Source organism: Nomascus leucogenys, chromosome 4 (assembly GCF_006542625.1).
Source record: "Nomascus leucogenys isolate Asia chromosome 4, Asia_NLE_v1, whole genome shotgun sequence".
Lineage (NCBI taxonomy): Eukaryota > Metazoa > Chordata > Mammalia > Primates > Hylobatidae > Nomascus > Nomascus leucogenys.
The window spans coordinates 81141451-81279875 of record NC_044384.1 but is presented as its reverse complement, the minus strand read 5'-3'; the positions used below and the strand labels follow the sequence as shown (position 1 = coordinate 81279875).

The 138425-nt window shown below is 56.3% G+C and overlaps 5 protein-coding genes and 1 long non-coding RNA gene across 14 annotated transcripts in view; 3 read left to right on the top strand and 3 right to left on the bottom strand.

The window, feature by feature from the left end:
* Positions 1-4090, top strand: part of FADS1 (fatty acid desaturase 1) — a 14741-nt gene extending 10651 nt beyond the window's left edge. Inside the window, 6 exon segments of the mRNA XM_030810927.1 lie at positions 1610-1686; positions 2598-2695; positions 2906-3002; positions 3253-3332; positions 3438-3563; positions 3901-4090. Coding sequence (XP_030666787.1) covers positions 1610-1686; positions 2598-2695; positions 2906-3002; positions 3253-3332; positions 3438-3563; positions 3901-3952 — 530 coding nt within the window. The 3' untranslated portion in view covers positions 3953-4090.
* A 5112-nt stretch (positions 4091-9202) lies between these two features.
* On the bottom strand, positions 9203-13768 carry FEN1 (flap structure-specific endonuclease 1). Its single transcript, XM_004087815.3, has 2 exons — positions 13422-13768; positions 9203-11101 (listed from the first exon to the last, which is right to left on the bottom strand). The coding sequence occupies exon 2, from the start codon at positions 11078-11080 to the stop codon at positions 9938-9940; it is 1143 nt and encodes a 380-aa protein (XP_004087863.1). The 5' UTR covers positions 11081-11101; positions 13422-13768; the 3' UTR covers positions 9203-9937.
* Positions 13769-13822: 54 nt separating this feature from the next.
* Positions 13823-17307, top strand: TMEM258 (transmembrane protein 258). Its single transcript, XM_003274048.3, has 4 exons — positions 13823-13890; positions 15834-15943; positions 16515-16651; positions 17201-17307. The coding sequence occupies exons 1-3, from the start codon at positions 13888-13890 to the stop codon at positions 16639-16641; spliced, it is 240 nt and encodes a 79-aa protein (XP_003274096.1). The 5' UTR covers positions 13823-13887; the 3' UTR covers positions 16642-16651; positions 17201-17307.
* A 612-nt stretch (positions 17308-17919) lies between these two features.
* On the bottom strand, positions 17920-54018 carry MYRF (myelin regulatory factor). 8 transcript variants are annotated; one of them, XM_030810919.1, is made up of 27 exons: positions 53862-54018; positions 40807-40894; positions 40296-40559; positions 37229-37290; positions 36026-36305; positions 34776-35026; positions 34574-34697; positions 32354-32549; positions 30348-30424; positions 30049-30159; positions 29605-29695; positions 29018-29218; positions 28529-28640; positions 27872-27981; positions 26962-27122; positions 26815-26887; positions 26455-26543; positions 26095-26163; positions 25591-25671; positions 25338-25426; positions 25053-25244; positions 24558-24809; positions 22808-22910; positions 22500-22574; positions 22040-22145; positions 20528-20602; positions 17920-20339 (listed from the first exon to the last, which is right to left on the bottom strand). In XM_030810919.1, the coding sequence occupies exons 1-27, from the start codon at positions 53905-53907 to the stop codon at positions 20259-20261; spliced, it is 3459 nt and encodes a 1152-aa protein (XP_030666779.1). In that variant the 5' UTR covers positions 53908-54018; the 3' UTR covers positions 17920-20258. The 8 variants fall into 8 exon arrangements, with proteins under 8 accessions (XP_030666779.1, XP_030666781.1, XP_030666780.1 ...); XM_030810921.1 differs by having other exon boundaries at positions 22808-22895; XM_030810920.1 differs by having other exon boundaries at positions 25338-25423.
* On the top strand, positions 48867-52621 carry LOC101178523. The gene is made up of 4 exons (XR_178162.2): positions 48867-49041; positions 49167-49447; positions 50951-51012; positions 52204-52621. It is a non-coding gene; the product is annotated as an uncharacterized LOC101178523 (long non-coding RNA).
* Positions 54019-59685: 5667 nt separating the features above from the next.
* Positions 59686-126363, bottom strand: DAGLA (diacylglycerol lipase alpha). Of its 2 annotated transcripts, none has more exons than XM_030810917.1 (20): positions 126250-126363; positions 86451-86589; positions 85811-86022; positions 83737-83838; positions 83125-83263; positions 80596-80683; positions 78388-78522; positions 77667-77744; positions 75267-75391; positions 71696-71849; positions 71054-71137; positions 70881-70958; positions 70347-70427; positions 69373-69515; positions 68942-69010; positions 68505-68577; positions 67045-67241; positions 66111-66240; positions 65356-65543; positions 59686-63158 (listed from the first exon to the last, which is right to left on the bottom strand). In XM_030810917.1, the coding sequence occupies exons 2-20, from the start codon at positions 86543-86545 to the stop codon at positions 62198-62200; spliced, it is 3132 nt and encodes a 1043-aa protein (XP_030666777.1). In that variant the 5' UTR covers positions 86546-86589; positions 126250-126363; the 3' UTR covers positions 59686-62197. The 2 variants fall into 2 exon arrangements, with proteins under 2 accessions (XP_030666777.1, XP_030666778.1); XM_030810918.1 differs by lacking the exon at positions 126250-126363 and adding an exon at positions 87709-87789.
* Positions 126364-138425: the final 12062 nt, after the last annotated feature.

Genomic DNA, 138425 nt, shown 5'->3' with positions numbered 1-138425 from the left:
GGGTGTTTGGGGTATAGAGGGGCCTCTTGCTTCATCCTCAACCTTATCTTAAACTTTGTCAAGATGGGCCAAGGTAACCTGGTAGAGCCCAGTCCAACCCCCAGAGTAACAAAGGTATAGATAGTTCTGGAAGGATGGGTCCTGAGGAGAGAATGGAAGAGCTGTTAGAACTGAGAAGATCTTTCTGATGACTGCCACATATTCCCAGCTTTAAAAGTCTGTCCCAGGCCGGGCACGGTGGCTCACGCTTGTAATCCCAGCACTTTGGGAGGCCGAGGCGGGCGGATCACGAGGTCAGGAGATCGAGACCACGGTGAAACCCCGTCTCTACTAAAAATACAAAAAATTAGCCGGGCATGGTGGCGGGCGCCTGTAGTCCCAGCTACTTGGAGAGGCTGAGGCAGGAGAATGGCGTGAACCCGGGAGGCGGAGCTTGCAGTGAGCTGAGATCGCGCCACTGCACTCCAGCCTGGGTGACAGAGCTAGACTCCGTCTCAAAAAAAAAAAAAAAGTCTGTCCCAGCTACTAGGGAAACAAGTGGGAGCATCCTTTGAGCCCAGGAGTTTGAGGCTGCAGTAAGCTCTGATTGTGCTACTGCACTCCAGCCTGGGCAGGAGTGAGATCTTATTTCTAAAACAACAACAACTCTGCTCCATAATGCCTAAAATGAGCTTTAAATGCCTTTAAATTTTCAAATTTTTTAAAGAAGGAAGGGAAGGAGTCCACTGATCTTATTTTAGTTTGAAGGAATTCACCCTAACTGCCTATCACCAACTATCACTAATAGAGAAAGGTGATGGGGCAGAAGGGTAGAGCAGAGACCTCTGAAAGAAATAGTTTTAGAATCCATGGCACATCAAGATGGAGGAGCCATGGGTGAGCATTGTCATGCTAGGAGTTATGGGTTGCATCAGGTGCCACAGAGAAGGGCTACAGAAAAGGAAATGAGGCAGCATGTAGAATGCAACACTTCTTCAACTCCCAGTTTTCTTTCAAGAGAGGCCCCTCTGTTCCGTCCCACAGCTGACCTCCAGGGCTTCAGATTGGGGTGGCACAAGCCCATCTCCCTAGTTTAAGGAAGTGAGCTTCACAGCCTGTGAAGGATCCACAGGGTCCCTCCCAACACACACACACTTTCCTGCCCCTGCCCCTTCACCTGCATGGTGGAGCTGCCAGGAACAAAGGGCAGATGACTGTAGGGACAGGGCTGTGGCCAAGGTAAGTAAGAGAGTATTAGCACCCTTTTAAAAGTGTGGGATCCATGGAGTGTGTATGTAGAAAAGAGAAGAAAAATGAAAAATAATAAAGGTGTGGGAGCAGAGCAAGTCCCAAGCGTGGGGCCTGAGTTCCCAAGCGCCTGTCACTGAAGAGTGCTCACCTTCCCTGGCATCCTCTTGGGAGTTTTTGCCTTCCCCAGACTTGGATTTATGCCCACCTTCAGTGCCTGCTGATTCCAGTGGATTGCAGAGCACTCAAGCAGCTGGAGGGGAGATAGAAGGGATGGTTGGAAGAGGCAGCCCCCTGCTAGCGGCCATCTCTCCAGCATCAACCAGCCCTTTCATGACCTTCCTGTGCTCATGCCTCCTCTTTGTCTCGGTTTCCTCCCCAGTTGGGCCCCCAGCCTTGCTGCCTCTCTACTTCCAGTGGTATGTTTTCTATTTTGTTATCCAGCGAAAGAAGTGGGTGGTGAGTATCCATGGCCCAAGAAGCCCACATCCTTGTCTCCAGCACCCAGAGTGGGGGATAGGGGTTCCCCAGGGGAAACTGAGACTGACTCCAGGCCTAATTTAGAACAAAATAATAGAACCAGACACAGATCCTCCTTATCTCTAAGTGGGACAGAATGATTTGAGCTTAGCAGGCAGCCTGATTCCCAATGCGTAATTTCATGCGGTCAGTGTCTCAGAGGTTCTTGTACTGGGCATAATGCCAGGGGGCTGAGTTGGGAATGGGGAAGATGAATGAGAGACAATACCTACTTTCAAGGAAACTTCTGATGAAGCAGAATGTGGTTGTTAATCAGAAAAGAGGCAAAGGCAATAGGTTCTGGGGACTCCAAAAGGGGCCTGACTGCACCTGGCTTTGTGAAGTCACTTTTCTAGCTGGCCTTGAGGCTGGGCAGGGTTTCTGACAGGCAGAGGTGGGGCAGGGGGGATGAACTCCGAGCAGAGAAGCTGGAAATGAGGGGTAAGTTTGACCACCAGACATATTGTGGAGGACTAGTGTCAGGAGAAGAGTATGGTGCTTGGTTCAGTGATGAGAGATTTGATCAGGGCACTGGCATGGACTGAGCCATGGTCCTGGCAGATTCATTTGGCAGCATGCTGAAGGATTTAGATTGGCTGGGAAGAGCTAGAGGCAAGGAGACCTTGTAGGCCTTGGTACTTTTGAAGGGGACATGCAAGAAGGGCTGGGGGGTGCCAATGGGAATGGAAGAAAGGAGCAGTGGCACTAGATATTGCAGGATTGGACCCCTGAGAAGCTGAAGATGACTGAGTCTGGATACCCAGGAGAATGGCTGCACCATGCAAAGAGCTGCTGAGAGGAAGAGGAAGAGTTGTTCGTGACTGTTATGCTCGCTGCTTTTCTCACTATAGGACTTGGCCTGGATGATTACCTTCTACCTTCGCTTCTTCCTCACTTATGTGCCACTATTGGGGCTGAAAGCCTTCCTGAGCCTTTTCTTCATAGTCAGGTAGTATTTGGTCGGGGCGGATAGGGACTGGTGAAGGAAATGTTGGGGAGTGACCCTTCTGGTCTAGGGGCTGTGCTGGGGCTTTGGGTAACAGTGGGTGTTTCAGGAGTTGGCTTGGGAAAGTAGACAGGCTGGAGCAGTTATCTGAGGGGGAAATCAGAATTCTGGGCTCTGTGTGTACTGTTTTTGTCTGTGTAACATATCCAACAGGTTCCTGGAAAGCAATTGGTTTGTGTGGGTGACACAGATGAACCATATCCCCATGCACATTGATCATGACCGGAACATGGACTGGGTTTCCACCCAGGTAAGGGACAGTCACTCAGAAGACTGGAGCATAACACAACTATTGAAAAGGGTGGTAGGTGAAAATAGCAAAAACAAAAAGTCCCCCAAACAGCATTTTCTCATTAGCCTGAGGCTCTTGTTCTGCTACCATGTGAAGGGAGTGACCAAGACAGTCTCATGTCCCTTCCTCAGCCAGCTTTACCTAGAGAATGCTGGGCTGGCCTTTCCATCTGATACTCAACATGCTCTCCCCTGACCTTTTCCTCCAGCTCCAGGCCACATGCAATGTCCACAAGTCTGCCTTCAATGACTGGTTCAGTGGACACCTCAACTTCCAGATTGAGCACCAGTGAGTAGGGAGCCTGGGGAAGCAGGGTTCTGGGGAGGGTGTAAGTGTTGGGTACAGGTGGGAGCAGAGAAGCAGGAACTACTGACTCCCCCGTTCTCCCTGAAGTCTTTTTCCCACGATGCCTCGACACAATTATCACAAAGTGGCTCCCCTGGTGCAGTCCTTGTGTGCCAAGCATGGCATAGAGTACCAGTCCAAGCCCCTGCTGTCAGCCTTCGCCGACATCATCCAGTGAGTATCTGAGACCAGGAAGATGGCCGGTAGGGAGGAAAGAGGGCAGGGCAATGGAAATGACGACATGTAGGGTGGGGAGTAACAGAAGGTGTTCCCAGTCGTGTGGGATGGAGTTCACCGTGGCAAAGGCAGGATTCTTTATTGGACCTGTGGCCAGGTCAGGCGTTTGCCCTCATTGGGGTTCCCCTCAGTACCATGGCCCAAGCTAGCTTTCTCTAAACTAGAGGGGAGGAAAGCCTCCAGATGGAAGAAGGCCTTAACCTCACTGCTCCATCTCTGGTGGGTTCAGCTCCGCTTGTCTCCCTCACTGTCTGCCCCCATTTTGTCCCTGCAGCTCACTAAAGGAGTCAGGGCAGCTCTGGCTAGATGCCTATCTTCACCAATAACAACAGCCACCCTGCCCAGTCTGGAAGAGGAGGAGGAAGACTCTGGAGCCAAAGCAGAGGGGAGCTTGAGGGACAATGCCACTATAGTTTAATACTCAGAGGGGGGTGGGTTTGGGGACATAAAGACTCTGACTCAAACTCCTCCCTTTTATCTTCTAGCCACAGTTCTAAGACCCAAAGTGGGGGGGTGGACACAGAAGTCCCTAGAAGGAGGGAAGGAGCTGTTGGGGCAGGGGTGTAAATTATTTCCTTTTTCTAGTTTGGCACATGCACGTAGTTGGTGAACAGAGAGAACCAGAAGGGTAACAGAAGAGGAGGGACCTATTGAACCCAGAGTCAGGAAGAGATTTAACACTAAAATTCCACTCATGCTGGGCGTGGCGGCTCACGCCTGTAATCCCAGCACTTTGGGAGGCCGAGGCAGGCGGATCACGAGGTCAGGAGTTCGAGACCAGCCTGACCAACATAGTGAAACCCCGTCTCTACTAAAAATAGAAAAATGAGCCGGGCCTGGTGGCACGCGCCTGTAATCCCAGCTGCCCAGGGGCTGAGGCAGGAGAATCGCTTGAACTGGGGAGGTGGAGGTTGCAGTGAGCTGAGATCACGCCATTGTACTCCAGCCTGGGCGACAGAGCAAGACTCTATTTCAAAAATAAATAAATAAATAAATCCACTCATAAAGGGTGAGCTCAGCTCACTGGTCCACTTCTCAGTGCCTTCTCCATCCTCATTTGCAAACCTCAGAGGGATAAAGCAGTTGAACCTGATGAGCAAGAATTACAACAGCAAGGAAACATTAATGCTTAGAATTATGAGATCCAGCACAACTCAGTCTGTGGGAGCTCAGCTCACTGCCCAGGGATAGGTGTGACCTATGTCTACCTTAGGCTGCTGGGAGAAGCCATTCTCCAGTTTCAGAAGCAGGCAGGGCAAAGGTCAAGACTGTGGTACTGGGGTCTTTTGGCTTTGAAGGATCCTGGAACCACTGATTTTGGTTTATTCCCTCTAGGGTCTAAAGAGAACAAGAGGTGCTAGCTCTTACCAAAACAGATGGTAGAGAGAGTTGCTGGCTATTTAAAAGCCTTTTCATCTTTTAATTCACCTCTTCTTTTCACCTCTTTAACCACTCCTCAGGAACAGAACACTCCTAGGACTGGGGGTCTACTTTTAGCTCCATAAGCAAGTGAGCAGATGAGACAAGGTAGTCTTTTCTCCCTAGAAACAAAGGGGATGCCTAGTGGTTTCCCTTTGCTTCCCAACCTAAAATTTCAAGTTTAATAAAATAGCAATTAGCATAAGTGACCAAATTGAGAGATAATTATCAGTCATGAGGAAAGACACAGATTTTGGTCATAAAGAATGTAAGGGCTATAAGCAGAAACTTTCTATAACCTAAATGATGTTATAGAATTATTTTTGAGCAGGAGCAGAAAGATTAAATATGATCATACTTCTAAATCAGAAATAGGAAGATTAAAACCACAGAACAGTTTGTGATTGCCATTGCTGTAGCTAGGTATCTTACTCTGTCCACTCTTGTTCAAGTATCTAACTCTTCTGGAAACCAAATAGGCTTTAGAAGAGATTATCCTAAATTCCTATCAGTGTAATACTAAAATGTAACTTTTTAATCAAAAGATAAACAGTTTAGCCCATCTCTCCAGACAGCAAACATAGGAATATGCCTCAGGAGCCTCCTAGGGCTTATGATCAGCCCTCACACCCGCTTTCCCCTCCAACCCACAGCCTTTGCTTCCAGGTGGCGGGATTACTACTTTCCCTCTTCAGCAGCATCTACTCTAGGCATATTGATCATTTTGGACACTGGGAGAAGAGAACCTCAAACTAGGAGGAAAAGACAGAGCCTCCACTTAGTTTTGGGAGGGGATGGCAGACAGTCAAGGAGATGAGCGTCCTAAGGCATGTTGGGATAGGGTCAGATGCACCACCCATGGAGAGGTTTGTCAACACAAAGACATGGAAGGTTAGAGGTTTGTCAACAAAAAGACATGGAAGGTTAGGTTTGTCAACACAAAGACATGGAAGATTAGAAGTTTGCCAACACAAAGACACAGGAAGAATGGGCTGCAGAAGATTTAGATGTTTTCCATTTGGGCACATTTTACTTAGCTGGAGAACTTGGTTTAAAAACAGCCTGGGTAGGAAAATTAGAAGCAAGCTGGGTGCAGTGGCTCATGCCTGTAATCCCAACACTTTTGGGAGGTCCAGGCAGGAGGATCACTTGGGCCCAGGAGGTCAAGCCTGGAGTGAGCTGAGATCACACCACTGCACTCCAGCCTGGGGTGATAGAACAAGACCCTGTCTCAAAAAAAACAACAACAACAAAAAAAAACAACTTAGAATTGAGGAGCTGTACCTCCATTGGCTTCCTCACTCCAAAATAGGTGCTGATCCTTCCTATTCCTATTCTTTGCCACCTAAGTTTTGGGTGTGGTGTCACCAGCCTGTTTAGCCAAGTAGCTTTGGGCCTAGGCTGCCCAATCTGAGCAAACACCAGTGAGGCTCTATTGAGCCAAGACCATTCCTCAAAGCACCTGAACCACTGTGACCTTCTCAGCCTATAGCAGTGTGGTCTCTTACATGGCCACAAAGGGACACACAGTGACAAAAGGCTCAGAATGTTACAATGGTAAAATGAGTGATCTCAAATCCACTGACAGATGTAAAATAGGCTTAGAGAGGAAAAGCTGCCTCTGATCAAATAGATCATGGCAGAATGAATTCCAACTCACTTTTTTACAACTCCAACTTCTATCTGTTACTTTCATTTTTTTACAACCTGGCCAGAGGCATTTTTTTAATCAGGCCCAGTATCAGTATCCTTTTTGTGTGTGCCAATTTCGTTATCACATCCCTATGAAGTTGAAAAATAAAGTTAATTTTGACCAAAAGACTTCATTTGTAACCCATGATGTTCATCTGTGTGTGCACAGGATTCCTGAGTACCTCTGCTACGAGTTACTGTTCACCTCTCTGTGCTCTAACTTCTTAAATCACTAGACTCCCCTTTGTATTGGGCAGAGGAAGAAACATCAGGACCCTCCAGAAAACACCAAGGCAAGGGTGGAGTATGGCAAGGAAGAGCAAGGCAAAGTCCTTCTGATGACTCCCATGCTCAAATGTGAGACTGTCAATAATCTCACCAAGTTTCACATGTATCACTTCCTCCTATTCATGAGGCAATGCCCTTGCCCTTTTGTCCTTCAGCTTTCCATTTTGAATTATTTTCTCTTTATTTTTACTTACTTGTTTTGAGACAAGGTCTGGCTGTATGGCCCAGGCTGGAGTGCAGTGGTGCTGCCATCTTAGTTCACTGCATTCTCTGCCTCCGGGCCGCAAGCCATCTTCCCACCTCGGGCTAATTTTTTTCTTTTTTTTTTTTGAGACCAGAGTTTCACTCTTGTTGCCCAGGCTGGAGTGCAGTGGCATGATCTCAGCTGATTGCAACCTCCACCTCCTGGATCCAAGCAATTCTCCTGCTTCAGCCTCCCGGGTAGCTGGGATTACAAGCTTGCACCACCACGCCCAGCTAATTTATTTTTAGTAGAGACAGGGTTTCACCATGGTGGCCAGGCTGGTCTTGAACTCCTGACCTCAGGTGATCCACCCGCCTCGGCCTCCCAAAGTGCTGGGATTATAGGTGTGAGCCACTGCGCCTGGCCTCTCTTTACTTTTAAACTCATTTCTGGTTTCCAAAGCTTCCCTATCTGCCTAAATCTTTCTCTGCAAGTGTGATCCCTCAGAGCTTGACTGCAGAGCAATGCCTCTTAACCATCCAACTAGAACAGCTCTTCTGAGCAAAAACATTTGTAGGCATCATTAATCTTCCCTGCAGTGTGCACACAGAAAGTTAGGTTAACAAAATTTTATAGGAGACAAACTTACCTTCAAAAGACAAAAGAAAACCACTACATTCTTGACCACCACAGGGTATAAGCCCTTAATTATTAAGAGCTACTGCACTGAGGCAATAACTCCTAAGAAATCTTAACATTTCGCCAGGCAAGGTGGCTCATCCTGTAATCCCAGCACTGGGAGAGAATGGCACACATAATCCTAGCTTTTAGGAGGCCGAGGCAGGAGGATTGCTTGAGCCCAGGAGTTCAAGACCAGCCTGGGCAACAGTGAGATCCCATCTTTACAAAAAATTGAAAAATTATCCAGGCATGGTGGCCTGTGCCTATAATCCCAGCTGCTTGGGAGGCTGAGGTGGGAGAACCACTTGAGCCCAGGAGGCTGAGGCTGCAGTGGGCCAAGATCGCACTACTGAACTCCAGCCTGGGTGACAGAGCAAGAGACTCTGTCTCAAAAAAAAAAAAAACTTACCGCCTTTAGTTCCTATCACCATTACTGCAGATTTAGAAGCAATCTACCTGAATCAGAAAATAGAGCTCAAATAAGTTGTGTGGCTTGGTATAATCTGGGAAAATCAGTTTCAAAAGTTACCTGCCCTTGGGATAGAACTTTTTGTCAACACCAGTTTTCAAAAAGTTATGAGGCCGTTGCTGGGCAAACTTTATCCCATTCCAACTTCAACCAGAGGAACTTGTATATCCTAAAATTTCACATAAGATTACACTTGAAGAATAGGTTTCTCCATTAAAAGACTTGAAAACTACTGGTCTTCAGGCTCCCTACCTGTTTAATCTGTCAAGATATTGCCAGCTTAAATTTCGGACAGTTACATAAGTGTCCCTGTTAACTTCAAATGGCCCTGACAGGAATGCTAAAACATCAGACATTCAAATGGGCCAAGCTTTATCAGGATTATAAAACTTTCAAAGTTCAAAAACATGCCATCTCTATGGGAAACAATATCTTGGATTTGAGGTTACAAAAGGAACAAGAAAATGGTTTCTGAATGGCAGCTTTCAGTTTACAAGTAGTGGCAAAGTAAATGCTTGGATGTTATGAGGTAGTTGATCTAAATTGTGAGGCTTTCTTAAAGGCACTCCTTTGATCTCACATGGAGTGACACCAGAAATCTATTCAACATATTAAAACTCCTCTCCCAGCAAGATAAAATAAACAAAGCATCCTCCTAATGGCTGAAGTTCCATCTAGCTGCCATGGCCATTTTATGGAGCATGGTGCCATCTTGTGGCCACTCTCAAACCACCCATTGTTAATCGAGTGCAATTATAGCATGTTGAAAGTGAAAAGGAAAACTATTTTGAGCCATGGTCACTTGGGATATTTTCAAATGTTCTCAAAGAACATGACATTTTGGTTACTTTTAAAATTTTATTGACTTTTTTCTTCATAACTTTATAACAAAAACAGCGCATGAAAACCAGTGTCTTATTCCAAAGTCTCAACTCAGCTGATTGCCAGATGAACATCACCATCTTACTCCTCTGAATAACTAGACACAAATTACATAGCAAGTTCAAGTTTCTGCCCACCCAAGACACGGCCAGTAATCAGTTACAAACACAGACACAGTCAACTCCAGGGGCTCCAGCTCTCTGCCTATCTTCTCTCAGCAGTTCCTCCCATCTGCTAAGATGCGCCTTCCTGATGGCTCTCTCTCAAGGTGGGTCAAGGCTGAACAAGACAGAAAAGCACAGTCTAGGTCCACCATCACCTCCCACTGGCCACCAGTTGGCCAGCCAGGAAATCATTTCTGTACATCTTTTGTCTCCCCCTTTTATCTCCCTCTCTCTTCTCCAAAACTTGTTGCTATCTATCACTTTCATGTAACAATGGACTTAGTGTCCATTAAACTGCCTGAGAAGTGGTTTGAGCCTGACATATTTTCCTGAGCTAAAAAAGGAAAAGTACCTCTGTGGCCTTCTTGCCATTAAGATCAAGTAAAAAGGGGACTAGCACTACTGAAAAGGGTCACGCTAGAAAAGCCTTAGAATCCTCTCTCCACCCCGTGAAGGTTTCTCTAGCTGTAGCTCTTAAGGGTACAAGAGGGCAAATATTCTGGGGTCAAGGAGGTATAATGGGGAAACACATTTATTTTCCCCTTTTAAACTTCCCTGCTGCCCCAGTCTTTGCCTTCTTCTTAGTGGATCCCTTGGGTTCTGGCTCCTTGCGCTTAGCTGAAGAGAGTGAGCCAGTCACCTTGAAGAAATCATCCAGGCGGCCCTGGGTGCTGCCTTGGCGGCTCTTACTCAGCCTCTTGACCCCACTGCGGATTCGCTCCTCAGAGAACTGCTTTTCACCACACATGAACTTGACCAGCTCTTCTTCATTTGGCTCGCTCCACTTCAGCTCCACAGACTCTGGGTCCAGCACCTCAGGTTCCAAGAAGAGGTGGTGAGCCTCCTTGTGGAGCCAATTTTCTGGCACAGGGTACTTGTTGGGGTCAAGTCGCCGCACAATCTCCTCGATGCTCTTGTGTTTCTGGATGAGGTCCACAGCCCGCTTGGGCCCAATACCCCGGATACTCTCACAGTAGTCACTGCCTAGCAGGATGCACAGATCCACAAACTGTTCCTGGTTCAGGCCCAGCTCCTGCAGAATCCGGCTCAGGTGGAATTCCTGGATTGGCAGCTTTTTGGCTTCACTGGCAGTCAGGTGTCGCATTAGCACAGGGCTGCCGAAGGTGAGGCAGTCCATGTCCTCGGTAGCCGCAGCATAGACTTTGCCAGCCTTCACCAGGGCAGCACAGCTGGCCTCTGCCTCGCTGGGTGCATCAAGATAAGGGATGCCCATGAGGCTCAGCAGATGTTTGCACTCATCGTTGTGCTGCTTAGTGACCTTCACCAGCCGCTTAGTGAATTTTTCCACCTCCTGCTCGGCCCCAGCAGCCTGGGCCTGCTGCAGCTGCTTCTCTGCCTCAGCCCGCCGCTCACTGCGTTTGGCCAGCTCGCCTGACTTGAGCTGTGGCGGCTTGCCATCAAAGACATACACGGGCTTGATGCCGTTCTCCATCATGCGAATGGTGCGGTAGAACATGCCCATCAGGTGGCTGGTGGTCTCACCCTCCTCATTCTGCAGCACATCCCCACCCTGGCGAACAGCAATCAGGAACTGATAAATGCTCATAGAGGCATCAATGGCCACCTTACGGCCAAAGTAGCTCTTGATGTCATTCTCCCGGATGGCACTGGGGGCCACATCAGCAATTAGTTTGGCCAGGCCTTGAATTCCCATGGCAACACAGAGGAGGGATGACTAAAAAAAGAAAGGCAAGTCAGAGACAGAGGAAAGGAGAAAGGTTATAACTGGTGTTATCTCACCAACTTCATGCCTTCAACTAAATTCCACACAACAAAAAGGACACCAAGTCAGCACTGCTAAAGATAAAAAGATGAACAAGTTCCCCATTCTCAAAAAACTCAGTCTAGCAGGAGAATGTACTCAATAGTAAGGCTCAACGAGTACCAGAAATTGAACCAGGTGCTTAGAGAAATAAGATATTGTTGATATTCTACGGTAGCAGCATTATTTATTATACAAAAAACCCTGCAACATAGGTCTCCATCAAGGACCACAGAAGGCCAGGGTGCTTGGCCGGGCTTGAGGAGTCCAGGGACCATAATGGCAGACCTGAAAGACAGGCAAATACACCAGCTAAACAAACAGATCTGATTTGTTTTGAGTCTCTGGAGAACCCTGACTAATAAGGCAGCCTTGAAAAAGGATTGCAAACATATCTGAATAGAGGTGATGTGGCTTTCTCACAAGCTTCTTTAAACTCTCTTCATCATCGCCTCAGCACATAAGAGTTTCTACTTTTATTATAATGTTGCTAGAGTTTCAAGTCTTTCCCTTTGAGTTTTCTCTCCACCACTCAGTCTGAAAATGTTAACTCCAAGGCTCCTCCCCAGGTCCTGATTTAGGGGTCTGGCATGCTGTAGTCACTGGGCTCAAAAGAGTATTGCACTTCAGAGTTCAGTGTTTCCCAGATAGCAGTGTTTCCCAAATCACCCTCACGATATTTGCTACTTCCAACTAAAACCTGTACTTTCATTCACTTAGAATTTTTTTTAAAAAACTAAACTGGAAAACTCATAAGCAATAATATTTGTGTTCTATTAGTTATATTTTAATATGTGTTAAATGTACAACTTAAAAAGGATTTTTAGGGGGTGCAATTTAAAATCATCTTGCCATCCTGGCCAACACAGTGAAACCCTGTCTCTAATAAAAATACAAAAAAAAAAAAAAATTAGCTGGGTGTGGTGGCACGCACCTGTAGTCCCAGCTACTTGGGAGGCTGAGGCAGGAGAATCGCTTGAACCCAGGAGGCAGAGAATGCAGTGAGCCGAGATTGTGCCACTGCACTCCAGCCTAGCAAGAGAGTGAGACTCTGTCTCAAAAAAACAAAAAAATAAAAAACTCATCTTGTACCCACTGTTGGTATGTGTCCAATACTCCAAGAAATATTCTACTGGGGCCAGGCACAGAGGCTCTGGCCAGTAATCCCAGCACTTTGGGAGGCCGTGGTGGGAGGATCACATGAGCCCAGGAGTTCCAGGCTGCAGTGAGCTATGATTGTGCCACCACACTCCAGCCTGGGCAACAAAGCAAGACCCTGTCAAGAAAAGAAAAGAAGACAAAAGAAAAGAAAAGAGAAAGAAGAAACGGAAGACTCCATCAGGCCTTTTCATTGTTCCCACTCTTTCTTCACAGGGTTCTTTCTAGAGCATCAATGACTGTTCAATTCTTCCTTCTAATTCAGTCCAAACACTTCAGCATGGCATCACAATCTTTCATGTTCTGGTTCCCAACCTAACCTTACATTCTGGGATCTCAACAGAAAGCTGGAATAAGGCCCGCCTTTTCCCACTTTTCCTTAGCTGTGCCCTCCTCTCGCCATCCTCTCACGCGTCCTTCCAGGTCAATCCCTGGATTATTAATCAATTAATACTTAATTGACAATGAATTATTCATTTGATTAATATGAATAATTCCCCCGTGAATTGCAGCGGCAAAAGCTCTGGCCTTGAATCTAGGCGCGGCATTTACCATCCGTGTGACATTACCAAGCCACTGAGGTTTATTTTCTCGTCTACAAAAGAACGATTACCATGCCTGTCTCTCAGGGTTGCTGCCAGGGTTAACTGAGACAACAGACGGAAACCTCTAATGTCCCCTCTCCAGGCCTGTGACCCTTCGGCTCTTGCCTCAAGCCGGCCGCGCTGCTGGAGTGTGGACTGAGGACCCGGCCATGTAGCCCTTGATCCCCTCACGGCGTCCCACAGACAGGTAGGCAGGAAAGAGGCCTAAACAACTCAAGTGTCAGAAATGTTTCTCGTCCAAGGTCTTAGGAAAAATACAACACGACCCCATAAGGTGGAACTTATTACCGCTTTTCTACAATGGAGGAAAGAGAGGCTCGCAGCTTACGCGATTGGCCCAAGGCTCACAGGGGGAAAAGTGGCGCTACCGCTTGACTGCGAATCCCGCGCACTCCAGACCCCGGCTCCCCACGGCCCCCAGCGCCAAGCGGACCCCGTCGCTCCTGGAGGTGCTTCCCATGGGGTCTCACCTGGCCTTTGGGACACGAGGCCTCGGCGGCTAACGCTTGCTTCGGGGTTGCCCCGGGCAGGCGGTCCTAAACCCGCGCTCCCTTCTCAGCTTAGCTGCGGGTCGCCTTTCAGCCGCCTTCCAAAGCCCGCGCTCCCGTCACGTGACCTGCTCGCCACGCACAGCCTCTTGGGGAGTGTAGTGCAGGCTGCGTCTCCTCAGACGGCTGCTCTCAGGGCAAGCAGTCCCTCCAGGGAGAACAGAGTCTCTCAGCGACCCTGGCGTACCCTTCTCCACCGCTTGTCCCCACTCCACCCGCACCAGGTCCCCGCAGGCCCCTGCTCCCGCTACACCCGAAATCGCAGGACTACAAGTCCCTCGATGCCACTTGCGCCGGAGGCACTTCCTTTTCCGGTTGTGCTAGGCGCCTGCTTCTGCCGACGTGTTCTTCCGGTGGCGGAGCGGCGGATTAGCCTGCGCGGGGCAAAATGGTGAGAGGGTTGAGGGGAGTTCCAGACGGGGATGCGAGGACCCCTTGGGGTCTGACCCACACCGCGCTTCTCTCCTCAGACGCCGGAGATCCAGACGGCTAGACGCTCCTGGAACCTCCGGCCTGGGCTGAAGGGTGGGGAAGGGGGAAGCCCCTTGCCATGAACTCCTTAGATTTCTGAGCTCGCGATTTCTAAGGGTGAGAGGCGTGGGGCGAATTTTGAATACCTTCCAGTTTGTATATCTCTGTTACCGGTGGTGTGTTATCTTTATCTGGAAAGTTCTGGCGAACCCGTGCCCATCCTACAATGCCCTGGGCAAATGTTTCTTGGTGAAGCACTTCCAACTCTCAGGCACTTGGCCAGACTCCTAGGAGCGCCCACAGCCTCTGTACAGATCTCTGGCCACGTTCCTGGACTTCTTTGTTTTCGGCCACCCCTCCTAGTGACCACCGTCTGACGCGCATCTAGCTCTGGGATGATGTCTATTCATCTTTGTATTCCCAGTGCCAAACAGAGGGCCTGTAATTGGAAGCTCAATAAATGGCAGTGATTGTCTTTATCATTTTGGGGGAAGGGGGCCGTGATTGTTTACTGAATTGAATTCCAGTGTCTCAGAACAATGGGGGCAGTTTACTTCTCTAGAGTTGTTATGTTCTGGATTTTAGAAGCATTGGCTGACGGGTGACAATGAAGTTAACATTTGTACAGATCTTTACGTTTACAGCCCTCTTTCATAAAAGGCATTATCTCATCATTTTCCCTACAACCTTAGGAAGGAAGCAAATACCTATTGAGCGAAATACTCCCTGCCAGGCACTAGATGCTTTGATTCATCATCTTTCTTATTTTTCAGTCCTGTGAAATAGATATTACAATCACTTTACTCAGATTCAGATTACTCAGTAGAACCAGAACTTGAATGTCTTGACCGTAGCTCACAAGATTCCATAATAGCACAGGTAGTGAGAAAATACTGAATTAGAAATTGAGGGCCAGGCGCGGTGGCTCACGCCTGTAATCCCAGCACTTTGGGAGGCCGAGGCGGGCGGATCAGGAGGTCAGAAGTTCAAGACCAGCCTGGCCAGCAAGGTGAAACCCTGTCTCTACTAAAAATACAAAAAATTAGCCGGGCATGGTGGTTCACGCCTGTAATCCCAGCTGCTCGGGAGGCTGAGGCAGGAGAATCACTTGAACCCAGAAGGCGGAGCTTACAGTGAGCCGAGTTCGCACCACTGCACTCCAGGCACTCCAGCCTGGCTGATAGATCGAGACTCTGTCTGAAAAAAAAAAAAAATTGAGGCTGGGCACGGTGACTCACACCTGTAATCTCAGTACTTTGGGAGGCCGAGGCAGGCAGATCACCTGAGGTCAGGAATTCGAGACCATCCTGGCCAACATGGCAAAACCCCATCTCTACTAAAAATACAAAAATTAGATGTGGTGGTGCACACCTGTAATCCTATAGTCCCAGCTACTCGAGAGACTGAGGTATGAGAATCTCTAGAACCCGGGCGGCAGAGGTCGCAGTGAGCCAAGATCGTGCCACTGCCCTCCAGCCTGGGTGACGGAGACGCCATCCAAAAAATGAGACTCCGTCAAAAAAAAAAAGAGATGAGATCTGGGTACCACCAGTCAGTGACTTATAGTAGGGGTTCTCAGCTTGGTGTCTATAGATACTGGTCCACAAAGCTCCGGAAATTGTAGGCAAACTTTTTCTTGTATGTGGTTTTTCTCAGGCAGAGAGTTCGTACCTTTAGTCACATTTTCATAGTGGTCAGATCATTGGCCTCAGAAAATGCTAAGGACCATTGATCTGCAGCTACATTTCTGGGCTAAAATCAGCCTCTGTTTCACAGCAGCACAGGCTCCTTGATAATCCCATGTTTTCTCCAGGCTGAAATCATGGGATTCTTTGATAGCTCTGATTTCTTGCCCTCCTCTAGGAGCTCGAGGCCATGAGCAGATATACCAGCCCAGTGAACCCAGCTGTCTTCCCCCATCTGACCGTGGTGCTTCTGGCCATCGGCATGTTCTTCACCGCCTGGTTCTTCGTGTATCCTTTCACTGAACAGCCAGAGTACCAGCATTAGTGATGTGGGAAGCTCAGGGAGAAACCACACTAGGTACATGGACCCCGCCAGTTTCGTACACTGGATTGGGGCTGAGAGAAGGTAAGGAGGAGAGGAGGGCTGGTGATGCCCAGGGGAAGTTTATGGCCTTATTTCCCAAGTTCAGGTGAGCTCAATTTGTTCTTTGGATTTCCAGGACAGTGAGCAGGGGGCCTGGCTGGAGTGGAGGTGGGGAATAGGGGTGCTACAGTTGGAAAGGTGGTATAAGGAAGGGTGCACTCAGGTGTCGGGAGGTCTGAGGGCTAGTCCCAGCTCTGGCCCTCATGAGCTGTGTGACCTGGGGCAAGTGACCTAACTCCTCTGGGTCTCATTTTCTTCATGGCAGTGGAGCACCAGAGTACAAGGCATCTCTTAGGCCCCTCTGCCTGGCTGCTCTGAGCCAGATAGGCCTCCCAGAAGGCATTGAGCCAATACTTTTCTCCTCAGAGTGCCGTGGGCTGGGCTGTCTGCACTCCACAGTCCACCCCTTCGCTTTGCCTTAACTGCTGTGCCCAGTTACGAGGTCACCTCTACCAAGTACACTCGTGATATCTATAAAGAGCTCCTCATCTCCTTGGTAGCCTCACTCTTCATGGGCTTTGGAGTCCTCTTCCTGCTCCTCTGGGTCGGCATCTACGTGTGAGCACCCAAGGGTAAGAGCTGCAATGGGATGGACGCATGAGCCTCCAAGGCACAGCCCAGGGAAGCCTCCCCAGAGTCAGGTCAGCAGGGTCCTTAAAGCTCTTACCAGCATGACCCCTTGGTTGATGGAGACAGACTCAGTGGAATGGGTAGGGACACTAGACATTTGTGCCTCTTTCTGCCCCTCATATGGATTTGAGCCAAATGTGACTTTGTCAGTTCTGAGCTCACATGGCCCAAGGCCTCGATCTGCCTTTGGGATGTACCACGTAGAAGTGTGGACGCAGGCATCCCATGGTTGTACATGTACATTCTTAGAAGTCAGACCCCAGTGACTTGGAGAGGCTGCTGGGAAGTCAGCTGGCTGAAAGGGGGTCAAGATCCAGGGCTTAAAACCTGCTGCAGACAATCCACCAAACAGGCCACTAGGAATCAGCTCTGGTGGCTCATCCTCAGAGGTATATGCTCGATAGCCCTTGCCCCAGGAGCACAGGGGTGCAGGGAGAGAAGGAGGAAAGAAGGGCCATTGGTCTCATTTTGATACCCCTCTCCTCTTTTAGGTAACAACCAGATGGCTTCACTGAACCTCTGCTTTTGTAAATTACTTTTTTTTACTGTTGCTGGAAGTGTCCCACCTGCTGCCCATAATAAATGCAGATGTATGGCAGTCCTGTCTGGGGCCCATTCTGTGGGGGTGGTGGGGTGCTGGGACCTACATTGCTTCCCCAATCTCTTCCCTTTCCCATTTCTCATCTGCCTTTCACAGTTCCTGCTGCTGATCTACTTAAGGGGGATGAGATTTGTGTGGCATCGGTGTTTTGTCATTGGAATTTAAGGCTTACCTGTGGATAGGGTCTGGGCCTACCCTTTTCTATTGTTTCTAGGACAAACTTCTCTAGGAACCCACATCGGTCCATTCTGCCCTAGACCAGTCCCTGCTGTAAACATAGTCACCCTTCTCTGTGCTGGGGCATCCTCACCAGGCTCAGCTTGTCCCCCTAAGAAGGCTTTTCCCCTCGGCGGCTACTTTTAATGCAGGTGGGCAGCAGCAGGTTCGCGGGAGGGGAAGGTGTGGCCATGGGAGGGGCTGATGAGTCCACCCCTAGCCCCAGTATGAAGCTAAGAGGATAAGGGATATGAAGCATCCATTTGGCCCTCTGGTTCAGGAGCTCAGAGATTCCAGGCTTCTCAGGAAGAACTTTGAATTCCAATTGGCCCTAGCCTTATGGGTGACTCTTCTCCCACCAGACCAATCCCAAGAAGAGACAAGGAGGCAAGCTCAGATACAAAGCAGTATTTATACATTTATTTATATATGTATATTTACTTCAGAAGAAAAGAACATTTCGGGGACAGGAAGCAAGCAGGCCCGGGGCTGCTTCCCTCACTGCCCACCTCAGAGTCAGAGCTGGCACACGATAAATACCAAGCTCCAGGAGAAGAACTGGGAGTTAACTGGGAGGTAGGGGGCGCTCTATGCACACGCAGGCTTCTAAGGGGGCACGGTATGGGCAGGAGGATTTGCACTGGGAGGCCCTATGTACAGCTTGAAGCTAGGGGGAGATTAGCCCAGTGGCTACAGGAACAAACGCCAAAGGAGAGAGAAGAAGGGAGGGATGACCTGCTGGACCCCAGGGCAGGGACGGGGCCAAGACACTCACACCATTGCCAGCCGGGCAGCTGGCAGCTTCCAACAGGTGGCCCACTTACCTTCCCTGAAGCCCTTTTACCACAGGCTTAAGGCAACTTTGGTCCAAGGTTGACCCCCTCAAGCAGCTTGGAGCCCCAGCCTGGCCCCAACTCTTGCACTGAGGAACCCCTCCCCAGGCATGGAAACAGCCAGCTGCTAACGGGTTTGGGGCTCCAGGGGGCAGTGGAAGGTCACTTTCCAGTTAAGGACTGAGGGGCCGCAGTCCAAGAACATGAACCCCCATTGAGGAAGCCCAGGAATCCTATTACATGGAGTGGGGCTCGGCGGTTTTAAGGCATAGGGAGGATTTCCCCAGTGGGAGGGAGAACAAAGTCATCCTAAGGAAGGCTCAGCCCATGCATGGTATGGGAATCGTAAAATTCCTATGTCAGCAGAACCAAATTGGGGAGGGGGCTGGGAGGAAGCTGTCCCTGCTATTCCTGCATCCCCCTGTTGTTCCCCTATCCTGAGGACAAGTGCTTTGAGATCAATGGCAAAAGGGGGCCTGCAGTTCATAGGCTTCAAGGATTCAGCTCCACTATAGAAAGGCCTCCCATTCAAAGCTGAGAATGAGCGGTGGGACGGGCAAGGCCTGCTTCCCAAAGAGGTGGCAGCATACCACAGGGCAAGGACAGCAATTCCCTTTCCCATTTCTGGACCCATGGCAGACATGGCTAAATGAATACCATACTCCTTCCATGAGCCTGGATGTAGCCTCAGAATGCACCAGGCGCCACTAAGAAACTTGAAGGTGGCACTTAAGATACAACTTCCCTAACCCAGGGTCTTGGTGGTCGGGAGTGGGATGGGTGTCTGAGGCTCCGTGGAAGGGATCAGAGTCAGAGCCCTGTCTTTGCAAGTGTCACACCCCTGCTCTGGCCCACTCTGAACTTTCTAGCTCCATCCTTCCACTCCTTCCTGCCCTGGTTTAAGTGCATTTAGTAATTACTTCATTAATAACAGCAAAAGCTATTTGCATCTGCCCACCAGCCAAAACCAAGCTGCTGCTTGAGGGATTCCTGCTCCTCTGCTCAGAGAGAATGATGTGGTCACCGATTACTGTGAGCTCCAGACGCTCCCAGGAATGCAGGCAGTAAAGCTGCAACACCATCTGGGGGCTTTTCTCTTCCTGGATATTCCTGGTTCAAGGCTCTAGGGCTTACCTGGCCCACTGGCCCCTACTGGTTCAGGCCTGTGAAGGGCTGAGAGTGGCTTCACCAGGCACTGAGTAGACTTAAGGCACAAAGTCAGTTTCTCCAACCCATCCAGGGCTGGCCTCGGCTGCCCTGGGACTTCTTGGGAGCCAAGCCCTCCTAGGGAGAAGAAACTTCCTGGGTCACACTTAAAGCTTAGAAGTCCGAGTCTGGTGTAACAGGCAAACCCCAGAAAGTCCACTACCAAGCCGTCCCCCAGGGAACAGCTTTAAGGGGGAGAGCCGTCTGACCTCCATTGACTCATGGGGGTCCACCCAAGTCTCTTAGGGCTGGATCCAAGCCCCCTGCTGATCTCAAAGGTGGGCAGGTCCTCTCTCCAAGAGGGTTGGCTCCAGTCTCAAAGGGGGAGGCAGGGGAGAGTGGGCTCTGAACAAATCAGGGCCACAGGCTTCCCCTTCCCTCCAGGGCACCTGAACCAGCCCTCCAACCACCATATCTGGAAAGAGGTAAACTGGTCCTGTCCTGGCCCCTAGGGGGTGGCAGGCAGGAAGGCCCAGGAAGTCTCTGGCTCTCAGGTTCCCTCTGTGCCGTGAGGGGCGACCAGCTGGAACAGCAACTCCAGTGTGAAGACTTCCAGTTTCACCAGTCTCGGGTAGGGCCAGTGAACAGCAGAGCTGGCCTGCAGCAGGCTCCAGTGTAACACCATTGCATCCAGTGTTGGGGGGTGCCTGGGCACCCCTGGTCCTTGGTGTGGTGCTGCCTCAGGAGGGCAGCTCAGTCACACAGGCGGTAGAAGTGGAAGTAGTAGTCTGTGGCTGGCTGGACGAGAGCCTCCGAACTGCAGTTGGCCTGACCCTGGGTGGAAGGGCAGTGGGAAGGTGAGGCGGCTCTGGGGGTGTGGGGCAGACGGCACTCCCTGCTGACATTGCTTGACACAGTGCCCCCAGCCCTACCACATACTGTGCAAACCCCCCATGCCTCAAGCCCCGCATCGCAGACAGGGGTGCCCAGACCTTCGGGGTAGGTGGGATGCCCCTGCTCACCAGCAGTGCCACCCGGAAGTGGTAGGTGAATTCGCGGAAGGACAGGATGGTTATTGGCCACTGGTGAGAGGTGCCCTGGAGAGAAGGGAGAGAGGGGTCAGGACAGACTGCTGCCCTTATCCCAACCAGCATCTCTCACCACGGCCATCGCAGTCCTGGGGTCTGTGGGGAGTTTTATGAAGGAAAAAAGCAGAGAACTTTGAAGAGATGGGAAGGAGCACGTTCTGCTTTGGCAGAAGGAGCAATGGCAGCTACTCCATGCAGATCGTGCCCGGGACTGGCAGGTCCACAGCCACCTCCACCTGGCCCCTGCCTCCTTCCCAGTCCTGTTGTGCTGGGTTCCCTCACCCACTATGCTCTGGGCACATCAAAGTATTTCATTAGCCCCATCCTCAGTACAATCCAGTGACACAGTGCTGCTACTAGCCCCATCTTCTGGATGAGGAAACTGAGCCACTTTCTAAAAATCACACCTTGTGGCAAAATCACACAGCTGGGATTCAAACCCAAGTCTGTCTGGCTGTCTCCCTCACAGGGTGGCATGCAGCCTGGCCGCAGGCAGCTTGCCCATCTACCTGAGGCTTTGGCTGTGCGTCTGTTATGTGGTTTCAGGCCCGAGCACCATGTCTGCTGCATGTCTAGCTGGGCTCTCCCTCTCTCTCGGACACTGTCTCTTCTGCAGGGCCACAGGGCTCGGGCCTCCCTCAGAAGCACCCCCACCTCTGTTGCAGGTGCTTTCTGCACATCTTTTCTCCCTCACCATAGAGTACGTTCTTGGAAGTCAAAACCTGTGTCTACTCCACCTCTCTCCCCTGCAGCTGTGTCCCGGCACGGCCTGGGACAGATGGGGACCCAATCAATATTTTCTGAGTAAACACATGAATAGGCGAGAAAAAATAATCATTACTTCCCTTCATTTGTCCTGAGAGTCTTCTCCCATGGCCTCTTAGGCTCAAGGAGAAACTGGGGGTCCATAGGCCCCAGGGACAGTCATAACTTCCGGTTACCTGGCCAGGGAGGAGCTCGCCATCCAGTTCTTCCAGAAGAGGTGGTCAAACATGGAACCTGAGGGGCCCTCTAATGCTGCACATCTAGCTGTGCCACTTCCCCAACCTGAGCATGAGGTCGGCTCCTTCCTGCTTCTGCAGACACCTCCAGTGAGCCACAGCCCTCCCCGCCTTGGGCTCCCAGACACCCGCCTGTTTCCATCATTGGAATGTTTCCATCATTGATGCCTGTTTCCATCACTGCACTCATCCACATTAGTGCCTGTGATCTGCTTTCTTCCCCAGGTCTCCAGCACGGCAGGGCCGGGAGATGCTCAGCAGAGTGGAATGAACAAACACGCATGCCCCTCCCTGGGACACAGAGGCCCAGGCCCCAGAGTGTCCCTTGTGGAGATGGCTTCACTCTAACTCCCAGCTTCTGCTCCTTGCCCATTTGGGGGCCCAGTTGTGCCAGGAGAGAAGCAGCTCGGGCCTGGCCAGCCCACAGCTTCCCAGTCCCACCTACCTGTGTGTCCTGGTGGGTGTGGAGACTCTGTGGAAGGCTCCCCTCCTCACATGGCTCCTCCTTTGACCTCAGGCTGCACAGCACCACAGACACGGGGGAGGAGGAGCTGTAGACAGGCCCAGTTAGCAGAGAAATGAGGTTCTGAAGTCCCTCAACCCCAGCCCCCTCCCAGCCAGCCTGCCACACGCCTCTGAATCTCCACCCAGCCTGAAACACCGCACAATAACCAGGGCCCTCGAACAAAACCTTTCCCATCGACCATCCCATGTGGTCCTCAGCCCATGAGGCCAGGTCATTTAGCCAGTTAACCACGAAGTAGGCAATGAAGTCAGCACTCATCCCACCGTGTAGGAAATACCAGAGACTCTCCGGCTGTCCTCAGACTTGGCTGTTCTGAGGCCCTGCGGGAGATTCTCCCTGGCTCCCCTCCTGCCTCCCACTTCCGCACGCCAGCACTCACTTCATCTGCAGAGTCAGGCTGAGGTGCAGTGGGGTGCCACTGCTGACAGGGATGTGGTAGGTGAAGTTCCCAGGCCTGCAGGGGCAAAACTGGCACCTTAGCCTGAGGGCACACTGCCACCACCACCCAACCTCCCCCGTGGACTCCTCAGCCCCCAATCTACTGGAGCCCCACAGAGGCCTGGAAAGGGGCTGCCCTGCCTTATGAGGGAGGCTCCTCCCTGAGAGGGCAAGTTCTGGGCGATCTGTACCACCTGGGCTCATGTCACCTGAGGACCTCCCTGGGTGAGGGGAGGGAGCCCAGCCCACCTGCAGGCATCCCCTGGAGCACAGTACTGGGAGGTGATGGGCATCGAATTCTCCAGCACCTGGATGGAGGTCAGGGAGGGCACTGGCTCTGCAAGGAGAGAGGCTGTTGGGGCAGGAGTAAGATGACAAGGCAGGACACAAATGAGGAGCAGGCAAGTCTTTCCTTGCCAGACTTGGGGCAGTCACTGACACCTTAGTATGAATAAGTTCCAGGTTATTTTTTTCCAGACCTCCACAATGGCCAGAATCACACTACACCCTTTCCTCAGCAGCCCTAGGACTACCCAGTTCCCGTGAGCCTGATGTCTGCCTCCTCAAAAGAACTGGAACACCCAGAAGTAGGGATGGGTCTTCACATCCCTTGCCAGGTGTGCAGGAGCCGGCTCGAAGCCTTTGTTCCTGACTGCGGGCATCTCTCCCAGTTCTGGGTTCAGAAACATCAGTTACACTGGTAGCTTGAAATCAGCAGTGTTGACAGCATCACACAAATCAGGCTCCCCTCTGCCCCAAGGCCGATGATTACACCGCTACCAGCATGCTGCTCCTCGCAGCCTCCCTGAACAAACCGACTGCAGGCTGGCTGGCTGGGTAGGGGTGGGACTGAAGTGTGACAAGCCAGATGGGGGAGACAGGCCTTCTTGCTCATCTAGTTCACATACAGTCTTGCTGCTGCCTGACTATCCACCCAGGAAGGGGGAAGCTGGGGCCACTGAACATTTGCTGGACCTGGTACATTTTCAGCTGAGGCATGACCCAGGGACCCAAGGACCCCAACAGGATCCAGGACACCCTGTGTGGTCAGGACAGGTATCAGATACAGACGAGATGGAAGGTGCCCTTCCCACATCCCTTCTGGGCAAATTCCAAAGGTCAGCTCAAATGTCACCAACTCCAGAGAAGTTTTCCCTGATCCTCCCCACCTTCATCCAGATTAAGTGTCCTCCCCAGTCCCAAAGCTACCTGCATGTCCCCTCAGAGCCTCATCACACTGCTGTGTTTTCATCTCTGTGAGGTCTTTGGGGACAGGGGCATGTCTGTCTTCATCACCCCCAGTCCCCTGTACAGAGCCAGCCACAGAGTGGCAGGCAGCTCAGTAAGCGGGTGCCTGGCAAACATCTCCCCCATGGGGTTCCCCCATCACATTGAATTTCCATCTCTGTAAGCCACATTTTCCAGGCTTTCTTTTTCTTGAAGCCACAAAACCCATTAAATGAAAGTTGGTGAGAGCAGAGCTGCCTGGTTGAAGCCAGGAAGCCTCCCAGCCTCCCCTTCAACCCCCAGGGCAGCCCCCAGGGTACCTCAGAGGAACCCAGTTTGAAAACTGCAATAAAAGATTATGTAGCTTTGTTAAAACCAAAGATCCAAGGTTTGGGAAACAGTAGCGGAGACCCGGTATAACCCCCTCCCGGTGCTGGCATGGTGAAGGAGGAGCCAGGCTCGGGATCAAATACAAGCCCTGCCTCGGAGGGGCTGTATAACCCTGGGCAGGTCACTTCACCTTAGTCTCCATCCCATTTCTTCAGCTGAACAATAGGAACAACAATTCCTTTCTTGCAGGAGTGCTGTGAGGACTAAATGAGACGATCTATGTAAGGCTGCAGGCCTGATTCCTGATCCTTATTCTGTGCTCAGCAAACGTCTATTGACTGACAAGTTTGAACCCAGACAGTCACATGACTGGGCTGAGGTTGGCCCTGGCCAGTGAGCCTTGCCAGGCCGGGCTGGGTAGTGTCAGGGGTGCGGCAAGTACCTGACTGGCCCTGGGCCCAGGTGGGCTGAGCAGGGCCCATGCTGGACTGGGGGGCCCTTCGGCGGGCCCGGCCATGGAAACCAAGGCTGGGACTGTTCTTGGCTTTGCCCTGCCCCCCAGGGAAGGGGACTGCAGGGCTGGCGAGAGGCTCCAGACTCTTGTGATGCTTGGAGTGGCCAATGCCATTGACTGAAAGACCCCAGGACTTGGCTCTGATGTTGGTGACTGGCAGAAGGGCCATCTGGCTGGGGCCTGTGGATAGAACCAGGGACAGGCTGAGAAGTGGGGAGCTGGCTGCTTCCTGTCCAGCTGTCTCTAGGGCCCCACAAGACTGAGTGAACCCCATGTGTCTCTTGGTCCTCTCAGGGGAACTTCCCAGTCATTGTCCAGAGCCTCGTTCTAGGCTCCAGGAGACCCTCCCACCAATGAGTATTTGGGCCTTTCTCTCTACTCAGGTAGCCCCCGCCCCAAGCCCCAGCCCAGAGAAGGCCTTACCTGAGCGGTTGGTGCTGGGGCTGGGACTTGGGCTGAGAACATGGCCAGGGTTAAAGCTGGGGCCAAGACTAGGACCAGTGGTAGGGTTGGTGGTGGGTGAGGAACAGCAGATGACAGGGCAGGGGTGGCTGGAACACAGGTCCAAGGCGCGGACAGCAGAACCTGGGGCCGAGCTGGTAAGGCTGGTGGTCACTGAGGAGGCCAGAGGCTGTATGAGCCGGAGGAGCCCCAAAGACAGAACATAGCAACCTCCCTGTCCCACCTCAGACCTGCCCAGACACGCACCCAGCAGCAAAGAGGGCTGTATGCCTGGTAGCCCAGTGGTTACGGGGGACTGTCGGAGCTGCGTGGTCCCAAAGCTCTGGCTGGACCTGCTGGGGAAGGATGGGCTGAGCTCAGAGGGGCTGGGAGAGCTTGAGGGGAGAGGGCCTGACAGTCCTGGAGAGGAAGGAGGGCAGGAAGAGGCAGAGAGGGAGGGGAGGGAGGCAGGAAGAGGGGCAGCAGGAGCCAGAGGAGAGGGGCGCCGGTCAGCACGTACCATGGGCACAAGGCCTCACTCCCCCCAGGGGGCTGGGGCCGGAGCAGGGCCAGGAGACAGGAAGTGGACACGGCAAAAGAGCTAAGGGGCAGCAAAGAGGCAAAGGGTGAGACAGGCAAAGGGGAAGAGAGAAGAGAAGACACAGTCAGAGGTGGCCCCAGGAGCTGGGGGTGACTGTGGGCTCACAGAGCCCAAGGCCCTGCCCTGGCCCTCCTTCCCCCTACCCCATGTTCCAACCCCAGCCCCTCAGACAGCCCTGACTTGCAGGCCCAGCTACCTGGAGGGGCACTAAACAGGCCAGACAGAAACATCGGCGTCAGCAGGGACTGGGAAAGGCTGCCCGCCCTCCAAGGAGGCCCTCCCTGGACCCCCACAGCACCCCAGCAGGCTGAGAGGCTAAGGATGAACTCCTTTAGAGAAGACGGTCCCATGGCTCTCTGACCTGGGACTGCCCACCAAAGCCCCACCTGGCCTGGCGGCTTGGCTTGGCCTCCAGGAACCTACCCATCAGTGTCTACCAGGTCCTCCTCTGTGCGCAGGCTCAGCACGTACAGTGTGGACATGGACACCACGCTGGAGCCACAGAAAAAGGTGACCGTTAGAGCTGGAGCCACCATCCAGTGCCCTCTCTCTAGGACAAGGCTGTGGTCCTTGCTCCTGAGGCTGGGCTCCCAGGTGATGCCTGCAAAATGGGTCACCCCAGAGGGGAAGAGGCAGAAAGGCCCACCTCACCGAGACCTCAGCTGCCTGATCTCCCAAGCTACATCCTCCTCTTCCCCCAGGCCTGAGCCCATGGGCAGCTGACTCCACTGGGCAGCTCCACTCCCCTAGTCAGCCACCCTGAGAGCCCAGGGGACAAGTCACCTGAAGGCCATGACCACCACCAGGGCAATGATGGTTCCCTGCAGGAAGCGCTGGCTGATGCAGGCCTGGTCCGGAACCACGGACGATGACTGAGGACCAAGAGGAAAAGTGCAAATGCAAAGAGGGCCAGGCTGAGGCTGCCCCCAGTGGGCTCTGCTGGAGGTAGGGGAGGCGGTTAAGGGGGTGCCCCATTTCCCCAGGGGGAAAAGGGAGAAGAAAGAGAAACGGGGCTGGGAGGGCTACAGAGTCACAAGGAGAGGGAAGCACCAGAAGCAGTGAGGCTGGAGAACTGCAAGCTGGAAAGGGAGGCCACAAGGGGGCCCCCTTTCCAACCCACCTGCCATCCCTGCTCACCCTTACCTTGCTGGCCACCTTAGGGGGCCTCTTCTTGTGGGGGACGCTGCCCGCCCGGCTGAACTGGCTCCCTGCATGGCTGCAGCAAGAGGGCCAGGATCAGGGGTGTCCCTGGGAAGAAGGGTCTCACCTTCCCCCACCCCGCACCCCTACCTGAAGGCGCCCGAGCTGCCAGTGGACTTGAGGCTGTCGAGCCGCCGCAGCTTGGCCAGCTTGTGGCTCCAGCGCTCCAGCTCATCAATGCGCGTCTCCAGGTTGTCTGTCAGCTTGCACAGCTCCTTCACGGCCCCCACATTCTCCATGAAGATGCGCTCCTGCCATGGGCCAACACAGAGGGCCCAGTCAGCCCCGGGAGCCCCAGGCTGCCAGACATCAGGGGGCAGGAGGGGCGGCCACTGTCCTTGGCCACTGGGAGGCCCTCAAAGCCTCCCTACCTGGGCGGGCCCCTCCAATCCAGCCTCGGCTCCCACAGCTCCTGTGCCTGTCTCCAAGCACCACCTCTACCTCTGCACCTTCACCTGGGCTGTCCCACCTGCCTGAATGGCCCTCCCCACTCCCTGCCAGAGCTCTCTTCTAAGCCTGAAGGCTGCAGCCCCGGGATCTGCCCCCTCGGATGACTGGTGTCTCAGATGTCAGCACTTTACTATTCAGCTGGGGTGGAGACCTATTACATGCCTCCTTGGCGCCCAGACTCAGGACAGGTAAGTGACAAACGTCGTCCTCACAATAAACCACGTATTTCAGCCTGGAGGTAACCATACGAGGATGTCTTTGCAGTTCTATTACCGCCCTCATTTTACTGGGGGTGGAAGGCCATGGCCCTCCGCAGGGTTTCTCTTGCCCTTGATCACACAGGCTCCAGGGGCCAAATCCCTACCCACTCATCTCCTTGAACACTCACCCCTTCCCTGTGGGGTGCAGAGGGCGCTCTGGAGGCAGCATGAGAGCCGAGGGTGTTCCTGCCTCTGCTGTGCAGTGCCCCCCAGTATCTATGGAGGTGATGAGTGTCCCCCAGCTAGCTCCCCTTGCCTCTGGCCTCCCTCCCATTCCCCCACCCACAGACCTTGTTCACCACCAGGAAGTTCTCTATGGTTTTCCCATTGGCAAAGACCATGTCGCCGGTGTCTTTCACAGCCTCAGGCAAGATCTCCTTCACCTCCTGAGCGATGACACCTGGGGGCAGGGGATAAGCCAAAGATGGGTGGGGGGGTGGTAAAGGGCTGCTCACAGCTCTGTAATGTACGGTGGGAGCAGGATTGGAAAGGGTGAAGTTCTGGAACCCAGAGATTTGGATTCCAAGGAGCCCTGGAGCAGGGGGATCCCACGAACCAGTGTTCACAGGATTGCAATTCCAGGGCTCAGGTGTAAGGTTCCTGGGCTGGGGTGGGGCGGATTCCTGGGGGTAAGGATCCCAGGGGGAGTGGGTAGTATTCTGGCAGGTTAAAGGTAGGATTCATCTAGCGCAAAGGGCGAGGGTCCCTGGGCCGCGATTCTCGGATTTCCACTGACAATGGGGCGAGGTTCCGGGGACCTGGAGAAGTGCGATTTTCCAAGGTGTGAGGGGCAGGACTTCTAGAAGGCATGATTCCCAGGGGCGCAGTTCCGGGAGTCAAGAGGAGGGGTTTCTGGGAGTAGGATTTCCAGGTGACAGGGGGCGAGGTCACTGAGGCCCGAAGTTTCTGGGTTTCCGGACCCCAGTTCGCACCAGCCCGGTCCCTACCCGTCTCTGGCGCGGTGGCCTCGATGCCCGCGCTGGCGGCGAACTCGGGCTTGTATCTGTAGTGCACCAGCCGCATGCGCGAGATCCTCTTCAATTGCTCGGTGGTGTCCACCTGCGGGGAGCCAGGCCCGGGAATGAACCCCTCCCCTCCTGCGGCCGTCCCGGAGCAGGCCCCGGAGCAGGCCCCGGAGCCCAGGAGGGCGGCAACCTGGAGGCTGCAGGGAGCCAGGCCCGGGAATGAACCCCTCCCCTCCTACGGCCGTCCCGGAGCAGGCCCCGGAGCCCAGGAGGGCGGCAACCTGGAGGCTGCAGTGCGGAGAGGAGACCCCACTACTGGAGTCGTTAGATCGGGATTCGAGGCCAGTCTCCCTCCCTTCCTTCCCCGGCAGCCCCGCCTTTCCGCGTGGTCACGCCCCCTCCCCAGGAGCCCCGCCCCCGTGGCCCGCTCCAGCCTCTGGCCCCGCCGGGCCCCCACAGCCCTGTCCCCACCTCCTGCACGTGTTCTTTGGCGCGCAGGTCGGAGGGGTGCATAAGCGAGCCCATGACCTTGACATTCCCGTGCACAACCAGCGCCTCATCCGGCCGGTCTGTGTTGATGCCCACGCGGCCGTGGTGGAAGACGGTGTCGGGCACCTGTGCTCGCTGCCACAACACATCGCTGTCGCTCTCGAACTGGCCTGGGTTGGAGGCCTACCGCGAGTTGGGGCTGGATCAGTCCTGGGGGATAGGGAGGGGACCTGCAGGGCCCTGGGAGCAGGGGAAACTCCACAGCAGCCCCTCCCCTTCCAGCCAGGGTTTCTCACTGCACCAAGCCCAACTTGAACTGTCCCTCCCATTGTGACAACTTTTTGTCACTTGTGGGATCCCAGAAGCTACCAGGTCTTTGTCCACCTCCCTGCTTTACTGTGGAGACTCTGCAGCCCAGAGAGGGCGGGAGCCTTGCCCAAGGCCACACAGCCAGTGCCTAGCAGGATGAGCATGCCCACTCCTGACTCTCAGTACCCGGGTACTTCTGCTTGCTGTTTCTCCCAGTCCTGGGGAGGGCTGTCTATGCCCTGGGAGGAGGTGGCCCTCACCCGCACGATGATGCGCTCTGAGATCTGGGCGGCCAGCGTGTAGTTCTGGTTCTGTGCATGAGCCTGGAGGGCCACCACCAGCATGAAGTACCTGGGACACACAGGGATCTCAGAAGTACCCAGGGCCTGCCCCCTCCCCAGGGCCACCCTTTCCCTGGCCAGATGCATGTTCATCTCACCCCATCCTACAGAGGAGGAACCCGAGCCTCCACCAGGGGGCAGAAATTCCCCAGGGCCCACAGCAAGAAGCCAGGGCTGTTTCTCAACCCAGAAGCCAGGCTTCTGCTCTTCCCATCCTTAAGTCAATGAAGGGCTCTAAATCTCAGGTCTCTCATCTGTGAAATGGCTCAGCCTGTAGGACTCTGTGCCTGGTGTGCCACACAGGGCGGTGCCTTCCTGCCTCAGAAATGGAGGGGTTCCGGGGCAGGGCCCCCACCTGCTCACCTCTGGTCGGGGTTGGGCTTGCCCTTCTTACGCATGTTGTTAGCGGTGGTCTCGCTGAAGTGCAGCCGCCCCACAGTCACCTTTGTGACCTGCTCAGGGGGCAGACTGACCCTGCAGAGGAGAGGCAGAGTGCTCAGGGGGCAGGGAGGGAGGCTGCAAGAGCCACACCGCTGAGGGGCACCCAAGCCAGCGATGTAGGCGAGGTGGACACCCTGGGTACCTCCCTGGCCCCTCCATTCCCAAGCCAGCTTTAGTGTGGACCCTTCTAGGTACCACCCCCAACAGGGTCAGACACTCACGTGACCGGGTTGAAGGGCCGCTTGCTCCGGTCTGACTGGGACTGTTCGATGTTAATGGACTGGTTCAGGGCCTCCAGCTGTGGGGAGTGAAGCCAGTGGCACCTCGGGACGGGGCTACCCAGTGGGTCCTGCCCTCCTGCCCCCTCTCAGCCAGGCCTGGCCCAGCTAGAGCTCACCAGGAAACAGGGCAGCACCCAGTCCTCAGCCGAGATTCCCACAAGCTCAGATGCCTTCTGCATGGTCACACCCCCCCAACACCCTACTTCACACCCACACCCTCCTCACCCCCTCACAGCATACCACTCCCCCAACTTCTGCACAGCTACGCATGCACAGCCACGCATGCACAGCCACTCCCCAAACACCCACACCCCCATTCCACACCCACACGCTCCCCCCACCTCTGCATGTATGCACATACACACACACACACACACACACTCACACACTCACAGCCCCACCCTCCCTCACGTCCATACCCACACACCTCACAGCAGCCTCCAAGCCCATCCACTTGCACCCAGGCCCACTCACTCCCCAGATCCTCTCCATACCCACGTCTCCTCTACTCCTCCACGTGCACTGGCAGAGCCATGCCAAGGTACCATGCCTGGCTCACTCATGACACCGAAGCCGACAGACCCAGCCATGCCCCCAGGGAGCTCATAGACTCAAAATCAGCCACTACTGGGGTTGTGCTGTGGTGCCTCCCAATGGGCCTCAGGGGAGGGGCCCCTGGGGAGGGGACCAGCATGGAGTCTGCCTGGAGAGGAGGGATGGGTGTTGGGAAGGGCATCCAAGGCAAAGGGAGCCGCAGGGTGGAGGGCAGGGGCTGCAATGGGCACAAGAGGTTTGGGGTACCACAAGTGGCAGAGCTGGAGCGGAGGGCAGGGCCCCCAAGGCCCCCGTGGTGCAGTTTGGAAGCCAGGGCTTTGCTGGGAGGACACTGGGGGCCTTGGTAGGATAGGGAGTGCCGTGGCCCCGAGTCTCAAGTGGGGCAGGAGTTGGGGGTCCCAGCTGCCGTGGACATTCCACAAGGAAGGGAGGTAACCCAGACCAGGGGAGGGACAGGAAAGAGTCAAGGACTGGACTAGGTAGAGGGATCTTCCAGGGCAATAGCAAGGCCAGATGCATGATGAGGTTGGGGAAAGAGGGCCCTGACCCAGATTTGTGGCTCAGGTAACCAAGGCCCTGTGCTCCATTCCCTGAGAGGGGAGCCCAGGGTGGGAGGCAAGTGTGCAGGGAGTTTAGTTTGGGACCTGGAGCTGAGGCACCTGGTAGAGGGCTCAGGAGATGGGTCTTGACTGGGGTTGCAGACTTGGGAATCACAGGCTGGAGCAGGAAACGGGGCAAGAGGGAGGCAGGGAGCAAGGAGGCAGGGAGGCAGGGTAAGGTGCCCAACGAGAGGGAGGCAGGCTGAGGAGTCTAACGTTTAAGGGGCAGGCACAGGGCGAAAGGGAGGCAGGGAGGCAGGTTGAGGAGCCCAACAAGAGGGAGGCAGGCGCAGGGCGAGGGGGAGGCAGGCTGAGGGGCAGGCACAGGGAGAAAAGGCGGGAGGGCGGGGTGGCAGTGGCAGGGTGGAATCTAGTTTACACACACATACACACACACACGCACACACATGCTTGCCTTTTTTTTTTTTTTTTGAGATGAAGTCTCGCTCTGTTGCCAGGCTGGAGTGCAGTGGTGTGATCTCAGCCCCCTACAACCTCCGCCTCCCAGGTTCAAAGGATTTTCCTGCCTGCCTCAGCCTCCCAAGTAGCTGAGACTACAGGCCCGTACCACCACGCCTGGCTAATTTTTGTATTTTTAGTAGAGATAGGGTTTCACCATGTTGGCCAGGCTGGTCTTGAACTCCTGACCTCAAGTGATCTGCCCGACTCCCAAAGTGCTGGGATTACAGGCACGAGCCACAGCACCCAGCCAACCCTTGCTTTTTCTGGGATCTTTCAATGCCCCCCAAAGGGCCCTCCTGCCCTCCCTTACTTGCCAAGCCCCAAACTTGCCTTCACTCCGTGCAGCTTCAGATAGAAGCAGTCGAGGGGCTTGAGGCCCTCGGGCGTCTTGACATACTTGGGCTCGCCCAGCATGCCGATGTACACCGTCACCTGGAAGTGGTTCTTCTTCTGGCACACAAAGGCGTCGTCGCCCACAGAAAAGTTGAAGCCCTTGTCCGCGTCCACGCGGTAGGTGAGCATGGGCCTGGGGGACGGGTGAGGGCACTCCCCTGAGGCCCCAGAGCCAGGCCTGGAACATCAGTTCCTCCCACCTGCTGGGTTCCAAAACCATTTCCCACCCCACACCCCTGCATCCTCAAACTACCAATGCGGCTGCCCCCACTCCTGAGAAATGGAAACTGAGTCCCGGAGAGGATTCTAGTACAGGGCTGCAAACTCCTCAGACAACATTCTCTCCTCTACCCCATGCCTTAGGCCACCACCCTGCCCTGGTGATGGGGGAAGCAGGGTCAGACCCTGAGGCCCACCAGGCGGGAGGGAAATCCTGAGCAGGGGAGGGCTTGACTGCCCTCCCCACACTTGGCTCCTTCCCAGAAGGCTGCCTGAAGCCCCCTCACTCACCCGAGAGGGACTGTGTCTGCAGAGCCTCACAGAGCCTGACAGCTAGTTGCCCTGGAAACGGTGGAACCAGGCGCCTGCTCTGCTGCAGACCCAGCCCCTGCCCACCGGCTTGCTCAAGCCCCCAGATGCCCTCATTCCCACTCCCTCCTCATTCCTACTCCCTCTGTCTGCCCGGGGAGGGAAGGGGCACTCCTGGACTCTCCCTCAGACTCAGCCTCAGTTTGCCCATCTGTTGCTGGGTTCAGTGTCCCATGTTCGGCCCCTTTGGGACACCTCTAGTTGACAGTAAAAAGAGCAACTGGGCCAGGTGCAGTGGCTCACGCCTGTAATCCCAGCACTTTGGGAAGCCGAGGCAGGCAGATCACGAGGTCAAGAGTTTAAGACCAGCCTGGCCAACATGGTGAAACCCTGCCTCTACTGAAAATACAAAAATCAGCCACCTGTAGTCCCAGCTACTTAGGAGGCTGAGGCAGGAGAATCGCTTGAACCCAGGAGGCGGAGGTTGCAGTGAGCTGAGATCACGCCATTGCACTCCAGCCTGGGCAACAGGGCAAGACCCTGCCTCAAAAAAAAAAAAAAAAAAAAAAAAGAGCAACTGTTGGCCTGTGCCTTAGCACACCCTCACTCAGGTCCCCAGGTACAAGAGTGGCCACAGGAGTGCCCAGTGCTGGCCTGGAGGAAGCTGGGCAGGAAGAATGCTTCCAAACTTGTGGGAAGAGGCCTCTGGGCCTGGCCAGTGTTGCCAAAGGCCTGGGCTCACCTCCTCTTCCCTCCCGGAGCTCCACCCACCTGCCTGACCTAGCAAAGCACCCAGGAAGTGCCTGGGCCACTTCCGGGGCTGCAGCTGCCAAGCTTCCTGGCCTTGGGGCCTGGGGTGGCAAGGGTGGCCCAAAGAGTATGGGAGTAAGAGTAGGGGGTTTCCTCCCCATGCCAGAGAGGCTGGAGTGCCATACGACTGCACCCCCACCTGGCAGGACTTCATGGGACCCTTCAGCCACCCCAGCAGCCAGATGCCCCCAGCCCTGGGGCTGCTGGCTAAGAATTCCCCCAAAGCCTGGAGCACCCAACTCCATGCAGCTGGTCTAATCCACTGGCCCAGGCCTGGCAATATCCACAGTTACCCTGTCACCCGCCCACTGGCCTTCTCAGGGAGCCAGGGGAGTGGTCCCCACACGGCTCCCGGCCTGGGGCCTGGAAAGATGGAGCCATCTGGGTGTTGAGGGGGCACTAGGAATGCTCAGGCAGCCTCTGATCTGATCCTCCCCAGCCCCTCCTTCCTCCCTCTAGGGAGGGGGCTGTCAGGAGGGCCCAGCTTGGGCTCAGCTTCCGCTACCTTCCTGGAATGCAGGGGGAGGAGGTGGGGAAGGAGGAGCCGGGGGGTGGGGGGGGAAACACCCATCTGCCCACTTCTCCCTGACTTGGTTCCCAGCTGCCCCTCCCTGGCAGTCATCACCTTCTCAGGGAGGCCTGGGGCTGGCCTAGGAGTCAGGAGCCCTGAGTGCCAGTCTTGGCTCTTCCTTGAGCCTGTTTGCTCTTCTGTGAAATGAGTGCTCCCAGGCCCTGCTCTAGGACCTTGATGGGGTCCTGGGCTGGGGCGTCCCAAGATGGGGTGGCCTGGAGGAATGGGGAATGTCGTAGGGCACTCACAGCTCCTTGTAGTTAGCATCGTACAGGGTCGCCCACTTGTTCTGCTGATGGGGCTGCCACTTGATGGACTGGTAGTTGGGGTCCAGGTAGGAGCCACTGAGGCTGTCACTGTCCTGCAGGAGGCCTGGAGGGAGGGAACGCCCATGTGGGCCCTGCACCTTGGGTCCCACACCCCATCTTGAAGAGTTGGCCAGCCATGTACCTGGGGAGGGGGCACCTGGCGGGTGCCAAGGCGGTGTCTGGACACGGGCAATGCTGAGAGGCAAGGAACCAGGGCCCGGGGAGAGCGGACCCTGGGGAGGCCAGGGTGGCGATGGGGCTCGAGTGGGGTGCAGAGGCAGGGCTGTCACGGTCCCGGGCTCCTGTTTGATCATTCCATTCAGCATCTGGGTGTTGAGCGTGCTGGGGGGGGATTCAGAGTGCTTCCTCTTCTTGGAGGGATGTGTGGGGAGCCTGGGGAAACAGCAGTGTGCGCCGTGGGGGCTGGCTCTCCCTGGGCCCCTCCCACTGGATATCCACCTCTCTCCCCTCTCTAGCCTGTTTGGGCCAGGATATGCCCCGCCCAGAGGACACCTCCTGCAGGAAGCCCTCAGGCTTTGCCTCCTCCTAATCCCCATTGCTTCATGCTGTCATTTTCTGCTTCCATCACTCTTCGCTTCCCCCAGACTGTGGACAGGAGCCACACCTGACTTGGTGTCTCCATCATGCCCAGCAACATGGCTGGCTCACAGAATCACAGCAATCGCTTGAGGAATGAATGAGTTTGTCCCTGCCTGCAGTGTCACACTCAAGGTCACCCTTTATAGTGGGGGCTCTATGGAGAGCAGGCCCTGTGATCAGAAACAAGCCACAGATGGCCTTGGCCACAAAAACCAGGGAAGGGGAGCTTCCTGGGGTGGGGAGTTTAAAGGGGACTGCACAGCACTCCTTCCCCTTCTGGTTTACAAAATGTTTTGACAGCAGAACCTTCCTGTGAACTAAACCTTTCATGGAATCTCCACATGTAAAACAGATGAAAAGACAATCCTGCAGGTTGAGTCAGAGTGGGGGGCTTGGGTCTAGGAAGAAGACTCCTCAGAAACCTGAGGGTTCCATGAGACAGCTGCAAAATCACTGGGGTCTGGGTAAGAACACAGCCCCGGGCCCAGTCCTGGCTCTGCCCCTGGCTCATGATCTGGGCAGGACATTTCCCCCACCAGAACCTCAGTTTACTTATACCTGTGCCCACCAGATAAGGTAGTTGTGAGCAATTAGCCATGGCTGTAAACCCCTCAAGGTATTGCTGGGTAAACATGTGTAAATATGTTGACCCCCATCTGCCCTGCAGAGCCTTCTGCCCTCCCTGGGTGCATCCCGGTCCCTACCTCCCTCTCTGGCCTGCCCGCTGCCCTGCCCACCCTGGTCCCTGCACCCCACCTTTCCACCCCAGGGAGCCAGCCACCCACGTCTTACTCAGCTCCGTGCTGCTGCAGGAGCTGGTGCAGCATCTGGGACTGCTGGGTGTGGTGGAGATCAGCGGGCACCAGCCCCTGCCCCATGGCAGCATAGGGGGGGATCGGGGGCTCGGCCTTCATGTACAGATCCCGCTGCAGGACAGGGTAGTGAGGTGGGGGTGGTGGGGGTGGCGGGGGGCCTGGCAAGTGGGCTGGAGGTGGGGGCGGATGCTCCAGGCGGGAGGGCACTCCCACGTGGCACAGCGTCTCAGGGGTTATCGTGCGCAGGAGATGGGGCTCTGCAGGAGAGACGGGGGAGCAGGCATCTGAGACCAACCTCACTCAGGCTCCTGGGCACCGTCCTCCCCAAGACAGAGTCTCCTGCTTCCACCCTGTCCTAAGCCAAGCCCGGGGGCTGCCCCCCACCTACCCTAGGTGGGAGGGCCGTTGGTCAGCCACCTACTAGAGGCCTGGGCAGAGAGGCACAAACCTGCCCAAGGAGGGGCAGCCTTTCACCTCATCCTAGCCACCTCCTGCCCCCAGGCTGGGCCAGGAGAATCCAAGCCAAATCTAAAGGTCCCCCTCCATCCCCATCTCCTCTGAGGCCTGCTCCTCCTCTGGGCCTCAGGAAGGCGTCTCCAGAGACCCCCAGCCCAGGCCTGCCCAGTGCTCCCCCCAGCGGCAGGCAGCCCCTCTTCTGGGCTCTCAGGGGCCAACCCCCCAGCCTGAGTGGGGAGGCCCCAGCTCCCTTTGTTCCCCAGGAGGCATTCCAGGGATGTTTTTGGTAAGATAAACAGAACTCTTGACCCCAATCCGGACTGCGGGGAGCCTGCTCCCGTGGTGGTTCTGCTCTTGGCCACCCGGGGGCCGGGGCACCCCTGAGCACCTCTAAGGTGAGGTGGGCCCGGCCTGGGAAGCCTGCGCCCAGGCTGCACCCACAGCCTTCCCCAGCCACCCACTTACCGCCGAAGGGTGCGTCCATGATGGCGCAGGCGGGCAGGCGGGTGGCATCACCACGGGGATACTTGCTCAGAGGCAGGGCCAGGCTCCCCACCCGCCCGTGGGGAAACAATAGCCAAGCGCCAGGGAGTATTTGACCAGCGATAATCTCAGCCCGTTGGGCAGCCGCTGGCCCCCTCCCTCCTCCCCTACCTCCCTGATAAGGCCGCCCCAACCACTTGCCCAAACCCTGGAGCAGGAGGGCGGTGCCCGCTGGACTCACCATTCACCTGCTGGGGGGAGTAGGCCTCGGAGCCCGAGTCTGGGGGAGAGTCCGGCAGTGTGCTGCGAGAGCCAGGGGAAGGGGCCGGGGGGTGAGCAGCTGAGCCTCTGCCTTCCAGCTGGGCAGCTCCTCTGCATGGTAGGGTCCCACAGCCCCCCAGAAGCTGGGGACACTGAGGTTTCGTCACATCCACCCTTAGGGGCATTTCTCTGTACCACCCACATTGGGGTGCCTGGCAAGGCCTGGGGCCGAATTGTGGGTAGGGGGCCGCCCAGGATCCCCTCAGACCTACAGGGCACTTGGGGGACAGTTACTAGTGTCCTTGATGATGGCACAGGAACTCAAAGACTCCTGCCCCAGACCGAGGGCCAGGCCTTCTTCTCTCTTCCTGCACCCACTGAAGCCCCACAGCTTCCTGGAAATGCAGGGTCCTAGGGGGCTGGGCCTCAGGGCTTTCAGCAGGTCATGGGGGGCTGCCCTACCAGAGGCAGGTGTGGACTGGGAAGGGAGCCAGCATCACCGGGCCTGGGTTTATTTTTTTCTTGCAGGTTTCACTTTTATCAGTGTTCAGGAAAAAGAACAAACTCAACCCAAGAGGTCAACACGTCCTGCGTGAACCCTGTGCTCACCCAGCAAGTGGGAGGCTGTGGCCACATGGGATCCAGCTCTTTGGCCATCCCTGGTCCCCACATCTGGAGCAACTCCCCATTCCCGTGCCCAGGGAACTGCCAGAGAGGCCATGGCCCTGTTGTGGACACAGCCCCGGGGCTGGCTCCAGAGTCCCCCTGCATCCCTGTGCCAGCCGCCCACCCACCTTCGGGGCCTCATGTAGAGACCTACACAACGATTCAAGAACACAGACCCTGCAGGTTTTGTGTGAATGATACAAAAACGTGTATGGGGACTCAAACCCATACTCCTCGCCACAGCCTCAGGCCCCCTGGGCTGCCACTCCATCCTGCACTTCCCTGACAATGGCCCGGCCTTCTGTAATGTGTTAAGGTCTTTCACACCCCGCAGTCCCTGCAGTCCCATGCCCCAAGTCCACAGCACCTTGTGTTCTCTCCTCTCAAGTTCCTCTGGCATCTGATTATTCCTCTACTTGGAGATGTATTGGTGAATACCTCTCCCCAGTCAGGCTTCAGGAGCCACTGCAGAGCCGTGTGTCTGTTTTTGCTTTGTTTTTTTTGTGTGTGTGTGAGACAGAGTCTCGCTCTGTCGCCCAGGCTGGAGTCCAGTGGCACAATCACCGCTCACTGTCACCTCCACCTCCCAGGTTCAAGCAATTCTTGTGCCTCAGCCCCTCAAGTAGCTGGGATTACAGGCATGCGCCACCACACCTGGCTAATTTTTGTATTTTTAGTACAGATGGGGTTTCACCATATTGCCCAGGCTGGTCTCGAACTCCAGGTCTCAAGTGATCTGCTCGCCTCAGCCTGCCAAAGTGCTGGCATTACAGGCGTGAGCCACCACGCCTGGCCTTTTTTTTTTTTTTTTTTTTTCGAGACAGGGTCTTATTCTGTCCCCAGCAGTGGCATAATCACAGCTCACTGTAGCCTCGACCTCCCTGGCTCAAACTATTCTCTCACCTCAGCCTCTTGAGTAGCTGGGACTATAGGCACACGCCACCACACCCAGCTAATTTTTGTATTTTTTGTAGAGACGGGGTTTCATCATGTTGCAAGCTGGTCTTGAACTCCTGGGCTCAAGCAATCTACCTACCTTGGCCTTCCAAAGTGCTGGGATTACAGGTGCGTGCCACCACGCCCAGCCTCATGTCTGTCTTGTTTATCACCTAGACCCAGGCCTGGCCCTGGGTCCCTCCCTGGAGTGGCCCTGGCCACAGAGTCCCTGTGTGGCTCTGGACAAGCGCCTTTCCCTCTCTGAGCCTCAGTGTGCCATTAAAATCCTGACAGGAGCAGCGGCCAGGGCTCCTTGTGGGGTCTCCCAGGAGCTGGATACCTGGGAAAGCTGATGAGCTCACATAATCATAGGCACGTGATACAGCAGCGGGCACCAGCAGGCGCTTACCAAATGTTAGTTCTCCTCCCTCTGCCCCCAGGGGCTTGTAGTTTAGGAACAGCCTCACAGCCTCAAGCAAACAGTTTGCCTTCTGCAGCATAGGTTCACCCATGGCACCCCAAGCCTGGCTTCCACTCCCTTCTCCCCAGAAGCCACGGAGCTCAGGAAGCATGGCTGGCCATGTGTCCGTGGCCACCATGCACCCAGGGCTTCCTCTGTGCCCCTGCTTGCTTCCCACGATAATCTTAAGGGGTAAGCATTTGAGGGCTCACTTCACAGAAGAAACTGAGGCCATGGGTTACGGAGGCAGAGGGCTGATAAATGGGGAAGCTGAAGCTGGAGCCAGGCTGTCTGAACACAGAGTTCATGCACCTAGGGGCCCCTACGTTTGCCCTGAGCTCCCCTGCAGACCCACACTCCTAGCCTCCCTCTGTGAGCATGTGCCCCGGGGGCTGCCCTGCAGTCTGGCTGGCCGGGTGGCTGCCTGGAACCTTTGGTCAAAGCCAGGCCCAAAGTTCAGCCCTGGGTCAGGCCCCTGGTGTGGACTCCTCAGAAAGATGGGGGGAAGGGCCTGGGTTCTGGGCTCCATGAGGCTTGCTTGGGTAGTGGGGAACTGAGGTGCCACATCTGAGCCATGGGCCAACTCCTGTGGCCACAGTACACGTCAGCTGGATGCGTGAGTGGGTGGGCCCGGCGTGCGTGCACGGGTACGCAGGTGTTCCCATGAAGGTAAACAGTCACAGCCTCCAGTCCCGCCGCCTCCTGTCCACTCTCCACACAGCGTCGAGATTTTTCTAGCACTTACGTCAGCCCTCATCACTCCCCTGCTTAGAAGCTTCGTGGCTGCCCACTGCCTCAGAACAAAGCCCAGGAGTCCCCCCTTGGCCTGGACTCATCCTCCCTTCCCTCACCTGCCCACGCACAGCCAGTCACCCAGCCCATCCCATGCCAGGCCAGTGCCTAGCACCTCCCAGGTCACGGCCACAGCCCTGCTCCCTGCCTGCCCCTATGCCGCTGTGTCCCCCTACTCCCTGCCCTCACTCACCCTGGGGCATAGGGAGCCTTGGGCTCGGCCTTGATGGGGGGCCCGGCGCCCACTGGGAAGGGCTTGGGGGCAGCGCCCATGCCGTTGTTGTTGTTGCAGTTCAGCGGGGTACCGTAGCTTGGGGGTGGGAGGGGACCATGGCGCCCCGGGGAGGGTCCACCCCCAGGGGGGCTCAGGTGGTGGACCCCGCTGGAGCCGGGCATCGTGGGCTGCCCATGGGAGTAGGAGGCCGAGCTGGCTGGAGCAGAGATGTCAGGGAAGCAGCTGCAGGGAAGGGGGGGCGGCTCAGCTCCAGCCAGGACCCCAGCCCCAGCAGGGAAGTAGCCGCCCCCTCCCCGCAGGGAACTATGGAGATTTCGGAGGAGTCAGTGGCTGGGAAGGGACGAGGAGCAGCTTTCAGAGGTGGGACCACAGCAGATCCCAGGTCTGGCCCTCAGACCTCCCTGGTGACAGAAGGGAGGCGAAGGGCTACGGGCTGCGCGGGTGCAGTCCGGGCAAGAGGGCCACTCACAGGTCGGAGGCATCCTCCTTGCTGATGTACTCCTCCAGGATGCTGGTGTCTATGTTGGAGGGCTCCAGGGCACCGTTGATGTCGTGGCCTGCAGGGCAGGAGAGGTGGGCTAGGGAAGGGGCCCAGCTCCCTGCAGACCCTGGGCTTCCAGGCCCAGCCCTCCATCCCTGCCCAGGCTGGCCCTCCAAAACAGATGTCCCTGCTCCTTCCCACCCAGGTATCCATGTGGGGGCCGGCTCTCACCCTCCACTGCCTGGCACCCCTCCAGGAAGCACTGATAACGCCCCCGCCCCACCACAAGGCCACCTTGAGTCTCAGAGGAGGAGAGGGGCCCAGGGCATGGATCTGGGTACAGAGACGCTGATCCTGCCATGCCCCTTTCTAGCTATGTGACAGGGAGCAAGTCCTTTCCGCTCATCTGTCAAATGGGGTCACTGTGCCTCTGTCTTATGGGGTGCCGTGAAGCACAAATGAGGTGCTTATTGAGTCGAGATCCCCGTGGGTGCCCACTGCCCTCGATGGGATGGCTTGGACCCAACAGGCACTGTCCTGCCCTGTCCTCCAGCGGTCAGTCCAGATGGCCCAGCTCCAGGCACACAGGGGCATGAGGCCTGGCTGAGTGGGACCATATATCCTGGGGGCCCACAGGGCTGTGGGAGCCTCCTGCACCCAGGCCTTGGCTGCAGGGGGGAGTGGGGATCAGAATCAGGAGAGCTCCCTGCACCCTCATTGGATATGCCCGTCACCCTCTGGGGCACAGGCTGGGGAACTTAGCCCCCTTTTTCCAGAGGAGGCAGAAGCTTAGAGAAGGAAGGTCTTGCCCCGGCCTCCCAGCAGGGAATGATGGCCGCCAGAGCTCCACTCCTCTGCCTGCCGCCCTCTCCTGGGCCCTCTGTGCTGGCCCCGGCCCCACCAAGGGGAGGGGCCCCTAGAGGAAAGGCAGCCAGGGCTCTTGGGCATCATGAGGGAGGACGGGGGAGGTGCCGGCCTTTCCCCTCCCAGGGTCACCTTGCAGGGGGAGCCAGAGGGCGGGGTGATAAGGGGGCTGACGTGGGAGATGCGTCAACCCTGATAATGGAGGACAGCCCCACCCACACGGCTGACCCAGGCTGGCCAGCCCCACTGAGGCAGGAGGGCCCCTCCCACAGGCCTCTGGAGCCTGAGTCTGGGGTCTGCCCTTTCCTGTTGAGCTCAGATAGGTCCAGGAACAAATCCTGGCTCAGCCACTCCCTGCTGAGTGACCCTGGGCAGGTCACATGCACTCTCTGCACCTCAGTCTCCTCATTCATGCAATGGGGACATGTACAGCTGTGGCTTCACGGGGCTGTTTTGAGTATGAAACGAGATGAGGTGTGTGAAGTGCCGGCCACTTAGTGGGTGCTCGGCGGTCGGAATAGCCGTCCTCACTTCCCAGCCCCAGAGCCCTGGGGTCCCCGGGAGCCCCCCGCCCAGGCCCCTCCCTGGCCTCACCCGGCATTTCAAGAATGCTGAGCCCCGCTTAGGTGATTAATGAGCGGCTAAGCCCTCCTAGGAGTCACGCGCTGCCTGCGACAGGCCAGGGCCCTCCTGCTGACCCCCACCCCCAGCTCGCCCAGCTAGGAACAAGGGACACCCACCACGCACCACCAATGGCCATCCAGGGCAGTGCGGCCAGGGCAAGAGCAGCTTCTCGAGCTGGGCGTGGCCAGTCTGCGTGCCTGGGTTCCAGGACCCTGCCTCTGCTCAGGCCCTACCCTGCCGTAACCATGGGTCCCATTTATTGAGTGCCTACTGTGTGCCAGGCACTGTGTGAGTCAAATACATTAATAATCACAGGAGTTTCTTTACTTTTTCTTTTTTTTTTTTTTGAGACGGACTCTTGCTGGGTCTCCCAGGCTGGAGTGCAGTGGTGCAATCTTGGTTCACTGCAACTGCCACCTCCCAGGTTCCAGCGATTCTCCCACCTCAGCCTCCCGAGTAGCTGGGATTACAGGCGCCCGCCACCACACACGGCTAATTTTTTGTATTTTTAGTAGAGACGGGGTTTCACCATGTTGGCCAGGCTGGTCTCGAACTCCTGACCTCAGGTGATCTGCCTGCCTCAGCCTCCTAAAGTGCTGGGATTACAGGCGTGAGCCACCGCACCCGGCCTAATCACAGGAGTTTCTTATGCGCGAGGCATCCTGCAGGCTCTTCACCTGCGGTGTGTTACTCAATCCTCCCAGCCCAGAATGGTGACCATGACAGAGACAGTGACTTGACAGTGGCTCATAGTGAGTATCTCCCAGTGCTTCTCAACTCATCATGGTGATGATGACAAAGACAGTGGCAGTGACAGTGACTGCAGCTCACACTGACTGCCTACCAGGCCCGGCACAATTCTAAGTGCTTTATGCATTTTGCCTCTCTAAAACAGTGGGGATATTCAGATAGGTAACATGATCACCATCCCCACTGTTCAGAGAGGTCAAGTCTCTTACCCAAGGCAACACAGCAAGGAGGATTCCAACCAGGTGCAGGGGCCTGACTCCAAGGGGGAGAGTGTGGCTGGTGGTTGCTGTGCCTTCCCCACCCCACCTGGAGAGTCGCCCCCACCCTGACCGCTAAAGCTGCAAGTTTTTGAGCCTGAACTTGGAATCTACGGTGAATGATGGGCTGATGCAGTCATGGTGTTGCTATTTATAACAGACCCAGCCCCCTCCTCTCCTGGCCAGGAGCACTCCTAATCACCCCTAATCCTCCTGCCCACCTCCCTCGGGATAGGGGGCCTCAGGCAGAGGCATCCTGGGAGACCCTAACGAGAACCAGATGTGCTTTGGGGGAGGAGGGACCCTCCCGTGCCAGGGTCCGGGCGGACGGAGGAAGGAGGTGGGAGGAGGGAGCTGATGGGGCAGCGTTGGGGGGAGGCCAGTGGGTGGGGAAGAAGTTTGAGGGTTGGGGGCTCGGAGGGCCTCCTGAGGAACGCTGACCCCACACCTTCTCCTGGAAGCCCTGGAGGCCGCGTCATCTCTTCCCCACGCCGCTCGGCCCCCAGCCCACCCATGAACCACACTGGAGATTTCTAACAGACATTCCAGGTGGACAAGACGAGGGTGGGGCTTACCAAAGCCCAGGGATTGCTGAGGCTGGGATAGAGCCCCCAAGAACCCAGGACGGTGGCAGGGTCCCATGGGCACACTCTTGGGAGCGCCCCTCCCCACTGTCCCAACAGAGCCTCAGAACATCACTGGAGCCCAACCAGGGGTACCTGCCAGGCAGAAGGCAGAACATGGGCCATATGGCTCATTCTGATCCTCAAGACCTCTCTGAGAGAAGGGAAGTCGGGCCCGCCAGAGGCTGCCCGAGGCTGCCCAGGGCCCAATAACCTGAAAACAGCACCATGAGCTCACAAACTAGCATCTCTGTCCTTCCCTTCTCAAACCCTTCAACAACTTCCCACTGCTGGGGAGAAATCCGGAGCCCTCTGGCAGTCCAAGGCCTGACATGGTCCCCTGCCTGCCCCCGACAGCCTTTTCTCCTTCCCCAGGTCCCCTGCCTCCCCTCCTCTCCGTGGTCAGCCCCTGCCTCCTTTCCATCTTCCATCCCACATCAGGCCTTCACACATGCCGTTCCATGCTGTTCCCTAAGCCTGAGAAAGCCGGGTCCTATTCAGGCTTTAGGTTTTGTCTTAAATGTAAATTCCCCCAAGAGGCCATCTCTGACTCTCCCATTCTCTTTAGCAGGGGATGGGCAGGGGCGTTGTAATTCCTCATCAGCTCTTTACCTTCCCGCCTACACACACCTCGCTGGGCAGGATGAGTGTCTGTCCACCACCCGCCCACCACCCACAGCTCACTCACCCAGTGGCCACTCTGTGCCCAGCCCTGTGCCATGCACTTTACATGGTTCATCTTGAGTTCTCATCCCAACCCTACAAGGTAGATGATTTTCTTTTTCTTCATTTTACAGACGAGGAAACTGAGGCTCAGAAAGGATGGGCATGTGCCCATAGCTTACAGGGGCAGGCGCTGGGCTATGAGCGCTGCCCTGTTCTGTCTCTCTGGGATACAGTATCCCAGCACACAGCAGGCACCCAGGAAATGTTCACGGAGTGGATGAGCCAAGTGGCCAGCGAGGGACCTCGGCCAGGCCATGCTATGGCCAGGGCCGGGGCTACCTGGGGCCCCTCCAGGTCCTGCCCCTGCCCTGCTGAGCTGTGTGCCTCACCTGCTCCTCATTAATTAGGCCCTTTATTACCTGCCTGGAACAGGAACCAGACACTGCCCCTTCCCAGGCAGGCTGCGATCCAGACTATGGGAAGGCAGCCCCCTCCCCTCCCCTCTGCTCTTCTCTCCTCATCTCCTTAAGTCCACCCAGCTGGCCAGGAAAGGAACGGAGGGCACCTAAGCCAGGTGCAGGATGAGAGCAGGCAGGGGCCCAGGTGGTCCCTCCACCCAGGACCCCTCCCTTCCACCCCTCCTTGTGCTCATGTGCCCCCCCCCGCCCCCCACCAGCTGTGGCCGTTGGCTGAGTCTCGGCCATTGTCCCGGGGAACGGGGGAGGGTGGGGACACGGCACAGTGGGAGGCTTGTGCCCTGCCCACCCCCTCCCCTGCCCCGTCAATGGGGCACTTGTCAATTCATGCCCCAAACATGGCGGAAATCCCGTCAGCCACGTGGCTGTGGGTAGGGTGGGCCGGGGCCCGAGGATGCTGGCCAGGCTTGGTGGATCTGAACCTGGGGTGCAGAGGACACCAGGGCCCAGGCCTATTTCCGAGAACCCCAGTTGCTCTGAGTGTCCACTCAGGGCATCTGAACCTGAAGAGTGCCCTAGCTTCAGGCAGCAGCTGAGGGCCAGGGTGGTAGCAGTCAAGGGACTGCCCACCTGGGCATAACCACGATGCCCAGAGAGACCCCCAGAGTCAAAGAGGCCTGGTTTCTAATGTGGACTTCCCACTTCATGGCTGTGACCCTCAGCAAGTGACCTGAGCCCTGGCTTCCTTCTCCATCAGATGGAGCACGAACCCCTGCCATGGAGTGAGCCTTAAACGAGGTGACCCCCAGGAGGCCATTTCGCAGTCAGGGTGAACCGCCCTGTTTCCATCTCTCTTGGGACTCCCATCTCCTTTCCTGCCCTCACGCCCCCGCCCAGGCTGTCCCCTCTCTCCCAGGCCTCTCCGCCTTGCTGCAAACCTGCTCTAGAGACTCTGAGGGACCTCCTCGCCTTCTCCTAAGTCCCTCTGAGGCACGGTCAGCACTCTGCTGCTATTCTTACACATGCACAGCACAGTCCAGCCTCGGGGCCTCGGCCCCAGCCATCCCTTCCAGTGGGTCAGCCTTCTGTGACTGCCTCCCTGCCTGCCCTGGCAGCCCCTCCCCATTGCCCCAGTCACAGAGGGCCCCCAGTGCTGTGGCTCATCTCCCAACCAGTTTACTTGCGGGCAAGGCACAGTGGGCCTCACCTCCTTTGGTTTGGGCTTTCTCTCTTTATTAATATGATCTATAGCCAGGTGAGGTGGCTCACACCTGTAATCCCAGCACTTTGGGAGGCCAAGGTGGGCAGATCACTAGGTCAGGAGTCCGAGACCAGCTTGATCAACATGGTGAAACCCTGCCTCTACTAAAAATACAAAAATTAGCCAGGCGTGGTGGCACGTGCCTGTAATCCCAGCTACTCAGGAGGCTGAGGCAGGAGAATCACTTGAACGCGGGAGGCGGAGGTTGCAGTGAGCCGAGATCGTGCCACTACACTCCAGCCTGGGCGACAGAGCGAGACTCTGTCTCAAAAAAAAGATCTATAACTGCTAGCTGTCCTGCTTCAGGCTTCAACTTGTGACCAGAGTCTTCTTAGTCAAAATGCCATCAGGTCAGATGTTTGCTTGTGCAAGCAACCCTTTGCCTCTCTGCATCAAATCTCAGTTAGCTTGGTCCCAGCAGCCACACCTGACAAAGATGGGGCTCTTGAGCCATTTTTCTGTCAGGTTCTTCAATCTGAGTCACAGTAGTCTTTGTTCTCTCCCAACTTCTTATCCAAAATGCAGAAGAACCCCCACAGGCTGCCTACAGATACCCCTCTCTTTTTTTACCTTTTTTTTTTGAGACAAAGTTTCACTCTGCTGCCCAGGATGGAGTGCAGTGGCACAATCTTGGCTCACTGCAACTTCTGCCTCCTGAGTTCAAGTGATTCTCCCACCTCAGCCTCCCAAGGAGCTGGGATTACAGGTGCCTGCCGCCACACCTGGCTAATTGTTGTATTTTTTGTAGAGACAGGATTTCACTATGTTGGCCAGGCTGGTCTCGAACTCCTGACCTCAGGTGATCCACCTGCCTGGGCCTCCCAAAGTGCTGGGATTACAGGCATGAGCCACTGGCCCAGCCAGAGAACCCTCTCTTCTAGGAGACCCAGAATCTTTAGCCACCCTTGGGCTATGGCTATATCCACTCCAAGTCCCCACGAAGCTGCCATCCTGTCCTCAGGTCAACACAAGGCTAAACTCACAGCCCCAAGATGCTCCAAGGCCAGGTCCAACAGCACCGAGGCCAGCAGCTGCTACCTGTTCCTACTCTCTCCCACAGGGACCAGGGCAGGCAGGCCACCAGGTGCCAGGTAGAGACCCTGCAGCTTGGGGTGGACACAGGTCTCCACCAGCGTCACCTGTACCCATCTGTGCCTACACACCGGTGTGGCCCCACGCAGGCACACTGCCAACACACACACGTATACATAAGGGCACACCCCACAGTCAGGTATCCAACTGACATGCGCATGATCACGTACCACATGCCCCCTACTCACGCATACACAGTACTGACACACACAGTGGCACGCCCCACACACATATCCACACACGTGCACACACCAGCGTTCATCTGTGTGCCTTCATTCATTCAGCAGTTATTTACTGAGCACCTGTTATGTGTCAGGCAAGCATAGTGCCCAGCTTTGGGGCTACAGCAGTGAGCAAAAGGGACAAAAGCCTTGCCCACATGGAGCTGACATTCTAGGGAGCAGAGTCAGATGAGGAGAGCAGCAAAATGCCTAGCATTCTAGAAGGTTCCAGATGGTGGGGACAGCCGGTGCAAAAGCCCTGAGGTACGAGCATGCCTGTGCATGTTCACACCTCAGCACACTTCACAGGTGTATATGCCAGGACACGCATGTACACAAATGCTCACTGACCCGACGGCAGGCCCAGGCCCACAGGCACAGCGTCACATGCGTGGGTTAGGTTAGTGGCCACCCAGGAAGAGCTCCCGCCTCCTCTTCCTCCCTCCAAGCCCCCTCCCCACCTGCTGTCAGACCCTCCCTAAGCAGCCCCACTGACTGAACTCAGTGTCCCAGGTGCAACTTCCCTCCCTAAAGGCAGCCCCCTGCCTCCAAGCTAGCAGGGCAGGGGATGGGGATCCCCTTGCCCCAGCCATGGAGGGAGAAGAGAGGGGAGTGAGGGAGGCCGGAGGGAGACAGGATCCTCAAACTCCACAAAGGAGAGACAGAGGCTGTGGTTGTGCACTCCGGGGACTGCAGGGACCTGGGTCAGCTGGAGGGAGAACTTCCCTCACTGATGTGACCTGGGGCACAGGGAGGACAGAATGTCCGGAGCCCCCTCCATAATCTAGGCCGGCAGGGGGCTCCGGACCCAACTGTACTCCCCACCCAGGGGCTTTGCCCGTCCCCCCTCACTCCAGGCCTTGGCACTCCTGGGGTCTAACTGCTCATGTCATGCAACCTTGACCATGTGAGTGAGGGCTCTGAGGTCTAGAGGTCAAGGAGGCTGCACGGACATCACCTGGCATGGTCACCTGTGCTGGAGCCACCCCTCAGCATGTCAGGAGGAGAGGCCCCTTCCCTGCCCACCCCAGGCTGGCACCCAGCTGAGACCCAGGCTCCAGTCCCAGCTCTGTTGTGGCCACCTTGAGGGAGCCTGACACATCATCGCCTTCCTCTCCTGCCTCACAGTCCCCCTCAGAAATGGGAGGCCATCACCCACGCTTCCACTGCATCCCAGGACTCCAGGAAGACAACGTGCAAAGAGCCTGGGTGCGGCAGATGAAGCCACAATACAGCCAAGCCCCTCCCTCTTGCTGGCAGCAAGAACAGAACCCAAATCTCAGAGGGGGAGGTGGGGCAGGCCCACTGGATGTGCCAGGGACCAAGACCAGGCCACGCTGGGCCAGAGCTGTCGTGGTGCAGGCCCTGTGCACAGAACCACAGAACATGCTCAACAAGCCCCCTAAGCTTAGGGGCACTGACCTACCCTGGGGACCAGTAATCTTCAAGGTAGGGTGCAGAACACCTGCCATGGACCCATGGAGTGTTCACTAGGCCAGGCACTATCTTACCTAATCACCCCAGAAACCCTGGGATGGAGGCCCTGCCATTACAACTGCATTCCCATGTTACAGATGAGAAAGCAGAGGCACAGCTGTGCCCTGATACAGTCAAGAGAAGGACTGTGGGTAAGCAGGAGAGCTAGGAACAGACCCCAGCTGCCCTCGCTGGCGAATGCACAGAACCATTACATCATCCCACCCTGAGACCCAACCAAGAGGTATCCACACCCGGTGGCAGCAGGGGCTGAAGGCCTGGAGATAGGAGAGGAGGCCCCACATACTCCAGCACCCAAGGCAATGAGAGAAACTGAGGCCCAGGAAGGTGCTAGGTCCGTGAGGAGGAAGGTGGGAAGGTAAGGCAGGCTGCCTGGGTAGGGCGGGGCCACCCAGTTAATGATTCAGTTAATAATTTCTGCTCCCAGTTCCTTATCAGGGAGGGCAAAGTCCAAGGGTGGCAGCCAATCAGCAGCTCTGCTGGGCTGTTACCCAGCAGCCTCTGCTGCCAGGGCCCTCCAGTCTGTAACCCCTTGGGAGTTGGTAATTGGGGAGCCAGGCCCCCAGGGAAAAGGCCATTCTGCCCTCAAATGCCCTCCTTGGCTCTACTTAAGACCCCAAGGAGCACTCTGTCCAGCCTTCCAGTCTCAAGAGAGTCCCTGAGGCCAAAGGGTTGGTAACTGCCTGCTTCTCACCCCTGCACTGACCCCAGGCCCTCCAGAGAGGTGCTTTCTGGGGTGCGTCCCCCACCCCCGCTGCCTGTGTTCACATACCCATTGTTGTCTCCATTGACCCTGAGAACACTTCCTGCCCACCCCCACCCCTGCCCTGCACTGGGTGCTGGGGACATGGGGATGAGTCAGACCCCCCACTACCATTTCCTCCCCTGCCTGGGCTCAGGGCCTGGGGTGGGTCTGGCAATCAGCTCCATGCACTGGGGCTAGGACAGGAGTCCTCAGGAGGGCTCTGGATGGACCCAGGAGGCAGGTCCTCTTCCTGGGAGTCAGGGGTCAGGAAACCCTGTGCCTGGCCACCCTTCCCATCTACTTACTCCCTGGGTGCACCAGGGACAGACAGAGACACACAGGCTGACACGGGCCACAGTGCCACCCCCATCACGAAGCCCAGCTCAGCCCCTGGATTCCTGTCCAGGTGGGGGTCCTCTCTTCCAAATCGTCAGGTAGTCTCCACCTGGGACCTCCTCCTGCCCTCTGGAGGCAGAGATGTTGGTCCCTGACAGGTAGCACCCCCACCCCAAGGTACTGGTGGCAGAGTAGGGAGCTAGGGGCTAGGTGTCCACTCTGGCTAACTCTGGCCAACTCCCTTCTCTCTGAGCCTCAGCCAGCGCCATTCCCCTCCCCTCACCCATCCCACAGCCAGGAAGGGTGGCTTTCAAACCAGTATCCTGGTGCTCGGGGGTCTGTGAGGAGCCCAGCCCCCATTATCAACTGTATCTGTCCGATCAGGAGACTATGAGTTTGTTTGATGGTTAAAAAATCACATTGGAAGCCCCTGCTCTGGTCCAACCCACTTACTTACCCTGGGAGGGGAATGAGGCCAGAGAAGGAAGTCACCAGTCCAGGCCACCCATCAGCTCCAGAAGGGGTGAAATCCCAGGCCTCCCTCCTCCAGCCCTGGTGGGGCTCCAGAGGCCAGGCAGAGGCCCACTAAACTCCAAGTGGTCTTTCCAGCACCTGCTGGAAGGCAACTTCCCTCCATCCTCCAAGGCTCCCTGCACACCCACCTGCTTTCTGGGGGGCACTGGCTGCTCACTCGAGCCACATGTGCCCCTAGAATCTGGGGCCAGCAGGCACCCCTTCCAGGCTCAGCCATTCATACTCTAACATGTCTCTCCTCCCCAGGGCTGGGCAGTGAACTTCTTCAGAGCTGAGGTTCTTCTCTGCCACCCCCTCCTGTCTTGCAGGTGAGGAAAAAGGACTTAAAGAGGGCAAGAGCTCTTTGGGGGTTCCCTGCCAGGCACAGACGGTCACCCCACTCTCAGTGGTCCAGCCTGCACCAGAACTCTGAAGTCCTGGCAGGATTCTCAGATGCTGCCCTGTCCTGTGCCTGCCCTGGCTCTGGAGTCCAAAGCCCCCTTACACTGTGGCCCGGTTACCTGCTGGAAGCCAGTGCATCCTGCCCGGTGGGTCCCCTTTCTGCAGGCCCTGTGCCCGCCGATCTGGGCTGCCTTGCCTCTCTCTAGGGGATTAGCCGGGCGGTCACGGGGGCCCGGCTGTACCAGCCTCGAGGGGGCCGCCCTGTCCCGGCCTCCCACCTGAGGTCCAAAGCGCCTTAGCCCCCAGCCCACCACCGGCACAGGGCAGGACCTAGCACCTATGCTTGGTGTGCCCAGGGAGGGGCACCACGTCAGGTGAGTGGGCGTGCTGTGATGCAGCCCCTTCAGTAAAACCCTTTCCCAGCCTCCCAGCCCAGAGCCAAGAGCACAGGGTCTGCTACCCACTGTCCAGAGGGATAACCAAGGCCAAGTGGGGACCAGGATGAGAGCTCAGGTGTCCCCAGCCCCAGCCCCAAGTGTGACAGCACTCAAGAGTGACGCAGCCACGGCTCAAAAGCACAGCTTCCCGCTCCCTCGCACTTCACACTCACACTCACAAGCACACCAGGCCCTGCTGCTCCCAGGCCTTCTCTCACACCTACAGTGGGTCCCCCACATGGGCCTTCCCCTCCCAAGTGGCCTGCAGACCCTAGCCCTCAGGGCCCACCCACACCTTCCCCCATTGCAGGGGCTGGGAGCTGTTTCCAGCCCAGCCCTCCTAGGCGGGCAGCCTCACACCCCTCCCCTGCTCCCCACAGACATTCTTGAGTCTCCTCTTATCTCTCTGGAGGGAGCAGCACAGCCTCCCCCCTCCAGGCTGCTGCATGGCTAAGCCGTGGCGTCAGCCCCCGCCCCCCAACCCATGGTCAGGAGGGAGCCAGGGAGTCCAGGCCAGCCAGGCCCACCCCTCTGCTCTCTGTCCGGGCCCAGCGTCCTGGGGCAGGCAGTGTGGAGGTCCAGGGAGCCTGGCCTACGGGTCCTCTGGGTACCTAGCAGGCTCAAGGCACCCCAGACAGTAACCCAAGCAAGCATGAATGTTTGGTCCCCTCTTCCCCGAAGGTCTCAAACCGCGTCAGGCTCCTCGAGAGCTCCAATGGATCAACAGTGTCTGGGGAGAGCCAGAGCCCCGGGACAGATGCGGGGCTGCCTAAGACCCTCAGATGGCCCAGCTGACGCAGAGTCAACCATTCAATCTAGTCCAAGCCTGAATTCTTGGGGTCCGGGTCTGTGGGGTGTCCAGAATCCTGGACTGGGATGACTGAGGCTTGGGGGTGCCCCTGCCTGGGCTGCTCAGCCAGCAGGTGTGAACAAGGGTTCCTGCCTCCCAAGTCACAGAGGGAGAGAAACTGAGGCACCGGAAGACCTGCTTCTCTCCTCCACAGGACTCCACAGGAATCTGGGGCTTGAAACTTGGGCCTTGGTTCCCTGCCCTGTAGCCCTGATAGGTTCACACATGAAGGGAAGGTTCTCAATGCATGACGGAGCAGGATGTGGCCTTAGGGACTAGAGGGAGCTCGGGGCAGGGGCTGGGCTCGCTACATTGGTAGACAAGGGCACAAAAGGGGGCCAAAGGGTCTGGCTAGATGTTCCAGGGAGGTTCTGAGAAGTGGAGTGGGCTGGGAGGCGTCAGCCTGAACTTCCCCTCCCCCTCCCACTGCCGTCCCACCCCTCCAGAACCCAGCATCAGGAGGAGTGGTGGCCCTGTCGCAGGGGCAGGGGCCGTCCAGGAAAAGACAGGGAGTTGGTTAGATGTAGGAACAGACCTCCAAAACCAATGTACAGGTGGGGGCAGAAGAAGACATTATGGGGTGTATGTCAATTCCACCCCTGAGGGCTCCTTTCAGGGTCAAGGGGGGATGAGGTCACTCTTTCAGGGGGCGAGGTCAGAGAGGCACAGCTCCAGGGTTGGGGGGACATAGTGCTGAGGAGCCTCAGAGGGCTGGTGGGATGCAGTTCACAGCGCTAGAAGGGTCCCAGAGAGCAGAGGTGACCGGTGGCAGGGATGTCAGCTTCAAGAAGGTTCCAGCCCTAGGAGAGCATGCTAGGGAGGGGGGTCCCAGCCCCAAACAGGAGAGGAGTCACTAGGGGCAGCATTGTGGAAAGCAGGTGGCAGTCTCCAAGGGGGTCCGGTCTCAAAAGTGGTCCTACCCTCATGGAAGCACAGTGGGGAGGTCCCAGCTCCTAGAAGTCAGGGGGGATGGCGCCAACCTGAAGGGTACACAGGGGGTCTTGGTCTCTAGGCGGGGGCCACGGATTCTGGGAAGCAGGCTGGGGTCCAGCCTCAAGAGGTATGGAAGGTCCTAGAAGGCACGCTGGGGGTCTGGGCCTTGAAGGGAGTTCTATCCCGCTTGGGGTTCTGGGGAAGCACAGTAGAGGGTCCCCAGACTCGGGAAGTTTGCTGGGGGCGGGAGTGTCACAATTTAGGGAAAGTTCCGGGTCCTGGAAGGCTCAAAGGAGTCCGGACCTGGAAGGGGACACAGTCCCAAGGAAGCTGCGAGTTGAGGAGCGGGGAGGGGGAGCCCAACTTCAGCGGCGGTGGGTGGTAACCGCCAGGGGACTCCCAGCCCTGGGAGCCTGTCTCGGCGGGCTGGTGCCAGCCTGAAGGACGGCCCCAGCCAGAGGAGGCGGAAACACAGCGGGGGTCCCCAGACTCCGGAGAGATCAGCCGGGGGTTCCCAGCGCCAGAGGGTCGCCGCCGCCAGCCCGCGGTCTCTCACCTTCGAAGAAGCGCTGCAGCGCCTCCGTCTCGTCCACCACCTCCATGTCCCGCCTGCCCGGCGCACACTCCGGCCGCGGCCCCGCTACAGCCCGGCCCGGGGGCGCGGCATCGCCGGCGCGGCCCGCGCGACAGTCCCGGCTGGGCTTCGGCTGCGGTCCCGCCCGGTCCGCCGCCGCGCTCGTCCCCCGCGCGGTCCTGGCCCGGCCCCTGCCCGCCCCACGCGCCCCGCCCGCCGCGTCCAGCGCCCCCTGCCGGCCCGCGCCGCGCCCAGCCCGGCCGCGGGCACCACGCCCCCGACTCCTGCAGGCGGCGCTCAGCGCTGGGCCGTCCTAGGCTTGCGGGGCGCCGGGCCGTCCCGGGTCGGGGGGGCGCGTGGCCGTCCCAGGCTTGCGGGGCGCGGGGCCTTTCCGGATCGGGGTGGCGCGGGGTAGTCCCAGGTTTGCGGGGCGCGGGGCCGTCTCGGGCCGGAGGAGCGGGACCATCCCAGGTTTGCGGGGCGTTGGGCCTTCCCGGGTCGGGGTGGGAGCGAAGGGCCGCTTGGCCTCGGTGGGGTCGGGACGGGAATGGTGTGCCCTCGCCGTCCTCGCCTTCGTCTTGCACAGGACAAGATGTCACGATTCCGAATCCAAACCTCAGAGACAGCCCCCATCCCTCTCGTTAGCCACCCACCCAGCTCAGCAACAATAACAACCCGCATTTAGGGAACGTGTGTTATGTGCCAGGCCACACAGGCGTTATCTCATGCCATCCTCACAGGCACCCTATCGAGGAGATGCTGTTACCTGCATTTTACAGATGGAGAAACTGAGGCTCAATACATTAAGGAATGCCAGGAAGCCCTGTCCTGTGGCTGTGATGATGGAAATGCTCCCTGTGTTGTCCCGTATGGTAGTCAAGTGAGCACTGGAAATGTGCCTATTGAGACTGAGGAACTGAGTTTTTCATTTTGTTTCATTGTAATTAAACAGTTACGTGTGGCTGTGATATTAGACAATGCAGGTCTAAAAGCTCCTTTATTTTTGAGACGGAGTTCCACTCTGTTGCCCAGGCTGGAGTACAATGGTGCTATCTCAGCTCACTGCAACCTCCACCTCCTGGGTTCAAGCGATTCTCCTGCCTCAGCCTCCTGAGTAACTGGGATTACAGGCACCCGCCACCACACCGGGCTAACTTTTGTATTTTTAGTAGAGACGGGGTTTCCTCATGTTGGCCAGGCTGGTCTCGAACTCCTGACCTCAGGTGATCCGCCCACGTTGGCCTCCCAAACTGCTGGGATTACAGGCATGAGCCACCGCTCCCGGCCCTGGCTAAGAGTTTCAAGGTCATTAAAGTTCAGAGCCAAATCCTGGCTGCCCTGGGAATCTGAGCTCTCCTTTGCCATGGCCCTGTCTGGTATAATGAAACCTGGAGGTTCTAACTCTAAGCCGTTGTCCTTGTGCCCCTGCCTTCACCCTTATGACTGACTCCCTCCGAATCTCTGTCCTGCCCAACTTGCACAGCCTCTCGTCTCACTGATTTCCCCTTCAGTTCTCCCAAATCACCCTTTCTGAAACATACATCTGATCATGTCATTCCTTTGCAAAACTAAGTTTCCCTTTGCACTCAAAACAACATCTGAATGTCTTGCTCTGGTTTCTCAGGCCCCACCTCTACCACTGACCTCAGCTCTTCCCCTCTCTGCATTGCTCACTGAATAACAGCCACCAAGGCCTCCTTGCCATTGCTCAAACATGCGAGGCCTACACCTGCCACAGGGCCTTGGCACATGCTATTCCATCCGTTTACAATGCTTGTCTCTACATGGCTAGTTCTTTGTAGCAGTTGGTCTCAGCTCAAATGTCATGTCCCCAACCACCCTACCTAAAGCAGTTCTCCCTACCTAGGCCTTTCTTGCTCACCATGTAAAAGATTCCTATTTTGTTTCTGTTATTGTCCTTCTTGCTCTAGAATGGAAGCCCTACAAGGGCAAGATATTTTTCTGTTATCGGTTACTGCTATAGCTTCAACACCAAGAACATGACCTGGCACACAGTAGGTGCTCAATAAATGTGTTGAATGAATGTATGGTGGCATCTTCAAACTACCGAATCCAGTCAGGCTCTAGTGGCTCACACCTGTAATCCCAGCACTTTGGGAGGTTGAGGCAGGAGGATCACTTGAGGCCAGGAGTTCGAGACCAGCCTGGGCAACATGGCAAGACTCTGTCTCTACAAAAAATTAAAAAATTAGCTAGGCACGGTGGCACATGCCTGTGATCCCAGCTACTGGGGAAGCTCAGGAAGGAGGATCGCTTGAGCCCAGGAGGTTGAGGCTGCAGTGAGCCATGTTTGCACCACTGCACTCCAGCCTGGGGGACAGAGCAAAACCCTGTCTCCAAACACAAACAAACAAACAAAAATCTACAGAATCCCGGACCTCTGAAACCTTGGGAGCAGATAATTCTGGAATCCCAGACCTAGAGAATCATCCCGCTTCAGAGTGGCTCAATTTGAAGGCAGCACATAAAAGCTGGAAAAACCTACCCCACCCAACCACTGTTTGACAAGCCAGAGGTGTGGGGGACTGCTGGCAGATCAAGATGCCAACGTAGCCAGCTTCGGACTCTCACCTCTGCCTTGCAGCATCCCCGGGGAGGGCGGGGCACAAGCCAGGCCACCCCGTGGGGATGGGGTGAGAGGCCTGGAAGCCGCTCCCACCCCAGCCTCCCTGTCAGTTCTCAGTAGCCAGCCGTGGGGGAGGGGCAGCCAATGCCTGAGCCCCAGATGTGGCCCAGTCAGCAGGCCCGTGGTGGCCCGCCGAAGAGGGTCAATGCCACGACAGTTCTGGGGTTGGGGGAGGGGGTGCCGAGGCCGGCGGGTGCCTCACAATGAGGTTTTGTCCCTCTGGGGGCCGCTCTCGGAGCTGTTGCTCTTAGATATATAGAATGGGATTTTGCTGGAGGCCCCAGCTGTGTGTGCTGACCACAGCTCCCCCACCGCCCGCAGGGGCTGGGCTGAGAGGGGGGAGAGGGGCCACACTGAGACTCCTATTCTTTTCCAGCTGATACACCCCAGAGGTTTTTCTCCCTCCGCAGACTCCCTTAAGACAATTGTTATTCTCCAACCTGCCCCTCCTCCACCCGGGGTCAGGCCTGCCTGCGGACAAAGTAGACACCCGCCTACACCATGCGATTCTTAAAAATGGATTTACATTATGAGTTGCCTGGGACCAGCCACAGAACCAGCTTCTCTATAAGCCTCCTCGTACCCATGGATCTTTCCTCCGTATCCCGCGTGCTGCATAACTGACCATCATCTAAGGTCTCACCACCATCCGTTGAGCTACACATTGTCCCTGTCCTGGTCAGCAAGGGCTGGAGGTAGAAGGGAAGACTCGTACTTTGTCCCTAATGCCCCAACTCCACTGCATTATAATCAATTGAAAGTATAGATTATTCAGTCTCTGGGGTAGCCTTGAAGTTGGAAGGGGTGGAATGGAGCCCCCTGTTAACCCTGTAGGAGCCGACCTGGCTAAGGGAGCTCAGGCCCTGCCATCTCCCCTGTTACACTAGGTCACTGAGCAAAGGAGCAACTGTCCCCAGGGATGTTCATCTCTGGACTGGAAGCAAGAGGTGGCTGAAATGTCCCAGACTCAAGGTCTCAGCCAAGAGTTGAGGTTCCCATCTGCCAACTCCATAATGAAGTTGGATCCCAAGCAGCGCTGGGGCAGAGGCTGGGGCAGGAAGGTGACTGGGCCGGTGAAAGTAGCCCAGGGGACTTGCATACCAGGACCTAGGGGGGCCCATCAATGGAGATGAGTCCTCATCTGTGCCCCTGGCTTCTCTACCGAGCCACAATGAGTGAGGGGCTGAGATTTCAGCCCTAGCCCGGCAGACATGGCTGTCCCCTGTGGTCAGCTCCACTTGGTCCCCAAGGCCTGCCCTCTGTCCTCAGAGGCCTCATCTATAAAGCACACTCAGTATCCCTGCCTTACAGTGGAGGTAAAGTGCCAGGTCAGTGATCAGTAAATGGTGCCCTCTCCAGTTCCAATCAGCTCCCAGCACCCATCACTGGCCCTTGAGTGGGAGCAGGGCCAGGATGAGGTGGCAGACAGAAGGCAGCACTGGGGAGAGGGATGCTGGCACCTGAGGGTTAATGGGTAATGGGCGTAGAGGCCAGCCCAGGAGAAGGTAGAGGCCTGTCCTCCCCACCCTGGGACTCTCCTGGCCTCCTGTGGACCTACACAGCACTGGCATCAAGCCATTTCGCAGAGGAAGAGGAGGGCTCAAAGTGGGGTGAGTGTCAATCCAGCAAGCCAGTGAGGCTGGTGGTCCAGCTTCCCTGGACTAGGGCCCAAGGGCGCACCTGAGTGTAGTGGCCTGCAGGGTAGACCTCCTTCCTGACTGCAGGGGCACCGGGACAGGAGGAGGCTGCTGCAGGTACTGAGTGGAGCTTGAGGCAGAGTGCCTCTCTAGCCTTTCCCAGCGCTGCCCTCTCAAGACCCTCCCCAATGCCACACCCTGGCTGCAGCCCTGGGCAAGCCACAGAGCCTCTCTGGCCTTCAGTTTCTTCTGCCTGTGCTGTGCTCACTGGACAGGATAATTTGCAGACCAATGAGACCACTGAGGGCAAAGAATCTCTGAAAGCCATCAGGTGTGGTGGAGGCCAGAGTCCTAGGCTGGAAGGCCCTGATTCTGGTCCCCAGTCTGTCCCCACCTCCCATGCGACCTTGGGCAGGTCTTCACCCTTGTTTGGCCCGTTTCTGCTTCCGTTCAGTGGCTGTAGGTGAAGACAGGCTCTAAGGCCGAGGGCATTCTTCTACCACCCTCCTCAGCCCCTCACCAAGTAGGGCCACTGGACACTGGGGGCCGAGATGGGGGCAGGGTCGGGGGAAGGAAAAGGTCCGGTCAGCTTGGCTGGGTCAGTGCCGAGGCCGGACTCTGCAGCCAAGGCGGGACTGGCTGGCTGAACAGCGCCACCTGCTGTGTGGAGGGGGCAGGCCCCACCACCTGGGCCTTCCAGCCACTCCTCAGGCCTCACTGCCCCAAAGCTAGGCTGGCTTGGGGTTCGGGGGCTGCACTGGGCCTGGCCAGGTATTTTGCGCCCTCTTAGGAAAGCCCTCAGCAAAGACTTCTAGTGGCCCCTGCATTTCAATGCTGTCCCACTGAGATCTTCTACCCCTGCCTGCCCTAGCTGTCTGCATTGTTGGGGAGGGAGGTGGGCATGGTCTGACTAGCCTGGTCCCCCAATCGCTGGCTTGGCAGTCTTGGGCAGCTAATCCTCTCTGAGCCTCAGACCCCTCAGGGAGGAAGGGGTGGCCAGCAAGCTGTATCTTTCCAGGCTGTAGTATGAACGTGCACCCGCTGGTACATCTCTCACACAGGCAGGACTCCGCAAGTGGCTGCCCTCATTCACAGGGGGCTTCGAGGGGCTTCTACTCCCTCCCTGCAACTCAAAGTGTGGCCCTGGGCCAGGGCACTAGCCGAGCAGGAGCAGGTAAGAAATCTATACCTGGGCCCCACCCCAGACCACTGAACCCACACCTGCATTTAGCAAGCGCCCCAGTGAGTCATGAGCACCGTGAACTTTGAGAAACAAAGTTCTAACCCAGTACAAAGGGCTGGACCTGAACCACCCAAACACACCTTGCGTCTTGGCGGTGAAACGGGCTCTGGTCCCAAGGAATCTGTTTCCCCCTTAGGCTTTCTGTTCCATTCAGGGAACAGTGGCAGAGGCCCCCCTGGCCCCCTGCCCCATGCCGACCCCCTGCTCTGCTGCAACCTCGACATCAAGTTTCTACTACCCAGTCCCCACCTGATGCAAAGACATTCGAGGCAGCCAGCGTGCTTCTACATCCAGTTTATACACAGCTCTATACAATATACAGAAACCTTTATATACAGATATATTTATAGAATAAGCTATATTAATTTGTCTCTCCTTTTTACAGCAATATTAGTTTGGATCTTTCATACATTAAGTACAAAAAAAGTCTGGGGAGAATGGCACGTAGAGAGTGCGTGAGGGTCTGTGGGGCCCGGCTGCTCGCTACTGATTGCATATGGAGTCGCCCAGGCCCCTGGGAGGACAGGCCCACGCACTTGTGCTGCAGGTCTAGGGATGGAGTGGGGGTCGGTCTGAGCCGAACCGGGCTGAGGGGGGTGGCTCAGACCCCCCAGTGTGGTATGAGGTGGAGGAGGGAGACGTGCAGCAGGCCCATCCTTCAGGGGCGAGGTGGGTAGGAGCCAGGTTAGGGGTGGGCTGCCCCTGGGTGCCCAGGATTGAGCCCAAGCCTGCCCCAGCCCCAAGCCTGAAACATGGTGTGGCTGCAGCCTTGGGGGTGGGGGGTCTGTCCCTGATGGCTCAGTCCCGGGGTGGACGACAAGCCCACATTAGAGGTCCCAGGACCCACCCTGGCAGAGGAGGAATTAAAAGGCCAGACATCAAGTCTCTCCCTGTGACTGGCTGGGGTGCTTGTCAGATCTTTCCTCTGAGAGTCTGTCTTGTTTTCTAAACTCTAAGGGCCACTGATTTTGTCTTGCTTCGGTGCTGGGCTGAAGCTATGTATGCCTCAGCCGGGCCAGGGTGTCCTTGAGTCTGGTGAAGGCGGGAGTTACAAAGGATGAGGGGAGGCCCAGCTCCCTCTGTCAGGGAGGGCAGGGGTTCCCAGGACAGCCATCCAGGCCAGTCCCAGCTGTGTGGGGAGCCGGGGGCCAGAATTCAGGCCCCCAGGTACCAGTGATCATGAGATGGGGGTCTCTTGGTCAGGGGAGCCTAGGCCACCCAAGGAGGCTGCGGGTGGGGCCAGAGTGGGAGGGACCATGCCACCGCAGAATGAAGGCACGAGCAGGCGGTCAGCCGTGCAGTCAGCGCCTCGGTACACACCAGTTTTCCAAAACAGGGGTCACAGCAGCAGGCGTGATGGGAACAGATGGTGTCTAAAGCTGAGCTTGTCCCTGCGACCCTGCCTCAAAGGCCCCATCATGCTCCCCTACCGTTTTCTTGGCAGGCTGGGAGGGGCAGCAGGCAGGCAGGGCAGGTAGGGTGGGCAGCCCCAGGGGCCCCTTCCTCAGGAATGGTGCACACTCATGCACATGCACACGTGCCAACACTAGCATGCACACCCTCCCACCCCGCTTCTGGGGAAACTCCGGGTCGCTATCTCCCTAACTGCTTCCCAAACCCAGCAGGGGAGGAAGCCCTACGGGGACCTCAGGCTAAACCCGGACTGCTCCCAGCCCCAGGCCCCTCCCTGGGCAGTGGACAGAGGTCTCCAGCCAAGGCCCACCATACCCCACTCTTGGCCCCACCTCCTACCAACAGGACATTGGGGGTGGGAGGGAGGAAGGCCTGCTCCCAGGAGGGTGCCCAGGCCAGCGAGGAGGGAAAGCTGAGGGCAACAGGGGTGTGTTGGTTCCAGATCCCAGGGCCCAGAGCTGCCTAGGCGTGGTGGGGGTGACACCAAGGGGTCAGGTGGGGCCCTCAGAGGAAGGGGGCTCTCAGTGCCTTCCTTCCACCCAGGGCACTGACTCTGCAGCTGGGGTGGTCACAGCAGTGCCCACCACCCTTTGGGTGGCGAGGATCCTTGGGGGTAGAAGGTAAGCCAGGAAGTAGCCAGCAGGCAGGGCAGGCCTGGGTGCCCAGGACCCATGGGCAGAGGAGGCAGCATGAGAGGCACAAGGCAAAGAAGGGGCGGCCCTGACCCCACCCTCCTCTGGCCCCTCCAGGCCCCTGGCTGCCTTGGGCCCTGCTTGGTGGACGGCTACTGAACACGATTGGGCGGGGGACTTGCAAGCCCAGAACACATCCTGAGCCAAGCCCAGCAGCTTCTGTAAACATGTACAGCACTGCAGGCCACCTCGGCAGGGGCACCCCAGGGGGCTGGCCAGCAGGCACCAGATCTGGGGGGTGGCCAGGGCAGATGCCGGCCTGGACCACAGATGAGAATACATGTGTTGGGGGGCACTGCTCTCCACCTGGCCCCTGGGAGAGCAGCCAGCAGGCAGTGATGGGAGGCAGCTTGCCCATGGCCTGTCCTGGAGCAGGGGGTGCCAGAATGCCCCATAGAGGGCAGTCAGGCTGAGTGTGGCCCACCCAGCAGGCTGCCCAGGCTCCTCCCCACTCCACACCCTTCCCCATCTTTCCCCATCTGTGGGGCCAGATCCCAGCCACCTTGGCTCTGGGGGTCCTAAGCTGAGGTAGGGATGCAGACCCCCAGCTCAGCAGCGATGCCTGTGCCTGAGGCTAAACTGCCCCTGGGGGTCCGTCCTCAAAGCTGCCCGGCAGGGGGCAGGCACCAGGTGCCCACAGGGCCACCTGCTTCTGCCTGGGCCCAGCTGGCCACGCAACTGGGGTGCTAGCGTGCTGAGATGACCAGCTCATCTTGCTTGGCAGGGCTGGCTCCGCGGCCAGTGGGGGTAGAAGTCCGGATCTTGTCAGCCGCCAGGCATTCCTGGCTACTGAGGCCCGTGGGCGTCAGGTCCATAAGCTCACCCGAGGAGCTGAGAGGGAAGGAGGGTGAGAGTGAGATGCCCGAGGACGGGTCGGCCGAGCCGGCAAAGAGCCGTGGGGGCTTGGGCACCAGGTTGGGCTCGAACTGGGCACGGAGCAGGATCTCTTGCTGGCTGGGGGACTTGGGGCCCTCGGCGTAGTCGCTGGTGGGGCTCTCGGGCACCACCATGCAGTAGAGGTCCTGGAAGGAGCTGCTCTTGCTGTCCAGGTTGAAGAGGCTGTCGATGAACTCGGCGAATTCCAGCACCTGAGGACTGGGTGAGTCCCCCAGGCGCCCATTGTGCAGCGCCAGCTCCCCGCGGGAGGCCGGCCCGCCACCCCCACCGCCAACCTCTTCCTCCTCATCATTGGCCGCGGCACTGGGGGGCCGCTCAGGAGTGACGCCACCGCTGCCCAGGGCCGCCTCCAGGGGCTGCGTGTCCTGTGAGTGCTTGGACAGGCTGTCGGCCGCCAGCAGCTCAGTGCGCGAGCTCAGGGACGGGTTTTCCTCGGGGATGGCAGGGTCAATGTAGAAGAGGTGGCCTTCATCACGCTCCAGCACAGCGTGGAGGCTGGGGGAGCCCCGGATGCTGCGGAAGCCCGAGGAGCGGCGCGAGTCGAAGCTGTACAGGGACTCAGTGTCTGAGAGGCTCTCCATGGTGGCCAGTGGTGCCCGCCGGGCCTGCAGCTCTGCCGCCAGCCGCTCCTGGGTGGACAGCAGCAGCAGCTCCACCGGGTCCTGGCGGGCCGCCGCCGCTGCAACCACTGGCGACAGTAGCCGCCCCTCCGAGAAGCCCTCCAGGCTCATCTCAGACTGGGACTTGCTCCTGCAGAGGGAGGGGAGAGCAGGGGGTATGAGACTCAGAAGGGAGAGGGGACTGAACCCCAGCTCCCTGGCTAAAAGGAACTTGCGGGGAATAAAGGGTACGGTTCATTTAGCAGTTGTTGATGGTTTGCGGCAGGGAATGCTTATTTTATTTATTTATTTTTTTTGAGACGGAGTCTCGCTCTGTTGCCCAGGCTGGAGTGCAGTGGCTCGATCTCGGCTCACTGCAAGCTCCGCCTCCCGGGTTAACACCATTCTCCTGCCTCAGCCTCCCAAGTAGCTGGGACTACAGGCGCCTGCCACCATGCCTGGCTAATTTTTTGTATTTTTAGTAGAGATGGAGTTTCACCATGTTAGCCAGGATGGTCTCGATCTCCTGACCTGGTGATCTGCCTGCCTCAGCCTCCCAAAGTGCTGGGATTACAGGCATGAGCCACTGCGCCCAGCCAGGAATGATTATTTTTTAAAAACAACTCACAAGAACCCAAGATAGAAGACAAAAGAGTTGATGCTGGGTTGAGCCGCGGTGGAGGGGTCCCTGAGGGGCTAAGGCCCTGCTGGCAGCACTAGGACTTCAGGAGTGCTGCTGGGGTTCTCTGCACCAGAACCCCTGTCATTGTACCAATGCGAGAATGAGGCTCCGAGAGACGGGCTGCCCCAGATCACTCATGAGGCTGCCCCAGGTCACTCATGAGGCCACAGTAGAATGAGAGAGACAGAGGGAGGGAAAGAGGGAGGGAGAGAGGGAGGGACAGAGGGCAGCAGGGAGACAGGGAAGGGAGAGAGCCCTGCCCAGAGCTGCCCAACTGGTTCCACCCCAATCTCAGAGCCAGCAACCCTGGGTGCCACTCCCAGGGATCTCATCATTTCCTTCCTCATCCGGGTCTCCTCCTGTCTCTCCCATGGGCCACAGCCCTCTGCTGGGTGGGGAGCCTGGTGCCCCTGGCTCCGCAGACCAGCCTGCAGGGAGTGAGTGATGGGGCAGGGAGTGGGTGGCTTGCAGCAGTCACCGCAGCCGGAAATGGACACTGGCTTCTTCATCTGTTTGTGCAGCTGCCACAGGAAATGCACAAATGGCAGGGAGAGACGTCCAGGTGTCCCTACCAAGGGCCAGGAAGCAGCCTCTTGACCAGATCTGTGACCAAGCACACAGGGCCTGTGTGGGAAGGTCCTAGAATTCTAGGCAGGACAATCCTCCCCTGGAAGGACTACCACTTAAGAGCCTCGCACCCCTCAAAGAGTGTGTGAATAGCAAGGGCGCTGCGGCCCGCATGTGCGTGCCTCTGTGAGCATGTGTGCACGCCCCTGTGAGCATGTGTGCACGCCTCTGTTCATGTGTTTGAGTGTGTAGACCAGATGTCTGTGTATGTCAGCTGGCTTGTGTGTCTGGGTCTGCGCACAGGTGTATTCATGCATTTCCACGAGCGGCTGCCTGTCCACATGTGTCCTTGTATATGTGTCTCCACCTTTGTCTTGGTGTGTGTCTTGTACATGTGCATGTCTGTAGGGGGTGACCTGTGTACTTATAACTGATAATTGTGTGCACATGTATGTGTAAGCTTCAATACAAATATGTAAGTAAATGGGTGTCCATCTGTTTGGGTCTAAGTGTGCAAGAAGTGAATCTGTGCAGGCCGGGCACAGTGGTTCACCCCTATAATCTCAGCACTTTGGGAGGCTAAGGCGGGCAGATCCCCTGAGGTCAGGAGTTCAAGACCAGCCTGGCCAGCATGGTGAAATCCCACCTGTACTAAAAATACAAAAATTAACTGGGCATGGTGGCAGGTGCCTGTAACCCCAGCTACTTGGGAGGCTGAGGCAGGATAATCGCTTGAACCTGGGAGGCAGACGTTGCAGTGAGCCAAGATCACGCCATTGCACTCTGGCCTGGGGGAAAAGAGTGAGACTTTGTCTCAAAAAAAAAAAAAAAAAAAAAAAAAAGAGTGAATCTGTGCTTTCGTGGCCCAGGGTTTGTGGGTCTGTATGCCTCCCCTGGCTCATGTGGGATTCAGGGACAGCAGTCTGGGGAACAGCTGGAGCACAGCAAGAGAGCCCTAGAGCACAGAGGGTGAGTTTGACCCCTCCTGTGCACGTGTGCAGAGCTGAGCCCAGTGCATGCACTAAATGCACATGCACCAAGTTTATGTGCTCTGAACCACACTCACCCTGGGGTGAGGCTGGGAGTGGCCAAGGCTCACCTGACACTGCTGTTGCGGTGGTCTGCAGTCGGCAGCTCCAGGGCAAGGCCAGTCGGCATGGGTGGCCCCGTGGGGAGTGGCTGCTGCTGGAAGATTAGCTCAGGAGTCAGGTCCACCTCAGTAGGGCTCACCATGACCTTGGCAGCAGAGAGCAGAGCGGTCTTCCCCTTGTTGTAGTTCTCCAGCACCTGAGGACAGACAGAGGAGGCTGGGGGTGGTGGAGGGACATCAGGCCCTATCCTGGGGCCGATATGTAGCCAGGGCCCAGGCCTCTCAGGCCAAGCAGAGCCTCATGGAGTCACTTGGGTCCCACTCGCCTCCTCCTGAGGTCACCACTCCCTAAGGCCTGAGACTTGCCCATCTGGTCACGACTTACCCCACAGCCCAGCGAGCGCTCCTGCCCTGCCTGCCTTCAGCCTTTCCGCAGCCAGGGGATGGCTGTGGCTATCGCTGCTTGCCCATGCATCTGTTAAGGGCCAGTGGCCTTCTAGGCCTCTGAGCTGGGCCTGCCTCAGGGACAGGCCCCTGGGAGTCTCCTTATCTCCTCCCCACCATGGGGCAACGTGGTGATGTGGATAGAGCCAGGGGTGTGAGGTTGAAGTATTTGAGTGGGGCTCTCTGGCCCAGCTACCTACGTCTCTGAGCCCCAGCACCCTTGTCTGTAAAATCGGGCAGTGATCTGATGGTGCTTACGGGGTTCTGATGGGGTGACAGTGCCTTGTTCCCTGGTGATACCCTGCTGAGAGCTGCCTCACCTTGTTGAGCCCCTCCATGACCACATAGGGCAGGTGCTCGTGCAGCATGGCTGGGGAGATGATCACCTCATTGAAGGCCTTGTTGTCACCCCAGATGGCAAAGTACGTGGGCTCCTCCTGCTCACAGCAGCTGAGAGGGACATGGACAGAGGGGAGTTAAGGGTGGGGCGATGGCCTGGCCCTCGGTGCCAGGGCCTCTTGGCTCTGTTCTCTGCCCTGCTCAGCACAGCTGGCATGGTTTGGAGGCCCCTGGCCTGCCTGGCAGCAGGGCTCTGTTCCCTGGCCTGGCTCCTGCCCTGCCCTCAGCCTGGGAAAGGCTGATCTTGAGCCTCAGCCATGGTCCCTCCACAGCCTTCAACCTGCTTTTGGCCTGGGCCACACCTGCTCCACCTGCTGCACGGCCCAGCTCACCAGCTTTGTGTCAGGGGAGGAAGCCGACCCTGGAGGGAGGAGCCAGGGCCCAGCCGTCTGAAGGAGCGCAGTGGGAAAGGTCTACCCACTTGCCTGCTCCTGTTCTCTCTCTCTGGTGCAGCCCCCACCTTGCTCACAGCTGTCTTCGAGGAATTCCCTTGGTGAAGCCAAGTGACAACTGAGGTGTGAGCTGGCCAGGGCCTGAGGGGGGAGCCCTCCAGGGCACCTACTTTTAAATGGACCACGAGTCGGGAGAGCTGCCCTGGGGGACACCAGGGAAGGGCTGACACTGGAGGCAAAGCCAAACTTTGGAGAGAGACGCCTGGAGTCCTGCTCAGGGCTGGACTTTTGTTCCATTTCCGGAGCCCGACGCTGGGGAAACCCCTCCATGGAGGCCCTGGGCCATCTTCTCCCAGCCTCCACCCCCAGCCCTGAGGGGTGACTGAGCCAAGGCTGGCCCTGCTCTCCACTGCCCCTGCCCTGGCCACTACCCCCTGCAGCAGCAGACCCTGGCAGAACCTACCAGCACTGCTCTGCAGGGTGGTTGTGGACCACGTGGATGATGCGGCCGGGTGGGTAGAGTGGAGTGCTGGCTGAGAGGGCGATAGTTAGGTCGCTGGGGTGGGTCCAGAGCCGCGTGCTGGCTAGGGTGGTCACCTCTACCTCCTCAGGCAGCTCCGACTTGGGGATGCATTTGGTGGCCCCCACGATGATCCGCCACTGTGTGGAGTGGAGTGGGACAGATGGAGACAGAGCTAAGTGGCACTGGCTGGGGGGCAGGGGCAGGGGGACTGAGAAGGAGGGCTCAGCAGGTGAGAGGTGGGCGGTGAGATGGCAAAGGGGAAAGGGAAGGGCAGTGGCCGGAGTATTAAAGGTCGGTGCCCACCTGAAGAGGCAGTGGCTGAGGTGCATGGTGGCCAGATGGCCAATAAGGTGCCAAGGACAGATGACATGGAATTGTTGAATTTCAGGGCTGGCAAGGGGCGGGAAGCCCAGCCAACCCCTCATCTAGTAGATGGGGAGACAGGCCTAGTGAGGGGAAGGGACTTATTCTGGGTCACTCCACAAGTTCAAGGCCAAACACACCCTGGAGTTGAGTCCAGCTGGACCTGCCAGGCCTGGCCTGACAAAAGCCCAGGACTAATCTGGTGGGAGCAGTTCCACCTCCCCAGAACCAGGCTCCTCCAGGCAGGCACAGTCCCACAAAGCTTTGCTGCCCTGCTCACCGCCTGGCACCTGGTACCTGGCCCAGGGCCCTGCCTGCCACAGGGTCTAGGGCACCAAAGCTGGGAACGGTCCAGACGGGGCTGAGACGGTGAATGGGCTGAGGGCCCACCCAGAGCAGGGGGCGGGGGGCAGGGGGCGAGGAGGGGTGACCACACAGAGGACCCTCTCCTCCTGCGCTGGCCTGCCTCAGTGTGCCTGGCCACCACGTCCCCACCCCCACCCCCACCGGGCCAACCCGCCCGCCAGTGTCCTCCAGAGACCTGATGCGGATTAGGAAGGGCTGACCCTCTCCTCTTGGTCACAGCAGAAAATCAGAACAAACTGTACCCAAATCCTCTCCACAGGTCATTCCCAGCCCTCCCTGAGCCTGGTGAATCTCAGAGGCTTCGACAGAGGCCTTTCCTCACCGCTCAAAGTCTCCGGATCGCTTTCTCCTGACTGTGGGCAGCTCCCAGCTCTGTGTGATGGGAGCCTCTCGGTTCCTGTCCTGATTCTGTTCTAACTTGTTATGTGAGCAAATGCAATTCCCTCCCACTCTGGGTCTCAGTTTCCCCATCTGCACAATGACAGGGGTTAGATGGGTTGAGCTTGGGGATGCTGAGGGTCTGACTTCCTGAAGTTCCCATGACACCAGCCACACCCTGCCCTGGCCTCCCATGGCAGGGCCTCTTGTGCTTTGTCCCAAGAAACCGGTGGGGGTCAAGGGCAGGGACAGATGAGGCTGCACAGAGGCAGGGTGCCCAGGTGGGGGCTCACTTTGGGCTTGGTGCTTCGCTGCAGGACATCCAGGAGCTGTCTGCGGAAGCCTTCCAGCTGGGAGAGGCCGATCCTGGGGAGGGAACAAGACAGGGCCGTCAGCCAGGCCTGGTCAGGGGCTATGAGAGGTATGGGGCCAGGGGTGGAGGGGCAGGCACACGCCTAGCCCCTGGAACAAGAAGACACGTCAGCCAGGGTCATGGGGTGGAGAGGCATCCACAGAGCAGCTCCCCAGAGCAGAGCCGAGGAGTGAGAGGACAGGCAGGGAGGGCGCCAGCACGTGCGTGCGTTCACCTGGGCTTCTCACCACTGGGCAACTAAGGGTGGGGAGGGGCATGGGGTCCCTTGAGAGACAGGAATCAGAGTGAGAGAGACGCGGGGGCTAGGGGGTGGGGAGGGTCCTGGCAAGGGACCATGGAGCAGGGCCAAGGACTCACCTGGGGACGAGGTCTTTGCCCAGAACCACAGCAGTCACAAACTCCTTGGAATACTCCATCGCATCCTCACTGCAAGGGAAGCCAAAGCAGAAGCTAAGACCAAGGGGGAGGGGTGGTGGTGTTCCGGAATCGGGGGGCCCAGCTACAAGCAAGCCCTGCTCCTGCACTCCTGGGATGGCTCCCGGGGAGCTGGCTGGTGGCAGGCTGGGCTGCCAGCTCCCTGCTCTGTCTTTCCCGCTGGTAAGGCTTTGCTGGGTAGATCCTGGGGGGCGCATGGCATTTCAGAGCCCCCACGCTCCACCCTCTAGGCCACTCCCAGACCTCCACGTGACCAGAAGTCAGACTCCCAGTCCAGCCCCTAGCACCAGCCAACCCTCAGCCTCCACGGGTCCCAACTGCCCCAGCCAACTCTGAGGCCCCAGATGGCTTACCTCAGCAGGCCCCCTGGTGGGGAGTAGGCAAAGCACTTGAGGGTTGGATACTGTGGGCGCAGAAGGAAGGAGAGGATGGCAGCGGTGCCCGCGCCCAGGGAGTGGCCCACCACAATCAGGCCATAGTGTTTGGTTCCGCGGCCCTGGAGACCGAGAGAAGCCTGAGAGCCCTGCCCCACTGCCTGCCAAGCGACTGTCTTAGCCAACCCAAGGGAGGCAGAGGGTCTTCCCATCTTCCCAGAGTCCTGGGACCATGTCTGTGCTGTGTGAATGCTGGGGCACAGAGAACCAAGCTAGGTCCCCACAGAGTAACTGCTTAGGCAGACTGTTCTAATAAACTCTTATTTACGCTTCCAAACCTTGCTCAGAGGTTATGTCCTTGGGGAAGCCCTCCTGACTTTCCAGGAGTGGCTCACTCCCTCTAGTCATTGCATCTGTACCTGGGATGGAGCTTTTTATCACTATAAACATGTGGTTACCTGACCCCATCTCTCTACCCTCACCACTAGACTGAAGTCTCCTAAGGCCAGAGCCTGCTTTGCTTTGGAAAGGGCAGCTGGTGGCACCTCAGGAGCTACCTGCACAGACCGTGGCCAGTGGGCAGGACTCAGTTCCCCACTAGGCAGAACAGCACCCCTTCTCTCTGCTCTGTATTTTGAGCCTCTCCATGTTTCCTTCTGACAAACAGTTCTGCAACTATGAGGCTTAAAAGCCGCCTGCCCTGAATCATCTTTGTGCCTCTAGTGTCTGGCATGAATCGGGTGCCCAATGACTGTAGGTAGGGAGGAGCAGGACGCCCACAGGACCTGGCACAAAAGAGGAGGGGTTGGGAGCCAGGCTCGAAGGGGTTGCAGGAGCCTGGCTTGTGTGGGAGGTGCAAGGCTCCATCACCCATCCATCCTCTCCTCTCTCTGCTGCGTTGGAGGAGGGGGACCCAGGTGTGAAAGGGCTTGGTGCCATGGAAAATGCCTCACCAGGTCTCGCCCAAAGGCCTGGGACAGGACCATTTCCTGCTCCAGTTTCTTCTTGATGTACTCAGCCGAGAGGACCATTCCCTGGGTGGGCAGGAACAGAAGCAGGTGTTGGTGGGAGGCCTCCCAGTGACCAGCAAACCCACAGTGACCTGCAGCTCAGGAACCCTGCCCCATCCATTTTTCCCTTTGGGCCTCGTGACAACTCGGCTGCAGGGGCTGGCAGACACACTGATCATGTCACTTCCATTTCACAAGTGGGAACTGAGGCTCAGAGGGGCAGTGTGGCTAATGAAGCTGGTATGATCTCTCCCCAGCTGCCTCTCAGGTTCTTCCATGGTCAGGCTCTGGGCTGCACAGGGCAGTGGGGTCGCAGCAGTGGGCTGCAATGGGCCTTCCAGACTAATCCATGCCTCTCTGACCAATCTCTTCCAGTGAGTCCAGCAAGTGGGGAGGAACCCCCAACCATACACGCCTCTGTACACTGGCAGGGCAGGAAAGAAGCCCAGGGGCCCTGGGGTCCATGACGTGGGTTACCTTGTGGCCCAGCCAGGTGCCGTGGTGCCCCTCCACGGGAAGGCGCTCAGCATCACCCGTCAGGTCAGTCAGGGCATCCTTGGGGAAGAGAGGAGACAGGTGAGGGGTGGGCTAAAGAGGACAGGAAGAGGGAGGCAGGCACCCCCAGGGGCTGGGAGCCATGGGCAGCGTACCTTGGGGGACAGGGTCCCCCGGATACTGATCACCACTTTCTTCTTGTCATGGTCCACCGCCACGTAGAAGGGCGTTTCGTAGACCTAGGAGGCGGGCAGCTCGTGAGCCTGAGCGGCCCTTGTGGGGCCAGACTCAGGGAAAGTGACCTAGGCAGGTCTCCTTCCTGGCCAGGAACTCTGGCTCCACCAGCCACGGGGCCTCTGCCGCCAGAAAGGCTGACGGGCTCCCAGGGTCACTGGGGATCTCCTCCCGACCCCAGCCACAGGCCTGCCCTGCCCTCCCAGCTCCTTGCTGGCTCTGGCAGCCCTGAGTGCCACCACTTGCCCCTGAGTCCAGGTGATGGCTGCCCCTCCTCAATTCTGCCCTCAATTCCTTTCCCCAAAGGGCTAGGGCTCAGCAACCCAAACACTGGGTGTGGGGTTGATGTCTGCTTTCCCAGCCCCAGAGGTGGTATAGGCAGGCCAGGGTCTGGGGAAGAGGAGGGGGCCACCTCTAGTCTGCCCAGCTAGGGATGCCTGGAAGCTGCAACCAGCCAGCGCCAGCCAAGCGAGGGCTCCTGCCAGCCCGGAAGGACAGCCTCGGCACCCTAGGCCCTCAGCTGCCTGCTCCTGACACCAGGCCCGAGCCCTGCCTGGCCTCACCGCATCGTGGCAGGAGGTATAGACGATGTCCACCGCAGTCATGTTCTCGTCCAGGAAGTGGCGCCGGATGGCAATGGCATTACAGCCACAGCAGTTGTCTTCTTCGATGGTGACTCCAGGGGCGAACCGCGGCCTCGCAGGACAGAGGCAACACCTGGGGTGTGGTGACAAGAGAGTTCAGGGCCAGGGAGTCCCCGAGGGAACAATTGTCTCCTGCTGCCGTCCCTGGAACCAGTTTCAGTTGGGCATTCAGCCCCACTGCCTCTACCAAATCGCCCTTGCTAAGTCCTGGTGACCCCCACGTCATCAAATCCACTGGCCATTCTTAGCCTTCCTCTTAACTGAGCTCTTGGCAGCACCTGACCCTGTGGGCCCTTCCCTCTCCCCACCTGGCTGGGGCCCCCTCCTCTCTGGGATCTCCCCTCCGGGCAGGGCCTACTCAGCGATGCACCCAACACTGAGGCCCTGGGGTCCCTCTGGGGGCACTGGCTCCTCCATGCACTCATGTGGTCTTGTGTTTTAGACACCATCTGCACGCTCAGGAATCCACCCCAGGCCTGCCCCAATACCCAGATGCTTCCATCCAATGGCCTAGCCAGCACCACTCTTGGACACCTGACACCCTGCCAGCTCTCAAACCCCTTCCCTGCTTGTGTACCCCAACCCTCCTGAGGTCTTCCCAAGGCCCCTCGGTGGCTTGGCCTCTGGCTTGCAGCTGTCTGTGGCTCCTCGGCCCTCACCCCAACAGCCATGCCACTCAGTCAGTACACGTGCTCAGCTTCCCTTCAGACTCAGAGCTGGACTCCAGGCGCTCCCTCACCTCCCCTACCCCTGCCCTGGCAACTCTGCCTGGGACTGCCATGGTGGCCTTGACTGGCCTCCTTGCACTTGCCCCTACGCTCTCAGCTCAGCAAGAGTGGCCCTTTTAAGATAAGTCAAGCCATATCATTTTCTTTTTAAGACTCTACGGCAACGCCCCGTCTACCCCACCTGGCTCTGGTCTCTCTGACCTGCTGCCGACATGTTCAGCAGCACCTGAGACAGCGTGGCCTGGCCCTTGCTCCTCTGGGCCTCTGTTCAAATGTCCTGTCACAGTGAGGTCTCTCTTGCCACCTCATCTAACAGCCAGGGCTCCCCAGGCCCCCAGCACTCACCATCCCAGGCACCTGGCTTTATGTGGGTCCAAAGTGCCCATCCGCTCCACCATGTGCCCTATTTGCCTTGTCTATGCGCTGTCTGCCTCCTCGCTGGGCAGTGAGCACCGCAGAGAGGTCCACAGCTGTATCCCCAGCACCCAAACAGGGCCAGGCACACAGTAGCCTCCCCACAGAAATGAATGAGGCAGCGTGGGAGCTGGGCACCCAGCTAGGTGCAGCTGCACCTCAGGCCACCAGAGGGAGCCAGCATCCAACTGCTAGGGCACCAGGGGCTGGAGCCCACGTGACTGGGCCTGCCAGGTGTCACGGGATGACAGCTGAGATTTTATTAAGAAGCTTGGGTTCTGGTGATGCTGGGAGGTTTGTCTTCACTCGGAGCATCACCTGAGTGACTATTACACACTTTCCAATGGGGAGAGACTTTGCTGAGAAAGCCACGGTGCTTGCTGGGGGGACAACGCCGATGTACAATGGGAGAGCATGGTCCCCCACACTGCAGGTCAAGTGGTGACAGGCCAGGGTCTAGGGGCTGAGCTCCTGTGCTCGGCAGCTGTTCCCTCTCCAGCCTCAGCTGAGCATGAGGCTGTAACAGTGTGGCCTTTGGAGACTGGAGGCTTGAGTTTGAACCCTTGCTGTGTCACTTCCTGACCGCAAGGGCCTGGAAGTCACTCAGCCATTCTAAGCCTCAGTTTCCTCTTCTGTAAGAGCAGGTGGTGACAGCTACTTCACAAGGCTGGTGTGAGATCAAGGGTCCAAGATGCAGAAGTGGTCTGGCCTATAATAGGTTCTTAATAACGAGTGGCTCCTCGCTTCTCTGGTGACAGGGCTGCCTCTGAGTCAGTGATCTGTGGGCCAGGGGGACCAGTTAGGGGAGCAGGGCCAGCACCCTGGATGGGAGGGCCCTGGGGCTCATCCAGGGCAGGGCTGGGGCCAAGCCAGAAGCAGGCCTGGCTCGCTGTGCTCTGCATGGGCTGAGAACTGCTGCCGGGGGAGAGGCCTGGGCCCGAGGCAGATGGGCAGCCCTTCTCCCTCTGGCCAGGCTGTTATGGACAGGCTGGGGCACTGAGAAGGGCACTGGACTCTGGCCTCCTCCCGACATCCTGGACTGCAGGCCTGCCTCTCTCTGCCCTACAGGCACCTGGTTCTTCCAGGCAGGGGCCTGGCTGGGCCCTCAAGAGGTCTAGGGACTCTGCTCTCTCTGCAGCACTAAGGCACCTAATGCAAATGCCAGCACCCCTCCTGTCTGCAGAGCACCAAAGAGCCCTGCCTGCCAGTGACACCCTGGGTTCTGAAACACCCTATGGGCAGGCAGGACAGATACCGCCTGTTACAATTGAGGAAACTAAGGCTCCAAGAGATGTCCCCACACTGCCAGTGAGTAATGGAGCCTAGTGCTCATTTTGAAAAGTTCTCTGCCATGGCTGGGACTCCCAGGGATGCAGGCAAGAATGCCAGGCACATGCAGCTGACAAAGATGGGAAGGGGGCATGAGGGGCTCTAGTCCTCTCTGATCAGTCGCTGGAGGGATGGTGAGAATAAGGCCCCGAGAGCCACCCAGCTTTCTGAGGACAGGGAGGGCACTGCAGAGTGGGTGTGGCTGCTGTGGGTCCCAAGGGCAGGGGTGTCAAGGAAAGAAGCTGCTGCCCAGCATGCCAGCCTTTCCAGAACGGGAGCCCAGGGAGCTGTCCTCCTTCTGCCTGGCATGAGCTGAGGGCGGAGACACCTAGGACAGGGAGGGGTTCCTCCTGGAGCGGGCACCCTTCTCTGGCCCACTTAGGAGAGCAGAGTCCACCCAGCCCCCAAGCGGTGGGCTGAGCGCAGAGCCAGGCTGCAGGCCAGGTCTGGGGCTAAGGCCTTTCCTAGATCCCTACGAAGAAGGTTGGAGCCTTTAACTAACAGGCCTTCTTGGTGCCTTTTCAGAGACCTCTATGGATTGGGCCTCCCTACTAGGAAAGTCCTTTCTTCTAGAAAGGCAGAGCACATGAGGGGAGCCGAGAGAAGGGAAGATGTGGGCAGAAGGGAATGGCTGAGGGGGCAGAGAGAGAACACCAGAAGGGGAGGGGAGGCAGCAGTGTGGGTGTTATGCAATATCTCATCTAGCCCTCTCCAAAAAATTCCACGAGGTATGTATCAACATCTCCACTTCGCAGATAAAGAAACCGAGGCTCAGAGAGGTGGACCCACTTGCCCCAGGCTGCAAGTGACAACATCTGGATTCGAACCCATAACCGTGTGACTCCGAAGCCTACAACTTCACTGCTCAGGGATGACACAGATCTAGAAAGGTTGAGGCCCAGAGAAGGTGTAGAAAAGAAGCCATTCAGGGCAAAGCAGTGGGCGCAGCCCGGTAGCCCTTCCTCACACACCACCCGGGAGGAGAGGTGCGATCGCTGGGGGATGGGACGGGTACTCACGAGCAAGACCGAGCCAGTTGGCAGAGGCCGCAGGCGGGCTTCCGCATCAGGTACATGGGCCACCCGTAGGCAGCCAGGGCAAAGAGCATGTAGTAGCAGACCTCTTTGTAGCGGAGCATCTCTTGCTAGAAGAGAAGAGGCAGAGGGCGGTCACCTCCTGCCCTTCCTGCCTACAGCCTCAGGGCCTAGCAGTTCCCCAGGGTGGGAGCCTGTGGACCCACCCCCTGGCAGGGATGGGCTGCTGGTCCCCTGTTGAGGTGTGGGGCCCAGGCCTTGGAGGAAGGACACTCCTCCAGGTGATAATTGCATTTCCCTAATTATCTCCATGCAACCAGGACATGAATCCTCAGAGACCTGTCCTGTTGCTCCAGTCTCAGAATTAATGATTTGGGGACAGAAAATCAGTTGGTCCATTTCCTTGCCTGTTTTCCAGAGAAGGGAAGAGTTGAGGGACATGAGTAGTAATCCCCCCACCTCAGCAATCAGCCCTGAGAAGGGCCCTTGATGCTGGGAAAATGTAGCCCTGAGAGGCCCCAGCCCTCCAGCTGGGCGGGGTGTGTGGGTCTTGGGCAACAGGGCAGCCACACTGGGCCAGGAGACCAATCACCAAATCTCTGGCCCTTGGGTTCTTTGACTGCAAATATTGGGAGCCTTCAACTTGACTCAGCCAGCTGCAGGCTCCCAGGGCTCCAGGCAGGGGCTGCATTGGTGGGAGATTGGGATCTCTTGGGAGAAAGGTGCCAGTGTGAAAGCCAGTGTGTCTGAGGCCCAGTGGCCACTGTTGACGCTGAGGAGGTTATTGGCTGCTGGGGTGGAGGGAGGAAGAGGCAGGGGTGTCCCAGCAAAGTGTCTGCCAGCTTCCAGTCTTTCCCAAGTGCCCCAGGCACCGGGAGAGGGAATTAGTCACCTTGTAAAAGTTAAGGAGGGTGATTAGTCACCTTGTGAAGTGAAATAGGTGGCACCTTGATCAGGGCCCGGAGGGGTGGAAACATCCCTGGCCAGCTCGGCTGCTCTTCAGGAACGAGAGTGGAGAGGTAATTATCCTCTCCCTGTCAGGAGCTCCCTGCAGCCCCGGGGGCGGGGTGGGCCCTGGCAGCCCCTGCCAGGTGGCAGGTGTGACCCTGGCACCTTGATGGGAGTCACTTGATGGGAGTCACAGCTGTCTGCCCTCCCTGCTCCCTGTGAGGAGTGGGAGGGAGAGGGTGGTGAGAACAGCCAGGGCAGAGCCTGGCAAGCAGAAATAGGCTGGTTTGGGGCACTTACTATGGATGTGGCTATTTTCAGAGAGGATACAAATGCCTGCTTTAGTGGGGAGTAGGGACAGGCAGCAAGGACTGAGGCTTTTCTAGAGGACTGAGTGTTGGTTTTTTTTTTTCTTCTTTTTAAGGGACAGTGCAGCTGGAGTGCAGTGGCAATCATAGCTCACTGCTGCCCTGATCTCCTGGGCTCAAGAAATCCTACCTCAGCCTCCCAAGTAGCTGGGGTCACAGGCATGTGCCACCATGCTTGGCTTTTTTTTTTTTTTTTTTTTTGTAGAGACAGGGTCTCACTATGTTGCCCAGGCTGGTCTCAAACTCCTGGCCTCAAGCAATCCTCCCACCTCGGCCTCCCAAAGTGCTGGGATTGCAGGTACAAGACAGCACACGTGGCCTAAAGGACTGAGATTTCTAAGAGACGGAATCCTTTCCATCAGCATCCTGGCTGGCACTGAGGCTTCCTGGCACTGTGATGGGAATGGCTCGTGTCCTCTCAGCACAGCTGTGGTAGAAGGTGTGCCCAGTGTCATTTCACAGATTCAGGATCCGGCTCAGAGGGGATGAGGAGCCTGCTGGAGGTCGCAGTGACAGGCATCAGAGCAGATGCACGCTCCAGTCGTTTGCTTCCTGAGGCAGGGCCTGTTTCTCCCGGCTGCCAGCTTGGTTTCAGCCTGGACTATGCTGGGCCCTGGGCTGTGTTGGGCCCTGGGCTGGGGCTCTCCCACCATGGTACTGGCACCACCTTTCCCTATTACACACTGGATTTCTACGAAAGGCGATTGAGAAAAGGTTCCACTACTGAAAAAGCTTGGAAACCAAGTACTATGCCCGTTGCGTTTCATTAACAGCAGCAGCAGCAGCAAAAATGCTAGCAGCTCACCCTGGTGAAGCACTCTGTCATCTCAAGAGGCCAGGACCAGACACTTCTGAACTTGGTAAAGGAATTCAGGGGATTTGTTTGTAGAACCGGTGTGAAGTGGGTGGTTCTTGTGAGGGGCATGATCTGAGCAGAGAGGCTCTCCGGAGAGCGGGGGGAGACTGGGCAGGGGCAATGTGGCTGGCACTGGGAGGAGTTTGCTTAGGTCATTGTGGCAGAGTGGGAGGGATGGGGACGGGGTGGGGTGAGAGTTGATGTCTGACTCACCGAATTCTTGAGGTCGAGGTACTTGGTGTTTCTGGTCACCGGCATCCCAGACAGGAAGGCCAAGATGTCATTGTTTGCCTGTAAGACGGGCAGGTGAAGAGGGACAATCACTGGCCCAGGCCCAGTTGCATGACTGGGAAAGGGGGCCCAGGCCCTGGCGTCCGCCTGCTTCCCAAAGGCCGAGAAGCCCAAACGAGCATGCAGCTTCTAGTTCTTCCAAGATTCAGCCACTTTTCCAAAATCTGAGGTTTCCCCATATTTCCAGATGCTCCCCTTCTACCCAAAACATCAAGCCCCTGAGGACATTCCTGACCCACAGCAGGTGAAAGGTATTTTGTATGAGACACTGAGAAACCCTAACTGGGGTTGGTGTGCTAGTGGGGATGTGGGGTGGGCGGAGGGGCCATGCAGAAGACCGACTCGGGAGCTCGCCACATCCAATAAGCCTGCGGTTAGAAGTCCTTTGAGGGCCAGCCCCAGAGGTAGCCATGCATGGCCCAGAAAGTCCCGCGAGTAGTAGTCACGGAAAGCCTGGCCAAAGGACAAGCTCAGGAAGGCAGGGGGAGCCAGAGGCAAAGGTGACCTCCAGGGTCCAAGAGGGTGCGTGGTCATTGGGGAGCTGCGTGGGAGCCGAGCCCTCTGCTGCAGGGGCCACAGGGAAGGGGCCTGAAAGGAGGGTGGTGTGGAGAGGTGACCTGGAGAAGGGGCTGGCGGTGCTCACCTCGTCTAGCACGGCATTGCGCTTGGCCCGCTGCCGCTGCCGGAGCAGCACCAGGCCAGCAATGATGTCGGACGGCACAATGTCAAGGTCCCGGAAGAACTCCGCGAAGAGGTAGGCGATTTCTGAGTAGGCATCCTACGAGGTCCAGGAAGGCAGGAGGCAGTGGCAGGGGAGCAGGAGAGAGGACAAGAGGCCAGGAGTAAATCCCCCAGGGCTGGGAGGCTGCAGAAGCAGGTGTCTGCTCGGGGTCCCCTGGGCAGGTTCTCCCCGGCATCTCCACGGCACCCGCTGAGCCTGACCCCATGCAGCCCTGTGACCCTGAGGGCCCTGCCCAGGGCTCTGGGCTCCTAGACCTGGCAGTAGCCACCCAGTCCTCTCCTCTCCTTGGAATTCGCACGGTGCCCACTGTCTACCAAGAGCAGGTGCCAACTTGAGCCACTCCTTTCTGCTTTCCCAGACGCTAGGATCAAGGCCGGGTGGCTCTGGCTCATTTCTCCTCTAGCCATTCTCTCCAGCACAGAAACAAACTAAGCTCCTGGCTGCCTCCGCCCCACCAGCTGGGACCTTGGAAGTCCCTCCTAAGGCCTCTGTGGAGCCTGCCAGGTCTCAGGCACCATCACCCAGCTACCCACAGGCTGCTGGCTCAGTGACCCCCACAATGTGCCCTAGAAGGGGGTGTACTCTCTGGCCCAGTGGCCCCCCATGGCTTCTCTCCAGGCCCTTGGCCTGAGGACAGTGCATGTCTGGGCCTCAGGGCAGGAGGCGAGCCCTGCTGCTAGTGCACTCTTAGTCTTCCCTTCCTGGCCCCACGCTGCAGCCCAGAGCCTCTTCCCTAACCTGTCAGGAGACGCTGAGGTGGGAACAACCACATGGCAATGAAGTCTGTCTCACTGGGTCTCGCCCCAGAGTGTTTGGCACTCGTAAGTGAATAAATCAAGGGCTGCAAATTCAAATGCCGAATGGAGCCAAACGGAGCCAGCTACTGCTCGGCTCCAGCTGACCCGAGGCCCTCCAGGGGCCCACTTCACCAGATTCAGAAATACAGAAGTTTATGGAAACACCCCTGATTTTTAAATGCTGGCATCCAATTAAAATGTGTAAGCAACACAACACACACTGATCAAAACGTGCTTGGGACCGGACCTGGCCCCTGAGGCCATCAGTGTCTAACGGGACCTTTGCCCTGGGGCTCCACTGTGATGTGCTATCTTTTCGCCAGACTCTGACAACAGCCCCAGCTCTGCCCGTGCACCTGGAGGGGCGGGTGTGCCCTCCACACAGCAGCCCCAGCCTCCATCCGCCAGGGGCCGGCTCTCAGCCCTCTGCATGGCCTGCCTGCAGCCCAGACCCTCAGACCGCCCCAGAGAGACCCAAGGGGGTGCTCCCCGCCCACCAGGGAACCTTGGGGGCTTTCTTACACTTGATTACTCACTCTACGGCTCACCAGGGGATGCTGGTGGGCAGGAGCCACTCGAGGCTTCCCGGTGGCTTCCGTGGAAGGAACTTTGCTGTCTGCCTCAGGGAGGAGTGGTCTCCTGACCTCACTGGCTCTGCTACTAACTAGCTGTGGGACGCTGAGCAAGTCACTCCACCTCTCTGGGCCTCAGCTGCCTGATCTGTAAAATGAGGGGTGGGACTAGATGATCTCTAAGGTCCCTGCCCGCTGCGTGGCGCCCCTGGGTGATCCCAGGGCCTGCCTCCCTTCCCTCCCCTTGGGGGCCACCCCCAGCTGGCCCTGTCTTCCTTCTGCAGTGCCCTGGCATTAAGTCCGGCCCTCTGGTCACTCCTCTGAGCTCCCAGGTGCTGAAGGCTATGTGTCCCCATCTAGGTCTGTGCTAAATGCCTATTGGCTTTGCCAGGCCTCCTTGATTAATTTGCTGCTGGTGAAACGCTACTTTTCTTTGTCTTCAGGTCACCCTGACTTTGCGTATTTCTTCTCCTAAACTAGAGTGTAAGTTCCAAGGGAGTTGATGCAGTCTTCACAGCTTTCTGTTCCCTTGACAAAGCAAGTGGACGTGGTCTTGCGTGCTGGAGCGAGTGGCTCAGTGAATACCAGGCCCCGTGTGAGCAAGCCGTACTTGCTCACGCTGGAAACCCAGCTCCTTCCCACCAGCCCTGCCCCATCCTGCTTTGCCAAAGGAGCAAACAGCCCCTTAATCACCTGACCACAGGATGTGAGCCAGAGGGGAGCGACCTCCCAGTACTTACTGACTGGGAGTCCTTCGTCCGCGTGCAGCAGAGGAACACTTTGAGCCGGCGCGACCAGCTGGTGGCTTGACCCTCCTCTAAGCGGTGCCTGCAAAGCAGGAGAGGCGGTATGTGTGAGGTCAGAGGGCTGGACCAGAAGAGCTGGGACCCAGACGTTATGGAAACAGGGCAGCCTGTTCCCAGGACCCTACCAAAGGGTTCCCACAGTGGGTTCTGGGGGAGAACGGGGCCCAGGCCCTGCCAGAGCTGGTGGCCAGTGGCCTTGCTGCTGGCCAGCAGGGGCACTCCCTGACAGACTCCTGCTAGCCTAAGATGGTGTGTGCCGTTGGCCAAGGGTGGGTGGGTGGAAGAGGGACGTGGGGAGCGGTGGAGAGGCTCCCTGGCTTTTGGAAGACTGAACACAGGCAGGCTCTGGGGCTTCAGAGCTGGGAGCTCAATGTGGGGGCTACCCTGCAGCTCAGGTGTCCAAAGGCTCAAACCCTGGGAGAGGTCAGCAGGGTGTTGGGCCTCTCTGTCGTCTCGTTCTAAGGCCTGGAACAGACCTTCCAGAAAGACTTGCTTTTCCCCAGAAAGGATTTCAGACACTTACATACTTACATACTCTACTTACAGGAAATTTATGGGGCTGAGTAAGGCTCTGCATTTCCCAATTCCTTGGATCTGATACCTAGGTAGGGAGAGGGCTCTACCCCTCACCCACATGGTTGCCCTTGTCTATTCTCACCCCCTAACCCCACCCCCAGTGGGTCTGGCTGCTCGGATGGAGAATCAGGGTCTCTCCAGGAGTCTGTACCCAAAGGCAGAGCAATGGGCCAGTTATTCATAGAGGTTCCTCCTAGCCTGGATGTCTGCAGTCAGTGTGTTTTGAGCATAAAGATAACAGATCCAACATTAAAAGTGCTGACCTCCAAACCGAGCAAGAAGGGGCTAGCTTGCTTTTGTGCCATGTGCTGGCCCCTTAAAAGCCTGATGCTGGGTGGTCAGGAGAGGAAGGCAAGGGTGGCCCTCAGATGCATTCAAGGCACTTAACATCCATCTGGAGTGACAGGCCAGGCCCTTTTTGAGCCTCTTGGCTCCTCCGTGTGTCTAAGGACCACTTCCCGCTCTCCAACCCTGGCTTCATAAGGCAAATGGCCACGAGGAGAAGGAGGGCAACAGGGTCTTCCAGGGCTACAGGAGGCGGGTAGGGAAGGGTGCAGGGAATTGCTACTCTGGGGACCCGCTGGCTCTTAGGGACTTGGACAGCTGTACATCCTAAACCAATGTCCCACCTTCCAGGGGCATGAAGGGACAGTGTGCTGGCCAAGCAGGGTTCCCAGAGCACTGTGGGATGGGTGGTGGTGGCCAGCTGGGCTGGGAGGGAAAATGGGCTTTGGGGCCTTGGCTCCCAGACCTGACATTTTGGGCTGGGACGTGGCCAGAGCAGGCACGGGTGTGGCTCTGGCTGCAATGCTGAGCTGACGTGGAAGGTCCACGGGGAGCCGAACACAGCAGCGCAGGAGGGTGGGATGGTGAGAATTACTGCTGGGCAGCGGGGGTCCAGACAGCCTGCTCCCCAGGTGAGGGTGCTTGAGCCAGCTGCTCTGGGCTGCAGGTGTAGTGTCAGTTCTGCACCCCAGCAGCACGACCCGGGGCAGGTGACCTGCCCTCTCAGGGACTTGGATTCCTCATCTGTAGAATGGATCTCACAACCATGCCGGGGTTCACAAAGGGATTAAATGGATGAATTGTGTAAAGGGCTCGGCATGAGGAGCTCCTTACATAATGCACTGTAGAAGCCCCATTAACAGGAGGTACTGGGACCCACCCTGGAAACCCCTCTCTTTTTCTTTCAACAAACAGAAATTACTGTGACACTGCCTGGATGCCCTCCCTCATTTTATCTGCCATGGCACACTTTACCCCATCTTTAAAACATCATGCAAAACTTATCCCCTCTAGGAAGCTTTCCTTGACTCGCCTCTCCCAATCTCTGAATCCTAGAGGCAGCCTAGCCTAATTTAATAGCTAGTTAACCAAGGACTCTAAGGCCAGACTGCCTGGGCTAGTTCCCAGCCTTACCATTTTCTAGCTGTGTAACCTCAGGCAAGTCCCATCATCTCTCTGTACCTCAGTTTCTCCACCCATATTACGGGGAAGATGACAGCTGCCTGGTGGACTTGTAACTTACTACACGCAATGCTTGGCTTCACTGTTATTACCATTGTTATTATCAGCAGTGGACAATGATGACAACAGCTACTATTAACCGAGCACTTACCCAGTATGAGCACTGTGTTAGTCACTCTGCAGGTATTATCTCAGTTAAATCTCACAACAACATCATGAGACAAGAATTGTTATTATTCCCACTTTATAGACAAGGAAACTGAGGCAGGGAGCAGTTAAGCCCTTTGACTAATGCCCACGGCTCACACGAGGTTGGCATGCAATCTGGGAGGCCTGGGGTAGCCTCCTGGAGAATGGAGACCTCTGCCCACCAGACAGCAAAGCCCACCCTGGGACTGCCCACCCAGCCCACTGACTGACCGCAGGTTATAGGTCCGCAGATTACGCTGCCTCCTCTTGGTGGCTCTCAGCTTGACAAAGGTGCGGCCCGTGGGGTCGAAGACGCAGAGGACAGTGATGCACACACTGAGGATGACTACCCAGTTGCAGACAACCATTCCTGCGGGCAGCAGTGGGAGGTAATAGGTAGAGACGCTGGGGACACCTCTCTGGCTCATGCGCTCTGAAGAAAGGGACACTGGAGCCTCCCTAACCCCAAATGCTTCTGGGGACAAAAGCCAGGCTCCAAAGCCCCTGGTCCCAGTCTCTGGCCACATACGTGGCCACCCTCTTGCCCACCCACAACCCCAAGGGCCACTCTTGGCTCAGAGCAGGCAGCTCTGTGGGTTTCCAAGGAGGTACTGAGGAGCCTCGGCTTGACGTGAGCAGCTCTGTGCCTGCCGCAGCCCACCCCAGACCAGGTAGCTGGCAGGCCTCAAGGGTGAGGGAAGCAGCCTCGCCCAGCCAACCTGCTGGTGCCCTCACAGAAGGCACTGCCCTCTGGCAATGCCCAAGCTTCTTCCTCTCTAAACTGATCCCGTCCCCTGTGCCCCTGGGGCTGCTGAGGCTCCAGCAGGCCTCACCCAGACGTACCAAGGGTGACATTCTTGGCAGTGAGGTCGTTGCAGGAGGTGTAGTACTGAGTGAGCCAGACGATGCCCACGATGGCGTAGATGAACTCGATCACCAGGATGGCTGCAAGGAGAGCAGGCCTGGCTGAAGGATGGCTGCCACTTGCCCGCCAGGGAAGGGCCTAGAACCCTGGCCTGGCCTTTCCTATCGCTGGGCTTTCAGCCAGCTCAGTAGCAAAGGCAGAGGCAGCGGGCCAGCAGCAGACCCCCCACCCCCCTCGCCTCCCAGGCCTCAAGCCTGTCCTGTCACCATTTGGTCCTGTTGGTCCCTGACTGACCGCTTGGATTGTGCCCACCACCTCTCCTAGCTTCTGTGCTCTCAAGTCCCCAGGGCCTCCCTGATGGAGTTTTGCTCTTGTTGTCCAGGGTGGAGTGCAATGGTGCGATCTTGACTCACTGCAACCTCTGCCTCCTGGGTTCAAGCGATTCTCCTGCTTCAGCCCCTAGGGTAGATGGGATTGCACATACCCACCACCAGGCCCAGCTAATTTTTGTGTTTTCAGTAGAGACGGGGTTTCGCCATGTTGGCCAGGCTGGTCTTGAACTCCTGACCTCAAGTGATCCACCCACCTCAGCCTCCCAAAGTGCTGGGATTACAGGCGTGAGCCACCGCGCCTGGCCCGTTTCCTCATTCTATCAGGATTTCAGAATCATGTCTGAACTGTGGAATCAGACACATCTTAGGCAAGTTACCTAATCTCTCTGAGCCTCCATTTCCTCATCTGTAAAATGGGAGTGACAACATTTATGTCATAGGACTGTGCAAAAATTAGATGAGAGCCATGTTCACTTCATGGAAACTATTTCCCAGCAAGAGGCCTCTGGAACCTGATGGAGGAGAGAGGAAGGGCCCAGCAGCTGGTCTGCATCCAGCTCAGGCCCCTCAGGGGCTGAGACTGGAGGGGAGGGGTATGGAGTGGTAGCTGAGAAGATCTGCTGGCCTCATGGGGGCAGCCTGGAAGGCCCCAGCTCCATGGGCAGTAGTGTGGCAGCTCAGAGACCAGACTTTGGAGCCAGACAGCGTGGGTTCAAATCCCAGCTCCAACATTTACAGGCTTACTAGTTGTGTGAGGGCTAGGCCTGGGCCCTAGTTTCCTCATCTATAAACGGAGACCAATAACACCCACTCCCTGTGAGGTAACACAGGAAAAAGGGCTTAGCCCAGTGCACAGAAGCACAAGAGCAGTGATCATTAGAAATGACCAGAAGAAGGGGCTGCAACCTGAGCCCAAGAAGAGGACACAGGCTGGTCCTCTGGGGAGCTGGCCCAGACTCCTGAGGGGGTTCCCAGGAAGCAGGGGGCCTGTTTTGAGAAGGATCACAAGGAAGATGTGCTTTGAAGAGATGCACATGGTTTAGGATAGGGGTCAGCATCTTTTTCTGTAAAGGGCCAGAGAGCAAATATCTTAGACTCTGGGAGTCCTACAGTCACTGTAGTAACTACTCAACTCGGCTATTGTAAGGGCAAAGCAGCTGGAGACAATACCTAACTGAATGGATATGTTCCAATAAAACCTTATTTTCTTTTTTTTTGAGACGGAGACTTGCCCTGTCACCCAGGCTGGAGTGCAGTGGCACGATCTCGGCTCAATGCAACCTCCGCCTCCTGGGTTCAAGTGATTCTCCTGCATCAGCCTCCCAAGTAGCTGGGATTACAGGCGTGTGCCACCATACCTGGCTAATTTTTGTATTTTTAGTAGAGACAGGGTTTCCCCATGTTCACCAGGCTGGTCTCGAACTCCTGACCTTGTGATCCACCTGCCTCGGCCTCCCAAAGTGCTGGGATTACAGGCATGAGCCACCGCACCTAGCCTAAAACTTTATTTAATAACACATACAGCAGGTTGGATTTGGCCCTCAGGCTGCAGTTTGCTGGTCCCTAGTCTAGAATGTAAGCTATAGAAGGCCTTAGTTCACTGCTGTACCCCAGTGCTAAAACAGGGCCTGGCTCGCAACATGTGCCCAGTAAATAATGGCTGAGTGAATGGAGAGGTGGGAGTCGTCCGGGGCAGCACCCCAGGGTGGGTGGCCCTTACCCAGGCGCACGTAGAGCACGTACTGCATGGAGTCGCGGGGCTCCGTGTAGAGGATGCCCCCGCGCATGCTCAGCCAGATGATGGCCATCTCAGCGATCATGCAGCTCAGCAGGATACCCAGGTAGCCGCGGCCGTGGTCCACCAGGTTCAGGGAGCAGGCCTCGTGCGGGTTATAGACCAGGCCGAAGAGCACCACGGACAGGATCACAAACCTGTCACAGGAATACCCGTGTGAGCAAGGCCAGGCGGCCCCTGCACCTCGAGATGCCACTAGCAGGCAGGCCCTTCCCCAGCCCAATTCAGTGCAAGGAGGGGTGGCAGCAGGCGCCTCCTCCATAAGACCATTGTCCACCTGGCATCAAATGCCTAGAAGGGCACAGGCGGCCAGTAAAAGGGCACAGGGTCAGCCATGGGGAGACAGCGGTAGAAACTCCCCCCAGTGTTGGGGTCAGGTCCAGCAATGGTAGCAGGGGTCTCATTGCCCTAAGGGGCTAGATGTTTCAGGCACCTCCTCCGGGCAGCTGGGGGCATGACAGGGTTGGGACTTGGGCCCAAGCAGGGAGGAACAAATGGCCAAAAAGCTTCCTTCCAGGACTTTCTCTCCAAACCCAGGCCTGTGGCCCCGGGCCTGGGGACTCACCAGGTCGTATGCAGGAGAAAGAGGAAGATGGCCGGTAGGACGAGGTCATCACTGCCCACAGACCAGCGCCGCCGGAACACCACGATCCCGGGCATGGCTGGTGGCTCTGCAGAGGCTCAGCGGGCCTGGTGCTCACCTCCTGAAAGAAAGCAGAGGACCTTGTAGCTGCCTGAGGAGGTGAAGGCACCCAGGGCCACTGCATTCCTTGGGCCACGGGACCAGTCCCTGGTGTGGCCAGAAGCACAGGCATTTTTGGAGCTGGCCACTGGAAGTGCTGACCCATCTCCGGGCAGGGGCCAGCACAAAGGACCTTAGCAGCAGGACACAGACTTCAGCCTTCCCCCTGGGGTCTCTCCTGTCCCCGGAGACTGGCACTGGCCACTAGGGATCGGCTTCTACCTGGGGTTACCCCAGCAGTCACTGTTCAGCTCTATTAAAGACCCCCTGTTTCCTCCTTCATGGGATCAGTGGGACCATCAGCCCAGCCCTCAAACCCTATAATCTTTAGACCTGGCCCAGTGCACACTGTCCTTGGAGTCAAGGGAGGGGCTTCCCAGACCAAGAACAAGCCCACCCAACAGCACAAAGCCCAGCAGGGCAGGAGGAAGGCTGAAGGCCTTGGGAAGGTGGGGGCAAGGGACCCTGTATGGTTGGCAGCTGGGACTGACAAACATGGAAGGTGAGGAGTGCCCGGCTTAGAGCAGGTGCTCAGTAAGTCTTGAATGAGGCCTTCAGTTTCCTGCTTTGCTGGAAGCCAAGAGCATGCTCTGTGACTTGGTTTTGAACCCATCAGACAGAAGTCCCCACCACAGCTATGCCTCCAGGGAGGGAAGGGCACGGTTGAGGTGCAGGGTCAGGAGTAGGACTTGGGACACCTTCCACCCCACACTGCTGGAAGGATGGGGTAAGCCCTGCAGGGTAACGCCCCTCCTGGCAACCATACCTCCCAAGCCTACCCTGAGCCATGCAGCTTTTACAGCTGGATTTTCAACTCTCTGAAGTAGCTGAATTCAAATCAGCCCCGAGCAAGCTCAGGAAAGAGTGCCCAGAAACTCAGGGCCCTCACTCCTCAGCACCCCAAAGAGAAAGGAAGCAGCATGGGTGGGAGGTGACCCCACAGGGAGTTAGGTCCCCAGAGATACCCATAAAGGGCTCCAGGGTAGCCCTGCACTAAACTGTGCAGAGGGAGCCCTGCCGCAGGGGACTGGGGACCAAGTTGGTGGGCAGCTGCCCCCCCCCGAGGCCAGTAGAGGCTTACATGGCACCTGGTCCGGGGCAGGCGGCAGATCCTCCTCTCCCCAGTGGCGGCTCCAGGGAAAATGTGTGTCCGAGGAGCCCGGCATCATTCGGGGAGGAAGCAGCCAAGTCTCCCTTGGCCAGTGGGCATAGCCCTCAGGGTGGGCGAGAGGGCGTGGGGCCAGGTGGCCAGCCCGCATGTCCGCCCGGCCCGCCTCCCTACCCCCGGTGCAGCCACTTGGCGAGCTGTGGCCTGGCGGGCTGGCGGGCTAGCCTGCCGGGGTCGTGCCTACTCCTCCCCCCACCCTCAGGAAGTGACATCATCCCACTCTCTCTCCAAGGAGGAGTCGGAGCTCAGCTTCTGGGAAGCGGGGAGAAGGGTGGAGAGTGAGGGAGCGTGGTGGTGGGGTGGCTGGGCTTTGGGGGTGGGGGGTGGTCTGTGGACTGCAGGGGTCCGGGGCGTTAGCAGTGCCTGTGACATGTGGCTGACAGCACCAGCTTCAGATTAGAGATGGACACGATAGGACAGGAGGGGGGGCTGGGGCACCGCGGGTGGCAGTTGGGCTGGGGCAGAACAGAGCTGCCAACAGCTGGTATTGCCGCCCCCTCCCTTCTCCAGGTGGCTCACAGAGGGTAAGGTGCAGCGCTGGGTCGGGCTCAGGGGCTGTCAGGGCTGCCAGGAGCCCCTCACATGAATGGAACGGAATGAAATGGAATGAATCTAGAGGTTGCGGGGGGGGTGGGCAGCACGCCCCCACAGGTGCTGTAGAGCCGCATCCTGCTTTGATCTGGCCAGACCAGGGGAGGAGGGAGCAGTGCTGTCCCAGAGGGGCTGGCTGGAGGGCTAGGGTCTGGCCCTACCCAGCCTGCCCCCAGGCCTGCCTCTACCAGCAGCCCAGAATATCTCCTTCTCAGGTCCACCCCATGGATGGCCCCTCTCAGTCACCCTGGGAGGTCCCTCCTCTCACTCCCACCCTTGGCCCCATGGAACCCAGGATAGCTAACACTCCTCGAGATCACACACCATCCACCCAACACACACACTCACTCTGCACTCCCCTCCTCTGCCCGAACAATGCCCACTCGCCCCAGCTCTCAGGCTGGAAGGAGTGAGCCAAACCTGGCACTGGGCCCTGCAAAGGTGGCTGCAGGACTGTCAAGACGCTGGAGGGATATGACCAGTGGTAACCACTGCCCCCACCTCAGGGTGACCAGCCTGAGGCCAATTGCCATGGTCAATGCCAGTACCTACCTAGAGCATGGGGTGGTGCTCCTGGGGGCCAACCCTGCTGGGTACCCAGTGACAGGCCTGCACCAGTGGCCGGCCCACCACCATAGAGTCCAAGGCACAGAGGCTGGGACGCAAGTGCCAGGCTGGCTGGTTTTGAACCTGGGCTCTACCACATACCCACTGTGTGACTTATTAGTTGTGCCTCAGTTTCCTCAACTGTAAAATGTCAATTTGTAAAATGTCGATTATCCCTACCTCCTAAAGTCCTGGTGAGAATCACATGAGAGAAGGTCTGCAGAGGCCCTAGCTGTCTTAGCTGGGGCGGGCAAGGCGGAGGGAGTGCAGGGAACCCCTTGCTGGACCAGCCACCCCTCCCGCCTGGGCTGGTGGAATCTCCAGTTGGTCACCAAGTCAAGGTCTGGGGTGGGGGTGGCAGAGCCTGTGCTGCATGAGGGTTGGGGGTGGGCTGCACCACTCTCCAGGCCAATTCATACATCTCTTGGGGCTGCTATTTTTAAGGGCCTGAATGGTGCCCTTTCTCTAGAGACCCCAGCCCATCACAATAAGGGCCTGTTCCCCTGCTGGGGATGTGATTTCATCTGGAGGAAATGTCTCAGGAGCAGGGAGGGCAGAGGCTACTTCCTGGTCTGGGGCTGCCACAAAGCACCTCTTCTGGCTCTCCTCCCCTGGGGCACAGGGTCCTCCCCTCTAACAGCCACAGTGGGGCAGGGGTAGGCGCTGCCTGCCCTTCCTATCCCACACCAGTGGGGCTTCCAGGGCAGGAACGGCATACCTTCCAGCAGGGGCCACAGGGGCATTGCTGGGGGCTCCTCCTGCCTCTGGTTGGACCCCCAGCACAGGCAAGTGTGAATGGGGTGCCAGGACCCCTCTCACATGGATAGAATGACTTAAGCAGCCCAAGGAAGCCTCCTTCTTCCCCCACCCACACAGCCCAATTTTCCTGCTGGTGATTCAGGCCCCTGGACTAAGTACTAACCATTCTGGGAGTTCCTCTTCTAAAAATGCAAACTCTGTTTAAAAATGCACATGCTGCCCCCTACTTTAAAAACCTTCCTGGCTTCCCATGGCCTGCAGGACAAAGTCCAAGCCCCTCAGGCGACAGCTAAAGGCTTCTGTTACCCTTGCACTGACAGGCAGTGCAAGCTCAGGCATATGCCTCGCCCTCTCTGAATCCATGCATTCCCTTATCCCCTGAGCAGAAAGGGATCCCGGTGCAGACAGACTCCAGCACAGAGCCCACCCTCAGCTGACAAATCCTTCTGGCTGGGGAGGCTCTCCAGCACCTTCTTACACTGCCACATCCTTCTTTCTCGACACCCCACAAACGTGCTGCTCCCCAGAAACACATCACTGGAAGGGTCCATGCTTTGCTTACTCCAGTTCTGATGGGTGAAATCCAACTCATCTCTCTAGGTCAGCTAAAAGTCACCTCCTCTTTGAAGCCCTCCCTGACAGCAGCCCTCATGCACCCCACTCTCCTCCTGGGAAACAGGCCGCTCCCTTATGGGAACCCTAGACCCCTTCCCCCAGCGTGGCCCTGGTCACACTGTGTTACAGTTAACCTGCTGACTCCTTGCTGCCCATCCCCACCCCAGCTCAATAGACAGTCCCCGGAGCCAGGGTCTCACAGTACCCATCGCCACACCTCCGGGTGCCAGCTGCAGTGCGTGGCTCCAGCTCCTCAGTCCCACCCCATGGCCTCATCAGCACAGCTCCCCTCCCAGTCACAAAGGCTGAGACAGTGGCTCCTTCCCCCTTGAGCTCACACCCTTCCCTTCTGGGGAAACGTCCCTCCCTTCCTGACTGCCAGGCTGGGCTCCCACCCCAGTGCCTTCCCTGACAGCTCAGGGAGAACCCTCTCCCCCTCCTCTGGCTAGACGAACTGTTCTGGGACCTCAGTTTCTTCTCTTGTAAAATGGGGCTAACAACATCCCTCTCAAGGCCGTGGTCAGAACAGACTGCGGTGACATCACTACGGACACTGCACAGGCCCTGCACACCCCAAGGATCTGCTGATGGCTACTGCTGCATTAGCAGACACCTGAGGGGCTTTGTGGGGACCTCCTGTGATGTGACCTGTGACTGGGTGCTGGGGTCTGGAAGGTGCTGCTGGTGCCCAGCTGGTCGGAAAGGGCTGGAGTGAGCAAACAGAAGCCCTGACCGAGGAGCCTGCCCCCACCGTGAGTGCTCTGGTGCTGCTGGTAAAAGCACCCCAGGCTGGGATTCGCCCCCTCGTCCTAAGGTACCCTGTGGGCTTGGCCCTGGGAGCAGATTTTAGGGAGCAGAGTCCTTGGCAGCAAGACTCCCAGCAGATGGGGCTCCAAGAGCTCCCAGGGGGATGCGGGGGAAGAAGGTACCGGTTTAGCCCCCTGGAGTGTCCACAGGAAACTGGACAATGAGCTTGGGAACCCCCTCGAGTGCCACCTCCAGCCCATGAGATTTCCCATCTGGCCAGAGATGGCTTTGGTCATTGGCCTGGGGATGTGATAGACGTTGTGCCTGAAGGAGGGGATGACAGCCAGGTCCAGCCATAGGGATCCATCTGACATTAGCTGAGCACCTTCTGTGTCCCAAGTCCTAGACTAACCGCCTTCTGTCCTCACAGCAGTAACACAGGGTCGCAGTGTCGCTCTCATTCCACATTGTGTGCAAGGGGTGGTTAAGACCCTGCACTCTAAAACAGGCTGCATCTGAGTCTTGGCTCTGCCACTTACTGGCTGTGTGACCTTGGACAAGGTACTTAAACTCTCTGTGCTTCAGTCTCCTCACTTCTAAACCAGGGATAAGAAGAGTACCTACCTCTGAATTATCAGGAGGGTTAAATCAGTCAACACTTCAAACAGCGCCTGTCATCTGGTAACTGCTCAGCAAATGCTGCCACTGCCATTACTATTACTACTGAAGAATGAGACTGAGATGCAGAGACTGCCTGACACTATCCGAGGATCAAGAGGCCAGGCAGGCAGGAGGTGCAGGTCATTCCTGCTGCCATCCAAAGCCCACACCTAACAAAGGTCAGAGTTAAAAGGAGTCTCAGAACAGTCCCACTGTCCCCTTTTATGGGCGAGGAACCTGAGGTTCAGAAAGAACACAGAGGCCCTAGCTCTTCCCATGATATCCATCCCTGCAGCATCACTGCTGGGTGCTGGACACACAACCCGAGCCCCCAAGCCAGCCTGCTCCCTTCTACCTCACTACATACCCCACTCAAACTCCCCAGTGACAACAACATTAACAGCATGTCACCACAGGGAGCCTGGGCTGAGATCCTCTCTTTCACGCTCTTGGAGATACCTAACCCACCTAGAAGCCAGCAAAATCCGCAGAAGCTCCCTCACAGGAGATAAATCTGCAGGGAGGCATCAACCATGTGCCTACTTCAGTCACCTGCGGCTGGCTCTCCTGCCTCCAGCGGTGGAGTCCCTGTTGCTCTGCAGCAGCTGTGGTGACAGAGAGGAGACTCTCAGACAGATCCAGAGAGCCACCTTCCCTGGCCCCCCATTTTACTCCTGCCTCCTGGGGCTGGTGATGGGGACCAGGTCCAGCCACATCCTAGAGCTGCCCAGTGCTGAACGAAGAGCAGTGTCCCTAGGACAGAAAGTCCCGACCCCTCTAGGCCCCAGTAAATCAAAATAGAGGGCCGGGAGGATGAGTCCATTACAACATGTGAGACACAAGGGCCCCCACGGTTGCTATACGTAAAACTAGCACTGGACACCACACTTCCTGGTGGCCAAAGTAAATGTGGAAACTGTCAAGTTTGTAAGGGCTCTTTTTTGCTCTGTGGGGTTTTTTGACCCTTGGTGTCCTGAAGGGAGAACCCAGGACTCCCATTTCCATGATGAATGGGATTCCTGTGTGAAAGGGCTTTGAAATTGGAAGGTGGTCCAGAATAGTTGAGAGGAACTGATGCCTGCTGCCTGCTATGCTCTCATGGTCCATCCGATTCTGAATGTGCCTTGTTGGGCACTGGAGCTTATCTGGTCTGGGGGTGGGCATCTGATCTGGGGGACTCAGCACAGTGAGGCTGGGACCCCGGTTGCCCCCCGCAGGACACTGGTGGCCCGCCTCCCAGCAGAGGCGTTGTGTTCAGAGGCTCCACCCTAGCTAGGGTGGGCTCACCAGCGGGTCACTGTCTGGCTTCGCTGGGCTGGCAGACAGGTCCTGCTCTCTTTAGCACAGGCTTTGGTCATGGTGAGATTCCAGCTGTTCACTGCAGCTGCAGGACTGTGGTAGTGAGTTAACCTCTCTGCACTGGTGAAACTGCAGGCTCCAGGATCCTGGGTGGTGACAGGGACAGAATGATCTCAGCCACCTATAAGTCGGGGACTGGGCTGCTTCAGTTCTCCTAACATTTATGAATTCCCTACAAGGTCTCGGCGCACATCTATGCCCTTTACAAACATGAACTCACCTAGTCCTCATAACAGCTCTGTGAGGTAGGTACTACTACCCTTCCCCTTATTTGACAGATGAGCTGAAGTGACTTGCCCACAGCCACACAGCCTAGGCCCAGAACCCAGGTCTTTACGTCTGCATGCTGCTTCCGAGAAGCAGGACTCAGCTAAATGCCTGTTTCCGAACTCAAAAGCTGGCTCTAAACCTCTTCTTACAGACTGAGGAGCTCTCTGGGTCTTCATCTAGCTTCAGACTCACAATCATGTGGGATAGCACGGGACCCACTCTGCAGATGAGGAAAACTGAGCCCAGGGGAATTCCACGGAGCAGGCTGTGGAGTCGGGAGAGGGCACGGCACTAGAAACTATGTGTCATCCAACTCCAGCCTCATCAGGCCACAGGGTATTACCCAAGCTTTGCAGATGAGGAAACCAAGGCTCAGAGAAGCAAAATGGTTTGTCCAAAGATCCCTCCACGAGGACGTCACAGAGCTGGGATTTCAAGTAGCCTCCTTGAATTACTTGCAAGAAAAAAATACCCTCTCTGCCTGTCAGTCTGACTCATTTTCACAAACACAGAGACAGTAGGACCCACAGGTCCCACCCCGGGGCTACAGTACCTTCCCCTTCTTCCCAGTGGCCGAGAGGCTGGCCTCTGAAAGCACAGGAGGGGGAAGGTGACAAGGGAGACGATGGAGAGAAAGCACGTGTGGGCTGGGGGCCGCGTGCACCACCAGCCTGTACCCGGGTGTGTGCAACCCAAGTTAGGGGCCTGAAAGCTGTTGCTTTTCACACGTCAGCTGTGCTAGAGCAGAAGGCAGAGTGGAGCCTGCCCAGGGCTGGGGCCAGATTTCAGCATGAGATAGGTCCTCACACGCCCAGGCCTAGGGATGAAAACAGTGTGCCTGGTGCAGCCGGGGGCAGGAGTGGGAGGCCACTGACATTTGTCCCCTCCTACCCGCCGCCCAGGGTCTTAGGCTAACAGACGCCTTTCCCACTCTTCCCCAGGATGGCCTGGAAGGACCAGAAGAGGCACCTCCTCCACCCCTCGCCATGTGCCAGCCACATAACCATCCTCACTACAACCCCAGCGGTGAGTCTAGCTGTTCACATGTCGTGGATCGGGAAACTGAGGCTCCAAGAATTTAAAGAAGCTAGCAAGTGAGTGGCCAAGTCAGGCTCTGAAGCCAGGTCCACCTGCTGTGTTCTCTCTGTGCCCTCCTTGTGCTTCTTGGCCAGAGACCCCTCCCTATAAAACAGCAGTCAGGGAGCTGGGCACAGAGTTCAGGGAGGAGGACGGAAAGAGAAGCTCCAATGACTTGGGGGCAATGCCATCCTGGGCCAGACCCAGAAATAGTTCCAACAGTTATTCGATCGTGTTTATTTAAAAACAAACTCTTATATAGCATTTACTACATGCTGGTTACTTTAACAAGCAGTTCACAAAAACTACCTCCTTTAATGTAATCCTTTTAACAACCTCTTATGCCCTGTATTATGGATGAAGAAATGGAGGCCCAGAGAGGCTAAATAAGTTGCCCAAGGCCACTCAGCTCTTCAGCGGCAGAGCCAGGCCTGAGGTTGCAGAGCCTGTGCTCCAGGCCTCTCCCCAGAAGGCTTCACCAGGGCTCCATTTATTACCAAGGCTCCAGCTACTCGTTCTCACGCTAATTATTTTCTACCCGTCTACAATGAGCAGAATTTGCCATCTGCCACCAGCCCTGCTACTGACACCAGCCAACTCCCTGGGAATCAATTGGGGCCTTTCGTTTCCTGCTGGTTGTTTTGGAAGGATGGCTGGCTGCTGGAGAGCGGGGAGTGAGGGCCAGGAGGGCAGCAGGACCCTTCCCTGGCGGCCAGGCTGGGCCCTCCTCCTGCCCCCAGCCTTCCTCTGACCTCTCTTCCCAGGGGGATTCACACCAGAGCCCACTCAGTCCTGTGCTCCGACGATGTTTTCCAATAGTGGAAGGAGTCCCCCAGGCTCTGGCCAGGCCAGGTCTGACTTCTGGATTCTTCCTTGGAGATTATTCATTTTTCTGAAACTCGGAACAAGCCCACATCCCACACGTCCACATCCCCTCTGGAGAGGCCCAGACAGGCGGGCTCTGCTGGCCTCTGTGATGGGTGCAGCCAGGCAGCCTGGATCTCCAAGCCCTCACGCAAAGGCCGACACCGCCCCACACTGGGTGGCACCAGGCTGTTTTCTCCTGCCTGTCTGTGGGGAAGGGTGTCTGTGGTTTGCATCCTTTCTACCTGCCCCTGTGGTCTTCTCAGTCAGTCCCCTCATGCCCTAACACATCTTCACCCCACTCTCCCGGGAACGCGACTCTCTCAAAGGCATTGACTTGGAAGGGGTGGCCATCCAATGAGCTGACCGAGGCCTGCCTTCTGGCCCCGGAGCGGGGCAGCCCGGAATTTGAATCTTAGTTCCACCACTTCTAGTTGTCTATGACTGTCACTTCTCTGAGCGTCAGTCTCCATGATCATCTGTAAGATGGAATAATGAAGGTACTCACTTCATAGGGAGTGAGTCATGAGGAGTTAACGAAATAACGCACATGAAGTGCTCAGCTCTTAGAAAACAGGAGCTGCCATCATTGTGATTTAGTAACCATCTCTCCCCAGTGTGCGCAGAACCTTTTCCTCACCTTGCATGGTGGGGGCAATAACTCTCTGCGATCTAAGTCAACCCTCCCAGACAGGTGAGCAGGCTGACCTGCACCTGCCCTCACCCTTCCAGCCTGCGTAATCCTCTGACCTGCCTTCTTGGAAAGGGAGGGCTCCAACTCCTAGGAGCCTAGCACGGCCACACTGGCACTGCCTCCTTTAATCCACAACCACCCAGGGAGAGGGGACCCAACACCCCGGGACAGCTTGAACCACAGAGCTCTCGCCGAAGGCCACAAGACTCTAGAACACTCCAAAGCCTGAGATCCTGCCAGGATGCCCCGCATCTATCTGCTTGCATGTCTGAGTTCCAGGGTGTCTCATTGCAGGCCCCTTCCCAGCTCAAACGCAGGGTGCCCTGAGAGGTAGCAGTCCCCCCTCCCTTTAAGCCCATCTGCCCTTCTAGCTTTCCACTGGCCCCACCTTCTGCTCCTTCCCCCAGAGTCACCCCCACTCCTAGGAGCCACTTCCTGGGAGCTCACTCCCCAGATGGACCTCCTGCCAGGCAGTTCATCAGCTCCCAGCACGAATCCCAGTGCTCTGGCTTCTCAGAACTTCCTCGAGAGGAGACTCCGTCTGGGTGCTGGCAACGACTCAGTGAAGAATTAGCACCTTCCACTTCATTAGGGGCCCCCTAATGAAGCTGTTAATGATATGCTAAATGGGCACACCTAGCCTGACACCTCCCCTCTTGGGGCCCCCGCCCCCTTGCCCAGCCTACCCCTAGCCCTGGTCCTGCCGCCTCCTCTCCTCCGGCTGTGGGTTGGCCCTCGGGGTCTGGCTGGCGTGGGTGCATGCTGCTCAAAGGTGGGGAGGCTTCATGGGACCTCCCTAAGCTGCATGGCCATCTAGGGCACAGGCTGGCCGCTTGGGCTATTGGGTTTCCCTTCGACTGTCCCAGGCATCTCGGAAGCAAGCAGGGATCAAGTGACTTTGTAACAGGAGCTCTTTCCCCAGGGGAAGAGGTCTGCAGAGCTCTAGTATGTGACAGGAAGGTCCAACATCCCCTGACCCCATGGAGACTGGAGAGGGAGGTGGCACCTGCCACCACCAATGGCACACAGGCTGCGGCCCTGTCCCCTCCCTCTGTCACCCTCCTCTCCTTCTGTGCTCAATGAGGGGGATCTCAGTGCTCTTCAGTGGGTTTCCGGAAGCCCTTAAGGACCCCAGGTAAGGGGAGGTGGCCATAGTGGGCAGGCTTCAGCGGGCTTGCAGGCAATGTCAACCAGAGCAGCTTTCAGCTGCTCTGGATCACCTGAGGTCAGGAGTTCGAGACCAGCCTAGCCAACAGGGTGAAACCCCGTCTCTACAAAAAATTAGCCAGGCGTGGTGGCGCACGCCTGTAATCCCAGCTGCTTGGGAGGCTGTGGCAGGAGAATTGCTTGAACCCAGGAGGCGGAGGTTGCAGTGAGCGAAGATCGCGCCATTGCACTCCAGCCAGCCTCGGCCTCCCAAAGTAGCTCTGGGCAACAGAACTAGACTCTGTCTCAAAAAACAAACAAATAAAAAAAAAGTTTGAAAGCCACTAAACAGGATGTGCTCTCAGGTCCATTCTAGTCTTGACTTTTAGAGTTTTACTTGCGGAATGGCCAAGGAGAGAGCCTGGGGGCTCCATACAGGTGCCTGAGCTCACACAATGATCACAGCATTTCCTCCCCTCGCCTGAGCCAGGAGGGCAAAAGGGGCCACAGAAAAAAGTCACTGACCCAGCTTAGATACCTGGGCCTATAGCTGACTATTCTGTCCTTCAGACCTCCCTATTCCCTCCTATCACTCTAGGCAGGGCAAAGTCGGACCCAAGCACAAGGCCTCCATGAAGCGGCAGGGGCTCAGAAGGCCCCCTGCTGCTGGGTGGAGGACAGGACTGGACCCGGCTTTGGTCCCAGTGCCTTGATTTACTCAAACAGCCACAGAGTTGTGACCTTCGATATACAATGCAGTCCTCTCCTCGTCTATAAAATAGGATGAGGATGATGACAGTGCCTCCCTCTTGGGGTGGCTGACAGGACAAAGCGAGTTAAAAGTTGTAAAGTGTTAGGCCGGGCGTGGTGGCTCACGCCTGTAATCCCAGCACTTTGGGAGGCCAAGGCAGGTGGATCACGAGGTCAGGAGACGAGACCATCCTGGCTAAATTGGTGAAACCCCGTCTCTACTAAAAAATACAAAAAAAAAATTAGCCGGGCGTGGTGGCGGGCGCTGTAGTCCCAGCTACTCGAGAGGCTGAGGCAGGAGAATGGCGTGAACCCAGCAGGCGGAGCTTGCAGTGAGCCGAGATCACGCCACTGCACTCAAGCCTGGGTGACAGAGTGAGACTCGTCTCAAATAAAAAAAAAAAAGTTGTAAAGTGTTGAAAGCAGGCTATTGCTCAGAGGAGGCAATTGGTGACATAGAGCTTTAATTAAATCAACCCCCAAGCCGGGCACGGTGGCTCACGCCTGTAATCCCAACACTTTGGGAGGCCTAAGCGGGTGGATGACTTGAGGCCAGGAGATCAAGACCAGCCTGGCCAACATGGCGAAACTCCATCTCTACTAAAAATACAAAAATTAGCCAGGCATGGTGGGGGGCACCTGTAGTCCTAGCTACTTGGGAGGCTAAAGCAGGAGAATCGCTTGAACCAGGGAGGCAGAGGTTGCAGTGAGCCGAGACTGCGTGACTGCACTCCAGCCTGGGCAACAGACCAAGACTCAGTCTCAAAATGGTAAAAAAATAAATACATAAATTCCCTTCTCAAGAGCGTATTATGACTCCTAAATGCCCTTTAAATAAAATTAAAACTCCCAACCATTAGCTATAAAGCTCTCCACCAACTGCACCCCTACCCCGCCCTGCCCAGCCCTGCCACAAGCACCCATACCCTCCACCTTGTCTGACTCTGTCCCTGCCAGCCGGGCACACCCACTCCCAGCTCCTGTCTTTCCACCTGCTCAGCCACTGAGTGCGCCCCATGCCCGGGCATTTCCTCCTCTCCAGATGGCCCCGCTTGCTTTGGGCACTCCGCCCCGACATGGCCTCCACAGCCTGTGAGGCCTGCTTGGTGCCTGTCCCAGCTGGCCTTCAGCCCCAGCCCTGGCAAACCAGCCCACAAATGACCAGGTAAGCCCGTGACCCACTTTCCTGCATGCTTCTGGTGTGTCTGCCTCGCCTCCTCCATCACACTGTAGGTTCCAAGAAGACCCTGGCCTCCATCTGCCTTTCTCCCAGCCTGTGGGGGAATAGGCCAGAAGGCTCTGGGCAACATAGAGACTGGAAAGGAGAGGGGAGAACAGGCCTCCACGATGAGGGGAACCCCATCAGGCCCCTGACAAGTGCCAGCCCCTGCCTGCCCATGCCTGAGCAGGGCCATTGACCAACTCTGTTCTGGGTAGGTAAGGGCCCATCTGCTCGACCTCTGACCCCAGAGTTTGGCATCACTTTCCTTCCCAAGAGACTCGCCTAGCCTGGTCATGCTGTCATTTCTGTGGCCTCTGCTTCCCGACCTGCTCAGGGTGTGGTGGGAGTTGGAGCTGGGGCCACATGCTCGGCACAGCCCCTCTGGCCCCAGTGGCACTCCACTCCCACTTCATGAGGACATGGCAGGGAGGTGGCAGGAGTTTGGCAGGGCTTCATCCCTGTCAACCAGGGGCTGGTTCCCTCGGCCCCCCTAACTATCTGCAGTGGGGAGGAAGCAGGCTCCCGCTAACCCCTGCTGGCCCAGAGGAGGTCAGTGAAGCTGCTGTAACTCCAAGGGATGAACCTTTCCGTGAAGGAGCTGACAGCAACGTCTGAGAGAGACCAGCAGTGCTAATGGGATGCCCAGCTGGGGCTGTCAAGCCAGACAAGGTCCTGGTGAGACCGGCAGAGGCCAAGGCTCTTGCCAGGCAGAAAGTGGCACCTCGTCTCCTCCAGGGTTTAGGGAGGCAATCTGACAATGCCTGCTTCCTCAGCAGGCTCAGGCCTAGGAAGACTCTGGGGTGGGGGTGGCGGTAAGGGAGTCAGAAAGAGCTAGGGGACCTCGACGGGGTCAGCCCGCATCACAGCTCATGCTGACTCCTCCACCTTCAGTGGCCGCCGGCTGCTATAAATACCACTCCTATCTCTGGATGTTGTAGGAGGTGACCTAGAATCACGGGCTCTGAGGCCTCCTGGGTGCACCCCCCGCCTGTTTTAGAGCCTGCCTGACCAGAAAATCCTCGCAGGTTAGAGCCCACCCCCAACCACGAGCAGGGCCCTTGGCCAGGAGATAAAACCCCATTGCTGAGGAAGATGGCTTCCAAACCTAGAGCTTCCTCCAACTTGCACCTCGACATGTTCATGGGCAGGGTGCAGATACCAGGTCCCTGCGAGCAGAGCCCTGGCCAGCCCAAGACCCGAAAGAGACATGGCACCCAGGGCCACTGGCTCAGCCTGAGACCTGCTGCCATTCATTCTCCTCCATACCCACCCTCCTCTGGAGCCCAGCTCAAGGGTGAAGGCTCCAAAGCCATTTGATCCTGAGTCCCTTCCCCGCCCCCAACTCCTCAGTCCTACGGTTGTCCTCGATTCTTGATTCAGCCTGGTTTCCAAACTTGTCACCACCCTGGAAGCCTCCCTGGGGTGTACTCTACTTCGAAAGGGGCCCTGTTAGACTGTTCTGCAGTTGCTCAGATGAGTCCTTGACAATTTCATTCTTCCATTTGGTAGCACGCTTCTGAGTGAGCCCTTCCCTCCTCCAGAGATCCCAGACAGGCCCAGGCCTCAAACCCCAGGCTGGGCTGGCCCAGGAGCAAGGACAGGAGGTGGTCCTGGCTCCAGCAGGTATGAAGACACCAACACCCACAGATGGCCAGGGCTTGGTTCCAGGCTCCCTGGTTTAGGGCAGGGGCAGGCTCTCAGAGTAGAAAAGGCTGGAAACAGCTCTGGGGGTGGGCCCTGGGTGGTGTGAACACAGGTGAAATCTGGTTAAAGTCAAGTTAGTGCATGCAGCCATTCTCCATCCATCCACAAATCACCAGAGTGCCTACTATGTGCCAGGGATTGGGTGGATGGTGACAAATAAAAGCCGACATGGTGTCAGCCCTTATGGAGCCTGCAGACCAGAAGGAAAGAGACTTCAAGTGAACCTTCACATACAACAAAGAAAAATCCTCTGACACGTGCTCAGACGGGGAGGCTGCCTACAGAACTAGGAGCTGGAGCTGTTTCTGAAAGACTAGCAGAGGGAAGCGACCACAGGAGAGGGCGGCGGGGAACAAGCACTGGAGGATACCCTCGGCAGCAGGGCCCGGATGTGAGGACAGTGGAGGCCTGGAGGATGGAGCCAAGGCCAGGGCCAGGCCAGCAGAGAGGAGGCCAAAGCAGGCAGGCTGGCAGGGCCAGGCCCTGGGCTCTGAGCCTCGGAACGACAAGCCAAGGTGGGTGCGAGGGTGAAGAGAAGTGGGTGGCCCAGATGGAAATTCAGCAGACAAAATGGGGACAGACAGGGAGGGTATTAAGGATGTTTACTGCTTGCTATAACACTGGCGCTGTCAAAGACGACCCCAGCTGTCTGGCCCATGCAATTGGGTGGGCAAAGGGGGCACCGGATCCCAGAGGAACGCCTTGAGAACGGAGGCCTGGGGCTGCCCACCCCACCCTCAGAGCAACAGCTCCGGGAGTCAGCCCTGGGCTCTGTGAACACAGGTGAAGTCTGTGTCCTCCCCCTCCCCCGAGTCTCAGCTCAGCCCAGTCCCGAGCTCAGGCGAGCCCGTGCACAGCAGGTCAGGACATCAGTCCAGGAGTCCCACTCAGGAGCAGTCAGTGGGCTCTGCTCCCACAGCCAAGGGTTCCCAATCATGTGCTTGCGGGGGTTTGAGGCATTTCTCCTGAACATTCAGCTCCCCACTCTTCCTGCCATCCGGCCCCGACCACAAATAGGACTACACAGAGGAGCTCTCAGTGCTAATTCAACCTACTACAGGAGGGGAATGGAAAGAGGGTTGCTGTATGCCAGTCACCCACTCTCCCAACCATGTGTTGGGGCTCAGAAAATGGTACCCCAAAGTGAAGGCCTCACAAACAGCCTCAGAAGCAAAGCTTTTCTCTGACCTTCTCCTGCTTTCCCATCTCTATCCCTCACTCTCCCGACACAAACCACAGAAACTAGAATTCTCTTCCCCGCCCCTCACTCTCCCCAGAGGCAAGCCATAGAAACTAGAATTCCTCTTTCCCAAGGCAGGTCATAGAAACCAGAACTCCTTTCCCCTAAAGCCACCCATAAAACCTAAAAGTATTAGCCTTCTCCTGCCTTTCTGTGTAAGAGCTGGCCATAAAGAAATCCTCTGGTTGGGCAGGGCACAGTGGCTCACGCCTGTAATCTCAGCACTTTGGGAGGCCGAGGCAGGCAGATCACCTGAGGTCAGGAGTTCGAGACCAGCCTGGCTAACATGGTGAAACCCCCTCTCTATCAAAAATATAAAAAATTAGTTGGGCATGGTGGCACACGCCTGTAATCCCAGCTACTTGGGAGGCTGAGGCAGGAGAATCTGTTGAACCCGGGAGGCAGAGGTGCCGTGCTGAGATCGCGCCATTGCGCTCCAGCCTGGGTGACAGAGTGAGACTCCACCTCAAAAAAAAAAAAAAAAAAAGAAAAGAAAAAAAGAAAGAAAGAAATTCTCTGACTTACTTTGTTTGATAGTAGATTATAAGACCCCCACTCAGAATCCTGCCCCATACCCTGAAGGAAGGAATGCAGAGAGGCCAAGAAGGATCTGAGAGCAGGCCTTGCTGGGTTTCCCCACTCAGTCTGCTCCCATGGGGTCTTACTCTTTGTGTCCAATCACAGCTCTTCATGGTTGTCCATTCCTCCTCAAACTTAAGCATAAAAATGGAGTTTTCCCTGCATCTTTGGATCTTCATTCTGAAGGCTCCCATGTCACGTAAAACTTTGATTAAATACATTTGCTATGCTTTCCTCTTGTTAACCTGTCTTTTGTTACAGGAGTGTTGGCTATGACCCTCATGATGGCGAGAAAAGGGATCACCCCATAGCTGCACCTACAATCCATTCATCCATCCATCCATCCATCTATCCATCCATCCATCCATCCATCCATCTCTCCATCCATCCATTCATCCATCCATCCATCCATCCATTCCTCCATCCACCCACTCACCATTTCCAGTCATTCTACACTGCTCATCACACTTAGAAAGCCCTCTCCCTCTCACGCTGGCCTGCCAGCCCTGTGGCCTGGCCTCTGCCTGCCCTCACCCGTCTCCCAGGCACCCTGGCCTTCTCTCTGTTCTTGCAACAGGCCAGGTGTGCCGAACACCTTTGTCCTCACTCCTCCTCTAGCCTGGAGAGAACCCCAACCCTACCCCCACCCCCAGAGCTTTGCGTGACTGGCTCCCTCCTGTCATTCAGCTCCTAGCTCAAACATCCCCTACTGGGACCTGCCTGCCAAATTTCAAGTACCCCAAGCACCCCCATCATAGGACTCTGTTTTCCTATCAGCACTTCTCACCAGCTAAAGTTCTGGTTAATGTGTTTACCGTCTGGCTCCCTCCACCAGGGTGTGGCTTCTCAGGGGAGGGGTCTCGCCTGTTTTCTTCCTTGCCAGGTTCCCTGCACTGAGTAAAGGTTTGGCAGGTTGGGGGAGCTCACCACGTCCCTGCCGCCTGAAAGAGAAACCATTTCGGAGCATGGCCTGAGAAGGACAGAAACAGGAGACTGTAGGAGCTACGGCAGAGCTGCACCCAGAACCCAGGGCTCCTGACTCCCAGCCCTGGCCTCTTTCCACACCATCTGCTGGCCATGCCTGGGATCCAAAGCCCTATCCTGAACTGCCCACATGTGCGACTTCACTGGCTACCAACGACCACGCTGTGGGCGAGGCAGGGAGGAAATGTAACATCTTCATTTTACTGATGAGGCAACTGTGGCAGGAAGGGGCTGTGGGGTGATCTGCCTGTGGTAATGCAGTGAGTGGTCCTGCTACTGGAGGGCTCCCTAGCATTGACAAGCCTGGCTCCCCTCCACCTCCCTGTGCATCTGGGTGAGCGTGACTTGCGTCCACCTCTGTACAGCATCCTGTGGGAGGGAGAGCGCACCTCCAGGAAAGAGCACAGAAAGCTACGTTCTCAGGATGCAGCCAGGAGACTCAAGCCCTCTCCCAACTGGGGGCCCGGAGGGCGCCTCAGCTATGGCCTGGCTGCAAGTGAGAAGGGGAAGGACCTGGAGAAATGACTTCTCTTCTAAGAGACTCAGTGTCTTCATCTGGAAGATGAGGGGGTTGACCAGATGATCTCTAATTTCCCTAGGATCCACTTTTCCCCCCACCCCCCAATGCTCAGTTTATAAGGGTCTGCAGCCTCTGGCTCAGGAATATAATCCCACAGAAGACTCGGAGCCTTAAGGTGCTATCATCTTTCTCACCTACTTTCTTCTGGGCCCCAACATTGTCCTGGAGGTAGAAAGGCCAGGAATTTCCACACCATGGCCCAGTGCTTCAATGATCCCCACTTTTGAAATCTGTCAGAACTAAGTTCGAAACCTAACATGTTCAGCTTGTAATTATCAGAGTTAAAGAGAGAGAGAGAGAGAGAGAGAACCTAACATGGGCTAGGAGTGGGGGCTCACACCTGTAATCCCAATGCTTTGGGAGGCCAAGGCTGGTGGATCACTGAGGCCAGGAGTTCGAAACCAGCCTGGGTAACTAGTAAGAACCTATTTCTACAAAAAAAAATTTTTTAATTTAGCCAGATGTGGTGGTGCATGCTTATAGTCCCAGCTACTCAGGAGGCTTACTTGAGGCCAGGAGTTTGAGACTAGTTTGGGCAACATACGGGGAATCTGTCTTTATTAAAAAAAAAAATTATCTGGGCATGGTGGCACATGCCTGTAGTCCTGGTTACTCAGGAGGCTGAGGCAGGAGGATCACATGAGCTGGGGAGTTCCAGGCTGCTGTGAGCTGTGATTGCACAACTACATTGAAGCCTGGGTGACACAGCAAAACCCTGTCTCTAACAAAACAAGAAAACCTAACCCCCCACTGACTGCCACTGTGCGACCTCAGCAGGCTCGGGGGTGAGACTCGGTAAAGGGCAGGTTCTCGGGGTCCTCATCCACCCCCTTCCTTGTGACACAGAACTGCCCTTTGCCAGCTTCCCTCGAATGTGAGAACAAACAAGATATACTGAGGGTTCCTTAGAGGAAGGCACTAGAACAAGCCTCAGCAATACTCCTTCCCTTTAAGCAGAGCCTTGGGCTCCTGCGCGCACACATCCCCACCACATGGGGGCTCATCGAATCCCGGCTGCTTTCCTCCTCCGGGTTCGTGCAATCCAGGAGACCAGACGAAGACAGCAGGTGCCTGAGACGTGCCCGAGCCTCGGCAGCTTCCCTACCCAGAGCAGAGGGAGAGGCGGGCAGCGGGCATGCGGTAGGTCTGGGCCTGGCAGCGGAGAGGCTGGCTCCTAGTCCCCGTGGCCCCTCAGAGCCCAGCCTCCTCTCTGCTCTTCTGGGGCCTTGGCAGGACACATGAGATCACGTCTGGGCGGTGCTCAGAGCGTCTGAGAGAGAAAAGTCCTGAGGGATGGAGGTGGGATTAATTATGTATTAACATTCTTCTTTATTAGCACTTCTGTTTACTGCAGGGCACAGTGGAAAACACATGGGGCTTGGTGTCAGAGAATCCAGGCTGGACATGTGGCCCGGCCATTCAAGACGTGTGGGCAAGTCACAACCTCTTTGAGCCCCAATTCCTGGAAAAAGGGGATGAACAACATCTGAGCGATGTTGGAGAAAGCGTGACACAAATCAGATTTCCTCACCTGTCAGTAGGATTGCAAGAACACCAGCCTCCCAGCATCGCTCACTGTGAGGTGGCCAAGTGCCTGGCCCGAGGCCACATGTGAGTGACATGCAGGGAGTCTCGTTATTGCTGCTGGAGGAGCAGGGAGGTGCAGGGTGAAAGGCCTGAGGATTGGGCTATTGGTAGTGCCATTCAGGCTGCCACTCTCTGGGTGTGTCCCAGGTGGGTATGCTGGGCCAGCTCTCCTTAGGCAGATCCCCACAGCAGCAAGAGAAGGAAGGGGCTGTGTGGGAGTGCAGGGAGGGAGGCACCCGGCTCCTTGCCTGGCTAATGCAAGCCCCTCTTTGGGGTCCCAGCTGTGGGAGAGAAAGGGCTCCCTTTTCCCTAGGATGCCAGATCCATCAGCAGCTAATTATCTAATCTGTTCCCCTTGGCCTAAGGACCATGATCACAGGCTCAAGGAGTCACTGGCCATGAGCTGAGTCTGACAGAAAAGGACGCTTGGAGGCCACACCCTCAGAAGGACAGGTGTTGGGGAGGCAGGTCCAGGGCTTCTGCCTCCAGGGCCGGTCCAGACGCTGGAGAAGTCCAAGTTCAAGTTCCTGGGGCTGACTCATCAGAAAGAGGGTGAAGAGAAGGTCAGGGCAGGGACTGGTTGAATCAAGACAGGCTCTCCTTGCAGGAGGGCCTGCAGACAGGCTGCTGCAGAAAAGAAAGGCGCAGATGTGTCCATAAATACTCCTAGATTCAATCATGTGCTCCTCTGCCTTCTGCCATACAAAAGTCTCATTGATGCATCCCCTCACCCCCACAAACCAGGACCAGTGACCCAACAGGAGGGCTCTGGGGGCCTCTCCAGCTCCTTACTGACAGTCCAGCTGCTGCTGCCACTGCGCTGGCATGCCAGGCATGCCAGGCCCAGGCACTGCCAAGTCACATGCTCTGCGCAGGCGAGGCCAGGCACTGCTGGGGCAGCCTTGGGGATGCAGGGTGATGTGGCATTTGCAGGCAGTGTGGGTCTGCAGAAAAACTGGGTGCCCAGAGGCAGCCGGCCACCTGCCTGCCACCCTCCCCAGCCCCACCCTCCTTCCAGGGGAGAAATCTTTGGGCAAACAGTCAGCCAGGTGTGAGCAGCACAGCTAATGCAGGGCTGAGAAAAGCAAATACGGAGGGCCCCCATGCTGCGGGCCCGCTGCCCTATGGGGTGGCATTCGGGTGGCCCTGCCCACAGCTGCCACTGGTGTCCCCAGCACTCTGCCCACAGTATTTGGAGGGTCTTCCAGGATGAATGTTTTGGCCTTCCCTCCACTGTACTCCCCGGAGGGGCCCGACTGTGAGGTGACAGAGGCAGCGCAGGGAAGAACAGGCAAGGCACGAGTCTGCAGAGGGTGAGGCGGACCTAGGCCTGGAGTCTCTGCTGGGCCACGCCTTGGCTGGGTGACTTGCAGCAAGTCAAAGGACCTCAGGGCCAGGGATGCCCACCGTACATGGCCTTTATGAAGGTTAAATGGGATGAGGCCTGTGTGGGACCACTGAGAAAGGATTTGGCACAGAAGAGGGTCTGGATACGTGGGTGCTCAGCTTAGTGCCACCTGTGGGTGGGCGGTGGAGCCAGGGCGGGTCGCAGCAGGAGAGGCAGTGCCATGGCGGTCTGGCCCACACACTCTCCCAGGGCATGCTCACCTGGCTGATCTGTGACCCCCTGGCCTTAGCTCCAGGGCAGTAAGGCCAACACCAGACTTCTGGCCTGTGGCTGCAGGGCCAGCCGGGAGGGAAGGATGGTCCAGTTCTATTCTACCAGCAGGGCTGCTGGGTCTACTGGCCCCAAACTCAGGGCAGAATTCCCCCCAGCTGAGAAAGGCCTGTTCCCCCAGTGGCTCCCATCCAGGGCTTCAGCTTCAGGCTGGCCCCCACCCATACGCAGCCACAGGAGGCCCTGTCTTTCTGAGGGTGCGTAGCATGTCCTGCTTTCTCTGCTCTGCTGCGCACCACAGTTGAGTGTGCCCTGCAGGCGGTCTGCATGCCTCTGTGCCCTTGCACAGTCTGTTCTCTTTGCCCAAAAGGCCTTTTCCAATCTTGCTCCCCTGGGAACTCCTCAGTGTTCCAAAGCTCAACCTAAACACAACCTCCTCTGTGAAGCTGCCAGGGCCCGCCAACCCCCAAGGGCAGACCTAATCAGTGCCCCCTCCATTCCAGGCTCCCCACTGGGCTGGGAGCTCCAGGAGGGCAGGGCTACACTCTGCATCTCTGTGTCCCTGGCACCCAGCACCACGCCTGGTGCCTAGCAGCTGCTCAAGAAATGTCAGACAAGGCCCCCGGCCCAGCTCCTTTGCTCCTCTCAGATCACGCTGCCAGCACATTTGGCCAAAGAGACTCAGAGATGGCATGTGGGAAGCAGGGCAAGAGTGAGCTTCCCCAGGGAAGCAGGTGGGGTACGAGGTTTCTTTTCCTTTGGAAACTGTCCGTGCTACGTGCACCAAGCTTCACCCACTATCAGAAGTGGCTCTGGAGGCTTGCAGGCTGCCTCCCCATCTCCAAAAGCAGAAACCAAAGTTAGCAGGGGGGTGAGCAAAGGAAAGGGAAGTGCACCGGAACTGCAGAGAGAAAGGCAGTTGTGGCTGCCATCTGCTGTGAGCAAGATGTTTGCAGAACATGCGCTCCTCATTCTGAGGTCTCCCAGCCAACTTGCAGAGAGCTGGGCCGCCCCTCTGCAGATGGGAGCCTGCAGCTCAGCCAAGCTGCAGAGGCCCCACAGGAGAGATGTCAGGGACCCTGCCTGCCTGCCCTGACCCTCTGGCTGGCCCAGTCTGACCTTCTGATTCTTGAGCAGACTGGGGGCCGGGATGCCAGCCCAGGACACGAGTCACACTGCCTTTTCCAGGGAGCCCCCAACAGGCTCTGAGAAGGCAACTCCACAATAAGGCTGATGATAATATAAACATAAGGGTGATAAGGGCAGTAGTACCAGCCATTGCTCACTGAGAGCCCAACTAGCTGCCAGAAGACCTGGTACTAGGAACTTCCAGTCATTATCTCACTTCGCCCCATGACTCCCAGGGGAGGAGGAAATGGAGGGTCCAAGAAAGGGCCCTCACTGCTCCTCACTGCAGAGACACCTGGCTACCAGGGCCATCACAGGAGGAAATTAGCTGGGCATGGCAGGGCATGCCTGTAGTCCCAGCTGCTTGGGAGGCTGAAATGGGAGGATCACTTGAACCCAGTAATTCGAGGCTGCAGTGAGTGCAGTGAGCTATGATTGCACCATGGCACTCCAGGCTGGGTGACAGAGCAAGACCCTGTCTAAAAAAAAAAAAAAAAAAAACAGGAGAATATCTGAGTGGGAAGGAACCTCTGAGCCACTGAGTCACAAATGCTTATTTGAGGAAGGAAGGTGAGGAAGGATGTAGACAGCTGCCCCAGGCCACACCAAGGTCAGCAGCAGGCTGGGAGGAGAACCTGGAACCTTGCTCCACAGCCCAGGCTCCTGGGGCCTTGGTGCGCTCCTGCGCAGGAATGGCTGCTGTCCTCCTGTCCTTGGCACCACCTAGGGGCTCAGCCACGTGGGGCCATTCCCCCAAGCAGAGCGACGCATTTCCAAGCACTGAGGTAATGCTGGCCTTGCCTGGAGGGCCCGTCTCAGTTTAGGCCAGGCCTTCCCTCGCCCTGGCCTGGCTTCTATGCTCCTGACCACAGCAGCAGGCTAAGCTCAGGAGGCTGGGTAGGGCTTGGCCTACCAACCACATTCCTTTCCAGGGCCACCCTACCCTGGGGCTACCCACAAAGGAATTAGCACAGCCAACAGCCTCATCAGAGTCACTGGAGCTGTCCATGGCACTGGGGCACAGAAACCGCTTCATTTCTCACTGGCCAGGCGAGCAGGTAGGGGGCTAAGAAGTCTGCCTGCCAAGACCGAAGCATGCCAGGATCCTGAATGTCACCCTGTGCCCTCAGCCCTGGCAGACAAGTCTCCAGAGGCTACCATCCCCTGCTATGCCATCCCAGGGAAGTCAGGGGTGACCTCCCTCCCCTTGGCAATAGAAAGGTGAGGATCTTGGGGTGAACCACCCAGATCTGCACCTCCCATCCCACCCCACGCGGCTCTGCTGCCACTGCCCCCACAGGCCAGCTCACAAGCCGCACACTCTACATTTCTGTCTGCTCAGTCCTCCCCCAGCCCCCTACACACCGTAATTGCAACACCTCCACCCCACTGACAGCGCCTGCCGTTGCCTGCTCGCTGCCAAGGGGGCTGGGATGGCCCAAAGATGTGCTTCATGCAAACCTTACTAGGGGAAGGGACTACAGTTTTCCCCTTTTCTCCAAGGGGTCTTTGGATCCGGGTGCTGACCCCACTTCCTGCCTCTCTCACAGCTCCCCACCCCACCCCACCCCCAACCCTGGGTCGCGCAGTCTGTGAAATGCCTCTTACTCTGGGAGGGATGGAGGGAATCAATGGCTTCCCTATTCTCCTGCCTCTCCCACAGGGGAAGGGGAGGGGAGGCATGTGGCCCCTGGGGGGATCTTTCAGGGAGTGCCCCAGCCCCACTGCTCCTCCCCGCTGGGAAGTCGGGGTAGTGTGCTTGACAGACAGGACGGCTGGGCGTCAGGTCCACCGGGAGTGGAAGGCAGGCAGCCAGGGTGGTGGGCACCTCCACCTCCACTCTCCCGCTCCCAGGACTCCATGGGAATCGCTGTCACTATCCAGACACCTTCACAAAGAACTCATGCCTAGGCTGAGGCACAGCCAGGCCGAGGGTGAGTCAGCCAGGGAAATCCCGGCATTGGCGCCCACCGCTGGTGACGGTTCCGCCGACACCTACGGAACGGGGTGCCCAGCCCCTCCCGCAGAGGGTGAGAGGAACACCCGGGCTCCCCCACTCCCATTTCCTGCTCCCTGAGAGCGAGCCTGGTGGTGGGGGCAGGGAGGAGTCTCAGTGGGGGCGGAGTCCTGGAGCGAGGCCTCCGCAGGCTGCTGCCGTCTTGTCTTTGGGCCTCTGGTCCCTCACCCTTGAACATCAGCTGGGGAGGAGCTGGGAGAACAGTCACCACAGCCCCTGGGCTCTGGCCTGGAGCCTGTCACCCACACTCTGGGTATCTGGCTTTCCAGGGTCTCACCGGGGCACGCAGGGATACACACCCTACCTCATTCCTGAAGGGCCCTGCCCCTGCCCTCCTTCCACGCAAGGCGATTGCTCTGCCTGAGCCCAGCACCTCCACTATATGCTGTCCTGGACCCCAAAAAGGCAGGATGGAGAGCAGAGTTAAGCCAGAAGTCAGTACCCTCCCTGGGATGAGACAGAGAGAGGAGGAGCAAAGAGGAGCCAAGAAGAACAGAAAGCCAGGCACAAAGCCTCCTTACAGCAGGACATCCTGTCCCTGGAGAAGCGCCTGTGGCCAGGTCCCCACAAACTCGCCAGACCGGTTGGCTGGAGGCGGGTGGGAGGCTCAGACCGCGGCCTGAGAGCAGACCTAGGACCTGGAAGCTCCCAGACAAGAAGCTCCGACTGCTCCTCCCCACTGGGAAGTGGGGGTGGGTTGGACTCAGCAGGCCCTTAGGCAGGAGCTTCTGGGGACATGAACTCGAGGATGCCAAGCCCTATCCTCAAGTAGCTCACAGTGCAGAATAACAAGGAAACTGGGGCGGGTCAGTGAGCACAGAGCTCCGACACTGATGCCCGGACCACTGCTCAGCCCCAGGCAGACAGAGAAAGCTTCCTAGAGGTGCCTGATGGTTGAACAGAAAGAGCAGGGAAAGCAAAGCTAGTTACTCTCCTCTTCCCCCTCCTCCCACCCAGTTCCCCAGAGCCTGTGGGCAGATTCACCTTGTGCAGGGCCAGATTCCAGCCAGCAGAGAGGCTGGGCACCACTTTAGCTCCCAACCCTGCCTCTCAGTTGCTGGCAAAGGTAGTTTCTGCAGGCTCCTTGGGCTAGGAAAAACATGCTTGCGAGTACACAGAGAGGGCCCATGGGGCTGCTTCCTGGCATCACCAGAACACAGGTGCTTGGTGCTCCCCAGGCAGAGCCCCTCCACTGGCGGGGAGACATGCACATGTTCGGGTTTTGCCAGGCCCCCAGCTTTTAACTTCCAGGCTTCCCCTCTCCACGGTTCTTCCTGAAGACCAGGCCTCTTGCTCTTCCCAGGCAGGGAAGTGGGTAATGCGAGCGATCCAGAAACCCAACTATTACTTTGAAAGAAGACGGAAAACATGTGACCACATGAATCCCATGGGTTTACTTCAATGTCTTTAAAACAAATGACTTGAATGGATTTCTCCCACCCTTCCTCCCCACGGAGCCACTCAATGGAAAACAGCAGCTCAAAGGGCCACAGACTCAGGGCTGCCGGAAATGGGGTATCGGACACAAAGCCTGGCAGGGGGCACTTGAATAAAGGCAGCTTTGGCCAGGAGAGGATGAAAGGCAGATACCTGACAACCGACAGGCAGCCGGCGCAGAGGCACAAAGGGTGCACGCGAGGCCGATGTCAGGTCCAAACACACCCAGGCACCCCGACCCTCTGCTATGGGTGGTGGATCGCTCTCATGTCCCAGCATTGGTCTCCCTTCCTCCTGCCACAGCATGGAAGCCTGGCTGTGGGGACAGCAGTGGCCTTGCTCAGGCCCTTGCCTGGAGAGCCCTGCCCTGAGCAGCCATTTACGCGCAAACTCACTGGACTGGAACACGCAGGTGAGGTCTTCTTGGGCAGCAAAAATTGCTTAGAAAAAAACAGGCAAGGAAGTAAGACTGAAGACATGTGACAGCCCCCAGAAGTTCAGAGCTGGAGAGGCCTGGGGAACTCAGATGCCATGCTTCCCTGATTCCCCGAATCCTACAGATGAGTACCCTAAGCTCATAGAGGAATGCTGACATGCCAAGGTCACACAGCTTTGGGCCTCTGCCCCATCCTTGGCTGCCTTACTCTCTGAGCATATCCTATGTGCCTAGACTCTGGAATTTAGATTTAGTCGCCTAGGTGATGCCAAACTAAACTTGGTCTCAGAGGTTTGCAAGCTGGGGGCTTCCCACCTCTCAGCTGTCCCCTCCCCACCCTCTCCTCTTATGTAAAATGGGAGGAGTGCTGGGCATCATCAGGGAAGACTCAAAGCAGAGAGGAAGTCAGAAAGCAGGAAAAGCAGTGTGAAGCCCTGGGGATCATCGGCCATACCCTGGAGGTGAGGGAGGCCATGGTGAAAGTCACCCCAGTGGGGGAGTCTGGGCTGCCCCTGGCTGCAGGAGGCCTCACCTCAGGCAGGGCAGGTGCACTGTGACCGGGGACCCCAGACCAGACATGCTGACTTATGCATAAGAAAAAGACTTATCTTTGGCCGGGCATGGTGGCTCATGCCTGTAATCCCAGCACTTTGGGAGGCCGAGGCAGGTGGACCACAAGGTCAGGAGATCGAGACCAGCCTGGCCAATATGGTAAAACCTGGTCTCCACTAAAAATATAAAAATTAGCCGGGCATGGTGGCGGGCGCCTGTAGTCCCAGCTACTCTGGAGGCTGAGGCAGGAGAATCGCTTAAACCCAGGAGGCAGAGGTTGCAGCGAGCCGAGATTGCGCCACTGTACTCTGGCTTGGGCGACAAAGTGAGACTCCATCTCAAAAAAAAAAAAAGACTTATCTTTTTCTTATTACAAAAATACATGTTCTCTATAGAAAATAGAAACTAGAAACTAGCTGGGCGCAGTGGCTCACACCTGTAATCCCAGTACTTTGGGAGGCTGGATCACCTGAGGTCCAGAAGTTCGAGACCAGCCTGGCCAACATGGTGAAACCCCATCTCTACTAAAAATACAAAAATTAGCCAGCTGTGGTGGCGGGCATCTATAGTCCCAGATACTTGGGAGGCTAAGGCAGGAGAATGGCTTGAACTGAGAAGGCAGACCACACCACTGCACTCCAGCCTGGGCAACAGAGTGAGACCCAATCTCAAAAAAAAAAAGAAGAAACCAAAAAGAAGAAAATATAAATCACCCATGATCCCTCTAGGAAAACTATCAACTATTAACATCCTTCTAGTCTTTTTTTTCCTCTATCTAATTGTGGGACCATTCGGCACCTACCACTTTTTTTACTGAACTAAAAGGTGAGTACTTCTCCTCAAACATTTTTCTACCGCCATCTTCCTCATTATTGTGGAGTAGTCCACATACAAGATGTACGGAAGTTCATTCAACCAGCTCTCTACTGGTGGATGTTAGGTTGTTTCCCTCTTCTCGGTGTGAGAAAACCCCACAGCTGGGCCCCAGGCAGAGTGGCTCTGGGGTCCAGGGCTTTGGTGACAGGATCCTGCAGGAACCCGGAACTCCTGATCCCAGCCTGGTGTTCCTTCTCCCCGCTGGCAGAGGCAAAGGTTTATGCATAAAGGGTGGGAGCGGGGAGTGGGGATTCTGCCCTTCTTCCCATCTCTCAGGCAGTGAGTGGTCCCCAGTGACTCTCAAACTTATGCAGACTCCCAGGCCCCGCCCAGCAATTCTGAATCAGTAAGCCCAAGGCAGGGCTCAGGAACCTATATTTTTAGGTTCCAAGTTCTACCATGGCCAACCCCAGGAGACTCGGAGGCTGGAGTTAACCCATCTGCACTCAGAAATCCTGCTCTGAAGGATGAGTCCTGGCCAGGACTGCTCGAGTGTGCATAAGTAGAACTTCTAGAGCTGGCTGCAGGCTCCCCTCCCAGCGATTCTGATGTGGAGGAGGGTGGTGGTGAAGGGATGCTGAGATGCTGCATTTCTAACCTGGTCCCAGGTGATGCTGAAGCTGCCGGCTCATGGGCCACATGGGCACCTGTGCAGGCCCTGGGTTCTGCCTGGACGTATGATCACAGCAGGCTCTAACACACTGACTATGGGTCAAACACTCTGCCCTCCAGACTCAAAGTGAGGTGTGCTCCAGGGCCTGCAGCAGCAGCATTATTGGGAGTTGTTAGAAATGCACATCTGGGCCCAGCCAGCCTAAACTGGAATCTGCGTTAGCAAGCTCCCCAGTGATCTTGTGCCCATCAAAGAAGCACGATGTTGAGTCTGTCACGAGCCAGCATCATCTCATGTCACCTCCTAACACTCCTCAGAGGCCAATTATTCCCTGATTTTACAGGTGGAAACTGCAGCTGAGAGGTGAAAGGACCTGGTTAAGGACTCAAGACTACCCCAGCAGGAGCTGCAACAGGAAGCCAGACCGTCTGGCCTGAGCTCTCAACCCTACATCCCAACACCCCCTGCGGTTTCCCATTCAATCACCACCAGCACTCCAAGGTGGGTTCACTCCACTTTGTGGAGACTCGAGGAGGTCAAATCAACTGCTCCAAAGCACTCCCTGGAGCATGGTGGAGCCTGCCCCTGTGGCTGTGTTTGTCCCCTCTCAGCCCACTCTGTCTGCGGGCACAGAGCCAGAGCACAGGGCCAGGTTGGAGCGGGGGGTCCCACCTCCAAAGGCTGCAGGCTCTGCAGACACAGTTGGAGGCAGGAAGTGGGAACCGGGGCGGAAGAACCAGGAGCTCGATTTGGGCTGAGGACATTCTTTCTTCACAGCCAGACTCAGTTTTGTGTGCCTTTTGAAAGGAGACAGAGAATAGCTGTGCTCGGCCCAATGAGGCCAGCCACTTTCAACCTTCTTGTTGCTGCCATTTCCAATTAGAATTTCAGAGGGTTCCTATAATTTATACATCCCAGGATGCACTGCTCCAGCTGCTTTATGATGGGAGTTCATTACACCATTAAGGTTAAACTTTTATAAAGTATGGAGCAGCTGGTGGGCTGGGCGCCCAGCTTCTTTATTGCTGCCGGAAGCCTGCTGAATAGGGTTCACCTGGGGAAGGGAGGGGGTTAAAGGAGCGAAGAAATGGAGAAGGCAGCTGCTCAGGTGCCCCGAGCCCTCCATTAGGCTGTGTTCTAAACTGCATGGTGTAGCAGGCAGGCAGCAAAGAGAACAATCTGGAGTGGCACTGGCAGGGGCGTGTGGGGTGAGAGGAGCCATGCTGTGCGAGCCTGAAAGCCGCCTGCCACGGCCGGTGAGGTACAGGGTAGTTGAAGGTCGGTTTGACAGTGGGAGTAACAAGGTGGTGCAAGCCACAGACGGATCTACACATGGGGGCTTCCTGGGAGCGGGGCCTGGCCTTCGCAGCAAGAGGATAGCCAAAGGGGGCCTTCCTTTTGTGGGAGGCTGTTCCTCCCATGGCTCACAGGATCCCCAAACCCCATGCCAGGTGAGGGGAATGAGAACACCCTGAGAGCAGGGGCCAGACAGACGGGACCTAAGTCCCAGCTACAAACACGCAGCCTCTAACAGATTCCCTCAATTCCCCAAGGAAGCTGACGTCCTAGGCCTGGACCCCTGCTGTGAAATGAGTGCTTCCTCCATGGGTGCCATGGGACTGTCCTGAGCACAGAGCCTAGAGGGGTGAGTGTCTAGAAAATGGAAGCCATCACTGTTCATTGCATTAAATGTGTCCCTACACATAAAGCACTGTGTAGCAGAGAGGACTCACCACATAGCGCTTGCCACTGTGGCTGCTGGTAGAGTGGTAGTGTCCACTTATGCCAACCCAGGAACTCCCTCAGGACGAAGTGATACCATTATTCCCAGCTCCGGGCACAAGGCTTAGCAAGTAGGTGCTCAATAAATGTCCTTGAATAAATGGGGAGATGGGAGACTACACATCGCAAAACTATTCTCTGCTCCACGGTCTGGCCCCAGTCCCAGCGAAGGTGTCAAAGGAGAACCAAGTTCTTTTCAAAGGTATGAAACTGAAACAACTCTTAAGAAAAATTCCTTAAGTTCCTAGGGGGAAAGAGACTTGGATACGGCTGGTGTTCTGGCCCTGGGGGTGCACTGGGGCTGACTCTGGCCTTGCAGCCCAGGAGAGTTTGCAGTGCCTGGAAGCTCAGGCCTCAGCTGGGGCTCTGCAGACCTGGTGGGCTGGGCTCCCATTGCCCTGGAGAGGCTGCCCAGACCAGAGAGGATGGCATGGAATTCTGTGAGGCCAAGTCATGACCCCCCAACTCTTAGGAGGGCAGCTGAAGGAGCTGAGGGGCTTTGTGCGCGGAGACTCAGAGAGTCTGAGGAAGAAACTGGCTTCCCCCAAAGGCCTCAGAGAGGAAAAGTTAGACAAAGAAAAGGCAGTGGATAGAAGCGGTACCAAAAGAGGCCGGGCACAGTGGCTCACGCCTGTAATCCCAGCACTTTGGGAGGCCAAGGTGGATGGATCACGAGGTCAGGAGATCGAGACCATCCTGGCTAACACGGTGAAACCCTGTCTCTACTAAAAATACAAAAAATTAGCCGGGCGTGGTGGCAGGCGCCTGTAGTCCCAGCTACTTGGGAGTCTGAGGCAGGAGAATGGCGTGAACCCAGGAGGTGGAGCTTGCAGTGAGCCCAGATCGTACCACTGCACTCCAGCCTGGGCGACAGAGCGAGACTCCGTCTCAAAAAAAAAAAAAAAAAAAAAAAGAGAGATGAGGAAACAGGCTCAAACAGGTCAAGTGACTTGCACAAGTAGTAGTGGTCTCAAATAAAGCTCTGTCTTTATGCTAAAGCCCGTGTCTGAAGGCCTATGCTATGCTGAATTTAAAGAGGGAGAGAGAATGAATCAGAAGTGGATAATCTTGGAGACCAGGCAGACTCGAGTGGGTGAAGTGGGCAGGTGCTAACTGGGAGGCAGGGCACTGGGAGTTCCCAGCTCCTGCAGCTGAGGCTGAAAAGGCCAGGACAGTCCCCTTAGCCACTGGGCCTAGGGCTGCCCAGTGATTCTGCGGCCTGCGCCAAAACTGCAGCGGGGCAGCTGTCTCAGGGCAGTGGAGGAGCTTGGATGAAGTGGGAGTTGGCTAAAGGGCGTGCCAGGGGAGCCTGATGTAATCCCGGCCCGCAGAAGGCGGAAACTTAGGAAGCGAAACAAAACATCCCCTAACGGTAGCCTGGCCACAATTTCCAATGAGCGATGGCAGGCATGCCTTACCCCCACCCACAAGTCCAAGGGCTCTGCCCTTTTCTTCAGGCCCTGGCAGCACGTGTCATCTTCCCCAGCCCCAGCCCAGCACTGAAATGCGCTCTGAGTAAAGCTGATGAGAAAGCAGAGGATTCCCAGCCAGCGCCCCGGGAGCCTTGCCACTGTGAGGCTGGTGGCCCCACCGCTTTCCGGAACAAACACAGGGCTCACCTCCTCACAAGGCTTTCCGCATGTGTTGAGGGGTGATGGGAGGTCTGGGCGGCTGCCTGGCGAGCTATCCTCCCTCCTCCCCACACCCAGCCTGAACTGACCTAGTTAGGCTGCATGTGGGAGATGGGAAAGGAAGCAGGGCCCAGAACCCCCCGCAGGCCCCCTGCACTTCCACAAAATCCAGGCGCCCAGAGTGGGAGGGACCGCCTCCAAGGACCCAGGCACTGCTCATCCAGCCAGGACAGCAGACCAGGGCCTGGCAGCCACTCTAAGGATCTCCTGCCCCTCTCCTGGCCACACAGGTTCCTCAAGCAAGTTCTTGGCAGCTGGCAAGCTGCAGAATTCATCTGCCAGGCTGGGGTGGCTTGGAGGGTGGGTGCAGATGCCTTGGCTTGGGTTTATGTGCCCAGCCTTAAGTATTCCCGGCCTTCATGCCGGCTCTTGAATCTCATATACGAGCAATCCTAATCCTTTTTTTTTTTTTTCTGAGACGGAGTCTTGCTCTGTCGCCCAGGCTAGAGTGCAGTGGCGCCATCTCGGCTTACTGCAAGCTCTGCCTCCCGGATTCACGCCATTCTCCTGCCTCGGCCTCCCGAGTAGCTGGGACTATAGGCACCCACCACCATGCCCGGCTAATTTTTTGTATTTTTAGTGAGACGGGGTTTCACCACGTTAGCCAGGATGGTCTCGATCTCCTGACCTCGTGATCCGCCCGCCTCGGCCTCCCAAAGTGCTGGGACTACAGGCGTGAGCCACCGCACCCAGCCATCCCTAATCCTTTGTTAGCACAGTGTCTTTCCCAAAGGCCTTTCCCATCCAGTGTCACCTTTGAATGGTGAGGGAGACAGGACAAATATCATTGCTGCTATTATACAGACAGGGCAACTGAGGCTAACAAAAGAAAAGTGACTTGTTCACAGCTGCCCAGCAAAGCCAGAACACTCCAGGCCCAGCAGTCCCATGCTCCTTGTTATGGTAATGAGGATTAAATGAGAGAAGATACAAAAAGTGCTGAGCTTGGTGCCTGGCACCTGTGCTCTCTAAATGTTATTTTGCCATGATTGTTATGCTTCAATGAGGACACAGATCAGTGAGGGGAACACACATGCTCTCTCTGAGGGGCGCCAGCGCTATTCAGATAAGAGAGTGCTAGAAGATGCCTTTGTTTGGCCAGGCGCGGTGGCTCATGCCTGTAAGCCCAACACTTTGGGAGGCCGAGCGAGGCAGGTGGATCACCTGAGGTCAGGAGTTTGAGACCAGCCTGGCCAACATGGTGAAACCCCATCTGTACTAAAATAAAAATTAGCTGGACGTGGTGGCAGGTGCCTGTAATCCTAGCTACTGGGGAGGCTGAGGCACGAGAATCGCTTGAACCAGGAGGCGGAGTTTGCAGTGAGCTGGGATCACACCACTGCACTCCAGCCTGAGTGACAGGGCGAGACTCCTTCTCAAAAAAAAAAAAAAAAAAAAAAAAAAAAAGAGTGCTAGAGTCAGTGGAGCATGGAGAAAGGCCTCACGGAGGAGGTGGGCTTGTGTGGGACCTGAGGGAGAGGTGGGGTATGGACAGGGACACCAAAAAGAACCCATCCTGGGTTCAAACCCTGGCTCCCTGCCTCGCTGAGTGTCCCTGAGCAGGTGATGCAAGCTCCCTAAGCTGCCTGTAAGACCTGTAAGACGGAGGTTGGAGGGACGGGAGTGTGCAGGGAGTTGCTGTTGCAAGGAGTAAATGACATCCTCTATACACTCTCCTGGGTTCAGTTCATCCACATTCAGAAAATGGAAGTTATTGTTATTACTATTATTTTGTGGCTGAGCAAAGCCTCCTAAAGACATGCCCTGGTGCCCTCCCTGAACCCAAACCTGAAAGGCTTTGAGAAAGCTAAGTGCAGGGCCCTGTCCCCAGGAGACAGAGGTGCAGCCCCAGGGAGCCCACTCCACTGTGTGGCCTGCCCATCAGGAGCAGCCAGGGGCTGGGAGGTGCAGTGTATGTTATATTAACAAAGGGACATCAATAATAGATTAACCTCAAGGAAGTCCAGGAACATCAATCATCAATTAATTAAATGGCTCCAGGAGAGACAATGACGAGGGGCCCATTAGGGATGAATTCGAGGCAACATCCTGTCTCACCTTACACAGTGGAGGGCCACCGTCCCGACCTCCCCCCTAGAGCCGCAGGCTCCCTGGCCAGGACCGTCTCCAGGTGTAGGACTGGTTAGCAGGAGCAGCCCACAAACACAGGTGAGGGCAAGCCCTGTTCTCCTCCATCCTCCTCCAGGCTCGGAGAACTCCCAAACACTGAAAGGGTTTTGATGAAACTTCCCAGAATAGTAACCTCCTGGGCTGAACTCAGGCAGGCGAAATTTCAAGGGGTAATTTGGTGAGCAAATGATCAAATGCCTGGAAATAAGTGCTGTGAACACTGGAACCCCCTCAGTGGATCCTCGGGGATGGGAACGGCCTCAAGGGCAGCCCTGAAAGCCTGCCGTTCGCGCTCCCCCCCAGCACTGACGGGAGTCAGACCCGCTGAAAGTCAAGTGAAGGCAACACATTCCAGGCAGTGATTCTGAGGCCCAGCTCAGCTTCCCGGCCCCACTTCCCACCCCTTCCCCTCCTAGTGACCACACCGACCAATCTCATGGCTTCTGTCTCCCTTCCATAATCAACCAGGCTTTGTCTCTCCCCTTTCCCCTGCAGAGTGGCCACTGCCCTGGTTCAAGCCCTCTGTACCTGGGCACCCCCTACTCCTGTCCCTCAGTACCCTGGCACCTGCTGCCACACCACTCTTCCTGGTGGGTGGCACCAGCCCCCAAACTCTTGCTCAGAACATTTCAGTGAATGCCCATGCGTTCACAGATTGGAGACTAAACCTTCAGCCCTGCTGTCGTGGCTCCCAGGGACCCAGCTCCAGCTCATTTTTCCAACCTTAGCTTTCACCACTTCTGTTGTATGCACCCTACAGCATATAACAGACGGGCAGCAGTTTCCCCTCCCAGCCACCAGTCACCCCCCCAACTCGCCCCTGTTGCTGCCAGTTCCTCTACAACCACCTTCCTTTGTTCACTCCCACCGGTCCCCATGGCCCACATAAAAAGGCCGTGGCCACCCAACTCTCCCTGACCTCCCTGGCTCGAGTTACTCTCCCTCCTTTGACCTCTGGCGTCACTCATTTCTAGAAATTAATTATATCTTCTCAACAGATTTTAAGCAACTTGAGGTCAGAATCTACACCTTACAGGCTCTGGTATGCCCACCTCATCTGCATGCCCTCACTAACCCCCAACTCACAGCAGGTACTCAAGAAATAACTATCGACTATGTCCAAGTGGAAACATTCCTCAAGGCTAAGAGATACTCTTGCTGATGACACTGTTAACAGATATGCAAGATTCTGTCTATCCCGAGGATGTGGGGAGCTAACTTCTTATGAAGTAATGAGACCCATTACATCTTCCCTGCTGCTAATATATGCAGATCACGACATAACCAGTTCTCTATGGAAAGGATTCCAGCCACAAGAGCAAAAACATTTTTTCAGTGCGTGTTTTCATCATCATCTCTCTATGCACCAGGCATTACCTGGGAGAATTCTTGCCATTCGGCCCTCGGAGGTTTTACCGTCCCCATCTTACAGATTAGGAAACTGAGGTGTGCCAGCATCCAATCTGGGTCCGTGAGGTTCCAGAGTTTGAAGTCTTTACCACCCATGGGCTACAATGCTATCTTCTGTCATGGGGGGGAGGGGACTGTCCCCAGCTGACTTCTAGGTGGCTTAAGGAGGAGCATGGAAGCAGGCGTGTGAGACGCCCCCAGGTAGCGCACAGAAGGGTATGTGAGAGCCCCGCCTGCAGCCCAGCTTCCTTCTAAGGACTACTGAGAAAGCACTCGGCTCCTCAAGTTAAGAGTCATAACATGAGGTATGAAACCCACCCTCTGCCCTCCCACAGCCTGAAGGCAGCCTCCTCCGACTCCCACTGTTCCCTCCTGCTGTGAAGAGCCCGGCAACCCCCGGCTCCGCACACCCACCAATACCAGGCCAGCCAGACACGGGAGCCTGCGCGCTCCCACACCACCAGGCGCTCCACACCCCCTCCGCCCTCACTTCCCACAGAAACACTTACGGGCACAAGCGACTTTACACACGTGCACTCCCCGGGCAGCCCCGCGGTGATAACAGCCCCATCCCCATCTAGAGGACTTGGGCGTTCCTGCCAAACGCCCCATGAAAACAACACCCTTACCCCTGGTCACACCGATCCCCTCCACGGCATCTCCCTGGACTCCTTCCTCAGCAGCAAAGAGGTCCTCACAGATAAGGCAGTTTCCTGGGTCTTTCCTGCCCACACACACAACCCACATCCACACCCACACTCATGCTTCCCATCCAACCCAGAAAGACCACGCCCAGCCCAAGTCAGTATCAGAAACAAAAAAAGAAAATCAAAATAAACCATTTTCAGCCCTGCCCGCTGGGGAGGTAACCGCATCCTGCAATGTCCTGGGCTCCGCGGTTCTAAAAGATTTATCTTCCTCTGACCACATGCTCATTGATATTTCCCCCAGCGCTACTTGCCCAGTCCACTGGAGTGTAATGTAAAGCTATTCCGGTGAGAAATTGAAGTCACGGAGTGATAGGCCAACAGGTGATTAAACACTGAGGTTCCCCTCTGGTCTTGAGGAGAGGGACTGGGGGAGGAGTGGCTTCCAGCGACAAGCTGTGCCTTCAGCTGCAGCCTTCTGGCCTGCTGCTGTCAGCTCTGGTCCAGCATCCTCTGGCCACAGATGCCTGGCTCCCCGGCACCCCTAAAGCACAGCAGCCAGGCACTGTGATTTATGGGGCAGCTGAGGAATTGCCAGGAGCTGAGTAAAGCAACTTTTAGAGAAACATGGACAAGGAAAATGGGAATATGACTGGGGACCAGAGTTGAAATACTGCAGCTCCAGGGAGCTGCTTGCCCTCGAGGTCCACTCCTAAGTGACTGGCCCCCTGCCTCGGCTGGAACTTACTTGAAATCAGCATCAGCATCTGTGCACAATGACAAGGGTGCTAACCTGGCTGGGCTCCCTGTTGCCCCAAAACCCCAGGACTGGGAAGAAAGCTCAGCTCTCCTTTTGGGAAACAGAGGCCAACTCCTCCTCTTAGTGTCTTCAGATCTGCCCTGCCTGCCACCCAGCTCTGCTGTGCAGTCCCGGCATCCCAAGCAGAAGGCAAAGGGTGGCTGAAAAGGGCTCCTGGAGCCCCAAACCATAAGGCTGAGCCACAAATCAGAAGAAACAGGAGGAGGTGTGGAGGGTGAGCTGAGGAGACTTGAATACTGAATATTCACAACAGGGAGGCTGGAGGCTTCCTCCTTAATGGACTCTGCACTTAAGAGAGCTTTCCAGAGCCGAAGTGCCCAGCAACTCCTCAGGGGAGGTATGAAGGCACTGCAGGGAGCGGGTGAGACGGGCCATGGACACCCCTCAGACCAACATGGGAATGACCAGGGAAGCACCTGCAATGCTGGACAGTGACTGGGTGGCAGCTACGGGGACAGGGCGAGTCCATAGCATGGAAAAGTCAGCTCACAACCCTGGGTCTGGGAGGGCCGTGTCCTCCTTCCACCCACGTGGCTTGACATTGCAGCCTGGGCACAGGGCAAAAACCTTCCTCAGGGAGCAAGGATGTGAAACAGGTTGCCGGCTAAGGCAGACACCCGCATGGAATGCCGGAGAAATGGCCTGGGTGAGAGAAAAATAGGACTTCCAGCGCCATGGGGCAGGGTCTGCAACTCAGGCTCTGCAGCTTGTTGTCGGGAATTAGGCTCCTGGTGGCAGAGAGCAAAGCACTGTGCAGCCACCCTCATCCTCCCCACCTGGGAAGGCACTTCAGCCAGAAGTGGGGCCACATTGGGAGAGGTGCCACACCTGTCTGCCCTCAGAGGTGCCTGTAGCCCCCTTTCCTTTCCCCCATGTGTCTGAGGGCATCCTCCACACCCCCCGGTCCCCCTGCCATCGAGCCTCAACCTCCCGCAGAACCATCCAGACCTGAGCCACATCAATCTCTGGATGGTCTGACACACTTCATTTCCTTCAGGCCACAGCCCAAAAGACGCTGATGTGACTGCTCCCCACCCCTGTTCTCAGAACCCAGAGCCAAAGGAAATTCTCAAGAGAAAACACACACACTTCCCAAGTCTTCCTCCCACACAGGTACCCTAGATCTGTCAGCCACAGACACCTCCCAGACCTACCCTGGCAATGAGGCACATCTGCCACCCAAAGTGCTTCCTCCTGCTTGGGCCACTCCTGCAGGACTTCACAGCTGCCGGGGCCATGCTCAGGACCGTCCTGGTCCTCGGGAGACTGGGGGCCTGGTTCCAGCTCAGCAGCTGACTCACAGTGTCAACAGATCCCACTTGCTCCCACTGGGAGCATGTGCGCTCAGGGCCTCTAATTCCCTATGACAGGCCCTCAACCTTCCAGCTCCCTTCCTCCGAATCACATCCCGCGCCACCATTTCCTATGGCTCCTGCCTCCAGCCCTGGTCTCTTTACTTGATGAGACTCTCTGACCTTTGTACAGTCTTTCGCTGTTTGCAAAGTGTTTCCACGTGCACCATTTCCTTTCATTCTTTACTACCAGACCACCATGTGACATGCCTTGATTGGTGAAGTCACCTGCTGAAGGTCACACAGCCAACACTGGAATTAAAGTGATATGGCTCCAAAGGCATTGGACAGTACTCCGGTTATAGGGAACTCATCAGCATCTCCAAGCACCCACCTTGGCAATTTGGCGACCACCTGCCACCCTAGTCTCCAATATCCTCAACATCATCTTTTTGGACTCACAAGTGCCTTCCCCAGCACAAGCTCAACCCTGTGATTCTTCTACCACTGATCCCACTCCCCCAAGAGATCCACAAAGAACTGAAGATTTCCCCTACACTGTAAGACTTCTCTAGGGGAAGCTGGAAATTGCTCCTCTGTAAAGTAAGGCACTAGGTGATGCTGAGTGAGACCTTCACCCAAAGCTTCCCAAAGGACTGGTGAGAGCAAACACAATCTCAGCGCAGATGGAGAGGGTTTTAACATAGGAGCTAAGCAGAGAAGACAGACAGAGCCCTAGGAAAGGAATTTAAGCCTGGGGGTGGGAGTCCCGGTGGCCCCAGCAGATTCCCAGTGGCTGCAGAATCATCTTTCAAGCATACCCCAATCGATCCACTCCTCTGGACCCAAAGGCTGCCAAGCATCAAAGAAGAGAGGCAACTCCCAGATACCCTGGAGTGAACCCATCAACCCAGGGAAAAGGCAGGACCCCGTGACTACAGATAGACGGTGTGCCATACCACTCCCTCACCCGCTGACCCGGGTTATCTCTCGGTCCTGCTTGCTTCTCAGGACATATTCTGGGACACTGATCACCCCTGAAAATCATCCACCCCTCCCTTCGTTCCCAAAGCTAGATGAAAAGCTAGATGAATGGTTCTCTCTACCTTAGCCCAGGACAACGGTAGTGCCTGGAAGGTCTCTATCTGGGTTACCATCAGGGCCCTTGTGGTAGAAGCTTCTCCTGGCATCTCTTGTTTATGCCCATTATAAAGGACACCAACCTTCTCCCAGCCTTCTGCCCTCCTCAGTCCAGTGTACACAACAGGCATTAAAACTGGACCTCCATGACAGAGGCAGTGTCCCCTTCATCGCCCGTGAGGAAGGATGGGCATTTACCCTTCCCATTCATCAGGATGCGAAGGCCACGGACTCCCCCCGCGGCAGTGCCGGGTAGCCCCCCGCACCACACCGTGCCAAGGCCCTTTCTCACAGTCACGCCAGGAACTCTTGCCATGCTGAGGACACCAGTTCTTCAAGCCCCCAGTGCTATCACTCCAGACCATGTCAAGCCCAAGGCCAGAACCATCCCAACACCCAAGCAATGGCAGCACTTCCTCACACCCATGCCAGCGGCACCACCATGCCGGCATGAGCTGGCCACCTACCCCAGAACCAGTCCAAAGGCCGTGCCCATCACCTACCTGGGCAGACAGCTGCACCACCTCACACCTGGGCAGCCACCACTGCACCAAGGTGGAGGCGAGTCTTCTGAGACCCGTGCCAGGAAAACCACGCTGCCTGTGCCGGACCCACGTTGCCCACGCCCATGCCACGCGTGTCACCATCCCCACGCCGGTGCCAGGGGCTCCACAGACCTCACACCTGCCACGGGCGCGCGTGGCAGCTGCAACTCCGCCCGCCGACCCGTCGGGCCGGCCACCGCGCACCCTGGACACTGCCCAGCCCGCCGCGCCGCTCGCACCGCGCCCGCGCCCAGGACCGGCCCGCCGCGCCGGAGGCCCCCCTTACCTCCTGCCCGCCGCAGGGCTCGGCCCGTCGCCGCGACCGCCACCTCCATCCTGGGCTCCCCAAGGCCCCAATTCACTAACGCCGCTTCCGCAGGACGCCGGCGCCGGCGCGAAGGCCGCCTCCGCCCCCCGGGGGACGCTGCGTCCTTTACGTAAACCCCTCTCCGCCGCCAGCGGTGACCATGGCGACGGTCGTGGGGCGGCAGCGCCCCCTGGCGCCAGGGAGGGGAGCGGCGTCGAGGCCCGAGCGAGCCGAGTCTTCCGCGGGCGCCAGCCCTGCGCGTGGGGGCGGTGGGCGCCCGGCTCAGGCCGCGGCGGGGGCCCCGTGGGCGGCCGGGAGGGGCTGGACTGGCCGCGCTGCGTGCGGGGAAGGGAGCCGCCTGGGTGCCTGCCCCTCCTTTAGGTCCCTCGTGACCAGTTTTAGCGTGGGAGAGGGAAAAAAGGAAGTAGGATCACTGGAGAACTGGTTCATTTGTGGGGAGGAGAGAAACGGGTCCCACCTCCTCGGGGTGACTGAACTCTGCTTGAGAAGTCGGAGCATGGCTAGAGTTCCTGGCGTGACTGTGAGAAAGGGCCTTGGCATGGTGTGGTGCAGGGGGCTACCTGGCACTGCCATGGGGGGAGTCCGTGGCCCTCCAATCCTGATGAATGGGAAGGGTAAATGCCCATCCTTCCCCATGGGCGACAGAGCCCGTGGGTACCCTGGGTACCCCCTCCTCCCTACCACACCCCCACCCCCCACCCGCACCCCCGTTCCCAGTGCCCAGCATCGTGCCTGGCCTCCAAAGGGGGTTGCTTGGTCAATTTTGAATTTCTGGTAAATGAAGAAAACCGCCCCACCAGTTCCCCTTCACGCCCATTCATTCACCGTAAGTCGCTTACACCTCCCTGGGAGCGCTGTGCTGAACTGGGGGAGTGGAGGACAGAGAGGAGCAGAAGGCGGGCCCTGACTTCAAGGAGCTCATTCTGCTGGGGAGGAGACGCAGATGGAGGGGGTTTTAACATAGGAGCTAAGCAGAGAGGACAGACAGAGCCCTTGGAAAGGAATTTAAGCCTGGGGGTGGGAGTCCGGTCTGCAGGTCGGGATGACTCAGCTGGGTCCCAAAGATCCAGTAAAGATTCATCAGAGACAAAAAGGGGAAGAACGTTTTCTTTCAGGCAAGAGAAGTGCCTCTAAAATGTTTCCTAGGCCCTGTTGCCATCCCCAAAATCACAGTGATCACGCAGTTCAGTACAAGTGGGAGCCATAGGTGAACAAGGAGTTGTGGGTAGCGGGGTGCCCGGCTTGAGCAGAAGTCTCGGTCCGAAAATTACGTGGACATTTGGGTTGGAAATGAGGCTGTGAGTCCAGGACTGCCTTTTATTGAAGCAGATGGAGCCACTTCTGGAAGGAGTTCTGTGTTACCTGTGATTATTTAGAAAGCAAACTCACGTAGGTAACAAGGAAAATGAGGAGTGGGCACATATACCCAGTGGGGCACCTCAGGGGATTCAAGGAGGAGTTGAATTCCTCAAGGCTCAGGAAGGACAGAGATCAGGGGAGGTTTTAAGGGCCAACTGTAGCAGTATCAGTTTAGGGATCTTCTTTCTAGATCATTGCCATTAATCAGAATCAAAACTGCCAGACTGAATATCTCTTGGTTCAAAGTTCCAGATTCCCAGAAAAAAAGAATCTTATTAGTCCAGATCAGGCCACGGTCAATCAGCTATGGCCAGGGCAGAAAGTGCTTTGTGATACAAACATGTCAGTCCACTTTTCCCTGTTGAGAGACATTCCCAGAGGAGGAGAATCATGACCTGAACAGCCAGTCCAAAGACTGTCGGCCAGGGGCGGTGGCTCATGCCTGTAATCCCAGCACTTTGGGAGGCAGAGGCAGGCGGATCACCTGAGGTCAGGAGTTCGAGACCAGTCTGACCAACATGGTGAAATCCCATCTCTACCAAAGTACAAAAATTAGCCTGGCATGATGGTGGGTGCCTGCAATCCCAGCTACTCGGGAGGCTGACGCAGAAGAATCACTTGAACCGGGGGGGCAGAGGTTGCAGTGAGCCGAGATCATGCCATTGCACTCTTGCCTGGGCAAGAGAGCGAGACTCCATCTCAAAAAAAAAAAAAAAAAAAAAGACTGTCTACTACAATCCACCCCTTAGCTGCCCCATGTACACAAACTCACATGTGTCCATGTGCACACATGTGTCCCCACACACGCCAGTCCTTCTTCCCATTCCTCCAAAGTTGTCCTCACCAGACAAGTTCCAACAGTCACCTTCACACTTGATGTCATGAGGCTACTATTATTTCAAGATCTTCAAGGTGATTGATCCCATCTGGTCATTTAACTGAATTAAAGGGTAACTTTTATCATCACCAAATCCTTTGAACTCTTGCTACTCAGAGTGAGACATTGGCACCACCCAGAAGCTTAATGGGAATGCATAATCTCAGGCCCAAGAATCTCAGCTTGGCAACAAGATTCCCAGGGGATTTGAATGCACATGAAAGGCCGAGAAACACCACTATTATAAATGTTAGGCGACCGGGTGTGGTGGCTGGCACCTGTAATCCCAGCACTTTGGGAGGCTGAGGCGGGAGGATCACCTGAGGTCAGGAGTTCAAGACCAGCCCGACCAACATGGTGAAACCCCATCTCTACTAAAAATACAAAAATCAGCTGGGCATGGTGATGGGCACCTGTAATCCCAGCTATTCGGGAGGCTACGGCAGGAGAATCGCTTGAATCCAGGAGGCGGAGGTTGCAGTGAGCCGAGATCCCACTACTGCACTCCAGCCTGGGCAACAGAGTGAGACTCCGTTTCAAAAAAAATAAAAATAAAAATAGCCCAGGCGTGGGGCTCACGCCTGTAATCCCAGCACTTTGGGAGCCCGAGGCGAGCAGATCACAAGGTCAGGAGTTCGAGGCCAGCCTGACCAACATGGTGAAACCCCGTCTCTACTAAAAATATAAAAATTAGCCGGGTATGGTGTCACACGCCTATAATCCAAGCTACTCGGGAGGCTGAGGCAGGAGAATTGCTTGAACCTGGGAGGCGGAGGTTGCAGTGAGCCGAGATCATGCCACTGCATTCCAGCGACAGAGCAAGACTCCCTCTCAAAAAAATACATACATACATACATACATACATACATACATACATACATACATAAATGTTAGGTGAAAGGAAAAGGAAAGATAAGAAAAACATGTTCAAATTGTGATTCATATTTTCTTGAAGGGGGAAATGGTTAACTGTTAAATCTTCAACAACTCTAGTAACAAGCAAGGAAAGACAGGGAGGGACTGCAGTCTTTATTTTTGCAATTGGTCACAAACTCCTAGAAGGTACTAGCGAATTCCATCCTCTAACGCCTTGTTTCTGTGTTCTGCAGGTCTCCTGCCCGCATCTTATTCGGTCAGGATTCTTTGCCTGACAGACTGAGCCGTGGCTGTAAGGCATCTCAGCAGGCTTCCAGTGACAATGACCACTGGGCACAATGATGTGAGAGGTCCTTCACGGGGTTGTGGGTTCTACCCATGGTGTGTGTGTGTGTGTCTGTGTATGTCAAAGATCCCCAAATGGCCAGTCCCAATTTCCAGTGGAACCACAATGGTGCCTCCTGATGGATTTGTTCCTCCCTTCCATTCTAAAACCACCAAACACAATCAAAACCCAGAGCCGCCTGCACAGGAAACAGGCATTTTGATGAGAGAGAGAGGCACCCTCATCACTTCTATTTCCAGTTCCAAGACGCTTTGGAAGAAACATATCAGAAAGGGTGGCTGTTCCAGAGCACACACTCCCCACAGGCCTGACCTGGTCCAGCTACCAGAGCTGCATCCTCTCCATGCCAAAGCCATGACTGGCCTTCTCTCTGAGCACCTTCAGGCCCAGTTCTGACAGCATTTGGCCAGGTGTCTTTGGAGATAGTCACCAGCACTGTGAGCAGACAGGAGCTGGGGCAGAGGACAAGAGCAAGGGCACCAGAACAGACAACAAGTCATAGACTGGTCCCAGTCCAGCTGTCAGGCTGTGCTCCCTCCGCTCTGTGCCAAGTTCCCACTCTGGCCTCAGTTTCCCTCTGAGTCCCAGTGGGGATAATAACATGACTCTTCCTCCCAGGGGGGCTGTGCAGATTAACTAATTAATGAGTGTGACAGCGTCTGCATCCACAAAGGGGCTGATTAAATGCTGAGTGTTGTTATTAGTAGCTGTGGCAGTTGTGTGACAGGCAGTTGGCTGGAGACAGATCTGCCCCCTGCCTTCTCCCCATGGAGGACCCAGATGGAAGGGTCCTCCATCTGCCCCATGCTCCGCAAGCCGAACATCTTGCAAGACAAAGCCAGGATGATTTTTAGCACCCCAAAGACAGCATAGAACTTTTGCGCATTTCCCCTGTGCTGGAATGTGAGTCACGGCCGAGCTTCATAGTGTAATCTATCTCTGACAGCTGGCACAGCTGTACCCTGCCCCGACTCAGCTTCCAGCAGCTGCAGGATGGGATGGCTTGGTCAGTAACTGCAGTAGGGTAGAGCTGCCTGCAGAAAGACAGCTGCGGAATTCCTAAGCTGAGCACCACCCCCTGACTGCATTGCCCTATGGAGGCAGGGATTGAGTGACCACCTTTCCTTACTGCCTGAGATAGGGGGAGCCAATATGACACCTTGGCTAAGCAGTCAGGGGAATTCAAAGCATGCAGGGTTTTAAAGTATAAAGTATCTGCTCATGGCCAAGGGAGATACAGTGACTATATTTTAGCTTGGATGCAGGGTATAGGATAACTGGATGAAATCACAGCTCTGGGGCATGATAGCTTCAGCCTAGCTTATTCCCAGACGTAGAAAGTCCAGAGAGGCCTCCGAGCTAAACAGTGAATGTGACTTTGCAATACACAGCCCTAGATCCCGTAGGCTGTGTGAGGTCTGTCGCCCACCCCTCCAATGCTGGGTCTTCCACCCTTGAATGTGATGAGTGCTGGTTCCCACCCTGAGTCCTGATGCGTCTGACGAGGTGGGTAGGAAGGAACTGCTGCTACCAGGTAAATAAGTCTGTCTCTGACAACCACGGGGAATGTTGTTTACCCAAATAGCACAAACTCAGCCTGTCTGGGGAGGCCAGAGAAAAGCTCTGGAGGCTGGGCTGCAGACTCCCACAGAGGGAGAAATTAGCCAGTTGCAAAGTCTAGGAAATCTATGTGAAATGGACCTCGGGACACCTGGAGCCAGCTCTGGATCACTAGGGCTTCTCCTGGTAGGATTTCAGAACTTCTTGCTTCTGAAAGCAGCGACTATCCCTGCACTGCCAGAACTTTTCTGTCCCTGACTTCCTTGTCCCTCCTGCTATAAGGTAACATGAATGGATCACAGGACCATACAGGCTGGAAGTGGGAGCTGGACCACACGGCTTTGCTGGTAGCCCAGGGGTTAAAATGTTACCCACCACCAAGAGACAAGTTGTTCTCTCTTGCCAGAGGGGTGGCTACGAGCCCCTATCTTTTACCTGGTAAACACAATTTGCAGTCAGAATCTCAAAAATCTGTGTGGTAGTGGTTATAATGGGGGTGGTGACAGAGGAGATGCTGGAGGTGGTGACAGTGATAGCAGTTTGGTGGTCATGACAAGAGGGAGGAAAACAAGGACTGACGGCTTCCTAGGGGAAGTTCTGGGAGTTTTTTCCACCTCTGCCTAATCCCCATTAGCTTGGGTATCACCAGCACTTCCCCTGAAATGCCCAGAGGATTGGGGGGATCCTTGCATCTCATTAAACCAGCCTATTTGTGTCTGCTCGCTGATGGGTATGGTAGCAAATAGTTTTTCTCCTTGGGGCACTGGGGAGCTATGGGAGAGTAAACACAGATGTCTCAAAGGAAAACAGGGGTATTTACTGACTAGTGTGATTCATCTGCACTTTCTGGACACCAACAACCAGAGGAGAGAGTCTGTCCTCTTGAAGGTGTTCCATCCCACATACTCATTCTCCCCCCTACCTTTTCACCCACCTACCCATCTACACACCTGCACACCCACTCACCCATCTGCCCAACCAACCATCCACTCACCTATTCATCCACCCAGTCTGTTCATTCACCCATGCACCTACGCATCCACTCATTCACCCATCCATCCGTCCATCCATTCATTCACCTATCCATCCATCCATCCATTCACTTATCCATCCATCCACTCATCCATCCATCCATCCATCCACTCGCCTATCCATCCATCCACTCACCTATCCATCCATCCATTTATCCATCCATCCATCCATCCATCCATCCATCCATCCATCCATTCACCTATCCATCCATCCATCCATCCATCCATCCATCCATCCATTCACCTATCCATCCATCCATCCATCAATCCATCCATCCATCCATCTACTCACCTGTCCATCCATCCATCCATCCATTTATCCATCCATCCATTTATCCACCCATCCATCCATCCTTCCATCCATCTATCCATCCATCCATTCACCTATCCATCCATCCATCCATTCACCTATCCATCCATCATCCATCCATGCATCCATCCATCCATTCACCTATCTATCCGTCCAACCATCCATCCATCCGTCCATCCATCCGTCCGTCCGTCCGTCCGTCCATCCATCCATCCATCCATCCATCCATCCATCCATCCACCTCTCAACCCGTCCATCCATCTATTCAACTACTGTATCTCCTAAATCATGTCCTATTGATTCTTCCTCCTAAATATACTTGAAACCACCAACTTCTGTCCATTTCCCTCAGTACCTCCTAAGCCTAGGGCACCTTTGTCTTCAGGGCAACAGCAGCTGCTCTCACTTCTCATCTGTTTTCTACCCAACAGAAGAGTGACTTTTTTTTTTTTTTTTTTTTTTTCTTGAGATGGAGTCTCGCTCTGTCACCCAGGCTGGAGTGCAGTGGCGTGATCTCAGCTCACTGCAAGCTCCGCCTCCTGGGTTCACGCCATTCTCCTGCCTCAGCCTTTCCGAGTAGCTGGGACTACAGGTGCCCGCCACCACGCCCGGCTAATTTTTTGTATTTTTTTTAGTAGAGACGGGGTTTCACCGTGGTCTCGATCTCCTGACCTCGTGATCTGCCCGCCTCGGCCTCCCAAAGTGCTGGGATTACAAGCGTGAGCCACCGTGCCCGGCCGAGAGTGACCTTTTATAAGTGAACACCAGATTATGTCACGTCACTGCTTGAAACCCTGCTGTGATCTCCCATTGTTTTGAAATACAGACTTCAACCGGGCGCAGTGGCTCACGCCTGTAATCCCAGCACTTTGGGAGGCTGAGGTGGGCGGATAACGAGATCAGGAGATCAAGACCATCCTGGCCAACATGGTGAAACCCCATCTCTACTAAAAAAAGAAATACAGACTTCAATTTTTCTTAGTTATAACTCACTGACAGTAAAGCATGCAGCATGACAAACTTCTATATATGTGCATACCTGTGACCACACCCAAATGAAGATGCAGATCATTTCCAGCCCTTTGTACCCTTCAGAGTCAGTTTCCACCCCCAAGTAGTAACCACTATTTGGATTTCTGTGCTATGCATTGGCTTTGCTGTTCCTGAACTTCCTATAAATGGCATCGTCTAGTATGCAGTCTTTTGTGTCTAGCTTCTATAGCTCAACATTATGTCTGTGAGATTCATCCATGTTATTGTGTGTATCAGTAGTACATTCTTTTTATTGCTGTGTAATATTTCATGAGATGAATACACCATAATTTGATAATCTATTCTGCTGTTGGTGGATTTTGGAGCTTTTTCCAGTTTGGGGCTCTTATGAATAAAGCTTTGCTATGGTTTGAATGTATGTGTCCCTCCAAAGTTTGTACATTGGAACTTAACCCCCAAAGTGATGGTATTAAGAGATGAGGCCCTTGGGAGGTAATTGGGCCATAAGGGCAGGTGGCATTAGTACCCTTATAAAAGGGTACAAGGGAACTTCTGTCCCTTCTGCCATGTGAGGACACAAGAGACACCATCTTGAAAACAGCAAACTAGCCTTCCCCAGACACCAGTCCTGCCAGCGCCTTGATCTTGGACTTCCCAGGCTCCAGCACTGTAAGAAATAAATTTCTATTACTTGTGAATTACCCAGTCTAAGGTATTTAGTTATAGCAGCAGGAACAGACTAAGACAGCCTGCTATGGACATTCTTGTACAAGTCTTTTGGTAGATATTATACTTATTTCTCTTGAGTTAGTGCGGTAGGCAGAATAATGGTTCCCCAAAGATGACTGTGTCCTAATTGCCAGAAGCCATGAATGTGTTAGGTTACATGGCATCGGGAATTTTTTAAATTAATTAATTAATTTATTTCTTAGAGTCTCGCTGTATTGCCCAGGCTGGAGTGCAGTGGCACAGTCTCAACTCACTGCAACTTCTGTCTCCCGCTTCAAGCAATTCTCGTGCCTCAGCCTCCCAAGTAGCTGGCATTAAAGGTGCGTGCCACTACACCTGGCTAATTTTGGGGGTGTTTTTTTGTTTTGTTGTTTTTGTTTTTGAGATGGAGTCTCCCTCTGTTGCCCAGGCCAGAGTGCCATGGCACAATCTCGGCTCACTGCAACCTCCACCTTCCGGGTTCAAGTGATTCTCCCTGACTCAGCCTCCTGAGTAGCTGGGATTACAGGTGCCCACCACCACGCCTGGCTAATTTTTGTATTTTTAGTAGAGACAGGGTTTCACCATGTTGGCCAGGCTGGTCTCAAACTCCTGACCTCTGGTAATCTACCTGCCTCAGCCTCCCAAAGTGCTGGGATTGCAGGCATGAGCTGCCACGCCTGGTCGGCATAGGGAAATTAAGGTTGCAGATGGAATTAGAGCTGCTAATAGGCTGACCTCGAGGTGATGTATTATCCTGGATTATCTGGATGGGCCCCATGTAATCATGGGATCTCTATAAGTGGAAGAGGGCAGCAGAGTGAGAGGACCAGAGAGATGGCAGCGTGAGAAAGACAGCCAGCCATTGCTGGCTTTGAGGATAAGCCAGGGAGCACAGGCAGCCTCAGGGAGCTGGCAGAGGCAAGGAAACACGTCCTCCCCCTAGAGCCTCCAGAGGGAGCAGTCCTGCTGCCATCATGATGACAGCCCAGTGACACCCAGTTTCCAACTTCTGACCTTCGAAAGCGTAGGATAGTAGATTTGTTTTATGCCACGAAGTTTGCAGCAATTTGTTACGACAGCGATAGGAAACTGAAACAGGAGGAAGCCTAGGAGTAGGATTGCTGGGTCCTGGGAGGGGCTAAAGACTGCTTTTTTTTTTTTTTTGAGATGGAGTCTCACTCTGTTGCCCAGGCTGGAGTACAATGGCATGATCTCTGCTTATTGCAACCTCTGCCTCCCGGGTTCAAGCAATTCTCTTGCCTCAGCTTCCCGAGTAGCTGGGACTACAGGCACGTGCCACCACGCCCAGCTAATTTTTGTCTTTTTAGTAGAGACGGGGTTTCACCATGTTGGCCAGGATGGTCTTGATCTCCTGACCTCGTGATCTGCCTGCCTCGGCCTCCCAAAGTACCGGGATTACAGGTGTGAGCCACAGCATCTGGCCAAAACTCTAATTCTTTCCATGGTCTCCACCACCCAGCACGGCCAGCCCTGCCAACATGTCCACCCTATCTCCTGCCACTGTCTGCCCCACCCTCCGCACTCCCACCATGCCAGCCTTCTCGCCATTCCTCAAAGGTCTCCTTTGCATGTGAGTGCCATCTGCTGGTGCCTTTTCCCCTTCCTGCCCTTCAATTATCAGTTCAAAAGATATTCCCTCAAGGGATCAAGGCCAGGTTCTCTGTTTTGTACTCTCTCAGTGCTCTGTTCTTTTCCTTCAGGGCACTTGCCAAGGTTTGCCATGCCATCTTCACTTCAGTGATTATTTAACTTTATCCCCTCACACTCCACCCTCAGACTAGAAGCTTCATGTGGGCAGGGACTGAGCCACCATGGTATCCTCAGCACTTAGTAGGCTGTGTGCCTGGCACATAGTAGGCCCACCACAGCCACTTGCTCGATGTAAGGTGAACTCTTTCTGTTTGGTAGGGAGGGGGAGTTGTCAACTGGATGCATGAGGATGTCAGAGAGTGGGAGAATAGGAGAGAGGAAAAGGAAGGAAGGGGAGAGGAGAAGGGAGAAAGAGAGAGAAACTTAGACCCTGGAGGCCAGGTGCGGTGGCTCACGCCTGTAATCCCAGCACTTTGGGAGGCTGAGGCGGGTGGATCACGAGGTCATGAGATTGAGACCATCCTGGCTAACACGGTGAAACCCCATCTCTACCAAAAATACAAAAAATTAGCCCGGTGTGGTGGCGGGCACCTGTAGTCCCAGCTACTCAGGAGGCTGAGGCAGGAGAATGGTGTGAACCCGGGAGGCGGAGCTTGCAGTGAGCGGAGATCGCGCCACTGCACTCCAACCTGGGCGACAGAGTGAGACATTGTCTCAAAAAAAAAAAAAAAAGAAACTTACACCCTGGAGATCACCTCTGCCCTCAGCTTTAGTCTCAGGTCAGCATCCCCAGGACAAGAAGATTCTTGAAAACCATTCAAGAATCTTGAGTGGGTGGGTGGGTGGATGGATGGATGGATGGATGGACAGATGGGATCAAACCACAGAAGGAAAATGCTGATTTCTTAGTGAGAAAGGCCCTGTATTCCTTTATAGACAACTCGATGCCTTTCCAGGGATCTTGTGATCCATGCTTACTGCCCTTCAGAACAGCTGGCCCTGTCCCTGAGGCAGGAGGGACATCATAAGTAGGTGAGGTGACCAAGACTCAGAGAGGGGCAGTGAGTTGCCCAAGGTCACCAACATGTTAGAATCAGAGGGCTGGGACCCGCAACTGGGACTCTTGACTTCCCGCTCAGGGATGGGGTGAGGTAGGGTTGCCAGATTCAGCAAATCAAAAAACAGGACACACAATTAAATTTGAATTTCAGATGAACAACAAATAATTGTTTAATATAAGTACCCCTAAAGATTGCAAGGGACGTACTTATACTAAAAATTTACCTGTCCATCCAATATTCAAATTTCCCTGGGCATTCTGTATTTTATCTGGGGTTGGGGTAGGGCTTCAGGGTGGTGGTGGGGATAATCCTTGCTACACTACCAAGCAGTCCTTTCTAGGGACCCTGCCCATACTACCCACAACACAGCCTGTTTGTTCCCTGGACTGAGCTGGCCATCCTCTGACCTGTTTGGCCTCCTTACTTCTTGGCCTCTGAGGACACTCCAGCCTTCATGCAGGCCACTGTTCCCAACTTAACACATTAGAATCCCCTGCCCCGGCTGCACCCCAGGCCAATTACCTCAGAAACTCTGGGGGTTAGACATCAGGAGTTTTAAAACTCTTGATTCCAGCATACAGCTGAGGTTGAAAACCACTGTGCTGGAAGTGTTACCGGAAAGGAGTCCCAATCCAGGCCCCAAGAGAGGGTTCTTGGATCTCGTGCAAGAAAGAATTCAGAATGAGGCCACAGTGCAAAGTGAAATCAAGTTTATTAAGAAAGTAAAGGCCAGGCATGGTGGCTCACGCCTGTAACCCCAGCACTTTGGGAGGCCAAGGTGGGCAGATCGCCTGAGGTCAAGAGTTCAAGACCAGCCTGGCCAACTTGGTGAAATCCTATCTCTACTAAAAATCCAAAAATCAGCCAGGCGTGGTGGTGGGCACCTGTAATCCCAGCTACTGGGGAGGCTGAGGTAGGAGAATTTGCTTTAACCCAGGAGGCGGAGGTTGCAGTGAGCCGAGATCATGCCCCTGCACTCCAGCCTGGGCTACAGAGCGAGACTCCGCTCAAAAAAGAAAGAAAGAAAGTAAAGTGGTGACAGAACAGCTACTCCATTGACAGAATAGGGAGTTCCCGAAAGTAAGAAGAGGAATGTGTCCACCCTAGGTATAATACTCATTTACATATAGGATTAAAAAAAGATCATGGGGAGATATGCTCTGCTACAAGGGTTTGTGATAAAGGATTACTTTTCTTAATTACTGTATTTTGCAAGAATCGATATTATTATCTTCAAAGCAAAATTAGGAATGCTTCTGTTCTCAAGGCATCAGGATATCAGGACACTCCTCTAGGTCTGGGTCTGTTTAGTAAACGTTATCAATCTGTTTCCTTAACCGTAACATCTAGAGGCTAGGAATAGCTAACTTTCTGGGAATGCAGCCCAGCAAATCCCAGC

Coding starts and splice junctions, on each gene's coding strand:
- FEN1 (XM_004087815.3), bottom strand. CDS start 11,080: ATGGGAATTCAAGGCCTGGCCAAACTAATTGCTGATGTGGCCCCCAGT.
- TMEM258 (XM_003274048.3), top strand. Junction 15,944..16,514: donor TTCACCGCCTGGTTCTTCGT/GTATCCTTTCAC, acceptor TGCTGTGCCCAG/TTACGAGGTCACCTCTACCA.
- MYRF (XM_030810919.1), bottom strand. CDS start 53,907: ATGGAGGTGGTGGACGAGACGGAGGCGCTGCAGCGCTTCTTCGAAG. Junction 26,888..26,961: donor GGCAGCTCGGGCGCCTTCAG/GTAGGGGTGCGG, acceptor CTCTTGCTGCAG/CCATGCAGGGAGCCAGTTCA. Junction 25,672..26,094: donor GACCTGGTAGACACTGATGG/GTAGGTTCCTGG, acceptor GCTGCCCCTTAG/CTCTTTTGCCGTGTCCACTT.
- DAGLA (XM_030810917.1), bottom strand. CDS start 86,545: ATGCCCGGGATCGTGGTGTTCCGGCGGCGCTGGTCTGTGGGCAGTGAT. Junction 75,392..77,666: donor ACCTCGACCTCAAGAATTCG/GTGAGTCAGACA, acceptor CTTCTCTTCTAG/CAAGAGATGCTCCGCTACAA. Junction 69,011..69,372: donor CCACCAGGGGGCCTGCTGAG/GTAAGCCATCTG, acceptor CTTCCCTTGCAG/TGAGGATGCGATGGAGTATT.